The 116,655-nt window shown below is 39.3% G+C and overlaps 2 protein-coding genes across 8 annotated transcripts; both read left to right on the top strand.

Annotated features, from left to right (window-relative positions):
• Positions 1-7,869: 7,869 nt before the first annotated feature.
• atp13a3 (ATPase 13A3) lies at positions 7,870-40,817 on the top strand. 3 transcript variants are annotated; one of them, XM_007542029.2, is made up of 34 exons: positions 7,870-8,120; positions 17,313-17,393; positions 20,259-20,345; positions 20,910-21,083; positions 22,199-22,435; positions 23,839-23,909; positions 24,120-24,203; positions 24,883-24,952; positions 25,464-25,598; positions 26,217-26,289; positions 26,540-26,671; positions 26,742-26,921; positions 27,315-27,472; positions 27,680-27,868; positions 27,969-28,030; positions 28,257-28,407; positions 28,954-29,073; positions 29,247-29,264; positions 29,536-29,689; positions 29,903-30,023; positions 30,166-30,290; positions 30,427-30,587; positions 30,879-31,007; positions 31,126-31,205; positions 31,358-31,400; positions 31,503-31,612; positions 32,453-32,549; positions 32,642-32,714; positions 32,803-32,980; positions 33,081-33,253; positions 33,339-33,427; positions 33,734-33,814; positions 34,585-34,665; positions 36,196-40,817. In XM_007542029.2, the coding sequence occupies exons 3-34, from the start codon at positions 20,295-20,297 to the stop codon at positions 36,388-36,390; spliced, it is 3,795 nt and encodes a 1,264-aa protein (XP_007542091.1). In that variant the 5' UTR covers positions 7,870-8,120; positions 17,313-17,393; positions 20,259-20,294; the 3' UTR covers positions 36,391-40,817. The 3 variants fall into 3 exon arrangements, with proteins under 3 accessions (XP_007542091.1, XP_016521063.1, XP_007542099.1); XM_016665577.1 differs by lacking the exon at positions 36,196-40,817 and adding an exon at positions 34,768-36,179; XM_007542037.2 differs by lacking the exon at positions 34,585-34,665.
• A 1,692-nt stretch (positions 40,818-42,509) lies between these two features.
• Positions 42,510-73,692, top strand: opa1 (OPA1 mitochondrial dynamin like GTPase). Of its 5 annotated transcripts, none has more exons than XM_007541985.2 (31): positions 42,510-42,716; positions 44,441-44,765; positions 44,912-45,008; positions 45,133-45,240; positions 46,099-46,149; positions 47,283-47,365; positions 49,569-49,715; positions 51,893-51,946; positions 52,026-52,130; positions 52,289-52,375; positions 52,677-52,790; positions 53,221-53,301; positions 53,401-53,475; positions 53,569-53,640; positions 53,863-53,962; positions 54,116-54,246; positions 54,909-54,981; positions 55,073-55,145; positions 55,230-55,345; positions 56,139-56,203; positions 56,390-56,466; positions 58,507-58,672; positions 59,252-59,404; positions 59,616-59,724; positions 60,359-60,438; positions 60,592-60,732; positions 60,819-60,935; positions 61,033-61,126; positions 61,547-61,657; positions 72,041-72,114; positions 72,231-73,692. In XM_007541985.2, exons 1-30 carry the CDS (start codon positions 42,688-42,690, stop codon positions 72,103-72,105), a joined length of 3,099 nt encoding a protein of 1,032 aa, XP_007542047.1. In that variant the 5' UTR covers positions 42,510-42,687; the 3' UTR covers positions 72,106-72,114; positions 72,231-73,692. The 5 variants fall into 5 exon arrangements, with proteins under 5 accessions (XP_007542047.1, XP_007542054.1, XP_016521034.1 ...); XM_007541992.2 differs by having other exon boundaries at positions 42,511-42,716; positions 49,572-49,715; XM_016665548.1 differs by lacking the exon at positions 46,099-46,149 and having other exon boundaries at positions 42,511-42,716.
• The last annotated feature ends 42,963 nt before the right edge of the window (positions 73,693-116,655 follow it).

Here is a 116,655-nt window from a genome sequence, read left to right as displayed (position 1 = left end):
GTTGCAGCAGTAACAGCAGCAAAGGGTAGAAAAAACCCCAAATACACGCCACACTTTTCAGATCTTTATTTGAAAAACGTTTGAAAATCACAAATCCTTCATACACTTTACAGTTCTTCATTAATGCATTGATTCTAGTTGATCTACACATAAAACGAGAAGCGTTACAAAATAAAAAGACAATCTAAATTTTATTGCTTTTTTTGCGCATACTTGCATTAGATTCGCAAATAAAGCTTCGTTTATTCCAACAACAATGTCACGCATGATTTTCGACAGTCCTTTTTATCCAGTACTTTAACGCGTGTTACAGTGAATGAATGACCCCCCTGTTTTGACTGTACCAATATTTACTTTCGGCCGCTGATTGCGTGGTTATGCGTGATGTCAGGATATGTCACTTCCTGCAATCACGCATCCAGTTCAGTCCAGTTCGCCGCTGCTGTAGTAAAGAGCTTGGGTCTGTCTGAGAGCTGTCAACACACGGCACGGCGGCTATCTTCCTCCACTCCGGCTGGCTCTCTACTGCTGTGGAAACATTCTTCTACTAAACTCGGACCGCTACACGTTTCAGCAACGGTTTCCTCCAGATAACAGAGACTCTCCTCTCATTATGACACGAAGGTGATCTTCAGAGTTTCCAGGTGGTTCTGGGTGAGTGTGTTAATCTGAAATATGTTCGCGGGTCGCCTTCTGCATTACCACCATGTGTTATTTTCTCCGAAGCGCAGCTAAGGCTAAAGCGGCAATGTTAGCTCACCGATGAGTGTTCAGGTGTCTGTCTCATCCCCTTGGTTTGGCTGATGAACAGCATGTGTTACTGAAACGGTGTTTCGTTTATGAGAGAATGAGACTGAGAAGTAGGAGAAGCATGGAAGACGCATGGACCAAGTAGAGGGCTAACATCTTAGCTTGGCTAGCATTAGCCAGCTAGCACTGTGTCTTCCAGTTCAGTGACTCACAAAGTTGATATCAGGACCCCAATGTTGGCCATAAAACACCAAGTTGAGGTCTTGAAATCTCCACAAATTTAATTTGACGGATAAAGCGCTAATATGTGAGCTTATTTTTGTTATAAATGTCATTAGGTATTTTAGTAAACAACTTAAAAGAACTGTAAAGCTTCTGAATGTTAATAACATGTAAGTTGGTTAAAATGAAGACAATTACAGCCGTTCTGAAACTCGGGAATTTCTGATGATTTCAGTCTTCTTTTTAAAATTGTTCTACAAATTTGTGACCTAAATTGGAATATTAGGCTAGTTTACTGCCGGTTTTTTCTTTAGAGATTTAATACGCTGGGTAAATACTCAGCAACTTTTAATAGTTTTTAATACGCTTTTTGAAGGATGTAAAAAGCGTATTTTTACGATCCTACTATTGATTAGTAGGATCAATACTAATCAGTTCAATTTTAATACTTGAAAAAGAAAAATATAGCGGTAGTAATAGGTTTCTTTTGACATGGACACCAGCTTTTTCTGGTGTCAGAAATATATTTGCTGACACATTTCATATTTTTTTTCTTTTTTGCTGAATTTGATTTTGACCACATTAGGAAAGTGATTGTTAGGTTGTTTTAAAAAAAGTTCTTCTCATGTCAACCCTCTATCAGCAGTAAGGCTTTTTTTCCTTCATTGTTTTTTTTTTTCCATTGAAGGAACTTATGGGTTTAAAAATAAATCCAGTGATTAAAAGGTGGATGGCAGCTTTAATTGAATTTCTGAATGCAACACATCTGTTGTAAGATATTGAAGCGTTGTAGAGCTCTAGGTCCTTTGTATTTTTAGAATCCTTAGAAATACTAGCAAACACTTTTTTTTAAAATTGTCGAAAGAAAAGGGCTTTCAAATGACTTCGGGATCATGGTTGAATGTTGTTTTAAACTCAGATTTTTGGATTCCTCAGTGATGGTTTTTATATTAAAACATATTGCATATTAAGTTTTTATTTTCAGTGAAATGTTCACCCGATATTGCATAATGCTTAAGTGGTTAAGATAAATGTTAATCTGTTAATTTTTTTTAAACAGTTTATGTTAAAAGTGTGTCCTTGGAAAGTCAGAATCTGACAGGAATCCCTCTGAAAGGCAGTGAATGAAGATGTCAGTTTCTCTTGGAACTACAATGTGTGTGTGATTAGAGGATCTTGCTCGACAGGAATTTGAGATAACAGGTTTTTGAATGGGGGAGGAAAAAAAATCCAGCTGACGTCAGCCTACCGTAGTGGGGATGGAGCTGCCAGGTTGTGAAATCACAAGTCCAGTGATTGAAGCAAAGATAGCAACCACTTATCATATCTGTTGTTATTGCAGATTTAAGTGGCGTCCATAAATTAACAAAACCAGTATTGCAGTTCAGTTGGATCTCCGTATTGCCCTGGTTCACTTGGCTTATTAACAGTACTTGTTTAGCTGAAGTTTCAGTCATTGAGTCCTGACTCTGCCGTTCTTACTCTGTGGGTCCAATGTTTAAACGTTTTGGAACCACACTGAGACATGTTTCTATGTCATAGCGGTTTGTGGTAATGGCTCTGCCAACATGTACCTACCTGCCTGCTGTCATGCGTCATATTTTTAAAGAGAGAAAATAAAGAATAAACCTTGATAAATTTGTTTCTTAAAACCATCTAGTACTTTGATTCAGATTTCACAGGTGCCATTCATCTGTTTGGGTTCGTTATTGAACTGATGACTTGTTTCCAGGCTTGTAATTTCACAGCAGTTGTTCTGCTATAGAGGTCACCATTTGTTTAATCGTGCCATTGCTGTGACACGGATTCCGCCTCTAAATTTGCTCTTAATACGTCAACCGAATTTCCATCGAAGAAATATAATTATCTCACAAATCAAAAGCATCAGCAAGAATATGTATGTAATAAAATATGCAAGAACAAATAATTTTATACAGCAAACAACTTGATTACAGGCAGTTGAACAAAACTGTTGAGATGTAAACTCTGAAAAGAAGTAGATTGTCAGTTTTAAAGGTTCATCATACTTAACCTACATCAATGACGCCTTAAATACAAATAAATATTCCACAATATTTGTTTCAACTATTAATAGCTTCAGGCTACAGAAGGATTTTTTAAATGCAATTAAACAATTGAAAAGAAGCACAATATAGACACGTTGCATATTTGATTTTACTGTTTTTCCTGATATGCTTGTTTAAAACTAATCAGTAGAAAGGTGTCGGTCCAAGTCATATTTGTATATTTGCCAAGTTATGCTGCTGTGTTAATTATTAGCTTACGGCAGTTTATTTTCAAGTTCCTTGTTCATGTAACCATGTTATTGTTTTGGCAATATAGTTTTGGTCGAAGTCCACTTAGGCTGCTCGATTATGAAAAACATTGTAAACATCCTTATTTTGGTTAGTAATCATTATTTGAGACGCTTAATAATTGATGAAGTGATTATTGAAAATAAGAAACATCAAAACTTCTAATAAACAGGGCCAAGTTATTCTGACAGATTTGCTCTCATTTTAGTGCAGCTACTGAAATATTCTGTACGTTGACTGATGCTCACTCTGCTACAAATATCTTAAAGATTCTTGACAACATTCCTTCTCGCAATTCTTCCTGTTGCTTCTGCACAGGTGCTACAGGCCCTTTACTCTTCTAGTCTGATAAAAGCTGGTTTAATATTTATACTTAGATATTGAGAGTGTCACAATATGCTGAATCACAGTTGGAACTTGCAACAAGGTGTGCGCGTTTTTTTTTTTTTCATTTCTGTTTTATTGTTTTTGTTTGTCAAAATGTATTCCAGTTCCAGTGTTAGGAGAGCTTTATAAAATGAAAGGTTACGGTCTTTGAAAGGAGAATGTGCATTATTATGCCAGTATCAATATATTACCTGAAAATGGTCTCAAAATGACAGCATCTCCCTGTATTGCAATAATAAAATATTAAATGGGACAATTATGAAAAGGCTTCTTTCACTCTCTCTATATGGTCCATCACAGTTACAAAGGACTGCTTGGATGTTACATCAAAATATTACAAATAATTTATTGTTACTGCAACATCGCTGTAGAAAATATGCATATTTTGGGATCCTGCCTGAACTGAAATGAGCGTTAGTTGATTGTTTGCTGCTACGATGCCCTCAGCTTCTAGCTTTGTAATAAATTTGTTTTCTTTATTGCAGCATAAACAGATTTAGAAGATTAACTGGTAGAAAGGTGATTTTAGTAACTAAAAAAAGACTTCATCTAAGTTGTTTCAGTTCCAAAACAGGTGTGGGCCATAAACAGCTTGAAATGGAAATAATAGTGTTTTTTTAGCTGGAGTCTTTTGTTTGCAGTGAACCCATGACAGATTAGCATTTGCTTGTTTATCGCAAATCAGTGTTATTGCAACATTTAACATTATTGCTTGTTTTCTAGTATCCTGCAGTCCTACTGTAATACATCTGGCGACTTATTTGATTATTTGACATATCACAAAAGGCAACACTGAAAAATAACTATGCAATTTTAATTAACTGTTTATTGAAGATTTCCACAAAACATGTTTATTTATATACAAGTAAAATGAATAATAAAAAAAATGTCTTGACAAAATTTTGTTTAAAAAATTGTATTTCTCCTCATTTTTACTTTGTAACTCTTTATAGATCCAGTTTGTGGGTTTGTTGTTTCCTCGTCCTGATTGTTCTGTTAGATTCAGAGATGCATTGTTGTTACATTTCTTATAGGAAATGACCCTTATCTACATGCATTAATTTTTTCTTTTTTCTTTTTTGCAATATCTTCCATGTCTCTGAAGCCTTTTGACTATTTAGAAACCAGATATTTCACCCCTGCTGCCTCTAATTGCGTAAATATAACTTATCTCAAGTTGTGCCTGCACAGCAGTAGGTAAAATGTCTTTCTAAGGATATTTAAACCTCTCATATTTCACATTGTGTTATCCTGTGGACTTTCTGAACACTTTCTGCTACAACATAGTTTTTATTAGCTTATTTGAAATGGAGACAGATTCAGATTAAAAGGCTTTTTTTTCTTTCTTTTTTTACACTTGATCTGGTTTCTTGTGAGAGCCGTCATCTTTTCACAAGAGGCATTTGGAAACAGTTTTCTCAGTTTAACAAATGTGGCATCGATATGCCTCTGGCCTTTTGGCCAACGCTTTAAGACTTTTCTCAGTTGAGCTCGAACACATCAGCCTATGATGGAAGATCTGCCAGGTGGATTCAGAGTAGAGATGAGAAATATCCTGACATGACAGAAGCCCTCTCGACAACCCGGCGTTTCTTGATGTGGGAGCCCCAGAGCAGGGTGATGGAACAACACATCTTTCTGGAGCTGGTATCACAGTTTGCCTCCACAGGATAACCCAGAGGGCCTCATCAGTGAAAGTGGGAAAAAAAAAACATTCAATAAAAACTCAAACAACTGCAAAAAGTAGCAGCTCTGTATAAAGTAGAGATAACTCCAGTGTTGTAAAAGAGTTTTATGGCTTTGCGTAGCCTGTCGTTTGAAAGCTGAAGACTTTTTACTCTGAAAGTTTGCTGGCAGACTGAGATTCAAACTCGATACCATCCCCACTCGCTAATTGCTTTTTATAAAGCAAATTTTTGCTTGTTGGTGGTAATTGTCCCTTTCTTAGTGTTTTTGGTACAAAAAGATGCACCACATCTTTGGGAACCTTCTGCTTCTTACTGGTTGCTGCGCTAAAGGAGCCAAATTTTCATCGCTGTAGGGATGGACCAGCCACTGGTATCAAGTAATACGGATCTATTTAAAAGTTGGTCTCTCTAAAAAGTAAGAAAAAATCCCTTATACTGTTCCATAGGGTTTAAAATATATTAAATGAGTAGTGCAGTGTTGCCCAACTCCTGCATACTGCCTATCAGCTGGCTGAAAAAAGACAAATTTAACTATATAAACTACATCAGCAACTGCAACCTGTGGTTCCAGAGCAGCAAGCGATGATGGCTCTTCAAAACTTTGACTAATAAATGCTATAAGACATACGTTTAATAGTGTTTTTAAATATAAATGCATGCTGTAGCAGGTTTTCTGTTTTTGTTCTCAATTAATACTTGGATTAAATTTTCACAACAGTATGACACTAAAATTACCAGTAATATTTTTTAGATTTATTTTTCTTGTCATTAGGTTGAAAACTATGCATTTTATTTTAGGTAATTTCCACAAATACCAGCATGAAAGAAAATGTTGGTAGTTCGTTTTCTTTCTTCTTTACTGATATTTCCCACTGCAGCACATTATCTTACTGAAGGGGGAAAAAGCCTCCTCTTTGTCTACACCCACCCAGCAGTTGTAGAGGAAAAACCATAGGATAGAAATCAGGTTCGTAGCAGTGAAGTTACAGCTTTGGTAGGATAAGGTAAAAAATTCGTATAATTATTCAAACAAATTTGCCATCCTGCAAAACATCCCTTTAAACTCACAAATCTGTTTGTACCTCAAAGATCTCTGCATTCAGTAACTGTTCTCCGGCAGAAGAACAAAGCCAGATATCTGACAAACTTCACTTTCAGACCTTTCAAACGGTCTTTTATTTATAATAATAATGATTTTCTGGTTGTTGAATACTAAAACCTCCAAACATTTTAGTAAGCTTTGGTTTCAGACTTGGCATCTCTCACTCAGGATCAGCTTTCATCAGGAAAACCCTTAAAAAAAAAATAAAAAAAATAATCAAAACATGTTTAATCTCTCGCACAGTGGGAAAAGCAGGTTTTTATAGATTGTCCAGCACTTTCCCTGTTAATCCAAAAGCATGTGGTCAGACTTAAAGGTTTTGATCAATGGGANTGTATTTTAGTCTAAAAAGTCCTGTGAAGGGCTTAGGCTTGCCAGAGAATGATGGACATTTTCTGACAAGTGGCATCGAACTGAGGAATGACCAAGAGGACAATATTAACTCTGGAGGAGCTGCAGATCTGCGTCTGAGGTCTAAGAATCTGTTGACAGGGCAACTAACTGTGGGCTACAAATTTGACCTTTATGGAAGAGTGGCAATCCTTTGTTGAAAGAAAGCATGTGAAGTTGTGTTTAAAGTTTGCCACAAGCAATATAGGAAACATAGCAAACATTTGACCACCGTGAAACATACCAAAATCATATAAGTAGGTTATAAAAAAAGAAAAGAAAAAAGCCGAAACACTGTTTTTCTGTAATGTTTGTGTTAATCATTGTTTAACATAAACATCCCCATCATGCTTTATGGTTGGTTTTCATTAGCACATCCTTAAAAGTGAGTTAGAGTTTGTGAGAAGCTGGTTGGAGCACAATACAGACCAATCCAAGAAAGAAAATCTACTAAAAGACTTTAGGTTGAGGACCACTTTCCAGCAAGACCACGCCATATATTGCTGCTAGATGTGCAACATTTAGATCAAAGTGTTAGAATGGCCCAGTCAAAGAATGAGGAAAAAGTTCAGTCTCTAGTTGTGCAAAGCTAATAGACTTAGCCCAAAAGAGTTGCAGCAGTAACAGCAGCAAAGGGTAGAAAAAACCCCAAATACACGCCACACTTTTCAGATCTTTATTTGAAAAACGTTTGAAAATCACAAATCCTTCATACACTTTACAGTTCTTCATTAATGCATTGATTCTAGTTGATCTACACATAAAACGAGAAGCGTTGCAAAATAAAAAGACAATATAAATTTTATTGCTTTTTTTGCGCATACTTGCATTAGATTCGCAAATAAAGCTTCGTTTATTCCAACAACAATGTCACGCATGATTTTCGACAGTCCTTTTTATCCAGTACTTTAACGCGTGTTACAGTGAATGAATGACCCCCCTGTTTTGACTGTACCAATATTTACTTTCGGCCGCTGATTGCGTGGTTATGCGTGATGTCAGGATATGTCACTTCCTGCAGTCACGCATCCAGTTCAGTCCAGTTCGCCGCTGCTGTAGTAAAGAGCTTGGGTCTGTCTGAGAGCTGTCAACACACGGCGCGGCGGCTATCTTCCTCCACTCCGGCTGGCTCTCTACTGCTGTGGAAACATTCCTTCTACTAAACTCGGACCGCTACACGTTTCAGCAACGGTTTCCTCCAGATAACAGAGACTCTCCTCTCATTATGACACGAAGGTGATCTTCAGAGTTTCCAGGTGGTTCTGGGTGAGTGTGTTAATCTGAAATATGTTCGCGGGTCGCCTTCTGCATTACCACCATGTGTTATTTTCTCCGAAGCGCAGCTAAGGCTAAAGCGGCAATGTTAGCTCACCGATGAGTGTTCAGGTGTCTGTCTCATCCCCTTGGTTTGGCTGATGAACAGCATGTGTTACTGAAACGGTGTTTCGTTTATGAGAGAATGAGACTGAGAAGTAGGAGAAGCATGGAAGACGCATGGACCAAGTAGAGGGCTAACATCTTAGCTTGGCTAGCATTAGCCAGCTAGCACTGTGTCTTCCAGTTCAGTGACTCACAAAGTTGATATCAGGACCCCAATGTTGGCCATAAAACACCAAGTTGAGGTCTTGAAATCTCCACAAATTTAATTTGACGGATAAAGCGCTAATATGTGAGCTTATTTTTGTTATAAATGTCATTAGGTATTTTAGTAAACAACTTAAAAGAACTGTAAAGCTTCTGAATGTTAATAACATGTAAATTGGTTAAAATGAAGACAATTACAGCCGTTTTGAAACTCGGGAATTTCTGATGATTTCAGTCTTCTTTTTAAAATTGTTCTACAAATTTGTGACCTAAATTGGAATATTAGGCTAGTTTACTGCCGGTTTTTTCTTTAGAGATTTAATACGCTGGGTAAATACTCAGCAACTTTTAATAGTTTTTAATACGCTTTTTGAAGGATGTAAAAAGCGTATTTTTACGATCCTACTATTGATTAGTAGGATCAATACTAATCAGTTCAATTTTAATACTTGAAAAAGAAAAATATAGCGGTAGTAATAGGTTTCTTTTGACATGGACACCAGCTTTTTCTGGTGTCAGAAATATATTTGCTGACACATTTCATTTTTTTTTTTTTTGCTGAATTTGATTTTGACCACATTAGGAAAGTGATTAAGTTGTTTTAAAAAAGTTATTCTTATGTCAACCCTCTATCAGCAGTAAGGCTTTTTTTCCTTCCTTTTAAAAATAACAAATTCAGTGATTAAAAGGTGGATGGCAGCTTTAATTTAATTTCTGAATGCAACACATCTGTTGTAAGATATTGAAGTGTTGTAGAGCTTTAGGTCCTTTGTATTTTTAGAATCCTTAGAAATACTAGCAAACACTTTTTTTTAAAATTGTCGAAAGAAAAGGGCTTTCAAATGACTTCGGGATCATGGTTGAATGTTGTTTTAAACTCAGATTTTTGGATTCCTCAGTGATGGTTTTTATATTAAAACATATTGCATATTAAGTTTTTATTTTCAGTGAAATGTTCACCCGATATTGCATAATGCTTAAGTGGTTAAGATAAATGTTAATCTGTTAATTTTTTTTAAACAGTTTATGTTAAAAGTGTGTCCTTGGAAAGTCAGAATCTGACAGGAATCCCTCTGAAAGGCAGTGAATGAAGATGTCAGTTTCTCTTGGAACTACAATGTGTGTGTGATTAGAGGATCTTGCTCGACAGGAATTTGAGATAACAGGTTTTTGAATGGGGGAGGAAAAAAAATCCAGCTGACGTCAGCCTACCGTAGTGGGGATGGAGCTGCCAGGTTGTGAAATCACAAGTCCAGTGATTGAAGCAAAGATAGCAACCACTTATCATATCTGTTGTTATTGCAGATTTAAGTGGCGTCCATAAATTAACAAAACCAGTATTGCAGTTCAGTTGGATCTCCGTATTGCCCTGGTTCACTTGGCTTATTAACAGTACTTGTTTAGCTGAAGTTTCAGTCATTGAGTCCTGACTCTGCCGTTCTTACTCTGTGGGTCCAATGTTTAAACGTTTTGGAACCACACTGAGACATGTTTCTATGTCATAGCGGTTTGTGGTAATGGCTCTGCCAACATGTACCTACCTGCCTGCTGTCATGCGTCATATTTTTAAAGAGAGAAAATAAAGAATAAACCTTGATAAATTTGTTTCTTAAAACCATCTAGTACTTTGATTCAGATTTCACAGGTGCCATTCATCTGTTTGGGTTCGTTATTGAACTGATGACTTGTTTCCAGGCTTGTAATTTCACAGCAGTTGTTCTGCTATAGAGGTCACCATTTGTTTAATCGTGCCATTGCTGTGACACGGATTCCGCCTCTAAATTTGCTCTTAATACGTCAACCGAATTTCCATCGAAGAAATATAATTATCTCACAAATCAAAAGCATCAGCAAGAATATGTATGTAATAAAATATGCAAGAACAAATAATTTTATACAGCAAACAACTTGATTACAGGCAGTTGAACAAAACTGTTGAGATGTAAACTCTGAAAAGAAGTAGATTGTCAGTTTTAAAGGTTCATCATACTTAACCTACATCAATGACGCCTTAAATACAAATAAATATTCCACAATATTTGTTTCAACTATTAATAGCTTCAGGCTACAGAAGGATTTTTTAAATGCAATTAAACAATTGAAAAGAAGCACAATATAGACACGTTGCATATTTGATTTTACTGTTTTTCCTGATATGCTTGTTTAAAACTAATCAGTAGAAAGGTGTCGGTCCAAGTCATATTTGTATATTTGCCAAGTTATGCTGCTGTGTTAATTATTAGCTTACGGCAGTTTATTTTCAAGTTCCTTGTTCATGTAACCATGTTATTGTTTTGGCAATATAGTTTTGGTCGAAGTCCACTTAGGCTGCTCGATTATGAAAAACATTGTAAACATCCTTATTTTGGTTAGTAATCATTATTTGAGACGCTTAATAATTGATGAAGTGATTATTGAAAATAAGAAACATCAAAACTTCTAATAAACAGGGCCAAGTTATTCTGACAGATTTGCTCTCATTTTAGTGCAGCTACTGAAATATTCTGTACGTTGACTGATGCTCACTCTGCTACAAATATCTTAAAGATTCTTGACAACATTCCTTCTCGCAATTCTTCCTGTTGCTTCTGCACAGGTGCTACAGGCCCTTTACTCTTCTAGTCTGATAAAAGCTGGTTTAATATTTATACTTAGATATTGAGAGTGTCACAATATGCTGAATCACAGTTGGAACTTGCAACAAGGTGTGCGCGTTTTTTTTTTTTTCATTTCTGTTTTATTGTTTTTGTTTGTCAAAATGTATTCCAGTTCCAGTGTTAGGAGAGCTTTATAAAATGAAAGGTTACGGTCTTTGAAAGGAGAATGTGCATTATTATGCCAGTATCAATATATTACCTGAAAATGGTCTCAAAATGACAGCATCTCCCTGTATTGCAATAATAAAATATTAAATGGGACAATTATGAAAAGGCTTCTTTCACTCTCTCTATATGGTCCATCACAGTTACAAAGGACTGCTTGGATGTTACATCAAAATATTACAAATAATTTATTGTTACTGCAACATCGCTGTAGAAAATATGCATATTTTGGGATCCTGCCTGAACTGAAATGAGCGTTAGTTGATTGTTTGCTGCTACGATGCCCTCAGCTTCTAGCTTTGTAATAAATTTGTTTTCTTTATTGCAGCATAAACAGATTTAGAAGATTAACTGGTAGAAAGGTGATTTTAGTAACTAAAAAAAGACTTCATCTAAGTTGTTTCAGTTCCAAAACAGGTGTGGGCCATAAACAGCTTGAAATGGAAATAATAGTGTTTTTTTAGCTGGAGTCTTTTGTTTGCAGTGAACCCATGACAGATTAGCATTTGCTTGTTTATCGCAAATCAGTGTTATTGCAACATTTAACATTATTGCTTGTTTTCTAGTATCCTGCAGTCCTACTGTAATACATCTGGCGACTTATTTGATTATTTGACATATCACAAAAGGCAACACTGAAAAATAACTATGCAATTTTAATTAACTGTTTATTGAAGATTTCCACAAAACATGTTTATTTATATACAAGTAAAATGAATAATAAAAAAAATGTCTTGACAAAATTTTGTTTAAAAAATTGTATTTCTCCTCATTTTTACTTTGTAACTCTTTATAGATCCAGTTTGTGGGTTTGTTGTTTCCTCGTCCTGATTGTTCTGTTAGATTCAGAGATGCATTGTTGTTACATTTCTTATAGGAAATGACCCTTATCTACATGCATTAATTTTTTCTTTTTTCTTTTTTGCAATATCTTCCATGTCTCTGAAGCCTTTTGACTATTTAGAAACCAGATATTTCACCCCTGCTGCCTCTAATTGCGTAAATATAACTTATCTCAAGTTGTGCCTGCACAGCAGTAGGTAAAATGTCTTTCTAAGGATATTTAAACCTCTCATATTTCACATCGTGTTACCCTGTGGACTTTCTGAACACTTTCTGCTACAACATAGTTTTTATTAGCTTATTTGAAATGGAGACAGATTCAGATTAAAAGGCTTTTTTTTCTTTCTTTTTTTACACTTGATCTGGTTTCTTGTGAGAGCCGTCATCTTTTCACAAGAGGCATTTGGAAACAGTTTTCTCAGTTTAACAAATGTGGCATCGATATGCCTCTGGCCTTTTGGCCAACGCTTTAAGACTTTTCACAGTTGAGCTCTAACACATCAGCCTATGATTGAAGATCTGCCAGGTGGATTCAGAGTAGAGATGAGAAATATCCTGACATGACAGAAGCCCTCTCGACAACCCGGCGTTTCTTGATGTGGGAGCCCCAGAGCAGGGTGATGGAACAACACATCTTTCTGGAGCTGGTATCACAGTTTGCCTCCACAGGATAACCCAGAGGGCCTCATCAGTGAAAGTGAAAACACATTCAATAAAAACTCAAACAACTGCAAAAAGTAGCAGCTCTGTATAAAGTAGAGATAACTCCAGTGTTGTAAAAGAGTTTTATGGCTTTGCGTAGCCTGTCGTTTGAAAGCTGAAGACTTTTTACTCTGAAAGTTTGCTGGCAGACTGAGATTCAAACTCGATACCATCCCCACTCGCTAATTGCTTTTTATAAAGCAAATTTTTGCTTGTTGGTGGTAATTGTCCCTTTCTTAGTTTTTTAGTACAAAAAGATGCACCACATCTTTGGGAACCTTCTGCTTCTTACTGGTTGCTGCGCTAAATGAGCCAAATTTTCATCGCTGTAGGGATGGACCAGCCACTGGTATCAAGTAATACGGATCTATTTAAAAGTTGGTCTCTCTAAAAAGTAAGAAAAAATCCCTTATACTGTTCCATAGGGTTTAAAATATATTAAATGAGTAGTGCAGTGTTGCCCAACTCCTGCATACTGCCTATCAGCTGGCTGAAAAAAGACAAATTTAACTATATAAACTACATCAGCAACTTCAGCCTGTGGTTCCAGAGCTGGCTCTTCAGAACTTTGACTAATAAATGCTATAAGACATACGTTTAATAGTGTTTTTAAATATAAATGCATGCTGTAGCAGGTTTTCTGTTTTTGTTCTCAATTAATACTTGGATTAAATTTTCACAACAGTATGACACTAAAATTACCAGTAATATTTTTTAGATTTATTTTTCTTGTCATTAGGTTGAAAACTATGCATTTTATTTTAGGTAATTTCCACAAATACCAGCATGAAAGAAAATGTTGGTAGTTCGTTTTCTTTCTTCTTTACTGATATTTCCCACTGCAGCACATTATCTTACTGAAGGGGGAAAAAGCCTCCTCTTTGTCTACACCCACCCAGCAGTTGTAGAGGAAAAACCATAGGATAGAAATCAGGTTCGTAGCAGTGAAGTTACAGCTTTGGTAGGATAAGGTAAAAAATTCGTATAATTATTCAAACAAATTTGCCATCCTGCAAAACATCCTTTTCAACTCACAAATCTGTTTGTACCTCAAAGATCTCTGCATTCAGTAACTGTTCTCCGGCAGAAGAACAAAGCCAGATATCTGACAAACTTCACTTTCAGACCTTTCAAACGGTCTTTTATTTATAATAATAATGATTTTCTGGTTGTTGAATACTAAAACCTCCAAACATTTTAGTAAGCTTTGGTTTCAGACTTGGCATCTCTCACTCAGGATCAGCTTTCATCAGGAAAACCCTTAAAAAAAAAATAAAAAAAATAATCAAAACATGTTTAATCTCTCGCACAGTGGGAAAAGCAGGTTTTTATAGATCGTCCAGCACTTTCCCTGTTAATCCAAAAGCATGTGGTCAGACTTAAAGGTTTTGATCAATGGGATTAAAATTTTTTCCCCAAGTTGTTCCCTTCAGTTTTTTTTTTTTTCCTCAAGGTGTCAGATTTTGAGACGTTAACATTCTCCCTTTTTCAAGTATTGATGCACTTTGATATACAAACCCTGTAATGTTTGAAAACCATTAATCAAAATCCATATTTTGGAATAACAAAAATGTGCGCTGCTTCATGAGGGGACATGTGTGTTTTTTCAGCTTTTTACTGCCTGAGCTTCAAAGTAGAGTCATTATTATGTGTTTTCAAAAGTAGGTTTTGTTGCATTTCATAAACAAATGCACTATATTAACTCTAGGGGATATTGTTTTTTTTTTTTTACTTTTGAAAAGTAATTTTTTTTTTGTTAGTTGGAGAAAAATCCCATCAGTCTATTGTTTCTGTTAAAGCCATCAGAGTTTCTCAGTAGCCAATGGTGAAAAGGCAGATGATCAGAAACTTTTAAGGAAGTCCAGAGGCAACAGAGATTCAAATCACAACCTCACTGGTTCATGGAGGTAAAACAAAGCTTGGCTGTAATAGTCTATGAGCAGGACGGGAAGTGATAAAGAAAGCACATTGAGTGCAGAGTATGATGGCAACAAAACACTTTCCTCCAAATGCTTCCATGAATTATAGACCTCTGTCATTAGGTCATGGCTCATTGTTTACTTTTCCTTTTTTGTCTGTGAGTTAAAGAGGAAAGGAGAATCTATCTGGTGTTTAATGACCATATTGCTGACAATATAGTGGGGGGAGGGAGGAGGGGGGGCATTTGTTGATTTAAAGATCAGGGTGATGACATCACAGTCGTTGCTAATTAATTGTTTTTATTGATCTAATCTCATATTTTGTAAAGGTTTAGAAAAACGGCAAACTCAAATGTTTTATGTTTTTTCAGCAAATGGTTTCACTAATTGCATTTAGTGGGTGTTTTTCCCCTTTTCAGGAAAAGTGATAAGAATCTTGTTTGACAAATTCTAAACAGCTGTCTATTTCTAAATTTCCATCAGGCCAGCATTGCTTATTAATACAGTAGTAGACTAATCAAACAAGAGACAACAATGTAGCCTTAGGCCGGCCTGCAGGACTCTATAAATAACAGACAGGTCACACTGACTCCTATAGACCTCAAACAGGCGCCTCTAGTTCCAGTAAAAGCCGTGATTTCTTCTGCTGGCCTTGGCTGCAGAACATAAAGCTTATTTAAGGATGACTTTCTTTGCAGGACGATAAAATTGCAGTAATATGTCAGTGGCATTGTGATGAGACAGCGACTGTAAGGCTTATTTGGACTAAATCACCTGACATTTTCCTTTGTCACGTTATTACTATCCCATGATTAAGGTCTTAGGGCAGCATTCATCGTCTTGGCAACTACATTGCGGATAATTTCATTTTACCCTTTAGGGAAATAATCACTAGAAATACGACCTCTGTTTAATATTAAGTAATGATTGGACGAAAACAAACGAAAGTTACTAAGACTAAGAGGATTTTAAAGAGGATTTCAGCGCACTTCGGTCATCTTGTTTTGGGAAGAAAAAAAACGATAGCTGTGAAATTTTCTCCTTATTTCTTTAATGCCATTGTAAAACCAGCGTTGATTGCCTAAAGTTGCAGTTCTTCCTATATTCACAACACAAGCTGTTAACAATTTGTTTCTCTAATTTCATGCATTCCAGTGTTTTTGATTGGAATGCAGCCATACTGAACTCTGCTGCTTACAGGCTTACTATTGCTGTATTTCCAACAGGGAAGCCAAAGAACCCAGTACAAAGAAAACAAACCATTATAAGTAACTCTGTGTGTGTGTAAAATTCTGTGTTTTAAATCACATTTGGTCACGATCAATGGGTTCTCCTGATTGGTGAGTACTGGGTTCAGAATGTGCAGCTAAAGTTCTACCTTAGTTTATTTATTTACATCAGTATGTTGGGATTTATTCTACAAAATAATCTGTACAGTGTCATCATTGGGATTATTCTAAATTATCAAGCAGCAAGTTAAAAATATAGCTTATCATCCAGGTGTGCTTTGAACAAGTTTTCTATTGCTTTATAGCATGGGTTTTCTGTGACTGTTGCAGCATATAATGGTGCACAGCAGTTGCTCCTCAACTTGTTGCTGCCAACTGATTCTGCTCCACTTTTCTTCCAATTATGAGAAAGAAAATTAAAACAAAAATACAGTTGTCTGAAAACTAGTCAGTTTTCAGACTCACCGCTCTTTTTAAAGCAACACTGTTTCAAGCTACATTTGACAACCTGCTAACCAGCTGTCTGCTAAGCAGCTGACTGAGGTCAGCAGATAGCCTGACTAATTATCTACCATTTGCAGCTGTTTGTTCTGTGAGTTATTCTCAAAGAATAAATTACCAAAGACATAACATTATGCACCATATAAAATTAAAATAAGTATTTCGTAAGTTATTTTTCATTTAGCCACATGTTACGATATTTATAAATGGTTGTCGCTTATTTAATTTTGTATAAATAGAAAAGTTATGTTATACAATTTTATTTGTTTTTGCATTAATCCCATTAGATTTTCACACACTAGAAATGCTGCAATAGGGCCTGAAGTAAATGTGTTTTACCTCTTGTGTAAAAAGTGTGTGGATATGAACACTTTTACTTTAGACCAGAGCCAGACGCGGTGTTGTTCTGACACCTCGAATACGGTAAAGTTTGATATAAACTCTAACTTTTAAAAGAGTTGTTCAAACTGTCACCCATTCATGTTAATGTTTTATAAATGTTCAATAGATTAAACCAATTTGACATGCAGGAAATCCTCTGGGCTTTCAAAACCTGTTAATTTTAGGATCATTAACCAGTCAAGATAAAAAATAAAGTTAACTGAACTCTGGTTGAATTTCAAATGATACAAAAACACTTGTTCAGATGTATTCATGATACCTTGGTATCTGCTTTGACATTGCCTTGCTGGTTCAAAAAAGGTTTTGTGACTGCTCAGTAAATCACTGATTGGTCCGTTACTGTTTAAGGGAAATCTTGTGTCAAACTCAACCTTATGGAAAATGTAGTTCTTTTACTTGAAATGTTAAGAAACTTTAATAAAATGATTTTCTTCTCTTGTGTGACTCCCCTCTCAGGGTTCCAGGTTGGTGTTGTGAGAGAGCAAGCTACCTGTGGGGAGGTGGACCGCCTGGGGCATTGTGTCCCTTGTTCTCAAGGTAGGAGCGAGTCTTAGTCCGAGTATCGAGTTGGTCCAGTTATTTATCTTTTTAACATAAGTAGCCTCTAATTGTTTGCTTTATACAACAGTTTATAAGTCTTGAATAACTGAACTGAAAAAAAATGTCCAATGTGGTCAGAACAGAATGTGTGTAGTATAAGTACATCTTCTCTGTGGTGCCGACAGTTAGGCATTTACTCAGTTTCTAGAAGCAAAATAGGAAGTTGAGCAAAATAAATATTGCAGTACTGATATAGCAAAGGGCTGCCCTGCACTCAGCTTAATCGGCATCAGTCACGGGAAAAAAAAAACATGCTGGCCAATCTGTGACAAATGCAAACAATCCAATGAGAAACTTTATTTACTAAAGTAACATTAAAAGTGAAGATGAACAGTGATGAGTTAACTTGTCTTATAACACATTACTCCCTAATAAACTTTGAACTTGTAAAGTAATTTTTGTGCACTGTGACTCTATTCAAAATTTGTCTTTATTGGAGTAAAACACAATTGTGTGAAAGACCAGAGTGATTGTTATGGATGTCGGTGTGTCTGAAAAAGGTGTTAATATCAAAAATGCTTTTTTTACACTCTGCACTTGCACTTTGCTTTAATAGAGCAAATTAACTAATTCAGGATGTGACTAATTTTTACTAGTTTTATGCTATGTCTATATCTGGGCTCACGGTTTCTAGGAACTGTTCCACTAACAATGTGAAGAAACCTAAAACTTTAGCTTGAGTTAATATGTAACTTCCTATTAATGAAGTTATTTCCAGGGATGGTCTGTCCCAGGAGTGAGCCATCAGGCACAGAGGGATCACACATCCCTCTGTGATCCAAGCCGCCTCAGTTTATAGACAGCTTAGCAGCTAGGATGGGATGATGCTAGGGAATCGAAACAGATGGGATACTTACAGATTAATATTTTCTATATTTACCACCTGTATCTGAGACTACAGTAACGGTAGTGAAACATATTTCTCTATCTTGTTTGTGCTTCCAACTCAAACTTTTAGTATTTTTTCCTGTCAACTTTGTCAAGTGTGAGGATTTGCTTCAGTTAGACTCCATTTAACAATCTGAATATTATATAGCATATAAAGTGTGAGTTCATGACCTTCATTTCCGTCTATACCACCAACCAGCCCATGATTCCTTGATACTTTGAAATTCAGTTTTGAAGTTTTTTCTGAGTCACTATTCCTGGATCGAAACTTTGCAAATGACTTAATCAGTGATGCACTGTTGTTGGTATTTCCACTCATTGCAGTAGTTTGGGAAGGAATGTTGGGCCTGTGTTGCACCCACCGCATAGCACCGGTCAGGGGGAGGGCTGCCATTGGAAAATAGAAGGAAGGGCTTGGTCCCAAGTAAAATATCCCAGAGTATGCCACTGAAAAGGTTCTCCTGGGTGTAGCTGCCTGATAAGATCTGAGTTTGAGTGCAATCACAGGATTTCTGGGTGTTTTAAAGGGGTAGTGGAGGACAGTGATTGGTCCAGATAAGATATGGAGAGCCTTTGCTGCCTTAACATGGGTGACAGTGCCAGGACTTTCTGTGTTTTCTTTTCATTTCATTTAACTTTTATTATCTTGTAGCTTCACTCTTGTTATCGGGTTATTTATTTACTTTTTTTAATTTGAACTCAAAACTCAAAATAAGTTTTTTTTATTATTTGCATGTGGCTTGAAGCACAAATATAATCAAAAAGTTACACTTAAACTGTGACTCCAGAAATAGAACAACTAATGGATTAGCTGGCTTGGACAACTTTAAATATTATATTTATTTGAATTATTTTTGCCTTAATCATTGAAAGATTTCTTTAAGCTTTTGTGAAATATATCTCTGCAAGAAAAAAAGTCATCTGACAGTGAACTGAACAGCAAATTGAATACTCTGTATTTAACAATTTTTCACTAAGTGGTGAATAGTATATATATTTATGTGATGTCAAAAATGTAGGACTCTTTAAATTCCTTTTTTATTGTGATTTCCAAGTCATGTTTGGTTTCACTTTTGATTGTCTAAAAATGCCCCACATGTCAGCAGAAAAGGGCAAAGAACAGTTCAATTGATAAGTTTGACGCCGTTCTAGACCAAATCTCCCTGGAAATGTTAAATCATGTGGCTGTCTGCCAAAGCTCCAAAATCAGACAAGTATTTTTTTTATTATTTCAATCTTGAGCCACAGAAAATGTTGTGTGTGAACAAAGAAGCAAGAAGCTGATTTGAATCTTATTTGTTATTTCCTGCTTTTCTGCTGTGGCATGCTTGGAGGTTATGGATAAACTTCCTCCAGTGTTAGTTGCTGGGAGTTGGACTCTTTAATTCTAGGTTTCATATAACACAGTGCAGCTCTTGAACAGCACAGAGGTACAGGAAGCATCACCTGATTATTTATCTTACCAGCGTTTTCAAGGCTCAGGATTTTTTTAAATTATCGATATTTCATTTTTTATTTTTTTTAAATAGCTGATACCATTGTTTGTATATAGTCCTTTGAATCATTTCAAAGGATTATGAAAACAAGCAGATAAAAGTGAAATAAAATTTTTGTATATCATAATTTGTAATTGATCAAAGTCCACTGTTTGTTTCTCTGTTTCCTCCAAAGGTTTAGTGGTAATTATTATTCATAATCTGGCTGATTAATGTTTAAGTTTTTAATGGCAAAATTTTGATGAACATCCATAATGTGTTGTTTTTTTATTTAAATCAGAAAATCAGTGCCTGAAGGACTTTCTAAAGAGCTATCTGTCCATCCTCTTTTCAGTCATCATTAGTTTTACAGTAGCAAACAAGTGGAGCTGAAATTTTGCTTTATACTGATAACTCTGATCTTTCTGGCTGCTTCTAGTGACTAAGGAAGGGGCTCGACAAGCTGTTCTGCAACATGGAGAGGGGTGAGATGAAGATCCTCAACAAGGGGGAAGAGGAGGAGATGGTACGCCTATCTGACTTGGCATCACTAGCTATATTTCCATCCAGTTGTCATGCAAATTTTCAGTGAACTTTTAAAATGTTGCTAAGAAAAAAGAAGAAAATGTCAGTTAGGTGTGTTTCCATCTTCTTGTTGGGAGCAAATCAACCAGGCTATGCAGAGTGTAATTTCGTCAGATGTTGGTACAACTGACAAACGCGTGGCTGCAATAAACAGGAAGTAAAGGTTTCAAAGTAGATCAACCTCACATCTGAGAAAAAAGGGCAGTCCTAACCGCCAAGGTACATATCTACCAGTGGATGGGAAAGTTTTTACAGAACCAACTTGTATGAACTTATTCCATCTTCCCTTTAGCACATTAATTCTTTTTCAAAAAAGCCAAAAATCACCTCAAGCGAGCATGAAACCTTTTTTTTTTTTAATCATTTCAAATTTTGCTGTTTCCATCAAGCATTTCAAATGTGATGCTTCAGAATGCACATGAACAAATCTTGATGTAAACATGGTTACTGTCTATACCAGAATTTTCTCTCTCCACATTACAAACTTTCCCCTGTCTTTACATAGGAGCTGCAAGGCTACCGTCTCTGCCGTTGGCGACTGGCCCTTGTAGGCTTCGGTGTACTTTGTACCGGAGGCTTCCTTCTCCTGCTGCTCTACTGGATGCCAGAATGGTGCGTCAAGTCCACCTGCACCCGTACCACAGCCCGTGATGCCGAAGTGGTGTTGCTGCGCTCCACGGTAGGAAGCGAGTTCGTGCTGATTAATCTGCCCATTTGCATATTTCATGTTTCATCTATCTGTCCAGTGACTGTGACACCATTTGCCACATTCTCATATGTGCTTTGTGGCATGTGCTGAAAGACCCAGGAATCCTGGATGAAATCAGTTTTATTTGGTTTATTTATAAAGTGCCAATTCACCACAAAGTAATGTCAGTTTAATCCAATCCTTTGCAATGCAATGTACCCAGTCTAATTCAGTCCTAATTTATACTACAATCCAGTCATATTCAGTTGATGATCTAATGGATCATCAGATGATCTTACTTGGGTGATTTTTAAAAATTTTTTTTAGTAAAATGTCACCTCTTCAATGAAGGCTAGTCTAATGCATCTAGTTGATGCTCCTCCTACTGAGCAAGCATGTGGTGACAGTGGAGAAGAACAGCTGGTGTTTAACAGGAAGAAACCTGAAGCAGTACCAGTCTCAGGATGAAGGGTTTTCTTCTGCAACCAGCTGAGGATTAAGAAGACAGGAAGGGTTTACCCGAAAAATAAAAACAGATGCACTGAGCCAGGAGTACTTTTTATAAAAAAAAAACAATATTTTATTAAAACCAAAGTAGTAATAACAACTCGAATATAATTTGACTCAGTCAACTGAAGATAAAATTGGAGATAATCACTGAGTCATGTTAGATAAAGCCTGTTACCTCACATGTGTGGGTTGCCTTTTGATGGTATTGACACACCCACTGCTCAAAGGTTGCAAACTAAAACATCACAGCAGAATAATGGTAATATTGCTACCATTTGATTCTTGTAATATTTTGGAAAATCGGGTATTTAAATTGCTATTTTTTCCTCCAGTTACTTAAGTTGCACCTAATTAGTTGATTCTTGAGGCTCACAGGCTTAAAAGGTAAAATGACGGCTGAAATCAAGTTTCAGAGGAGAGGATTCATTGAGACCAACTGGTTATTACACAATCACAGACGCATGAATGCAAAGGAAATTGTGTGTTTTCAGTCCTATTGCTGTTCGATCAGTTTTATTTTCCGGTGTGTGTGTGTGTGTGTGATGTTGTGTTGGTGCATTTACTTACTGCTGGTTCTCCTTGCTGCTGTTGACCAGGACGAGTTCCGGCGCTGGTTCCTGGCCAGGGTACGAGTGATGCTTGCTCCGGGGAGCAACCCCTTCCACAGCCTGGAGACCCAGACCACCTCCCCTCCCTCCTCCCCCCCCCCCCCTTCCTGCCCCTTCTCTAGCCCCTCCCCTTCACCTCTGGCCAACGGACACACACCTCACCCCTCCGATGGCAGCCCTGCTCAGGAGCTCATTAGAAGATTTTCTTACTACCAGCCCACACAGGTAGCTAAATCTCTCATCGCAACAGGATAACAAGACCAGCTGAACTTGAAGCTCATGTGGCACATAGAGCAAGGGAGCCCCTCACTTCTCCCACAGTTTTTTTTTTCACCCTGAGGGTTTGCTGTGGTATCTGGCACCAAGACGTTAGCAGCAGACCCAATAGGCGAGGAGCGGCCGACCATGCGTGGAATTTGGAGGCCAAGTCATTAGCTCAAACTTGTTGCTGTAACCATTCCTGAACGATTCCTGTTTTGTGACAGGGTGCATAATCCTGCTGAAAGAGGCCACAGCCATGAAAAGATGTGTGCTGGTCTGCAATATTGCTTAGAGGGGTTCAATATGACAGTGAGAAGATGCTTCGTCAAAGCATCCTGATGTTTGCAATATGCATATTGTACAGGAATTTACAATAAATGTCGACTTAGGATGCCATGTATCCAGTCGTTCTATACCTGTAATAGATTTATATTTCACCTGTTATTTAAAGGGGTGCTACTCTGTACCTTCCAGGCACACAATAACATTTTATAGCACAATCAAATAACTGTTACCCTCAGTTTTGTATATAGCAAACATAGCTTAAAAGAAATTTGACTTTCCAGTTTTACGCCTTGAAATTCTCCCTCTCTAAGAAGGTCCTGCTCTTTCTGACACTCCACCTTCAGGAAGTCTTTGCAACAACATTCCTCCATTATGCCATTTACAACCAAATCTGAACTGAGAAGTAGTTATTTAAGCCGATCAGACGCGCAGTTCCACCAGGTGTTTAACTGCTGCTGCCGCTAGTCTAGTGGAGCTGAGTGGGGAAGGAGCTCGGCTGGAAACTGCATCTTCCAGGAAGAGCTCTGTGGAAATAGACGGGTGATCAGGCACTGAATTTTTGGCATTAAAAGCCACTATTGCATCCAGAAATATTAGGTTAGATTAGGTTGGCGGTGCAAGATACAAGATCCTGGATGCAAGCGCATTAATGTTGCACAAACAATAGCAATACTCCAATCAGATAACTTTTGATGAACCTTTTTAATGGGTGGAGTGATTCTCTCCTGTTCGACTTTGCTCTTCCACTTTACACCACAGTCAGGCGCCAGTGATGTTGACCGCACATTGGTGTTTGGTTTCCAGTGTCTATCCGGGATGTTTTATGATATTTTAATTATGTGGATATTTGTTTTATGATGCACATTTCATATCACAGCTGTTAAACATTAACTTGAGTTCATATTTAGCCCTAAATTATCCATCATCCACTCGGTTGTTTTTCTGTTCAATACATGACATTTAATTGTGAGCTCAGAATAAGGAAGTAATTAATTTGCAAGTTTTTTTCCCCCACTTTAGGTGTGTGGCTACTAATAACTCATCTTTATTTATTTTTTCCTTTGTTCCCTTTTCCCTCTTAGATTCGCTATTTCACTTTCCACAGCACAAAGTATTACTGGAATGATGAGATGCAGAACTTTAAAGTTTTAACGTAAGACATTTTTTTTTTTACAATCTACCTCAACCGTATTAAATAAGCTGGAATCCATTTTGTGATAATCACAACTGAAAATTGATCAAATGCTTTGTTAGCAGGCATTTGAAACGTTAAACTTGTATCATCTGTTCTCCTATGTGTAAAGTGTCAACTTTGTCTCCGTTTTTTATTTATTTATTTATTTTTTTTGTGGGTGGCACACAGCGGCCTGGAGGATCTTGAAGTCAGTTGCTCTACCATCCACTCAGAGCACAGTGCAGGCCTGACCAGGAACCAGCAGGAGTACAGGTACATCAGATGAAATCATAGCAGGATTCTTTGCCTCTTTTTCTCCTCCTTTCCTTCTTTATATCTTTCCTTTATTCTATTTTGTGCCCTTCTTTCTTTGCATCTTTCATTTCTTCCTTGTGCTCTTGTCTTTACCTTCTTTCTCTTTTTTTGTCATTCCTTGCATCCTGTCTCTCTCTCTCTCTCTCTCTCTCTCTCTCTGTTTCCTCCCTTTCTTGTCATTCTTTCCTTGAAATCATTCACTTTATTCTTCCTCATGTCCTACCTCCATTCCTTCGTTCCTTCCAGCTTCAGTTTCATTCTTATGCTATTTTTAAACCATTCCCACTCAGTAAACGTCTCCCGTACGTCCATAATGCACTTTATTTTTTATATATTTTGAAATTAAATTGAAGGACTTGAACTTCAGTTGAAGTATTTAGCCTGGAGAAGTCTTTTGTTCAAAGGGAGACAGAATATTTTTGGAGAATTAGTTAATTTGAGGGCTCTGAGCTCACAAAAGTAAACGCTGGTATTCATAGATTCCCAAACTAGTGAAAATATTGTGATATATTTTACTTTATGTAGCAAACCCCAATGAAAGCTGCTCTATTGTTTGCATCACTCTGCTGCGTTTTGTGTGTGTTGCTTTAAACTCGTAGGTGTGGCTGAACGCATTGTTTCTCTCTCCTTTTGTTAGGAGACTGTTCTTCGGAGTGAATGAAATCGCAGTGAAAGTGCCTTCTGTTTTCAAGCTGCTTATCAAAGAGGTAAAAACCAGTTTCAGTCAACATAATCAGAGTGTTTTTTTAAGTTAGTCTGAATTCCCATTTATTCTCACTGTGTGTAAAACTCAACTGGCAGAGTCGACACATTGGTAAACCAGTTTTTGCCAGTGTCAGAGTTTAGTCCTGAAATCCTGAATATGTGATCCTCTTCAGAGTCTGGACCTTTTCTCTTTGTTGTCCCTCTTTATTACTTTAAGACCACCTCAAGAAACAAGTTATATATATATGGAAGATATAGACCTTATGTCTATATCTTCCATTCTTCTCAGTTTATTTTAATAAACATGTTATCAATTGATTAAATAAGGATCGAATGATGGATTACTCTTGAGTAACTTAACTTGCATGTCAGGTGATGGTAGATGCCGCAGTTATTTTCTTATTCCATTAAGCATATTTTTTTTTTTTGCCTTTTTCATGCAGAATGTCTTTGTTTTCAGAATAACTTTTTTTCCCATTTGGTCCAACTCTTCCTCTCCATCTCCTCCTGCAGGTCCTCAACCCTTTTTACATCTTCCAGCTCTTCAGCGTAATCCTGTGGAGTACCGATGAGTATTACTACTATGCTGTGGCCATTGTTGTCATGTCAGTTATATCCATAGCTACCTCTCTGTACACCATCAAAAAGGTGAGACTTACTAATTAACATGTCTAAATACAGTTCAGATGCTTCTACAAATTGGTGTGTAAATATACAACTATGAAGTCACACACGAGACACTAATGCTTAAAGTTTAAAACGTCTATTAACTGAATGGCGTACGATTGAAAGTAATCTTGAATTTTGCCCCGTTTATTTTCATATTCTGTAGCACTGATTATTACTAAAGTTTTTTTCTTAGAATCTACATAACAGTAACGCGTAATGACAGGTTTAGATGAATTAGTAGTTTTGTATCCACCTATATTTCTTGTATCTCTGCCAAAAGTCAGAATTATTTAATTTATCTTTATACATTAGACTTCTAGTTTCTATAAAATTAGTCAGAAATTTTCTTCTCTCTTATTTAAATGTCCAATTTTTTTTGTTTTTTTTGTTTTTTACATTTTAAAAGCCCAAATTAGACATTTATAGCATGCCTTAAATAAAAGCAGAGGCCCGTTAAGTTAATACGTTTCCTATGAGTACAACAAACAACTCCAGTATGATATAAATGAACAGTATTAAGTCCTGTTGCTCATTATTTAAAAACAAAGAAGCAGCCAATTAATTGTTTTCATTCCTGTTAATCTCTCCTTTCTCCAGCAATACGTCATGCTTCATGATATGGTTGCAGCTCACAGTATTGTCCGTGTGTCTGTTTGCCGAGCCAATAATGGTATGCTAAAATCTAAGTTATATTGTCTTTTTATGAGTTTCGTACACTTTTATCTATTTATTGCCCTCCTAAATAGACTTATTCAAACCCCATGTATTGGAAATTAAAATGCCTTTATTTAAATAAATTTTAGCTTTAATGTATATAAAGTATTTCTTTGGATGATCAGCAAATTTGCCCTCCTCTTTCAGATCAACCGCCTCTGTTTATCCTCATGCTCACTTTTTGTTCATGTTTCAAACTTCAACAGATGTTGAAGAGACATTGTCAATTGATCTGGTACCTGGTGATGTGGTGGTCATTCCAAGCAACGGGACCATCATGCCGTGTGACGCGGTGCTGATCAGTGGCACCTGCATCGTCAATGAAAGCATGCTCACAGGTAAACTCGTCGTGTCTAACGGCAAGGTGCGTTGTTCCGTGCAGCGCAATAACAGGATTCCCTTCATCAGGTGAGAGTGTTCCTGTGACAAAGACCAACCTCCCCAACCCACTACCAGGAGAGCGGGAGGGGGAGGACTGTGCCTACAACACCGAGGAGCATAAGAGACACACACTGTTCTGCGGCACCAACGTCATCCAAACCCGCTTCTACACAGGAGAACTGGTCAAAGCCGTGGTGGTCCGCACAGGTCAGCAGGGGGGCCCGGATGCAAAAACTAGATTGTTTTCTGGATGTTTTTGCTGTTACTGTGTAATACAGAGTAAACAATGTAAATTATTTAGAAATTAACTTAATACTGATATTCTATTCATTCAGATGTACTTCTACTGACTTATTTTTATTCCTAAAAACAATTTAAATGTTAGCTTGCAGCACAAGTGGTGCACAATATTGCTCAACATTAAAGAAAACCTTTTTAATTCTGGTCTCCAAAATATTATCCGATTCTTCTAAATCTATGAGTCACCATAGACTTTTTAAATGATAGTGGCATCAGTTCATTTTCTCTTAAGCAAATGTGGACAAAATCTGCTAAAAAAAAATATTAAAAATAATAACAGATATATTGCTTTTCTTGCAGGTTTCAGCACAGCCAAAGGCCAACTGGTGCGCTCCATCCTTTATCCCAAACCCACCGACTTCAAGCTGTATCGTGACGCCTACCTCTTTCTGCTGTGTCTGGTGGCCGTGGCTGGAATCGGCTTCATTTACTCCATCGTCCTCAGTGTCATGAACAGGGTAATGCACAGGGAGACCAGCAGAGCAAGCTGTTTTCTTGTTTGTCAAACAATTCCTTATGAGCATTCACTGCTTTTTGCAGTTCATTTTGGGACATGTTACCAGGATTTTACTAGTGAAAAAGATGCTTCAAACTAGGATCTGAGCACATAAGAAATTATTCCAATGGGAAAAACCTTAAATCTTTTGCATTTTCTTCTATTCCAGGTGGAAGTAAAAACCATCATCATCGAGTCTCTGGACATCATAACCATCACGGTGCCACCAGCGCTGCCAGCAGCCATGACAGCTGGGATTGTGTACGCCCAGCGGCGTCTTAAAAAGATTGGCATTTTCTGTATCAGCCCACAGAGGATCAACATCTGTGGACAGATTAATCTGGTCTGCTTTGATAAAGTAAGTCTTCTTAGACAATGCTGAAAAACAAAAATATGACAGCATGAACGGTTGCTAGACTGGAATATATATATATTTTTTAACATTTTTCTTCTTTAAGACGGGAACTTTAACAGAAGATGGATTGGACATGTGGGGAGTTCAGAGAGTTGAAGGAGGCTGGTATGTTGGTTTGATTTATGAAATATGGAAACATCAGAGACCTGAGTCCAAACTGCATTTGCTCTGTGATTAGTTTGAAAAAAGTTGTAAAAGTCCAGGCACATTCTGATATTTGCTGAGGAGAGGGCGTTTCTGGGCTTTAAATCAGAAGTGAAAATCACAATCAGAGTTAATAGGAGTGTTGTTGCCTTTCCTCTCCCATAACCACGTTTTCTTCCTTGATCAGTTTTCACCTATCAGAGGAAAGTGCCCACAAGGAGAATCTTGTCAAGTCCCAGTTTGTGGCCTGCATGGCCACCTGCCACTCGCTAACCAAAATAGAAGGCCAGCTGTCTGGAGATCCACTGGACCTCAAAATGTTTGAGGCTACAGGCTGGGTGAGTTGCTCTGAATATATCCAGTAACACCGTGTTGATCCAGAATCCTCCTCCATTTGAAAGCTTGCAGTGTGAGATTCAGCGAGAACTACAACTTCAATTTCACTTGATTAGATGAGGTTATGTTTATGTGTAAATTAAAACATAAAACAAACCTCTTTGAATGCTGAATGGCCAGATACCTCCGTATGGTGGGTAACAATCTTTTCACGGGGGATTTTTACACTGCCTGATGTTGTCTGGAAGATAATCACCCATGCAGTAATTAGCCAATAATAGGTTTATATGTGTTTGCCTAGTTAATTCCAGGTGGCATCCTTTTTATTATTATTATTTTTATTATTATTATTTGACACCATCTCACCGTAATGTTTAATGTTGATGCTTTGTTTGGCACAGCCCAGGCATGATGATTATTGGAACCTTAATGGTCCATATGAAAACAACTTTATTGCTGAAAATTAATTAGCCTTATGTTTGGAATGTGAAAATGAACACAACATTTTTGTACAAATATTTATCTTTCTTTAACTTCATCTTCTCCAGATCCTGGAGGAAGCCACTGAGGAGGAAACTGCTCTCCATAACCGCATCATGCCCACCGTCGTCCGACCACCACAGCAGCTGCTGCCCTCCCAGCCCGATGAATCGGCCGAGCAGGACATGGTACGTGCAGAAACTAAACACTTCAACAGCTGAGCAGATTCGGTTATGCATCAATAACTTACTGAATAGAGACGATCTCAGAAAATATGTCCCAATTTGTAGTTATCCATAAAAAATAACAGTCAAACTTTCTGACTTTGAAATTTATTTTGTCTTGATTTTTGTTTTTATAGGAACTCGCTGAGCTTTCAGTAAGTATTTTGACATGTTTGATCATTATATATATATATATAATAATCTTCCTCTGGATTAAAGTGATGCTTCATGTTTATTTAAATAATTGAAATTTGAGGCTTTTCTCTTGCTCAGGTTTTGTAGTTTGTTTTTTTTAAACACCTGGCCTAAAAACAATAATTAACCATTAATACCTTAAATTCTCATACATAAAACTGTAAACGTCCTCTACTCATAATTACTAAATAAATCAGATACTTTTCTATATGTGTATCTGCTTGTCTGCAGTCATTATACGAGATCGGTATCGTGCGGCAGTTTCCTTTTTCCTCGGCGCTTCAGAGGATGAGCGTTGTGTCTCGTACTCTGGGGGAGAAATGCATGGACGTCTACATGAAGGGAGCACCGGAGGTGGTGGCCAGTCTCTGCAAGAGAGAAACGGGTGAGGTGACCGACATGAGTCCCTGCCAAAGGAGGCGAATCAAATGCTGTGAAAATAACATAGTTCCCACAAAATGATTTTGATAACTCTGTATATTTGTTTTTCATACAACGTTTGTAAATGTTATAATGTTTGCAACGTTGCAATAAAATAGTGCTGTGGAACGAGACACATTTCCTCTCAATTCACTGTCTAAACAAACATTTTTCCCAGTTCCGGAAAACTTTGCCGAGGTTTTGGAGGGTTACACTAAGCAGGGATTCAGAGTGATCGCTCTGGCTCATCGGCGACTCGGATCAAAACTCAACTGGCACAAAGTCCAAAACGTCAACAGGTAGTTAAAAACATTATGCAACTTGTGAAGGATTTAAGATAAGATGCTAAACGCATCAAAAAGTTAAAGTTTTTGATGCAACAAAGTTTATTTTGTATTTCTTTAGATATTTTGTTGTGTAATGTTGTTGTTTTGCTACCAGGGATTACATTGAGGCAAACTTGGAGTTTCTGGGACTCATCATCATGCAGAACAAACTCAAGGCTGAAACTCCAGGAGTGCTGCAAGACCTCCATCGAGCAAACATTCGAACCATCATGGTTACTGGTGAGAGCAGAAAAAAACACCTTTAGAAAACTAGCTAAAGTCTTTGGATTTTCCTTAATATCTGCTTGATAGTATGAAAAACACATCTTGAGCTTTGAGAATGATTTTTTTTTTTTTTTTTCTTTCCACTTTCCAGGCGACAACATGTTGACGGCAGTCTCTGTGGCCCGTGACTGTGGGATGATCCCTCCTGAGGACACGGTCATCATTGCCGATGCCCTTCCTCCTCATGATGGACAAGCCGCCAAAATCACATGGAGATACGCCGACAGACCCAGCAGAACCACACGACTCGAGGTAAAGAAAAGATAGACTCTCCACTGGCTGAGACCAAGACTAAGGTTCAACCTCTCGAATTAAAGCTCTGTAAAAATGGTCTTTTAGTTGTGTGCAGTTGTTATTGAAACAAAATTAATTGAGGGGAAATTTTTAATTAGAGCTACTTTTAATGCATGTGGTAACATTATGCCGCTTATTTCCCAAAACTAAAATTTTAGGAAGTGGAGGGTTACACGTAGCTTTTTTTTTTTTCTAGTATCTCTAAAATGCATCTGTTGTAACTAATCCACATTTGGTGACTTTCAACAGGAAATTAACATCAGCCTGGAGGACGAAGGTCATGCTGAGGAGCCCAAAACACAACCACTCTACCACTTTGCCATGAATGGAAAATCATTCGCTATAATCGCCGAGCATTTCCCAGACATGCTTCAGAAGGTACAACAAATCTTCTACTGAACTGGAAATCCTGTGTGTACTTATTGAAACAGACGCAGGAATGTTGAAACCGATCCCAACGTTTCATGAACGTTGAGCCTCGTGTTATTGTTTGCAGCTTGTGCTGCACGGGACAGTGTTTGCCAGAATGGCGCCGGACCAGAAAACCCAGCTTGTCGAGACACTACAGGGAGTAGAGTGAGTCTTAATGATTTTACACTGAATTATGACAACACAAGTGCCAAGAGTCTGGATCAAATGAGCAAATTTCTTTAGATAAAATCATGGCTTTTGGCTCTTTCACATCAGCTTTTTGATCCTAACCAGTGACTCTTATCATTTGCTGCCAGCTACTTTGTGGGAATGTGTGGAGATGGTGCAAATGACTGTGGGGTACGTAAGACTGACTGACAGTTCTATTTATAACAGGAGCAACTTGGTATAGCTCTACCTGTAATTCAACACGTTTAAGCAGTTTTTCCTCTTCATCAAAAGGCGCTGAAGAGGGCACATAGTGGGATCTCTCTGTCAGAACTGGAGGCCTCAGTTGCTTCCCCCTTCACCTCCAGGACCCCCAACATCTCCTGCGTCCCGAGCCTCATCAGGTTTCTGCTTGTTCCCTTTCACAGTGTCTCCTGGAAGTCATTTCTCAGCATGCACATTCTAACTACAATCTTTAATATATCTTATTGCACAAGTTTCCTAGTACTGCATAACTGAAAGAAGAGGAATGAATGATTTTGCTGATTAAAAGAAAAAAGTAGGGTGTACTTTTTACTCTGATACCTCAGACTGAGGTATCAGAGTAAAAAGTACCAGAGTAGCTGCATTCAGAAGGCATATAAATATTAAATGGAGCTGCAGGGATCTAGTGCTAAACATTAAGTCCTGCACACCACTAGTGTAGTTTTCACAAGAGGTTGGAAAGAGGAAAATCATTGTGTAAAGCAGAGGGCTGCAACCTGCAGCTCCAGATTCACAAGTGGCTCTTAGGAGCTTCTACAATGACTTTTTATTTATCTTTATCTAATATTATAAAAAAATAAAATAAAAATACAACTAATGTTTTTAACAGTAGATATAATAACATGCAGGTTTAGCATTTTCTAAATGAGAGCAAAGTTTGTAAAATGAAATATGTGGCAAAAAATAAAAAAAAATAAAAAACTTCACATGGTGATGGTATCATCATGCTTTGGGTTGCTTTCGTTCACCACCCCAAAACTGAACAAAACCAAAAATACTACTTTGCAGTATTTTAGCAACACGTATATAGTAATTACATTTAAAGCCCACAATACAATCTGTTGATGTTTCTTTATTCCTCAATTGAAGAATTTTCTCTTAATTCGGTGATATCATTAAATCCTGCTCTGTAGGAAGTGAAGCATTTTTTTTCTCTCTCATATATTGGATGGATGGACATTGTTTGTTTGTCTTTACAGGGAGGGACGTGCTGCTCTTATCACCTCCTTCTGTGTGTTCAAGTTTATGGCTCTCTACAGCATCATCCAGTACATCAGCGTCACTCTCCTCTACTCAGTAAGCAGCGTGGCTGCCTCGTTTATAAGACCACAGTGAAAAGCAGGAGAAAGTCCGAATATTTACCAATCCGTGTTCGTTTTGTGTCTTAGGTATTAAGTAACCTTGGAGATTTCCAGTTCCTCTTTATTGACATTGCTATCATCCTCGTAATTGTTTTCACCAGTAAGTTTTGAAAAATTATTGCATAAAAAGCTTGACTTTTCCTTTAAAACATAAACTTTGTACTTAATAATTTCTCCTGTCTCTTCAGTGAGTTTGAACCCAGCTTGGAAAGAACTGGTGTCACGTCGTCCCCCATCAGGACTAATCTCAGGGCCTCTGCTGTTCTCTGTGCTGACCCAAATCCTCATCTGCTTGGGCTTCCAGACCATTACGTTTCTTTGGGTCCAAAAGCAGCCGTGGTTCGAGCGTTGGACGCCTGCTACAAAGTAAGTGTCCGGCGTAGAGCGGCTCGTCAGGAACAATGCTACGTCGCTCCTGTCCGTAGTTTCTAATGACACTGTTTGATATATCTCTGTCCACTCCCAGCGTCTGCAATCACCCGGATCACCTGAACGCGTCCGGACTCAACCAAACGGATGATCACAACATCCAAAACTTTGAGAACACCAGTCTCTTTTACGTCTCCTCCTTCCAGTATCTAATTGTCGCCATCGTTTTCTCCAAAGGCAAACCTTTCAGGCAGCCGAGCTACAAGAACTGTGAGGCCCGGTCTTCTCAGTCCTGCTTTGCTGTAATATTTAGCATTTGGATATTCTAATGGCTGACTGACTGTCTTTTCAACAGGGCCTTTTGTTCTGTCTGCTGCGAGTTTGTATTTCTTCCTGCTGTTCATCATGTTTTATCCTGTTAAAAGCATTGATGAATATCTAGAGGTAAGTGAAGATGAATATTAGGTACTCAGTTCTGGTACAGACTGCTTTAGCAAGCCAAGTTTTATTTTCTCTTCATACTTCATACACACTGCATTTATCCCCCCATTAAATAAATGTAATCAAATTAAAGGTGCTTTTTTCAGTGTTGAGGATTTTCTACTTCAATAAAATATTTATTGTAAAGTCTTTTTAAAACTCTCTTCAAGGGGTGCGGTCATATTTGTGTGTAGCTGCTTATGTAATTTGAACTGTTAACTTTTCTGCACATAAATGTTTTCATCAGTTTATTATTTTTGTTCTTTACAGATTGTCTGTGTCCCTTTTGAATGGAGGCTAAGGCTTTTATTGATAATCGCAGTCAATGCTGCTGTGTCTGTTTTGGTGGAGGTAAGGTGTACACACACACACACACACACACACACGCGCGCACACACACACACGGTAACACTTGCAGTTATAGATGTTTTTGCCATGTTCAGTTTTCATTTTTTCATGCAATGTGCTCATCGTTGTCTTATGCAACCTTACAGCTGGATCAATCTTTTGTCGTGATGAGAACATTTTTTTTTTTATAAATGGAAAATTGTCCCTTTGACTGTTTTTGATAAATGTGGTTGTTTTTAGAGCATCAATTTTTTTTCCTCATGATTTTTTACATATGTCTAGAGTAAATATTGTGTCAATCATTGGCAGAGGCTTTTTAGAAGTAGAATGAAGTTTAGTCAGTGATGAGTAGTTTATGCTAACCTGTCCTGGGCAGCATCACAGTTTCTCACCTTCCCTTTAGACGGCTGCCCTCACAAACACGCACTGCTTAGCAAACATCTCAGATTTCCCCGTTTCTGAGCTACGAGTGCAAATTCTACTGATCTTTGAAGCGAATTAACTAATAAAGCTTAACTGATTCTGCATAATCAGATGTTTTCAGTTTCTCTGACACTGAAGAATCTCTTTAAATTCTTCCTTCTCAATTTTTTTTATTCCAAATGTAATTACTGTCTTGCAAAGAATTCATCTTTGCAAATACATGATCTCTCAAAGCTTTGTTGCCAAGATCAGCTTGAAGACCTTTGTGGCAAAATAAAAGCAGGAGCAGTGGGGAGTCAAATTTGCCTCTCTTTAATTCTTTCCCTGCCCAATGCGCTGTTATTCCTTAGACCTTCATCCTTGACATCATCTTATGGAAGCTTGCACTCAGCAGAGACAAACAGGCCACCCCCGCCGCCCCGACACCACAGGTTGGGAAAATCTGACACCTTCTTCTCTAAGCCCTTTCTTGTTGCTCGTGTGTGGTGTTTCCTCTTTCTGTCCCATCTTCTTCTTTCTCTAATGTCACAAAGCGCATCTTTCTGATGTAACTGCTACCTGAGACATGCATGAGAGCAACCCTGATGTTATTACCCCCTTGTGGATGGTCTGTCCTGGTAATATTATAAAAGTTCAGTCAAAAAGTGCCGATATTGCACCATTTCTCCTAGCTTCTATGCAAACTAAGATGATGCAGGAGTTTAAACTCCTAGCATTGTGCTCTATAAAGTGTTTTTTTTTGTTTTGTTTTTTTTTCTGTGAATTGAACACTGGCATGCATTGCACCACAATGCACTATAAAGGCTGAATTGGTGCTCCGTCTCTTTATGTGACTCAGTAATATATATCACCTTTAAAACGTTCCTCGCAGATGTACACATTGCAGAGAAAACTTATTGGGTGCAGACTTGTTTACTTTTTATTACAGCCTTATTTTCTAAAATAAATAGTAACAGTCCTATGTAAAATAAAACAATAGGATTGCGATGATTTGCAATAGATAATAGTTTAATTGACAGACAAAATGTTGACAGAATAACGAACTTTTTTAAATTGTAACACCAAAAACTGAAACATTTGGGGAATGTTTGAACTAAAAGGCCAATAAGGATACGATTGGTCAGATGTGATTTGACATCTTATAGTATCTGTGGCTGCAGAGGAAACTTTGTACTGCATAAAAATTCATGTTCAATGTCAACATTTTAAAAGTTTTTAGCCAAACATGGATTTAAATTCTGTTCAAATAGTTGCATTCATTTTTTTTTCTTTTTTTATTTAACTTCCAAACTTTTAGTGAGAGAGGCTGTTTTATATTTAAATAATATCTTAATTTGTTGCCAGACTTGAGTATCTTTTCTTGCTTGTTACTGCCTTTCCCTTCTGCTGTGCTGCCAGCTTCCTGTTTGACGATCTAAAGCTTGTTTACTGCACCTTCCCTAGTTTCTCTTAGATTCCAGTCAAGCATGTCAGTCACCACTGTCAGTGTATGACCTCAGGAATATCACGATTTAAAAACAAACAAACAAACAAACAAAAAAAGCCTGACCCTTTATTTGTCATTACAGAGCAAGTGAAAAGACTCTTTGTTTTTATCTTTAAAGTGTGTCTTTGTGGCCATCTTTAAAGATCTTTGTTCAGTCCCCATGAGCTTGTTTTAAGGAGTTTGCTCACCCTTTTCAGCTGTTGACAACCAGTTCCTTAATGTTAACTTCATGCTAAATTTTGGTTTGAAAAACATGCATGTATGGATTTTACTTGTTTATCACAGAACCGAATCCCTGAGTTTGATGTTTTGCATGCAATAAATGTAGCAAGTTACAAACACCTGATCCACAGATTTTTAGATCAACTCAACATGCATTAATGCCCTTTTCTTTTTTTTTTGTTGTTTTCCTTTAATGCATCTATTTAATTTTTTTTTTTTTTTTTTTTTTTTTTTACAACCTGGGGATTTTTAGGCAGCGGTTGACATGCAGGCATACAAGTGTCTGTTCAGGTTGTGTCCACGCAAGACGATGCCCAAAGCTCGATACATGCATCTTGCCCAGGAACTGAGTTTGGACCCAGACTGGCCCCCAAAGCCGACCACCACCACAGAGGCCAAGCCCCGCCCTGAAAACGGCTCTGTCTATGACATCATAAGTCACTCCTAGCATCGTCACACTCCCAAACACTATGGGGTCCCCAGCTCTCTCACAGGAAACTTGCATATGAGGAGTACTAAGGGAAGTGCACATTGTCATTCTCTCGATCGCCTTCACTCTTCATGCAAAAGAACTTCATCAGTTCTCACGAATACCGATATCTGTACCTTCATATCTTTGAAACTGCTCCTGCTTTCTCCGTCACACTCCATATTGATGCTCTCAGGTCTCATTATTTGACATTTCTGTAAAACAAAAGCATCATTGCTCTTTTACTTGTACGCCATTCCTTACGTCTGTTTATAAAAGCAGAGTAGCATTCAACAAAGACTTGCAATCAAAGTGAAAGTTGTGCGGTGACACCTTGTGGTGTAGGTTGAACATCCTGTCAGTTTGTCTGAGGAAAACCAAGTGAAAGGTCACTTCAAAAATGTGTATTCCCTCGCAAATATAAAACATGTTCCATAAGATTGTTATAAACGTCAGGTTTTATTTTACACCTTAATAGCCAATACGTGATGGACAGATACTGTGAAAATATTTAAAAAGTACAAATAAACTCTTGAGTGAAGCTGTGCAGCGTAGGGTTGAGGGCATGTTGCCCTTGGAGCGAGGCTTTCAGATTCACCCTTTTCTGAATAAAAATATTGATTTTATAAAAAGGTTGTAGTTGAAACGTTTGGAGGGTAGAAGAAAGGAAATGCACTTTAAAAAAGATTAAGTTAATGGATGAATATATTTACTTGATATAAAATTGTTCTATTTATTCTATTTGGTTGAATATTTCCTTTTTGTGCAAGTGTGCGTCTTACCAGTATGTCTTATACTGTCGAAATGCCCGTTTATTTCTCATTGCATGGTGACTCATTTAAATATATTATAAGTCATTTGTAGGGAGCGCAGCAGAATTATGCCCACAGAGAACTTGTGAAATGGAAGTGGGGATTGTGGCTTTATTTGGTTCTTATCGGGCCCTCAGTAGTGAGGGAATACATTGTTAAATCAGAAATGAATTATTCAAATATGTCACCATTCATGGGCAAATAAACAGGCTTTCTAACAGTGGAGGATTTATTGCTCAGAAATGGTGTTACCACAAAGAAATAATCAACCAAATACAAATTTCCTTAATTTTTACGCTTGTTCTTTTCACTATTAGAACTTCCCTTCTGAAGCGCTAGAGCGCCACCTGTTGGCTCTTAGGTATAGTGTGTATACCAATTGAAAAAAGCTCTAATTTGAGTTTCAGACGAAGAGAGCCGATTTGGCCTAAAATTGGCTGATTATGATCACCTGCTAACTTCTCAATGCAGCCCTAAAATACATGTATATTCATAAATACATACTGACTAACTAATTTGTGCATTAGCTAAGGGACATGTTGACTAGTTATTGGAATGAGGTAAACAAAAAGTACCATTACATTACAGTAAGTGATTTGTTTGTGCAGAATGATCTCCTTCTAGACCAGCACAAAGCCTGTACTCTGTTTAGCTATTTGCAAAAATAGATTTTTTTTTTTTTCTCTTTGAAAGGCATAGCGTAAAAATTTGGAAAGGTTTTAAAACGGAACAACTTGTTTGACGAAAGAAAACAGTTTGAGCTGACGAAGCTGATTCATGACCTGTATACTTGCTCTCAAATGCCTACAAATTTTTGTGTGAGCACAAAGTTAATTCAAATCCCTTGAAGAATGAAAAAAAAAATGCTTTTTGTTTTAAGAAAATGACCTACTCTCTAAACTGAACAACTTTATCTTTGACAAAGATAAGTAACAGGATTGACTTTGTGTGGCATTTTTCTTAGATTTCTCTAAAAACAGTTTCAAACTGTTTGGGTGTTTTGGCTCGTTCTTGTGGCATAGTGTCCGCTGTAATTGTCGATGTTTAGTTGTAGGATTTTAACTCTGAGCAATGAAAACATGGGAGTAAAAGAGTTTTCATCTATTCTATGTCCATATCGGCCGCCTTCTGTCCACAATATTGAATAATTGATCAAGAAATGTCAAATTTAGCACAGACTGTTATAGCTTTTCTGTAGATTTTGGAAGCATCTTTAAACCAACAGCCGAATCCTTGTTAACTCTGACAGCGATGACAGTAATCTTTATGTCATTTCTTACACTTTTAATATTAAAATGTTGACTTTGTGTGCTTCTGACAGAATAACAGTTTACTCTTTAACTAAACCTTTATGAAAAGCATGCCTGGTCAACATTTCCTCCATCAGTTTAGTACACAGTGATCTCTTTGCAGACTGAACTGGTGCTTGCTTGGCGGTGAAAACGCTCTTCAGCATACAGAGACCTGCATGAAGCCAGCTGCCAGCGGGTCACCTGACGGTTGCGATGCTACGCATTTAGCTTCAAGCATGTGGCATAACTATAGGAATTAAGAAACATTTAACATCTTACATTGTATATTAGAGGCGTAAATAATAATACAAAAGTCCCAGAAACAGCATGCATCTGGTTGGTTATTGTAAACTGTTAACCAAAAGCATGAGACTAGATGACTTAAAGCTTCCTGCATCTTTGGATACGTTCCTGAAATCAGAAGTACGGCTTTTTTAAGCGACGTTTCTTCCTGTGGAAGATTGATTACAGTTGAAATTAGTCAATAGGGTAAAGAATTGTGCATCTCATCTGTGTGCTGCTCCTGTTTTTTTTTTTTTTTCTTCTCCCCTAAAAAAATGATTTATGAATGATGAAGCCTGATAAAATTGCTCTATCCATGTCCATCACATATCCTCCATGCATAGAGTTAAGGGCTATATGTTGGGTTCAGTGCTCTTTATTCAACATGTAAAATAAAAAAAAAACAGCAGTAGAGGAGCTTAAATGTGAACATTTTTGTGATTGGAATACATATTTATATTTTATTTGGAGCGTTTTGAAATGGTTAAAAATAAAAATGGATGTGTTGCCACAATGACATGTTCAAATAAGCAGATTACTCATACCCAATACTTTTGTTTAATCTATATAGAGTATTTATTGTGACCAGAAATTGGCCACTACATCTTTCTAAGAGTTCTCCATGATTTAGAAAATTCATTATTTTTCTAAGACTGAATGTAGTTGAGAACAAAATGTAATGCAATGCAAAACCACAATTACTGATTTTTATTTCCAAAGACATTTCTTCATATGTTTACTGGTTGCTTAAGTAAAAAAATAAAAAAAGAGTGAATGAGGGAGAAGAAAAGTTAGATTTTTAGCCAGTGGTAAGGTGTGTCAAATGAGATTTGATGGAGCACATCAAGTAGACATTAAGTGGTTAAAATAATACAAGGTTTTGTTTGTGTATATATGGGGTGTACATTTATCTTGTCTGTAGAAGAGTTTAAAGGTTTAATTATAAAGAAATATGGATTTTGAATTATAAAAGGGCTGGTGTGTTTTATTTTTTGCTTTATCTTCTACTTTTTGGTACTGTCACAATCAGTTGTCAATCTCTGATTTTTTTTTTTTTTTTTTTTTTCTGGACTGTTTTGTGTTTTAACTTGTGCAATGTAACCTTACTGACTGTGTTCTCTAATTGGCCATCAAACCTGGGCATTTACGTCAGTCTGGTGAGAACACTTGGATAAACAAATTGCAGCCAATGTCTGTTTTCGAGGTCTAGATTAAATAAATCAAACCTGAACAATTTGCTCCTGCAGGATCCAAAAGTCCAAACAGATTTTTGTCTAGTTTCTCCCTTTGTCTTTATCTTGAAGTTTACTAACTATTGAAAAGAAAAAAGCTAACCAGAAGGGAATTCAGCCCGCTTCACATTTCTAGTTTAATCATCCAAGGTGTGTCTTGACATTTTCTCTGCTTCCATGTGAAATGTAGCTTGCAAATAAAATGTCCGTTGCTGTTTATCATCTTGTTGCATCATAATGCTGCTAGGAGCAAAATGATTCACTCATCTGTGTCATATCTGCACCATTTATTTAGAAAAGAAATACATGTGTAAATGCTACTTTTGCATTTTTGTACTGTGTAGTTTTTCTTTTTGATTCAGCGAACCTTCAGCAGACTTCTGAGCACCTTCACTATAGGGTTCATATTAAAATAATGTTAAAACATGTTTTCTCTTGGCATTCACATATGGTCTAGGTGTGGATGAATAACTTGTATGTTAGAAATAAATAAATTGGATTTAATGGTTCACCCAGAAAAATGCTATTAATTATATCTTTTTAACCAGTTTGCCTGCAGCTTAGCTCATGGTTTCTTTTCTGTGCTCTTTATTTTCAGCTTCCTCACCTCCTCTCCTGGGATATATGTATTTTTTTATTGGCAGAGATGTATAATATTTTGACAATTTTCTATTTTATAATTTATTTGTATTTATTTTGATTGTTTATTTTTTGTTTATTTTTTCCTCTGAAGATCGTGTTGTAGCTTTATGTCGATTTGTTTTTCTTCACAATAAATGTTCTTAAAGCAACTTCTTTTTTGGTCAAAGTTTTTCCATCAACTTTTAATGTAATGTATTTATGAGATAGTTGTACAGAAATATATATTTTTTGTGTATGGCGATGTGTATATATAAATTTTTAGTTCACAGGTGTCAGTTTGACTTGTTTTAAATACAATTAGCCTCAAGAAACTGACAGTTTCTTGAGGCTACAATTAGCCTCAAGAAACTGACAGTTGGGAGAAATTTAAAAAAAAAACCTGCCCAACAACTGGTCCAATAATGTTTTATATCCGGGAGGGGAAAAAAGATTATACGTTATTGGCAGATAAAGCGTTGTTGATGACGGGTAAGCAAAGCTGCAATGAGCCAATAGTTGGAAAAAAATAAATAAATTAAGGAAAACATCAATAACTGCGTCGGTAGCATCATCCTTCTGTCAGGGGAATATGCAGATGTTTTCATTATCGGTAAGCAGAAATAAAAGCTTGAAATGGGTGTTTAATAATCTAAAGTGTTTCTCTCAGTGAGTTGAGTTACTAAAATGAACTTTTCAATGATATTCTAATTTGAGACACATCTGCACATCCTTCATAAACCGAACTCCACAGCAGCATAACTGGTTGAGGACCCTTCAATCTTTCTGTATCCTAATCAAAACGGGAAGGATTAGGTTTATTCTTGAAAAACCACAGATTAATTAAATGAGTATAGAAGAAATTTCAGCCATATAATGTATTAAACTTGTGTTAGTGGCAGCCAAGAGTCAGATCAATCACACCTATTGTGGTCTTAGCAGAAGAGCCCCACATTTTTTTTGTCACCAATTAATATTTCTCTCAGATACAAGTTTGCTATTGATAAGCAAGACTTGTCACCAAATATTCTGTTGGGTAATTTGGTTTCTGTAACGGAGGTCTTGGGAAAACAGTTTAGACTTCCCCTGTTACTTTATGCAATAAGTGTCAACTTCCTATAACAAGGTGACGAAATGAACTTGTAACTACCAACACATTTTCATGACAAATGTGTGCTTCTGTTAGTTCTTAGCCTTCCCTGCGATATACCTTGTCTTTAACAAACTGAAGTGCACCTGTTTATTCAAATTACCATTACCAGTTGTGGTCTCAGTTTTTCACATTTAAATGTCCAGTTTCAGAAAAGTGTTTAGCCCTTGCAAGTTTAATCAGAGCTTCTTTGATTCGCACAGAAGTTGTCCTTGCATCAGAAGTTTTGACATTAAAATCCATATAGTTTTAACAAACTTTAAATAATAACCAATTAACTTCATAGTTCAGTAGATGTGAGTGCACACAAAAATGCACTAGTAGGTTTTATGGGACTTTTGTGCCAGGGGCATCCAGGTAATATCAATAAAAGTAATTTTATTCCAGTAATTTAATTCAAAAAGTGAAACCTGTATAAAATCATTACACACTACGATTTAGGTATTTTAAGCATTTCAGAATTTTTACTTTAATGAAGGTGGACATCTTGGAGAAACTGGCTTCAGTGACAAAGATGAGAGTTGTGTAGGAGGAGAATTCTTTTTGGAGGTATATATTGAATTGAAGTGATTTTTCGTTCCCTCGAGAGGTCGGGATTAAAGTCGGAATTCTTTTTTTCAGAGGCCCTTATGTTCTTCATTTTGTTATAGCTTTTCTCAGATAAACACCTTAATACACCGGAACCATAAGACTACGGTGTCAGTGCACATTTGAAGGTAGTACCACTCACCGGAAGTGGAACTATCACACTGCTTGTGTCCTTGCTAGCTAACGGGCTTGTGAGTTGCCATTAGAGGCAGGCAAATGTGTCCTGATTGGAAAGATGTTTTGAGCTGTGACGGAAGATAAAATCTGACAGAGAGTTACATTCACCTGTTGTTAGCAGCGCCATGTTGCGTGTCGGGAGCTCAGCTGCCTGGTGAGTTCAGTTTTACTGAAGGTAACGGTAGCACAAGCTAGCTTCGGTAAAATGAAGCGAAGGGGGTCCTCTGACAGCTGATGGCATTATAGTTAGCTCTGTTTTGAGACTGGTAACTAATGTCCTGGTTTAAATAGATGTAAGCCTGAAATCCCACGGATTTACCGGCTGTGTATTATAATAAATGCGCTTTAAACCGAATTTCCATCTAGTTCTCTTGGTGCTGAGTTTATTTAACTGATAGCCGACTGTAAGCAGCTAACCTGAGTGGTTGGGGAGTGTATTTCTGCTTATATTGACTTTAATAACCTACTGTTGCTTCATGCTAAATTGACCTGTTCATGGACCTATCCAGTATACACTAGTATGAGTAGTTTTTTTGCTTACTGTAGCTAAGTGTTATATATTGTGTAATTATATGTTGCTAGCGTTGCACGATTTATGATAATGTATTGTGTATATTAGGCATCAGAATCTTTTACCAAATGCTTCTCCGATTAATCGTTTTTTCTTGTAATTGTAGCCGATCTATTTTTATAATAATTCTCTTTTTCTATAATCAGTATGCTAAGTTGCAAGGATTTCAAGTTGGACCAAATGATTTAATCTGAAAGAACATAATTGTAAGAATTTGAGATGTGCTGTACGACTACAGTATCAACAAATCAACTATGAAGCTACCCATAACTACACTTTAACTATAATAATGTAATGTAGAAAATTTCTTACTGAGAGAATCTGCAAAATTGAACTAAAAATAAGAACCAACTATTGATGTCTAAATGATTTTATGCAATTCACAGAAATAAGTACTGTGACGTTCTGTTAGGACACCCAGGCATCAGATACGTTTGTTTTTAACAAAAAGCATAAGGCAGCTGGTAAGGAATAAATCAGCCAACACCAAACTCCTCTGACAGTAAGACAGTGCAACAGCATGAATGAACACATAATAATAATCAGTAGCAGATTTTCACGTATTGATTTTTCTTTTTCTTTACGAAGACATATTTGTGATAATTTGTGAATGAATGTGCCTAATGGATATACAGTGGACTTTTTAAGATAACATTCATATTGTAAATAACTTAAAAAATTGTTAGACACTAATAATACCGCAATACAGCTTTAAAAGTGGTGTGTTATTCTGACAAAAGGTTAGTATCTACGTGGAACCTCTGATCCAAAACACTTTCATAGAACAGTTTATAATTACAAGTGACTCAAATTTATTACTTCCAACATGTCTCGTATCTTGAACGTTATTTTGCTTTGCTACCTGAATCAGCTTGGATTCCAGTGCTATTAGAGAGAGCTTTGACTGAACAAGATCCTGTTCTCATTTACACTTCCTCATCTTCCTCACTCCAGTTTCAGAATATGATGACATGGATTGACCTTGCAGCAGATTTGACTTAACAATCATGGGCCTATATGTTGCTGTGTCTTGCATAATTTTTACTGTTGTAACAATTTTCAGCTTAGTTGTTAGATTTTCTTTGCACTGCAGACTTGTACACAAATATTAAAACTTGTTAATAGTAAATGTGGTTGTGAGTAGTATTCCTCTTCTGTTGTTTATCAAGAAGGTAAATCAGAAGGTGTCTTTACAGTTGGTGTAGGTGGTCATAATAAAAGTTCCAAAATTATAGAATCATAAAATGGAAACAAACGCCGCTTGTTTTTTTTTTTTTTTTTAATGCCATATTCCTCTGTTATTTCAGCGTGGCTTGTAGGAGCCTCGTCTCAAACTATATGGGGGTGAAATTCCGGATCCCACTGCAGAAACTTCATCCTCTGTCTCGTGCCATTCACCATCGTTACTCTGGAAACAATAACCCTCACCGGACTCCTCATCGCACAGCAGCGCGATATTTTACCTCCATGTCCCGGTTGCCCATGCGGCCTGTGAAGCCTCCTCCGGGGTCTGGTGGTCACAGGCACCAACAGCAGCGTAACTTCTGGGTGGCCCGCCTGGCAGCCCGGCTGCTGAGGCTCCGATACATCCTGCTGGGAACAGCAGTTGGAGGAGGTTACACCGCTAAGAAGGTCAGTGGTAGTTATTATCACTTATGTTGTGTCAAAGTCCATTTTGTGGATAATGAAGCAAAAATCCTTCATTACTGGTTTTAATTTGGTGCATATTTGTAAACAGACAGCAGGTAATTTTAAGTAAAAAGTCTCTTAATTCTTAGACCTATGAAGAGTGGAAAGACATGCTGCCTGATTTCAGTGAATACAACTGGGTCATCCCTGATTTTGTGTGGGAACTGAGTGAAAATATTGATCTTGGTAAGTTTCTTTTTTTTTTTATCAGTGATCTTTGGTATTAAAATTGTCTATCAATTTATTTTACGTTGTTATCCTTCAGTCACATGTCAGATTTTTATACCTCACCGACATTTTTGCATTTAAGATAAACTGGCAAAAGCATTACCAGAGATGGAAGAAATCGCTAAACTTCTGCCTGACTTTGAGAAGATTGGAGAGAACTTCACTTTCCTTAAAGGCCTTCTTTCCTCTGGTGAGTAAACTGAACATTAGCTGGATGCTGTAAAATAAGAAAATGAATTCAAGGCCACATATGGGATGAATTAGAATTTCCAGAGGAAGGTTGCTGTCTGTATTTTGGTTGATGTTTTAATTTAATGTTTGATTTATCACCTCGCTTTGGGTGCATTTAAAGCAATATCTTGATAAACATTCAGTATTACAAACATGTTATTCAGCCTGTTTCCTGAATATCTTCCTCTCTGCAGTTTTTCTTACTAGAGTGTGTTTATATACTGCTGCTGTGTTTGACAGACTGATATGAAACCAAATAGTTCACTATTCATTCTCTCACTATGTTGAATTTTCTTTTGCGTCACTGCATGTTTATAGTGTTGCAAAGTTTTCTTTGTCATTAAACTTTACTGAGTCACTGAAAAACATAAGGGAGTAGTTTTGATGTTTTTGCAAAGACTTTAGTTTTGATGGATTTTTCAGAATGGAAAATACAAATATATTCTTGACCAACTAATTACTGATCTGAGCCATGCAAGACGAATATTACACATTTGATTGGTGCTTCTTTAATATCCACTGATTGATCTTTCCACAAACTTTTGTGTGTTCACAAATACTTTAAATAACATACTTTATTTGTAGTAAACAAAAAAAAGGTCAGTCAGAGATCAGATCCAGTTCAGGATTTAACTCTTTTATCGGTTTCTTCAGGGACTTTTTCAACTAAAGCTTCTGCTCATCCACAGCTTGTCATTACGCATCATTATTGTGCTGAATTCCTGGTTTCACAGCCATCCCTCTACCTGTCTGCTTCATGACTTACATCTTGTGTTCTTCGTTTCTCCTCTTCTCCTGTCCTCCACATTTTTCACAGGTGTGAGTTTGGGTAGTGAAGTCAAAGGAGTCTCTGGCCTGCATCTGTTAGGTGTGTAATCCCCGTATACTAGTAGAACTGTCCGTACCCCTTTTTACTTTCTGTCACTCTTCAATGGCATCACACAGGACTGTGATTATCTTAATGTTTAGATTTAGCAGTGAGGAAAGTGGACAACCATATTCCAAATGTGCAGAAGGAATTTGTTTCTTTCTGTAGTTCTCACAAAAGAACTTTCAAAGACTCTCTTGTTTGTCTGTAGTTTGTTGTCCTACTTTCTTACTCTCTTTTTCTTGCCTCTCTCTGGCTGAATATTGTCCAACCTTTTTAGGTCTTTGCCTCCTTTGACTTCAAGCTCTCCTCTCACTTGTCCTGAGGGTTTCTTTTAACTACACACTCATTACTAACCTTTTCAGCAGTCTTCCTCTGTCTCTGGTTTCTGACACTCAAATTTTTGAAAAATGTAGTTTTAGTTTGAATTTTATACGACTCGTTTATGAACCTGTGTGCCAGGTTCATAAACCACAGCCTTAGCTATGAGTCACAGAAAAACAAAGGAGCGTCCCTTGCAATTATTGTTATCTCTTGTTTGCTCTTATGGCTGGCTTCATAAATATATCTTATGTAATTTGCACTAATTTTACATTCTGTGTTTTAAACACATTTCTTATGTTGATAAGAGAAGTGATGCCTTTTAAGATTTTAACATGATTTAGTCATTCAACCAAAAAAACAATTGGTGTCAGTTTATTTTTTATTTTTTTTTATTTTAAGCAAGTGTGATTTGAACAATGTTGCACCACATTAGAAACGAATATTAATCTAAAGTCAAATAACATTAATCTAAATATGAACCCAAAATGTAATTTTCAAGATTTCAGTTTTCTTTCAGAGGAAATTTATTTAGATATAGATGTATTTTGTCTCTTTAATAAACTATTTAATCGGCAATAAACATATCATTGTTGTCATTAGGACATCTAGACTAACTAATTCATATTTTACCTCAGAAAATCTGTTTTACTTACCTACAAACTCAAGGATTTCAACAACATTTTTCAAACATTTAAACTTAATCACAAATTTGTGGGCTTTTTTTAATCAAGCACCCCTCGAAGCCTTGAAGCATTATTATATCTTTTTGTCACTACTTTTTTACGTCTTGTGTTTTTGTTTCCTCTTAGAAAATTCAGGCGATCCTGCTCTAAAAGCTACAGATTCTTCAACCGCAGCTGCACATGATGTCAGTGACAAGCAGTACAAAAAGGCAAGTGTTTAAAATCTGTTTCACACGTCACAGCTTTTATGCTCTCTCAATGCCAGCACCACTCTCTATCATTTAAAGGGACTATATTATCATTTTTATATATTTTTTTTATCATTATTTGTCTTCACGCTTGTATCTCCCAACCAATTTATTTATTTTTATGACTGAAGTCAAATCCAAGTTGAGTTGAGCGTGGATTTTTATGGAGACTTAACTGGTGTGGAGTCTGAGGGCCGTGGGTTTGAGACCTAACACACAAACACCCTAAGGAGAGATTTAAAAGATCTTGGTGTTGAGTCCTGTCTGCCTGCAGTTCACCACAGAGATGAATGAGGACTTGTTTAAAACTTGGTTGTTCAGTGGCCTGGCAGCTGACTCTGCTCAAGCTTTTGGTCGTCAGCTTGGTTGACTCTTTCTTTAAATAAAACTGCAATAGTAAAAGTATTTACTGTTGTATTTTTTCCATCGTTCCCAATTAGTGGACTCGTATCATACATATCCCAACAACAAGCAACAACTCATCATGCTAGCACCTTCCTATTTTAGCAGCTGTGGCTAAGAAGACTGTTATATCAGGGAAGCAAGTTTTAAATGTACTTACCCTGTTAGAAACCAATGGAAAGGCATAATGTGGTTTTTATTTTTTATCCTTTTGAAATTTGTGGCCTTTGTGGCTCTAAAATCTGATGATGTAGTCCCTTTAACTTCTATTTGCAGTCTGTCACCATTTCAACCATAGTTAGTTCAATCAAATGGCCATCAAAGATACATGAATATACATTTTTTTAAAGTTACTTTATAATAATACTTTGAGACACTGTGCTTAGAATATTGCACATTGAATTCAAAAATTGCATCAAATAGTAACATTTCTGTTTTTCGATTCATTCAGTTTATTGGATGTGATTTTGCACTTTCTAAAATCTGACATTATTTTCAGATTTTCCAGAAATTATACAACATACCGCTTAGATTTGGTATCACTCTTACTGAGAGCTGGAAAACAATCCTAGGTTTCTTTATGATTGCCTGTTCATACCTATTTAGCTCTGATTGTGAGTTAAAAAAAAAACAAAAAAACATCTTGGTAACTTATACTTTGTAGTGGATTTTTGGTTACTCTTTTGAATTTTAGTCCTTTATTTGTCTCTGCAAAAAAATATATTTTGTATGTATTCATTCCTCCTGTCTTCCTTCCTACCTTCTCGTGTTTCGTTTTATTGTTACCATTTTCTATCTTTTGTGTATTTTCATAACTGCGCAAAGTTAAAACGAAACCAACCTGAAAATCTATGAATTAGGAAGAGGTGCATTTTAACCCTCCCGCGGTCTTGGCGCTGCAGATGACGGTCGGACAGCGGGGAAGCGGAGTGAGAGGGGGGGTTTTGTGTCAGACTGTCTCGTAAAAACGCACGCGGAGTTGGCGCGGCCAGGTACAAAGTAAAAAACAGTTGAGGTTCATATGACCCCATCTCTTAAGACCACGGGAGGGTTAATAAACTTTTCTACCGGTTTCCCTCTTTGTACCTACAATCAGAGTCTCCAACATGAACACAACTTTTATATTCCATGCCTTACTCCCAATGCAAAAGCTAGCGCTCTAAAATGAGACAAACTCTGTGTTTCATGATGGGGATCTTTGAAACTAGACAGAATCCACCTGCTTTTTGCTTCGTCTCAGTAGATTTTAATGCTTGCTTTGCTGATTTAGTTTTCACTTTAAGCATTCACAGACCAGGTGAGTTAAAACCACATTAACATTTTGTTTTAATACATAAAACACTTCAAGAGAATTGTTACAATTTTGATGTTGTCCTTAATCTCCTATGGTGCATAAGGAGCACCAGTCACGGTTGCTGCCGCTTGCTGGAAGGCACTGATTGTGGTATTAGTTGCCTTTTCTGCCCTCAGTCTGGCAAAGTTTGTTTTGAACCAAGACAGACTTTGTTTTATTCACTGACGATGGTGGCAAGATTCTGAAAGTGAAAGATTCTTCTTGATTCTTTCAAACAAATCCTGACTGAATTCTGATTCTTCCACCTGAACAACACCAGTGCCAGCTGTCCCGGCTGGGTTTCCTGCATTGGGATGCAAGCATTGGTCCACATGGCATGGATCAACCCGGTGGCCGGTTGTTGTTCTTGGGTTTTTATTATTATTTTCCTCCTCCTTCCTCTCTCTCACGTCTCTCTGACGCACCCAGCAGGGTCTGCTCGGAGAGCTGATTTTTATTCAGCAGCAGATCCAGCGGCATGAGGAGGAGGTCCGGCGGGCCGCTGCAGCCAATAGTGCGCATACGTCATCCCAAGAGCGTGCTGCGAACCACAACCCCTCGACACAGACGCGCAAGGTGAAGGTCCCCCCTCACTTTGATCCCAATCCCACCAACAACTCCCAAAAACGTCCAGCTAAAGGACAGAGGAGGGACAATTTGGTTCAAGTGAAGTGAGATTAATTTGAGCTGGAGTCAAGTTTTGCATAGATTGGTTGCTTAAATGTAGAAACTTTCAACAGTGTTTTATTGCTTTTGTCATGCAAAACAAACATTGTAACTGGAAGGTTTTAATCCTGTCAGTTTAGGTATTTATTTCATATCTCATGAAAGAAAATATACTTTATCCTTTTTTGTTATATTTGTAGAAGTGATGACACAAACCTGGAGTGCCTTGCAAACATATTCATATCTCTAAACCTTTTCACATTACAACCATAATTTTCAAGTGTATTTTATTGGGATTATATAAAAATGTGGCATTTATCTGGTTTTAGTCTCTTTAACTAAAAGACTAAAACCATGTAACTAATCTAATAGTTGATTTTTGAACCCGAAATCAATTATTAGAGTCCTAATTTCATCTCGGTATAAACCCAGTGGTTTGTTAAAGGCTGAATAAGTTTATTAGAGACCAGAGAACACAGCAGACAGGTCAGGGATGAAGGTGTGGAGGTTTTTTAAAGCCGTATCTCAAACTAAGAACACATCACAGAGCTCTGGAGCTGCTTCCAAAGTTCAGGTGGAAGAATCTGTCAACGATTTGTTGTACGCTCCACAAATCTGACCTCTTTGGAAGAAGGTTTTTGCCTATATACTGCAGCGTTCTTAGTATGGCAGGAAACTAGAACTGCACGTCACTCTCACAGTTGATGGGAGGATGGATTGAGCAAAATAGAGGACAATAATGGTGAAAAATAAAAGCTGCAACAGTAAAGATGAAGCTGGAGCTACAATAGAATGTGTTCCCTGTTGAAGTTCAGAACTAAATCAATAACCTGCTGCAAATTTCTATTTTATATTTCCAGTCTGACTCAGCTTGAGCTGTTTTGCAAAGATGAATTAATAGGAAGGTTTGTCTGCGGAAACTTGCAGCAGTCATTGCAAAGTGAAGCTGGCACTCCACGCAAGCTGGCTAAATACAAATGCATGACACGCCTTTCAGACTTTTATTTGTGCAGAAATCTGAAATGCGTGCTTGATTTTCTTTCCATTTTCAATTTTTGCAATCCCTTCTGGGGGTCTGTCACATAAGATCCCAGTAAAATATGTTGAGGTTCATTGCTGTAATGTAACAAATTTGAACAGTACAAAGAGTGTGAATAGTTGTGCAAGGTGCTGTATCTCGACACTTTTAGCCTTCTCTGAAAAACTTGACAATAGTCTCCACGTCTGACTAAATGTGTATCACTGGGCTTAGATTTTCCAGTAATTCTTGCGTGACATGCATGAATCTTTTGCAGCCTACTTCTAGGAACAGTTGCAATGGATTTAGTTTCTCATGACCATAGATGTAGCTGGATGATCAACTGTCTCGTTTAGTGTTTGGGAGCACAGCATGAACCTGTGTGGCAACCAGCGGCATGGTGTGAGCTGACCTCTTTGAAAATCTCTGGGATGAACTGAAGTTTAAGTCAGGATTGAAGCCATTAGTTCAAAAGGAGCTGGTTTGTTGCTGTGAACTTTTCTGCATATTGCTGGAAAATATCTCAAAACAAAACTCTTGTTTCTGTTTTTTAGTGAAGAAGTAGTTCTGCTCATGTAGTTTGCTGTGTCTGTGTGTCTTTTATGTTAATTTTACCTTCTCCCAGTTCTGTTTCTTCTTGTTTCCTGTCTTCTGTTGGTCTCATGCAGAGATGACACTCGGTCATACAATTACTAAAATCTAATGGGGTTTAACAAAATCAGGTCTTTTGTAACAAAATGATTTTGTAAATAAACCTGGCTTGATTTTTACAGGATTCACTCTTTAATTTCTGCCTGTTTGTGGATCCCTGAAATTAAAGCTGGGTTATAGCAGTTATATGTTGACTGTCTGCCTGAAATGTTTGGATCTTTATGCATTAACATGACTTTCCATTTTGATTCTTTATGCAATACAGTTTGCATGTATTGAACCTTTGCGGTGATGGTGGGAGTTTTCTCTTCTGAAATAGTACTCTGAGCATAATGGAAAGCTACAAGCCGAAGGCTGAAAGGAAGCATGAATTTTACCCATTTATCTTGTTCGTCTTTGTTTCTGCTGTGACTTTCAGTCATCAGACAAAGAAAAGATTGACCAGCTCCAAGAGGAGCTTCTTCGAACTCAGGTAGTGCATCTCCAAAATCAAACGAAAATAATAAAAGGGCCTTGTGAAATGCCTGCTAATATGATTAATTATTTCTTAGTTAAAGTATCAGCGCATGCTGGAAAGACTGGAAAAGGAAAATAAAGAGTTAAGGAAAGTGGTGCTGCAAAAAGATGATAAGGGGATTCATCAAAGGAAGGTGAAGGTGAGTCATTTATCGACACAAACCTTAAACACTTTAATATTTTAAGGTTTCCATATCTGCTTGTGGTGTGGCTTTTAAGATTGTTTAGTTGTGAACCTGTTCAATTTGTCACTATTATGCCATTTAATGTTTTTTTTTTTTTTTTAATTGTTTTTCAGAAATCCCTTATTGACCTTTATTCTGAAGTCCTCGACATCCTGTCTGATTATGATTCCAACTACAACACCCAGGACCACTTACCCAGGGTGAGGTGCACAATTTGTAATCCTCAGCCAGATTTCAGATTATTTCTTAAGCAACAATTTGGTCTTTTTTTTTGTTAAATTTCCTTATTAGTTGAATAATATCAGCATTTTATACTCCTGAAAGTTATGAACTACCTCTTGGTTTGTAATTCACTCTAACACTAAATATTAGTGCCCCATGTTTCTCTATTCAGTCTTACTGTATTTAGCTGATGTCATTTGTATCATGTAATTCCTCATGGTGTAACTAATGACCTAATTTGTAGTTTATCCAACGTCTCTCCTGCTCTCTGTCCTTCAGGTGGTTGTGGTTGGCGATCAGAGTGCTGGGAAGACCAGCGTCCTTGAGATGATTGCCCAGGCCAGGATCTTCCCCAGGGGATCAGGAGAGATGATGACTCGCTCTCCTGTGAAGGTGGGTGGAGGACAGAGTGGTTTTATGTGTGGATTCGATTCCTTCTTTCCCTTAGAGCAGTGGTTCTTAGCCAGGGGTTCGATGAGTCGGTCTCAGGGGTTCGGCGGAGCCTCTGCCGCAGAGGTAAAGACACACTTGTGTAAAGTCGTGATGATGTGCCCCGCTTTCCCGTGACTTGCTGCAGAGTTACATTGACGTTACATGACGTTTTCAGAGAATCTACCTTTTAAGAAGACTTGGTGATGTTGGGGTGACCCAACTAGAGTCTAGTTGGGTCACCCTATGGTCTTGAATTTGGGGGGGGAAAATTCATGTTTTATTTATCACTGCAGAAAGGTTCAGTGAATGCGCATATGAAACTGGTGGGTTCGGTACCTCAAAAAAGGTTAAGGACCACTGCCTTAGAATAACCTCTATATTGTCCCTACAGGTAACATTAAGCGAAGGTCCCCACCATGTGGCCATGTTCAAAGACAGTGGCCGAGAGTTCGACCTCACTAAGGATGAGGATGTAGGTCACACATGCATCTGATTTATTATTTAAGGATTAACTGCAATCCTGTTGCTTTTTCACACAACATGTTTGTTTCTCTTCTTGGTTTGCGTGCAGCTGGCTGCTCTGAGGCATGAGATTGAGCTGAGGATGAGGAAGAGTGTGAAGGAGGGACAGACAGTCAGCTCTGAGGTTGGACAAAGTTTCATCTGGATTATTAACAAAAAAATTATCTTATTTATATTTAGAACAGTTGATAAAATACTTTCATTTGTTCCACAACAGACAATCTCTTTGAGTGTTAAAGGACCGGGTATTCAGAGGATGGTTCTTGTTGACTTGCCTGGTGTCATCAGTGTGAGTAATAAAACTTTCTCAGATAGACACTGATATATTATTTTATATCCATACATAATTTTAATATGTATGGAGTGCTGTTGCTAGAGGGTTCCTATGCAATTGGGAAATGCCTGGAATTTGTAGGAGCCCCAGTTCTAAAGATACATGTTTTTTTTTTGTGTGTTTTTTTTTAATAAAACAAAGATTTTATGTAATTAATGTAATTGAACTACTTTCTAGACGGTGACGACGGGCATGGCATCAGACACTAAGGAAACTATCTTCAGCATGAGCAAGGCCTACATGTTAAACCCTAATGCCATCATTCTTTGTATTCAAGGTGAGACATGGTCATTTGCTTTTCCATTGCCTGATGTAGAGGGAACATAATATAGGAACAGTATTTGTGGAAAGGTCCTGAGATTTCCACAAGAAATAAAAAGCTGGACTCCAGGTTTGTCATTTTTGATCTGTTTGTTCTCCCTCGACCCAGACGGCAGTGTGGATGCAGAGCGCAGCATCGTAACAGACCTGGTCAGCCAGATGGACCCTCAAGGCAGAAGGACCATCTTTGTTCTAACTAAAGTGGACTTGGCTGAAAAGAACCTGGCCAGTCCAAGCAGAGTAAGAGATCTGAGCCGTTCCGACACAAGTGCTGCTTTATATCTATAATTATGCACTGACTAGCTGTAAATATTTCTCATTTTGGTTTCATTTCCTGGTGAAGGCACCCATCCAACACTGCAGTCACTGTCTTATTGACCTGCTTCAATTACTGAATTAAAGATAGTGATGCTGCATTTTCACTTATTAAGCCAGTAAAATGTTAGTCACCAATATTGTTTTATATCCAGGTGATCCACTAGAGGGAGCTCAATCTCTTCTAATGGACCATACACCAATCAGGCATAACTTTATGACCACCTTCCTGATAGTGTATTGGTTTACTTTTTGCTACCACTGGTTCACAGTTGCTCCATCTTTGAGCCACTTAAATGTTCTGAACCAGGCGTCCAACCATCAAAATTTAGTCGTTGCAGATTTGCTTAAACATTCGCACTTGTCCTGTTTTCCTTCTTCTAACTCACCAGGTTTGGTTATAAAAGGTTCACTTTTTGCCTCATATATACCACCCACAGACATGCAATGATGAGATAATCAGTGGTATTCACTAGACTTGATCATATACACCGTTTATATATATATAGTGAACTTTGTAACCCAAATTGGAGTTTCTTACAGTTTGATCTGTGCCTTTGAAAATACTTTTTTTTTTTCTCTTTTAGATTCAGCAAATTGTTGAAGGAAGGCTGTTTCCCATGAAAGCTCTTGGTTATTTCGCTGTGGTAACAGGAAAAGGTAAAAATTCTTCCAGAGTTTTGCGGCTTGCTGTATTTATTTTCTTATTTTTTCACTGATTTTTACTGACTGTTTATGTCTGCATTCAAAGGGGGCACCGGGGAGAGCATAGATGCAATTAAAGATTACGAAGAGGACTTTTTCCAGAACTCCAGATTGCTGAGGCAAGTTAAACTATAACAAACAAACTATCATGACTATTCAAGTGAATAACTGTGAAATTGAAAGTAACGTTTTTGTGCCAAAAGAGACGGTATGCTGAAAGCTCATCAGGTCACCACAAAGAACCTGAGTCTGGCTGTCTCTGACTGCTTCTGGAAGATGGTCAGGGAGTCTGTGGAGCAGCAAGCTGATGTTTTTAAAGGTATGCTCGCCTGACATTTACTAAATGTTTATCTCGGCCAAAGGTTCTGAGGCAGTAATTGTAAATGAACCAGACAATGCTTCCTCTTCACACTAAGAGTCTTCTGTCTCCAGGTCTTTCTCGGCTCACCCTGCCACACTTCCCCGGTCCCTCCCTTCTGCCTGCTTCAATTAGTCTAGACAATCACAAGCCATTGCTAACAGCAGAGGAGATTTATAGCTGTGAGACTGCAGTTCCCATAGACCCATTGTGTTGCATATCGATCTATATCCTATCAAATCACATGCGGCCGGCTTTCATCCTCCATTCTTGGCGCCACAAAGCTGCAATTAGACTAATCTGCAGTGTGGATAGGGAGCCGAGGGAAAAGGCACCAGGCTTGCTTCACCTGTGTGTGCGCGGGCACGTGTGTGTGTGTTTGTGCATACGTTAGAGCTAAAACTCTTGACTTTTGATGAAGCATAGGCTACTGGCCCCATTGCTTCACCTCCTAAGGGACCAGTTAGGAAAGAGTGTGCAAAGTGTCCTCAGCCTCTCTTATTAAAGGATGGACACCATTAGCAACCTGAAAGTGTGTTTTATATCACGCTACGTGGAAATAAAATGAGCTGTGTGTGCAGATGGTTGTTGATTGTTGAAATCTATTGTTGGATACATCGGAGCAGCTAAAATTAGAACGCTGTTAAATGACTGGAGGAAGTTCTTTATCAGGGTGTATATGTCAACCCATCTTGAAATCGTCATTTAGTGATGAACATCATATAATCTTTATAACAGTCCCATCTTTCCTCAGCATCACGATTCAACCTGGAGACTGAATGGAAGAACAACTATCCTCGTCTGAGAGAACTTGACAGAGTAAGGCGAACACAGTCCATGTTTCTCTGTGGTTCTTTCATACAAAAGCTTCTTGGTAAACTTATCCTAAAGCTCATTTGATTGGTTATTCACCCTGTTAATATTCTCGGAAAAGCGGTCACAGGTTTCTTTCTGAAATGTGTTCCAGTCTGCGGTGATTACTCATGGTGTTTTGTCTTTTTGCAGAATGAACTCTTTGAAAAAGCAAAAAATGAAATTTTGGATGAAGTCATTAGTTTGAGTCAAGTGACGCCCCAACTCTGGTAAGTAAGTCGTAGATAAAGTTATATTGTCGTTCATCTATAGTGAAATGTCAATGGATATTTTCCTCAAACAAAAATTGATCTCAGAAATTCAATTGGAAATGTGAAACATGTTACATAATATGACTCACAACTAATGAAACACCAGGATACAATTTCCAGGAAAATTCATATAATTCTATAATAATATTAGACCAGCAAATATTTTTAATACATAACTGTTATGTCATGGCCACACAATGAGAAGCCTGCTGACTTGCAGTTATCTAGCAGACAGTCCCAGACACCGTCTGCAAGGAGAATCAGCCACAAAAGGTCATTGTTAATTAAGCTCAGCTACATCCTGGTATGTTATAGAATGTTGAGTGGAAGGAAAAAGTGAGGTTGAAAAAAGGTGCACCAGTAACAGGGATAACTGCAGTTTTAGAGAATACTGAAACAAATCCTATTTTAGAGTTTGGACATGGAGTGGACAACAGCTGGAGTCAGCATGGGTTAAAACAGCCATCCCTTGTTAAACCACTCATGAACCATGTACAAGGTCTGAACCATCTGACCTGGCCTAAAAAGACTGGGCTATTGCTCAGTGGTCCAGAGTTTTCTTTTCAGGCTAAAGTACATTTTCCGGGGAAATCAAGGTCTCGGAGTCAAGACAAATAGGGAAGAGGCACAGAATCCAAGCTCCATAAGATCCAGTGTGAACTTAAATTTCTTAAGGTCTCCACATTCAGAGATGATTTTGCATCCATGTTATCTGCTGTCCACTATGCTTTATCAAGTCCAATGTCAGTGCAGTCATCTACCAGGAAATCTTCATGCTTCTGCTGACAAACGTTTTAGAGGATTTCATATTCTAGTATTATTTGCACTCTCCCTCACTGCTGAAGGTACCAATAGCTGGTTCAGTGATCATTGTATCAGTCTGCCTAATTGACCAGAAACCTCTGCTCACCGTAATCCCACAGAGAATCAGTGGAGTACTGTCAAGACAAATATGACAGACACCAGAGCCAGCAGTCTATTGCAGAGGCTGGGGTAGAGCCTATATTCTGTGCAGCACCTGGTGACACTTTTCAGTCCGTTGACTGTATTACATTTTTTGTATTTCTATATTAAAATAATTTCTTCTATTCTCATGTAACTTCTTGTTATTGTGAAGACTTGTACTTTGAGAATTTCACTTTGTTAGCTGAATGATTAAACTGTCTTTTCTTTATAATATATTTTAGATTTATTATATCCTGGTTATCATCCCTAGCATTTATTGCTCCCTTCATAGACTCTCATTTATTTAAAATTCTTCCTAATAGCAAAGTTGAAAGCTATTTATCCCACATAAGCAGATCTCATGTTTTTTAAAAATTTCTTTTAAAATACACCACTGGTCATTTATCTTTGTTTATACATTCTGTATGACTATACAGCTTATCTCATCTAGTATGAGGAAAAAGCTTGCTTTAATGAGATGTATGCATTGTGCTATGGCCATCCCCTGTGTGCGTGCCTCCAGTTTACTTTGATCAATAATCTGATGAATGGCCCGTGGACAGGAGCAGGGGTGGCCCTGTTAGCCAGCCAGCACAATTGAAGATAGCATTTATTGACAGAGAGCAGAGCCAGCTGGAACAAAGGGGACACGGCATGAAATATGAGGAAATGTTTATGATTAATGAGAAAAGGAGCAAAACTGCTGTGGTTACAGGGAGACTCAGTTTTGTTCCTGAGTCGCTATGCCATAAAGGAAAGTTGCGATACTTTGTGCTGCTAACAGAGTCATCGTAGTTCTGGCTACAAAAATAAAAGCACCCAGTGGGTCACTTTACTGAGCTGTACAGGAAACATAGAGGTTTTTGATTGGCACATTTATGTTGGATCAATGCTTCTAAATGCAACCAAAAAGGACAGTTCAGATCTTGAAAATGTTAACATGGTTTAAACGGAAAACTGAGACTGGAACAGCCATAAGGACTATGCTACAAATCAACAAACAGCTGTTATTCAGCTCATTACTAATGCATTCCATGTTTTTGCTCCACACAGGGAGTCTATTCTGCAGAAAAAGCTTTGGGAACGTGTTTCCACTCATGTCATCGAGAATATCTATCTGCCTGCTGCCCAAACGATGGACTCTGGGACCTTTAACACAACTGTAGACATCAAGCTGAAGCAGTGGACTGACAAGCAGCTTCCACATAAGGCACTGGAGGTAAAATATTCAAATAAAACCCACATAAGTGCAAGCAGTCTTCTTTGATTCTTGATAGCTGCTCATCTGATATTTGTAATCAGGGCTCCGAGCCTGATTTAATACTTAAGTTTGGAAAAAAGTAAGTTTCTTTTTTTTTTTTTGTTGATTTCCGATTTTCTTTGTGGTCTGACTAGGAAAATCTGATTTGAACCTTTTTTTCTAGTTTTTAAGACACAGATGAGAAGCAGAGGGAAAAAGAAGATGAGCATATATTACAAATGATATAATCATGGCAATACTTACCAATATTATCCCATCATAAGATGTTGGTTGATGGCATGTACTTTTGATTTTGATTGGTCAATTGCTAATCAGAGGAAAAATTGACTATCTCCAATTGGTAGCCGATTGATCGGTTAATTTCTTCTGTCTTAATTCCAAATCTTCCCTCCTGTTTCTTTAATTACTATTGCTTAGTTAATGCTGATCACTTTTGGCACTTTGTAGGAAGCATTAAATGCATCGGTTGCCTCATTTTAATGTCAAGACAGATCCGGCCTTTTCTTCCATCTGCTTTGCCAAATCTCCCCCCTTCAGGTTGCCTGGGAGACTTTGCAGGAGGAGTTTGCTCGCTTTATGGCTGAATACAAAGGCAAAGACCAGGACGACATCTTTGACAAGCTGAAGGAGGCAGTGAAGGACGAGAGCATCAAGAGGCACAAGTGGAATGAGAGAGCCATGGACAGTCTGGTAAACACAGAAAGTCAACTCATCCAGAGTGCAGCAATGCAGAAACTCCCACAACTCTTTTCTGATGATCTGCATCTGTTAAAGAAAGATGGTCTTTATAGCTTCGATCTATTCTGACTAAGGCCACATGTAGCACTAACTGTATATTTAAGCTGTAATACTTTTCGTCCCATTTTGTAATGTATTTATATTTCTTGCTGCTGTGTGTCAGAGGGTGATCCAGCACAACGCCTTAGAAGACCGATCCATCACCGACAAACCTCAGTGGGATGCCGCCATCCAGTTCATGGAGGAAACACTGCAGTCACGCCTCAAAGACAGTATGTTCGCCGCAGCGTCCTTCTGTCAGAATCACTGTTTTAGAGATCTGTATAGATTGTGGAAGATTACCCATAATTCATTGTAGAACCATCAGTGCTTCCTGAACTTCATACTGCAAGAGACTGAGACTACAGAACAAATTATAATCTCCACATACTTTAAAGTCACAAATCTGTGCTAAACCTGTACAATTTATTCATGTTTTAAATGTGATTATTTCCCCCCCGCTGATTATTGTTGCTACATAGGATTAGTTTATTTTCTGTATTGTATCAGAATATATCTGATATGATTTAACTAATTCTAGCTGTCTCCTCCTGCAACACTGGAAATCTATAGAGTTCACTCCTCCAGATTATTGAACAGTGGTATCTATGCTGCAGCGCATCTCCTTCATAAATCTGATTAACTTTCTATGCACGCATCGAAACATACAAATTCACTAATATTTGGAGATGCTTAATATTTGTCAATAATGTTATTTCTGAAAATCAATTTTCGGATTGATTTTCATCAAAATGAATTCTGGCATTCAGCGCACTCCAGTACAAACTAAGGTCCTGCAGAGCTTTTGTAACATGCATTAATTTGTTTCCTTCTACCTTGATATTTTATCTGCTATTCCTCTTTAAGATGAATCTGTGATCAAAGACATGGTGGGGCCTGACTGGAAAGAGAGGTGGCTATCGTGGGTGAACCGGACGCCAGAACAGGTAATAACCATGTGTTGTTACAAACAGATGTGATGCTGGAAAGATGAAAAGTGGCAATAGACCTTATTATGTCCAGATCCAGAGTTTCACAATTCCTTTCTCTATTTCTAAACGAGTTTCACGATCATGATGAAATGATCTCTGGTCTTGCAGCACATTCGTAATGAAACAAAAAAAGAGCTGGATCGCTTGCTGAAGCTGCATGATGACCACACTGCTTACCTGGCCAGTGATGAGGTCACCACAGTGAGGAAGAACCTGGAGGGACGGGGGGTAGAAGTGGACCCAGTGCTGGTAGGATCAAAGACAAATGATCTAAACCAGGTTTAGGTGTAAATAGCATATTTCTATAACTACTGAAATACTTCCTACCTGTGCAGATCAAAGACACGTGGCATCAGCTTTATCGCAGACACTTCTTGCAGAAAGCACTGACTCACTGCAACCTCTGCAAGAGAGGCTTCTACTACTACCAGAGACACTTTGTTGACTCTGAGGTCAGTAGGGACAGTGAATGATAATGCACCTGCCTTTGTTTTGATACATGCTCACACCTTTAATACATCCCTGTGTTTTTACACGTTTTCATCTTAGCTGGAGTGCAACGATGTGGTGTTGTTTTGGAGGATCCAGAGGATGTTGGTCATCACCGCTAACACACTCCGGCAGCAGCTTACCAATACCGAGGGTGAGGATAGTTTATGACCGAGAGTAGCTCTAAAATGTCACTCATCAGAAACGGTTTAAAGTGGAAAAAACCTGATGTGCAGCAATTTGTCTATTTGTGTTGGATAGTTTCTAGAAACATGGTGTCTTGTTTTTTTTTTACTATTTGGAAGTTGTAGTTTATTTCCATCGACGTGGTTTATATTTATCGGAACAAATTTACTTTGTACATACTTTATAAAAAGAAAAAGTATGCAGCCAGATCTGGCTTGCAGCTTGAAACTCTTTCATTTAGGAATGATATTGATTTTGGACTCAATATGCTCAAATAAACACCTCCCATCTCCTTTTTTTTTAATTAATAAAATGTCTTTTAAAAGGAACACCTCTAAAAAGTCTAAATTAGCATCGTTTTTATGTGAGGCTTGTTGGTTGTTTGCAGTGCGGCGGTTGGAGAAAAATGTCAAAGAGGTCTTGGATGACTTTGGAGAAGACTCGGAGAAAAAGGCTCAACTCATCACTGGCCGCAGAGTCCAGCTGGCTGAGGATCTCAGTAAGATAAAAACCACACAGCAAACACTTCGGTTAAAATGGAATATTCCTGCTATAACTCAGAGATTTTTATTAGCAGCTACTTACTTGGCAACTTTATAATTTTGTTTGCTTTTTTACATTTAAGTCGACCTCTTCTGCAGCATTTCAAGCACGGATACAACTTTTTAGATGCATCCTTGTTCCAACACACCTAACTCAAATAAAAGACTGAGTATCAAACCTCTGCAGATCTTTAACATGCTGAGGATGTAAAAGTAGCAAGATTGAGTTTTGAGGACTGTTTTTTGAGACCCCTATATAAAAAGAAAAGGAAGTTCTTTCAGTGGTCAGAAGGGGGCAGTAGTGTTTCAGATAACAACTCCTGGCTTAACGTAGCTACAGCTCACAGTGCAGTCAGGTTCAAATAGACAGTTGCTTTTTAAAGAGGGTTTGCTCCAATGTCCTTTCAGGTTCTTGGTTGATCTTATTACTCATATCTTAGTATCACCAATGGTACTTACTGCATTATATGTGGTTAACTGTTTTCAGAAAACTTGGCTTAAATGTTGACATTTCAACAATTGTGCGTTGAATGAGATTCTCATTGTGTTTCAACTCAAAGTAAATATCAATTGTTTCATGTTGATTACATCAAAATGGTTACATAAAAATAGAAATGTTAAAATTATTACTGCTTATACAAGAGAAATTAGGAGTGATGGGTTAAGAAAGCTATTATGTTTGTGACAATGTAACTCCTAAAACAGTCATGGCTTTATTCATTTAGTTTTAAAGATCTATCAAATGGCACAAATGCTGTATTTACACACATTTCATGTCTTTCTTTGGCTGCCATGTTTTCACATGGAACAGTTGTAGTTCCACAGTAACATGTTTAGCCTGTTTATAACGCAACTCTTTTGTTTATAAATCAGCTCATAACATGTTTCAGAAAATATGGCACAACCAAAATAACACAAGTTGTTCTCCAGCTTCGTAAAGTTGTGTGTAAATAATATAGACACACAATAGTATTTATATTGTCATTGTTTTTCCTCTGGAGGGAGTTGAGTAAAAAGAGAGAACAAGCACACACAGTCCTGTGTCCGTACCACACTGCGTGTAAAACCCCCTAAACCTGCCTGGCCTTGTAAACCCTAAAAAAGAAGCCGATCCCAAACTTTTCCAAACAGGCGTGGCTTTCGCACTTCCCTCCACCAAAGCCTCCCGTGTCTGATAGATGTGGGAATTTGGTTTGATTCTGTCATGGAGCCTTGTGAGATGGAAACACACCTTAACACAAACTCTGTACTTGCTTACAGTAAGAGCCTCACAACAGCTCTGACATGTAACAACCAAAATTAAGGATTTGAAAGTCGTTAATAAATTAAGAGCTACCAATTCCTTTTACAAGTGGCCTAATTACTAAAGTGTGTCATTTATTTTCTATGTAAATCCAGCAGGTTTAATTTGAGAGCAAGATTTGAGAGAAAATTGAAGCAGTAAGACAACTGAAACCTACCAAATCATGACCATTCACCTAAAGCATCAGCTGAGGAACAGCAGAGCTGGAAGATGGCTATTAGTTCTGCACTCCTCAAATCTGTTGAATATTAGATTGTGTTTTAAGAAATGCAGTGGGATGCTTTTCTTCTGATGGAGCAGGGAAACATGTCAGAATTGATAGATGAAGCTATCTACAGGTCTGTCCTGGTATAAACTTGTTTGGTGCTTCGAAAGACTTCAGACTGGATAGAGATCTTCCAGCAGGAAGATCTGAAACATTCATCAGATCTACAACAGAATCGTTAAGCGCGACTCTCCATCCGATCTGACTGACCTTTAGCTGTTTTGGGAAGAACAATCGTAGATGTTAAAGCTGGTAGAGATGAACCCCAAAAGACCTGATCACACAAATGCAAGCCATGACAAAATCTGGTATGACTACTTCATGGGCAGCATATAAATTTTATTTTTTTGACAACTGCTTTTTTAATTATTCTTTAAGATTTAAAATGAAAAAGAAGATAAAATATAGGAGATGTTAATTTCCCCAAAATACATCAGGTTTAAATTTGCATCACATGGCTTGTCTACTCTCTAATGTCAGTGTTTTATTGTCAGCTTTTAGCAGACATTGGATCTGCTACCAGATTAACCACTGTGGTGGTTTTTTGGTGTTTATTCAGATCTGGGGTTAAGAGCCCTTGACGGGACTTACACCCACACCTTCTGAGGTGAGCTCAGCTCTTTGGGAAAGGAGACTTTCTCTGTCTGGGAAGCAACTGTTTTCCCGACATTCTGAAATCATCTCTCCTCAGAAATGTTGCTTATCTCTCCGTTTAAAGACGGCAGGTCACTTCGCCTAGAGCTCAAACTATGGCTTGACCCCCACAGGTCAGCGGGTTAACACAAACGGTTACTTAATCCAGGTGTCCCTGTTTTTTTGTTTTTTTTAAACTCACGCTGCCTCCCCACATTCTCCTTCATTATTTCCTTTTTTTTTTTTTTTTTTTCACGCTGCCTCCCCACATTCTCCTTCATTATTTCCGCAACTCTTAGATTCTGTTTCGTTTCTTGACAGAATTGGACGGAAATAATGGGATATCAGGGAGGATACCTTCACCTGACTTCTCTTTCTGTTAGAAAAAAGGAGGGAGCAAAGAAGGAGAAAGATGGAGAGATATGAGACGGAGGGGAAAGGATAAACACACTTAACAAAGGCAGAAATATTCTCCCGGGGGCAGGCTCCTGTTAAGCTCTGTTTGCCTGCTCACAGACAGCCTCAACACCGCTCAGGTTACAAATATAGAGGTCAGGTGCGTGCGTCACTGAGGGAGTGTGAAGGCGCCTTTTAATGAATGAAGAACAGTGTACGCTGCAGAGAGGAGTGTGTGTGTGCGTGTGTGTGACGGTCAGCGTGTGCCAGACGGACTGCGTGGCACAGCGCCGCCTCTGGAGCAAAGCCCAGGTGTGATGTACAAACCCAGAGCAGGAATCACTGCTGCTGCTTCCTTTGCCCAAATTTGGAAACTGTCCTTTGTGTGTTTGTGTGGTTTCAGTGATTTTTACTGTTCCTGATGTAACAGAGCGCAAAGTATTACTGATAGAAAACATGACCTGTAGGCATTGTCATTTTAACTATTTTATGTGTTCATTTTGACCTTTTGCCTCCATTCACCTTACTTATGAACTTCCTAATATGTTACTTACCAATCACCTAAATTTGACAGTATGTGAGCAAGAACAACCCATTTTCTTCTCAATTTCTTCATTTTTATTGTTTTCTCTGCTTTATCTTAAATATTGAGCTCGTGATCCTTTCAGAGACACAATCACTGGAATAAATAGAGCAGATAAATTAAGACAAACAGGATTTAATAATATTAACAGAAAAAATCTGAAGAGATATACTGCATAACCTGGTGGAATAGCTTTCAATAATATATCTGAGCTATCTGTGACATTTATTACTGGATGAAAGCTGATCAACCAGATATTGTTTCATCGTCTTGTGATCCTTTAAGTTCAGGTTTTCTATGCAGTCTGGAAAATCTTGTTTTTAATTTTTCCAGCTCTGGAAATGTATCAGAGAAGAGCATGGGAAAGCATTTGTATTTTCAGATGAAATACAAATGCTCTTTTCATAAATTTTTCAGGCATATTAACAATATGCTCTTAATGCTGCTTTACCTCCTGGGAAACTGGGTATAAATATCTCATTTAATTAACAATAAGGCTGGTTCAAGTAGGACAGAATGACTAATCTATTTTTTATTTTACAGTATTTTCACATTTTAATATATTTGCATATGAATCACTGTAAAGTACAATCACTTTATCAGTTTAAATTAAGGATTTTATGCTTCTTGCATTTTCTCACCTCAAAAATTTGTGCCACGGTTGGGTTTTGGGCACAACTCAGAAGAGTTGATTCAGAAGGAACACCTGGCCACTGCACAACCTCTTACCATAATCCCCACAACCTTCACAGGAGGCTTGTTGGAGCTGATGAATGCAGCAATTTGTGGAGAATCGTGGATTTGAGCTTACGTGAAGCGGGGTTATCTGAGGGTTAGGGAACAAGAGGTGTCAACAGAGGTTCCTTTAAAAAAAAAAAAATGGAAATAATGTGTGAAGTGCTTGGCTTGCCTGTGCATGCAGTAACTTTCTCCGTTTGCTGGTGTGGAAGCAGGACACAATAAAGCTGTAGTTGTCTGGGCTTGCTCAGCGGAATGCCCTCTCAGCCTCACGCTCACTTTGTCTCCTTTCATCTCCTCCTCCTGCGCCGCCTCCTTTGAGCAGCTTCCTTCACAGTGATTAGTGAGGGCTCAAGGAGAAGTGCTCCTCTGTTCTGCCCCAGCTTTAGGGGTGACGTATGATCTTAAGGTGCTGTGGTTAACATCTTCCTGAGAGCGGGATAGATGGAAGCAGAGAGTGTTAACGTTTACTTTGACCTTTTGCCACGTGGACCAAAACCGCCACGTTGAAACTCTGCGGGTGCCACAGAAGTGTTTACAGCTAAAAATAGTGTTTGCAGTTTTTCCAGGCGAGCACTCCAGGCTCATTTATTGAGCCTTTTTTAGTTTCTGTTCTTAAACTGTTGCTTTTCCACGTTACCGTGTTCTACTCAACCTGCATCAGTCTGAGGTATAACGGAACTAATACACAGTTTTTGTTTTTTTCTAACAGAAGAGGAAAATTGCAAGCATTTACTACATTTACATTGCCTTCCACTTTTTAACATGCTTCTATGGCAAATGTACTGAATTTACAGAGCACTTTTCTAGTCATACTGACCACTCAAAGCACTTTGCACCCATCCACACTCACTACTGCGCACACATTTATACACGGATACACAGATCAAGAGGCAACTTGGGATTAAGTGACTTGCCCAGGGTCACTTCAACATGTGTCAATGGAAAGCTGGAATCAAACCCACAACCTTCCAATTGCGAGGTGACTCACTACTGGGTAGAGTAGTTCTCAAATAAAAGCAAGAAAGAGCTTTTAGTTATATTTGCGTTTAACCTCATTCTCCTCATGTTACTTTTGTGATAGAAAAAAAAAATCTTGAACGTTTTACCAAATTAAGATTTTCTTCTATTTATCACTCTCTGCCCTGCCATCATCTCTCTCTTCTCCTTGTTTCTTTTTTTTTTTTCTCTCTTCTCATTTCGGTCCCTCCATCCTGACTCTGGTGTCATGATCTAGGAACATCTTTCTCTCTCTTCCGCAGCAATACAGTGTATTATAATACCACATGCACATTAAAAGTTACTCATTTCAGAAAAAAAGAGACTTGGGTGGACTTGGGGTAGCTTGTATTTTGTATGACAAGCCATTAAAAAGTGATGGCTAAGGTGGTGAATTTGGAATAAAACCATCTAAGAAATATTGAAGCCTTCCCCAGTTCCTGCTGAGGGAAACAGGAAGGTCAAGTGTGGGAAAGACAAACGATGAGGAGCGATCAGAAGGGAAACTCATCCAGGTTTCTGTTCACATGTTTCCAGCACATGTTCCTGGTTGCATGTTGATGTTTTGCAAAAGATCTTTTTTTTTTTTTTTTTTCCACACACTTGTACAAAGGAAAGAGGAGTTCCTCTGATTTTTTTTTTTTTTTTTTTCCACACACTTGTACAAAGGAAAGAGGAGTTCCTCTGAGTAATAAAAGTGGATTATTACCAGGATCATCTGGGACTCAAGAGGGACAACTTCAGAGCCCAGACCTTCTGTAGCGTCGACTTTGAGTCACAGGCTGACCTCTGCACCTTCAATCACCTTCCAAAAACAGAAAACCAGTCTGTCTGGGCGTCGCCTACACATGTTTGATTTAAGATAATTCCTTAAAACTGGACAGAGTTCAGCTCCATCCAGATGACCCTCCGACCATCACCATCTGCAACCCAAACTAAAGTTTTGCCATCTAACACTTTGGAGTTATAAACAATGTTTGTCAATACAGCCAGTTAAATCATCTGGTTCTTCTCAAAGAAAAAAAAATCACCATAAATGTTGCTGTTTTCCTTTGGTCCGACCTTTGGCTGACCCCAGGTGCTGACCCATTCAGACCTATGTGTCCCTCTCCCTGGTCGGACCCGTCACTCCCAGGCATCTGTTTTCTAGATAAGACCCCTGAGTGCTGGGGCTGATTCATTGCTCTGCCACTGACATGGCATTCTGGCTGCTGCCAGACTCACTTTCCCTGCATCCACCTCTCCTGTGGCTTAGGTTTTATTGCACGATGATCCAGATTCAGTAAAGAATCGAGCAACACACTGGGGGAGAAGCTTTTCTGTTTGTTACATTAAAAGATCCGGTTTCAGTGGTGGTTTAGTTTGACCTTGGCAGTGATGGGATATAAAAAGTTTCTTTGTGAATCATGACGAGTTTGGACAAGAAATTGCTCCTTGTCCTGCGAACCGCTGCCGTCTTAACAACTTCTTTGTCTTCAATTCTTCGCACATCCTGTGAGAACGATTGTCCATCTTGCAGAACTCCCTCTTCTTTTTTTTCACATCTTTTTCTTTATTCTGCATTGGTCACTTGTCCAACAGGACTGCGTCGTCTAATTACTGGTCAATTAAATGCTCTTTGGCTCAGCGCTCTGGCCGCTGCAGACTTACGGGGCTCTGTAGTGCCGGTGAATGAGATATCATTTCATGTGGAGATCAGCAGAGGAAAGGCCTTAAAAGAAAGGATTTGAAAAAAGGCTTCCCACTTTTTTTTTTTCTCCATCCTTTGCAACTCTCTCTCTCTCTCTCTCACACACACACATCCAAGCATCTGAAAGAAAGGGCCTCTGGGATTGAGGGTTGAGGATTATGGGAATATTCATGACCAGATAAAGGGGTGAGCGGCTGAATGACTGTTTTGGGGCTCATCTCTTAAGTAAACAGGAGCCTAAATGGAGTCTTAAACCGCTACTCCCTTTTTGCACAGTGAGAAACGGGCAGCGGTGACTCTGACCACTGATTATTATATTTTTTTTGTTTCATTTCCACAGGATGGTGAAAAGAAAGGCCTGTTATGGCCTCTTCTTTATCCTGCTTCAGTCTTTTGGTTGCAAACAGATGGTGTTAGGGGGAAAGAAATATCAGTCTTTCACAGTTTTTGTTCTTCAGAATGCACTTCGTACTCAGCCGCAACCTCCAGGCTCCTGAGAGCTGCTGGGGGCATCAACCTGTAAGAAACTGTTAATTTTATTTAATTAATAAATGCATTCATTCATAAACAATAAATATAACAGAAAAAGGAAATGACCAGTAATTAGACGATGCATAAACAAGATAGTATACCGTTCTGTGATTACAGTCCAGACTACATGTAGTCTAAGACAGATTGAGATATTTTTCGTAACAAGGATTGTTCTGCAAGACGTTGTGACTCAAAGGTAAAACCTGTATACTACGACTCATCATTGTGGTCAGTTGGACTCCAAAAGTGGATCCGCAACTAAACGGAGCAAAGTCCTGGTGGATTATTCCTTCAGTTAGTTAAGGCCTGTTATGGCCTCTTCTTTATCCTGCTTCAGTCTTTTGGTTGCAAACAGATGGTGTTGGGGAGAGGGGGGGGAGAAATATCAGTCTTTAGGGTTGAAATGGGCAAAAGTGATACTTTGTTCTTTTTTCTACTTTTCTCAGCTGCATCTAATCTATCTATAGTGCACAAAAAAAACAAAAACAAACAGAAGTCAGAATTGTGTGGCCGTTTTCCTTGAGCTCCCGCCCAGCCACTCATTTTTCAGAGCCTAGCAAGTCAACAATTGGCTGATTGTGATGACCTCTCTGCACATTTTAAGGTGAATCAATAGAAAACACTTTTTCAGTTTTTCTGAAACTTTAGGGGAATTGATGACTTTTATGTGGTAGGAAGTCGTGTGTGACATGATAGGATTGGTGATGCACCTCGACTTTCCTGAAAGATCCTCCTTTTTTAACTCTTTACAGCCTGTCCAAGCTGTGTTTCTCTCGCTTTTTAACTCGACCTGTAAGCTCACTCTATGCCCTCCATTGGAAGGATCATTAATGGCCGACCAGTTTTGAGCGTTCTATATTTGAAATCCAAGTCGAGCCACTTTATCAACATCCACATCTAAAGCCAATAACAAACTTTGAAGCCTGAGCCAGGGGATTTCCCATGTTTTCACGATTTGACAGTCGGTACCCTCCTTCCCTCACACCATCCGCTCTGCCCCCCCTCCAAACCCCTAATGCCTCGCAGCTCTTCTCCCCAGGTCAGGCAGATGTCTGTAATCCTGTTCTTATTGGTCCTGGATTGAGTCATGTTGCTCTGTGGTTGGGGCTCGTTGCCTAATCTGTTTGCTGCGTTGAGCCAGGCCCTGCGGTGGGCTGCCTGTCGCAGCGCCGTACTACAGGTTTATGTTTCATTCAGCTGCACACCTGCTGGTGTGACTTGTCGGCGTTCCCCCTCCACAAGCCCCTTTAATGCCTCCATAAGGTGTAGTAATCCCCTCCTTACACCCTACCATTTTGTCTGAGTGCGTTATAAGAGTATCAAAGGCTGGGAATTTTTTTTTTTTTTCTTGCCACCTGCCAGTTGGGAACATGTTGGAGGGTGGAAGTGGCATGACTGTGCAGCTCTCTCAGGTTTGCAGGACAGGAGTTCACAGCCAGCGTTTCTGACTCGGTTTGGACCGGTTCTTGTGTTCGCTCCACCATGTCTCTTGTTCTTATGCCAGTTTTTTAGGAGGCGGGTGGCGGGGTGGCTTTCTCTCTCCAAATATCCATCCATCAAGAAAAAGATACCTTAGTGCGCCTATCAAAGGAGGGCTTCACAGAAGTCCCCCGAGTATGATATTCAGTTTCCCTCTAAAGGAACATCGGGTTATCACCTCCACGCTGACGGTATAGATGCTTCGGGCGCTGCTGCTCTCGGTCCAAACCGTTTTGATTTATGTTCCTGAAAGTTACTCTTAGCTGTGTAACTTTCAGATCCAACAATAGTTCTCCTGTGTGTCTCGTGCTGCTGATTGATCAAGATGGAGCGGTGCTGGTTTGTTCTTCAAAGCCAGTGTTTGAGTTTGTGCTTGGAGGAGATACAGACAGATTAGCGAGGGTGACGGGGAAGCTGGAGAGTCAGCCAGGCCCCGGAGGTGCAGCTGGCATTGCGAGCTACGGTTTCGTATTTTGTTTTTTTTTCTTCTTTTTCCTCCTTCCATCGTTGGCCCACACACTTCCTTCAGCCACTGTTTAATCAGTGATTAAGACTGCTTTAGACGGCTCGCTCATCTCGCGTGACGCTACATGTTTGGTGAAAGGATTGCTTGTATTATGCTCTATGGACAATAGTAGTTATATTAAAAAAGTGAGGGTTTTTTTTTTTCCTCCCCGGTAGTTTCACCCCCTCCATTCCCCTCTGAAATGATGTTAAGGTGTCGCCTTCCGTCCATTAGCAATGTGCCCAGGAGGTACTTGCCATAAAAAGGAGAGTGTGACAGCTTTGATGTGGGTTCATAAGTCTTCATCATCAAATGTGCAAAGTAGGTCTGCCTTGAGGTTTGGCTGTCACTGTCAAAGAGAGCTGTTTGGGTTTTTTGTGTGACAATATGGGGGATTTTTTTTTTTATCTGGAAATAAACGTCAAAGGAAAAAAAAATTTGGATTTAGATATTATATATTAGGAATAACTACACATGCACAAATTACTTTTGTGTGTCTTTCATCACCCGACTTAACACCCAGAAATAAATATTCCTAATCATCCTGGAAAAGAGGATAAGTCGATATGCATGAAGTCTAATCTTAGTGTTACTAAAAAGAAAATATTTCTGTATCAAAGGTTGCAACACATCCTAGATCTGAATGAATGAAATATTCTCATTGAATACTTTGTTCTGTACAAAGCTGAATGTGCTGACAACAAAATCACACAAAAATCATCAATGGAAATCAAATTTATTAACCAATGGAGGCCTGGATTTGGAGCCACACACAAAATTAAAGTGAAATGTTCCCTTTATTTTATTTGAGCAGTATATATTATTCTGTACAATTTAATGTTTAGAATACAAAATGTATTGATTAATAAAGAAAAAGTAAAATATACTCATGGATTATAGGTGATATGTATTTATTTGTATATGAATCTATAATATTTATATTAATGATGATTTCTGAAATAATTTGTTGATTATAGCAAAACTTAATTCTTAACTTAACTATAAATTAAAAACTCAGGGAATACATTAAAAACATTTCAAATCTTTCCTTATGTCTTATTTGTTCAGCAATAATAATAATTTTAAAAATGTTTTTTTTGTTTTTCAGCAACATTGTCCACAGTCTTGTTTTTTCCTTGGTTTTTTCTTTATTTTCACGCTAAACTATTTTAGATTTGATTTTGAAATTGACGCCATTTTTTTTTCTTACCTCTGCAGAGAAAGTCCGTGAGATTCAGGAGAAACTTGAATCTTTCATAGAAGCTCTTCACAAGGAAAAGTAACTGATCCAGGTATTTCTCTCTAGGATGACATTTTCAATCTAATGCAAAGTGGCAGGAAAGGTGTTGATGTGTTTATTTTCATCCTGACAAGTCAGTTTACTTTTTTTTTTCTTCTATTCCTACAGCTTATTGCACTGAACAAAGACAACACATCTGTAAATGACCACCATCGCCCCTTTCTGGCTCCATCTCCACAGCTTCCTGGTTTTACTATCGGTGACTCTTGGACAGTGATGGAGCGATGGACATGGACACAAATGAAGAACAGTATTTCTTTTTCCTTTACTTCTAACCCCTCGTGCTGCTTTGACACCAGAGGAGCACAACAACCCACCCATACTGAGATTGAAGGAGAAATGCAACGCTAAGCATCACTTGTGCCCTATAGCTGAGGACTGTGGACATGTCCTGTGCTCTTTTCGATATTTTGTCTTTTCTGTCTCATCCAAACATCATAGCCAGTTATCTTCTAAAATATTGAATAGTTGCACTTAGGATTAACAGCACTTGATTTCCACGTTTAAGCTCATCCAAGTGTCCAGCTCTCCGTTCACCAACACTCTCCACTGTCCGTATTCATAAGCGTTCGGACCTCATAAAACTGGATCTATTTTTATTCAGTTTATTCCCTCATTAAGAAATCTGCTTCATCCATCCAAAAGTGCACAACAAACTTCTCAAGCAATTTTATTTTAATTTCATAAATGCCCCAAATGTAACTCTTGCTCTCTTACTGAAACGCTAAATAGAAGAAACAAATTATAAAATGTCTTTTAAAAAGTGAAATAGTCGTCATTGAGGTTTTAAAAAAAAATGCCCATTCAACACCTGTGCAGGTAAATTTGATTAGATTTTTAGAATCTGTCCCACTATAGTTAGTTTTCTGCGTTTGGAGTCTGTTAGAAAAGCTGATCCAATTCTCAATTCTGTTTGATTCAGTGGGCTCATTTACAAATGGGCTGAGTTCTCTTCCAGATGTTTTTTGAATTTGCACCAGGTTTCTCTCCTTTTTGTCAGCCATTTGCAGTGGGTCTAGATGTATGCAACAAGGAAGCTGTTGTACTGAAATTTACCTTTGTGTCTGAATGGTTTCTAAGGTGGCAAAATGACAGAAAATCTTCCATACTACCATTTCTTTTGTTCCAGTCACTGTTCAGGACTCCCTGTTCCACTCGCTCCCCAGATTCTCATCCTTTTGCACCTTCTTCATCTGAACCTTTAAGAATCTTCACGTCACCGACATCTTGCTCTCTTCTCTCTATATTTGCCTGAATGGAGGAGTGAGAATACGTTGCCCATGTTCCTTCACTCCTTCATTCACTCAGATGTGTATATGGGTATGTGTACATAAGTATCCAGACCGTGCTTCCTGCACAGACGAAGTGAGTGGGCAGTCGGGGAGCCGCTATCATGTACAGCACCAGGATCCAGAGTGAGACACCTGCGCAACAGAAAGCTAAGCAGCTGGTCCTAGGACATGTTTTATGTTGTAGAAAGTAACGTGTGCATGGTGTACCCCCCCTACAGATGTGCTTTATTTATTTAATTTGTGTTTAAATGAAAATAAAATTGACGTCAATAAATAAATTTCATTTTTTTTATGTTGTCAGTTTGTTCTTTTATTGTTACTTTAGTAGAGGCTGATTTGCCTCTGCAGTTTGCAAATGTTTGCTGATCTTCCAACATCTGCTGGTTAAAACTTTGCAAGACGAAAAGCAAATTTTATTTTTAAAACAAATTCCTTAAATTAAAACTTATAGTCACCAATTTTTGTGCCTGATTGCTTTTGCCATAAGCACGGCATCTGTCAATATTTTCATAAGACCTGAGCAAACAGAAGTACCTTTAACGAGTCATTTCTGTAGGATCTCTTGATAATAATGCGTTGTTTCTGATGCTCTCCTTGGTTTAGCCAACAGGTTTTCTGTTAGCTTTAGATGAAAGACCTGAAACGAAACGCTGCTGATTTGATAACCATGTTTTGAATCAATTTGATTGTCCATTTTCAGAGGTACGACAGATGCATCAGACTTTATTTTGAAATTTACTGGTATTTCAAATAGTTAATCACTCTTTAGACTTAATAGTAGCCACGAAGTGGTTTTGTCCAAATTCTTACTTTTTTTTTCTTTTACATATCAGACCAGTATTTGAGTTTTATCCTTATTTGACAATTAAAGATAAAGATTAGCAAAGGCCCCACATTTATATCTGACGATAGGGAAAGGGCTTTTTACACAGCATACCCTCCAAGCAACTGGATATCTTGTAGATAATATCTAATGATTGTTTTGGAGATTTGTTGGCTGAAGCCACCGTTTACTGTAGATTATGCTGGATAATTTTTATGTCCTCTGTCATCCCTCTCACTGACTGGTGGAACTTCAGTCCCAGTTCAGGTTGTTTAAAAACTTTTAATTCTTGTTAATTGTAGATATGCTCATGCTTCAGGTGAAGAGCCGTGGTGTGCTTTTGTTTTCCCCGTTTTGAAGAGTCTGTGGGAGAAATGGAGCTTTGTGTCTTATTCACAATCCCAAGATGAAAGTCAAGAATTCTGAATATAAAATGAATGCTCTACCAAACAAACTAATCTTATTCAATTTTTTTGTTTCTTACTTTCTTGTCAGGTCTAATCTGCTCTAAAACTGCGTACACTGATTGTCTGTCTTTGTGAAGTATCTGTATTTAATACAGGAAGCAATCTCACAGATGATGGAGCTTTTGTTGCATCTTAATTTGCCATTTTTAAATCTCTTTTTAAAAAGACATTGAGCCCAGTATGAGATGTTGACTGAACTCATTTTATTAACTTTTTAAACTTACTTTTTTTTTAACTACATTTTTAAAAAACATTATCACTTGTATGTTTTGTGTATTAATATGACTTGCGTTTGTCTTTTACATTTTTCTTGTGCAGCAACTGTTTAAAATGTTTTATACAAAAATAATTTAACCTCTTCCTTATTTTTTATTTTTTTTGCAGGAAAATGTGTATTCATCATTTATGTAAGTAATCTGCTCATACACATACTGATCCAGTTGACTGAGGAACTTTTTCGGTGATGTAATAAATTATTGATGCAGTAGTAATGAAGTACTTGTTAGTAGAGCTTGTTATGCCTGTTTCTGACCACCAGAGGACAGCAAAATCCACTACAATCCTTGGTATGTATCAAATATGCATCAACAAGCATATAAGCAGAGCAGTTTGCGTTGACTTTAGGACAGTAGCCTGACAGGGCTTCATCTCATGCTGCACCATGCAGATGCTCTGTCTGCACTGATGCAGGTTTACTCCATTTATGGAACTGCCAACTTCCTGACTAATATAGCTAAGCTTTATTTAGCCACCTTGCTAAATAGATCACAGACATCCCTAGATGATGAGTTTCTTCAGATTTCTTCAGATTATTAGAGACACAAACGTTTGAGATGTGATTAATTTTGTCCCATTTCGACTGACCCAAGAGACGGCAAGTTGTAGAATAGAGGTTGACAGCATATTTACTTTTCTAACATATTAAATCTTGATTTCACAGAAATGTATTACTGATTGGACAATGAGTGAAAAAAGAAAAATAGGCAGAGAGAATGAACTTTGATGTGTTTGCTCTCAGCCCTGCAGTAGAGGATGCTGCAATCCTCCCGCCGCTGCTGCTGCTGCAGGACTCAGTGAACTGTGCGCTGATGAGCTGAGGCCTCTGCTCCAGGTCTGGGTAAAACCCTCCCTGTATGTAAGTCTTCAGGGTGTTATCTGGTCCCAGAGCAGGCTGAAGGCACGCTGCAGCCTGAGGCACGCAGCTGAGGGTCTGGCTGATTAATAAGTCGGGAGTCCAGAGGTCCGACACTCCCGGGCATCATCTCTGCTTTCACAAGAGACTGGCTGTTACCACAGCTCCACATTACTCAGAGGGGCTTCGCAAGCCTCATCTTCATCACCTGGGGCCTTAACCATGAGCATAGCTGCTTCTTATGAAATTGCTTCATTGTGCGCTTCTATTATATCCCCCTGATTCTCAGAAATGACTTTTTTTAGCCTAATGACTTTTGTGGCAGCGATGAAAAGAGCGGGGGGGAGAAGTCAACCTCCAGCAAAGGGTCTTTGTGCCATCAGATAGCCACGCTCTGTGTGGAGGAGGCTGGACCTGGATGCACCATAAGCCATTAGCATCTGCAAAGGCCATCACGTTGACTAATAGCCAGCTCACAACAGCACAGTGGCTCAGTTTGTGTTTTCTGTCAATCGCCTTTATTCTGGCCGCACAAAAGCAGCCGAGCTAGACCTGTCAAATGTGCCACAACAGCGGACGCACACAAAGCACCATTTCTAGTCTTTCGGAAGGAAAAGAAAGGCCTTATTTTGTTGCTTTATTTTATTTTAACCCCTCCACCTAATCATACGGACCGAGAATCTTTTGGCATGGGGGAGTAGAAGACGAAAACTTTGAATAAGTCTTGGAAAAGAGGCAATAAGTCGCAGGAATGGGCGTTTTCTGGCAAAAGAGGCGGTGTTAGCATTTGTTTGCCTCCTTGTCCGTGTCACCAGCTTTGTTGTTCTCCTCCGTTAACATCCTGATGGTTGACATCACAGCAGAGGCAGAAACTGAGGCGACCAGATAAATGAATGTGGTGGTCACCATCAGATCAGATCTTGTCACGTAACAAAAACATCCTCTAGTGTCCACCAGGAGGTTAAAGATTGGTCAAGACATTTACATTATTTGTCACTAATTACAGAAGGCAGGGATTTTCCCAATAACTGTAAGACATCAAGCAAATACAAAAAGAGAGGGGAGCTTGTTTTGATAGATGTTGAAAACATTACCCACATTATTTCAGTGGACATCATTGAAAATAGAATTTTGACGCTTGGTTTTTAGGTCAAAAAAGCTAACTTAATAATGTTTGATGGACAGGATTTCTCTTTTAATTGCTGCTGATATATATCAATCAATCAATATACACAATGCTGGAAAAAAAATTAAGACACCATTGCACTGAATCCACTAGAAAATCTCTTTGTTGTTCCATCAAATATTGATTTCTGAACTCTTTCTGAGTTAAAACATTAGTATTATTGTTCTAAATTAATATTAACTTGTTTTCCTTGCATTATATGTCGTCTGAAATCGCTGCATCTTTTTCGTTATTTTGACCATTTATCATCTTCTGCATATAAATACAAATTTTTTGCTTGGAACTTCAGAGACATGTTGTCAGTAGTTCATAGAATAAAAGAACAAAGTTCATTTTATTCAAATATATACGTATAAAAAAGTAAAATTGGAGAAACTGGTCATTTGAAGTTGTCTCTTATTTTTTTTTCCAAATAACTAAGCATAAGTATAAAGGTTTATGTTACTTGTGAGATTTTAGGATGGCTTTATTTTTAAATAAGGGATATTTTCTAAGTTAATTCAAAATTTTGATGTGTGTGCCAAAGACACACATTTCTACCAAAGAGAAATTAAAAAATCCGGCAGCATGTAACAGTTATTACAGATGGTGCAAAATAAACTGTAAAAGACTAATTTGGCCCTTCAGAGTCACTTATCAGCACTTTTGTCTCCGAGTGCAGATAAATACAGTGGCTGTAAATCTAACACTTTGTGTCCCAGGAGACAAAGTGCTGCTGTTGAATCACTTCTGCTGAATGTTATCAGAGACTTGTTAAGGCAACAGGCTTCCTTCTCCGTTTCAGCCGACAAAACGTTATACTGTCCCCGGGGCCCGCTGCTTTCTGCCCCGCAGAGAATAGCTTCACAATTGGCCTTTGTGCTCATTATGTTGGAGCCATCTTCCCATTGCGCTGTGGGGTCCATTCCAATGCTGAACTGGGCCCGTGGGGATTTTAGCCGAGTCACCGAGGTCAGTGACCTTCTCTGTCCCGCGCGCACACATTCATACGGAGCCCTGCTCTTACTCCGTGAGAGCTATAAATTATCGCAGCGGCTAAAGTTTAGGAGCTGAAGGAGGGTAAAGCGTGTGAATCCTGTGGTGGTCCTGTATCTCCATGAGTGTGTTGTGTGTGGCTCGTTCTCACCATTCACGGCTGACATTCATCCATAAAGTGACCTCATCGTCCCGCATCGCTGTATCTCAGGACGGCGTCTGTGAATCAGGCCATTGTGGAGCCAAACAGACCGCCGAGGGTAAATCCCTGAAGGATGAGCTGTGTTTTTCTACCTCTCTCCCACTCCGCATCGCATCTGGACTAGCAACAGGAGAGGAAAAACTATATATTAAAACAGTGGTTAAAATATGTTTTAACCACTGTTTAATTATCATCAATTTGATTCTATTTTTTCAGGACCTTTTTTCTTTTAAGAAAATTCAGCAGTATGTCGTAAAGTTTTGATTTAGTGAACACATGAGTCTTTGGAAATACTGCATCGACTCCTCTAATAAAAACACTAAGGAGTGTTGGATTGAAGGTTTTAGGGTGCAACATTGTGAGAGACAGAGCATGAATCAGAGAAGTTGGCAATAAGTGCATGGCTTCTTTGGGGGAGCTGCAGAAATCTGTAGCTCATGTGTTTGAACCTGGTGCAATTTGTAAGATGAAAGAAAACTATGATGTACTTTATAAGCTGAGCTACTCTGACTGAATAGCAAGAATTTAATTGATAATGAGACGTGATTCATCTTCAATCTATTGATAACTTTAAAAGCAATAAAAACACTAAAAAGTGAAAATTGAGTTTAGATTTAATCACAAACTTCTTTGATTTGTTAATATATTTACTTTTTTACCGCTTGGGAAAAACAACTGGAGTATGTTTTCTGGTGTGATCTGACGTCTATAGGTTAAAAATTTTTGCCTAAACAGGCAAGAAGTCTGAAATTGGGGAGTTACCGACAGACATTAAATAACATCTATGTGTCTTTCTAAGCAAACTGTTACTAAATATATGCAAAGCCAGCATGAAAAAAAAAAATAAATAAATAGCAGTCGTCTCACAAAATGTGAATCAAGCGAAGGGAGGGATGTGGAGCTTTTTGCACCAGAAGCGGCTCTGATCCTGCGTGGACTCAGGGAGATTATGTGGTCTCTCATGGCAACCAGTGAGGCCAGCAGGTGAGGTCTGGGCTCAGCTGACTTCAGCCTTTAGGTAAACAGAGAGGAGGGTTGCCAGATCCTGGCTGTGTTGCCGGGCTGAAATTGTATCCGTCCACGGCGCTCACGTCAGTCAGGCTGAGCCGCCTCCTCTCATGGCGAAGCGTGGAGAGGGGGCTGCACTTCTTGCCGGATTGGTGGGACTCTGAGGACCCAGCTTTCATCGCCTAAGTGCCACACTGAGGCCAGACGAAAAACAGTCGGGCGACATTACTTGACTGGCCATCAATAGTATCTTAGCAGGCACTAAACCTAAAGTAAACACACAGCGAGGCCGAGTGTGATTGTTCCAGGCGAGGCTCTGTTATCGGTGAAAAGAAGAGCAGAAACGACAGCACATTCGGGAAAGTGATAAAGCTTTTGTCTCCTTTCAGGAAGTCCTGATCTTATTTTCTCTCAGCTTATGTTTTTAATTAGATCTGCATATGCAAGCATGCCTGTTTTACATGTGTTGCAGAGTAAAACAGGCTTATGCTACATGAATGGCTCGGTGTGTTTTCCCAGAGCATTTGGACTGCAACCTGCCTGGCGTCAAACCAGATTAAGACAAGAGAATTGCCACGTTACATGGTCACGGCTTTCAGGAATTCTCACACTTCTGTTTGACACACACAGAATGCTCTTAAGGTTATTTTTTTTTCACATGACCTTTGAAAGAATGAGCTGGAAATCAGATTCGAGAAGAGTTAAGAAGATGTTGACCTCAATGATTGACAGCACAGAGAGAGAGAGAGAGAAAGAGAGAGAGATAGACATTTCATCAAGCATGTAGTCCTGATTTTCACAAAACACCTTTTATTCCTTCTTTTGGATTTCAGTGGCGTTCAGTGTCGTCCAAAAGTATTCCAGACTTCATCTCACTGCAACCACAAACTTCATTTTCTTTTCATCCAAATTGCCACAAAGGAAATGTTTTCACAATTTTCCATTTTTTTCTGAAAACCCAAACCATGTTGAGTTTGATTCAAACAAAATTAAAGCCGGCGTAAAAAAAAATAAGACGCCCTTTGTCGAATGAACCAGCAGTTTTTTGTGCAGACAAATTTGCAGTTAATTTCCAGTTATAGAAATCATTGACTGGGGTGGCTGAATAAATATGTAGATCACACTTGTCAGTTTCTATTTGAAAATAAGAAACATGTTTTTTTCCTTCCACTTAAGACCTTATTAAAAGATTCTGCGGTTTGAAGCTGTGAAGCGACAAAATGTAAAAAAGTGAAAGGGATATGAATACTTTTGTAAAGTACTGTATGCTCCTAATGTGACACAGTGAGTCTAAAATTGAACTTTCCTGATGAGCTCCCCCTTAAGGTCATCTGGCTGCTGCCGCTGCCTCCAGTCTCAGTGTTTGTTCACCTGCTGGTCAGCCGCGTCTGAGCCGAAAGGCCACAGTTTCTGCCCACCGACCTTTTGACCTCCTGCAGCCTCCACACGCCTACTCTCTGGACCGACAAATATTGAACCAGTCAGTCAAGTCTTCTTTGCTGCCCACTGAGTGTTTGGCTGTTGCCGGAGAGCAGCTCTGCCGCCACTGTGCATCAGCAGGCTGGGGCAGGTCCCCGATGATGTTCATGTCAGGGAGTTAAAGCTCGTACTGCATCAATTTGAATCGAACATGAATTTTAAAGCTTGCGTTTAGTGTTTTGCTGCGGCTATCTCAAGTATCCATTCAGTTATTGTGTTTGATATTTTGTAAAACACAAATCCTGTAAAGAGCATATATGTGTTTAGCTTTAACTTATTCATGTGTGGGAGGAGTTTGTGGAAGACGCCAATCACAGCTGACACAAACTAACCCCCCTCCCATGTTGCTTCAGCCTTGACTCGCTGATTTTGCTGTTTTTCTTTTTCCAAAGAAAAAAACAACTATATTTTATCATCAAGGTATGCCTTGGTTAGTTTTTGTGAGTAGAACTGAGTATTTCTACAGTTTTCATGCTTCTAGTTTCTCCAGATGTGAATGAATCAAATGTTTTAAAGGACAGTTGCAAACATAAGCCGTGTATGTATGGAGCCCTGATGTTTAAGCCTTGTAAAGAGAACTGAGACAGAATTGTTTTGTTTCCTGAGTTTTCATTATGTGTGTTGTGTTGTGTGTACGTATTTTCCCTCTCCTCGCGTGTGTGTTTGCGCGTGTGGAAGTGTGTGTTCCTGCGTAATCAGGAATGTTTACTCTGCCAACATTCACTGACTGTAGTCGTCTCTCCGGCTTTGAGAGGAGCAGAAACTAGGCCGCCTTTCATTGGCTAGACACGGCCTGTCCTTTCAAGAGAAGGAGGGTAAATAAAGGACTTTAATAGGTGGATAATGTGCTTGCAAGGCACAAGACCGACAGTCCCTGGGCAAACATGGAGGAATGGGACAAATTAAAGGGCCAATTGCTGTCAGAGAACAGAAGCTGTAGAGAGTGAAGAACAATCATGCATATTTAGTCTTTTATTGAACTGAAGTGAAATCAGCAACTTTAAGCTTTCATCATAATTCAGACATATAAAGATCAGAATGCTAACTAACCTAAGACTGTAGTGTCAAAATCTCATAATCTGTCTGTGAAGTCAGTTTTATTTTTTAAGTTTCCTCACCATAATATCACCAAGACCATATTTCTACAGTATAGATGGCGTGTTGTGGACTTTCAGTTTTCTCCAGTTTGCATGGAGGTCAAAGACATTTGGTCTGTCCAAATCAGCTTCTTTCACATATTTACTGCGTAAAATTTGTGAGTTGTAGGAAAACTCCAAGTGGGACTTTTTATGGCTTTCTTTTGAGCATTGCTTTCTTCTTGATCCTCTTCAGTAGAGTCCAGATTTGTGACGTGCACAACTAACAGCTGTCGATTATCCCATCTGTAGATGGATCTCTAGCTACTTTTCTGATTCATGGCCTCCTGTCAGTTTACAGTTACACTAAACTTCATAGAGTTTTGTATGATGGATTAAACAGGACTGCATGTGATATTTAAAGCTTCAATATTAACTAAAGCAGGGGGAAACTTTCTTTGCTGTGTTGGCTGGTCTTCATACTTAAACTTCTGAACCATTTCTACTTTTTGCTAATTTAATATCTTCATGTGTATTAAATTAAATGGCGCTAAACACAATCTGTACTTTCGGAGGTGTTAATTTAAACAATATTAAATCAGAAGCCTTCTTTATGCACTTGTTTCAGTTCCTTCTCATCTATTGGGGGATTAAACAATTAAAAGCCAATATACAAAACGATATCTGCAACAAAAATATATTTCTATTGCACCGACATGTATAAAAGAAATGATTTAATTTGTTAAGTGCCTCACATTGACATCTGTTGTACTTTGCCACTGATTCTCCCAAGCACTAATCATCATCATCCTCTTTTCTAATCTGACATCCACAGAGATGCAGCAGCTTTATCTGCGTCCACACGTCCGCACACTCTCTGAAGTCTCCAAAGGCCAATTAAGATAGTCTATCTACCTTCAGGCATGTAGGCCACACCTCTCCCCCTTCCCCAGTCTCAACTCACCACTGACCACCAGGTGCCCCACCCCCACAGACCCTTTGACCCCTGACACACGACCCCTGTGCTGAATGAGTACACACAGGGCCGTCAGAGCGAGACCTTCTGCTATTATTGCTCTGCAGCGACACACATATACACACATGAAAAAAACAAAACAAAACATACACACATTCCCCTCTGGTTGTGTGAAGTAAATTGAACAGTAAAAATGCACCACTGGTCACAGACAAGGCATATCCACACACACATGCGCGCGCACACACGTTCTAAACTGCAGCTGGAAGGTGAGGGGTTAGTGATGGGTCGCAGGTTAATACAGTTCAAATGGACAAAACAGCTGCAAAGATTCAGAGGGCTTGGTTTGGACCTCTGGGTGAAAAATGTCCCATTGAGTCGGAGAATTGAAAACAAATTTTAAAAACTCTCAAGGCTCATGTTTTACTCCTAACCTCACCCACATAAATATGCTGACCTGCCAAGTTTAAAATATAAAAAAATACCAACCTCATTTCATATTCTATAAAAAAAAAACCCAACAAAAGCTCTGTTCAATACTGTATAACTGCAAGAGAAAGGGGAGATCAAAGCAATGTTTATTTATGTGCAATGAGTATATATTACTTATTTATGTATTTTTTAGTTGAACACATACAGGACAATATCTCTTAACCTGAAGGTATGACTATGTATTAGCTAAATCTTAACATGCTTTTTAAACTGTGGGTCAAAGAGGTCATAATGTACTTTATCGTGTTCAAAATCCCTCCTGTGCATGTATAATATGCAGCATTAGCATGAGGTCTGCATCAATGGGACATGTCCCCCTCCATGGATGACGCTTCTCCTGAACTAAGAGCTTCAGATGTAAAGATGTAAAGAACCAGCAGCACACCGTCATGATTTATCTTCTTACGGCATAAAGAGAAAAATACAACAGAACAACAAACACCACTACTTACAAAATCTTACATTCAGTAAGCATCGGTGCAAGAGGGCATAAGTTTGCAGCGGAGAATAAAAGTACATGGTTTCAGTATTTCACAGTATTTGGATTTTCTTGAGTATCCTTTTATTTTTAACTCTGTGGAAAATCATTTTTCACATTATCTTCACATCTGTTGCATTGTGTTTGACCTTTTGACCGGTTCTTACACTTTCTCCACTGATTAAAAAAAAAAAAAAACTATCTAAAAATGTGAAATGTTGCAATCTGGTGGTCAGCGCATAAGGACATCAAAGGGGTCGGTTCAGTGGCGGCAGCACAGGGAGGAGGATGAAAACAGGCCCAGCCAACAAAACTAAACTGGAGCTGAAAGGCAGGCGGGCCCAGTAATACCGGATCATCCCTGGTGTAATTCCTCCCTCCTGGCCCCCAACAAAGAGACCAGAGCTGCACATCTGGGGGAGGAGATGGAAGTGGGGATCCAGGGAAGGTCCGGTGGTCGACAGCCACTGACCAGGTCGCCATGCCAACCACGCACATACACACTAACGAACAACTGCTTGCAACAGTCCGCAGCCCTCTTGCCCTCTTTCATCGCCACGTATTCTAATGAGCCTGTCCGGGCCGCGCCTTTGTGCACGGATGTGTCCAAACATGGCGGGAGATCAAAGGTCAATCTAGCTGCTGACCTTGATGCTGAGCACCCCCTCCCTCTCTTTGCTGGATGTGGGTGGTGTCGGAGCGCTGCTCCGGGCCGCTGCGGCAGGTCCGGTTCCTAATCGGCTCAGAGGCCAGCCGGAGGCCGGTCAGCATTGTCCGGCTGCCTCTGCAAGGGCTGCTGGGTCTGAAAGGCCGGGGCAGCACAGGGTCAGACTGGCTGCAGCGCTCCGTCGCCTTTCAAACGCCATCAATACCCTCCTGCGCTGTGGTCAGTTCTGCATGGCGAACATCTAGATATGGATAAGTGCACACGAGTCCAGTCCAAAGCCCTGATTACAGCTGAAACTATGAAACATATAAATGCCAGATGTGGTATTCAGCCTTCGAGATGCTATTCTTGTTCTGCATCCTGCTGATTTTAACGATACTTCTAAAGTCATCTAACCTGAGTTAATGTCTTCTATAATGATTTCAGTCATAGTTTATTTTTTGAGTTGAAAAATGAATTTTTGTGGTGATAAAATGCTGTCCAGATTAGGCATGTCTCGTCCCATAACCACGCCGCTCCATGTTGACTCTCAGTTGTTTGAAACACATTACCAGTCACTGAGTCACTTTGACTCACACTGCAGCTAATGTTTTCAGGCCAACTCACACGAGTTGCTTCTATGAGATCTATCCGTCAGATGAATTTTTTATCGAGCATCCGTTTGTCACCTTCACCATTCAGCAGGACAAGAAACCATCAGTGGAGTTAGCAGGAGGACAAAGGCACTGATGGGTGCTTCAAGGCTAGAAACACTGTAGACCAAAACAGATTAGCAGATAGTTCAAATAAAAATCAGAAAAGGGTGAAGTGCATTAGTGTTAGACACCCCTGCGTCATAGCTTCATAGAAAAACCTTTTGTTGGAATTACAGCTAGCAGTCTCTACTTGCACTGAACATCAACAGACGGACGTTTTTCCTCATTCTTCTTTGAAAAATTCCTGAGACTTACTCATTATATGGAGGGAATCTTTGAATGTCGATATGAGTCTTGCAGCAGATTTATTTAACTGGATGCAGTTGTGGGCTTTAACTGGGACATTCTAGAACATGAACATGCTTTGTTATAAACAATTTCAAAGCAGATTTGGCTTTGTATTTGCTTCGAGTGCGCTTCTTGACTGCTTGGCAAAAATGTGCAACAAATGCATGGCATCACTCCCAGACAGGACATTTCTAATTTTGACAATATTCCAGAGAAGAAAGAAGGAAATCCTATAAACCTGTATGACCTGAAAGCCTAATATCAGTAACTAACTTTCTCCCTTTTGCATGTTATTTATATGGTGGCCAAATAACTGCAAAAGTGAGACTGCTTCTAATAAAGTCTGAAAAGCAGCCCTCTCATCAACCGACCTCTTCCTACAGCACCAACTCTGGGTAGGAGGTCAACTCTTGAGCTGAGACAGTGACATGAAGAGAGTCTGTGGAAGGTCCAGTTACCCTAAATGAGCGCATTTTAATGAAGTACTCCAGGACTGATAAGCTCTCTTCAAGCAAATCCTCTCAGGAAACGCGACATCCCACACTCCTCCAGTCTGGTCCCCTCAAAGGCTAATGGGACCTGCCAATGAAAATTGTCTCTTTTCCCTACACAAGGAGGGAAAGAGAGCAATTAAATCCAATCGAAGCCTGTGGTAATGCTGGCACCTTGGCCCCAGGGGGCTCTGGCAGTCCGGATGTTTAATCATCGGCCGACCTGGTTGCTGGTTCTGATAAATGGGACTGGAGAGGGAAAGCGTTGGCTGGTCATTAATCTGCAGTCAGATGGGGACAAGCGTGCATGGTCGCCACCAAGTTAATTGGCCACTTATTTTAGCATGAGCTGGGGACTAAGGCGCGATAAAGATGAATGTTCCTCCATTGATCCATAATTCGGTCCTACAGGGTGCTTATAGAAGCACAATAAACAGAAGAGACGGAGGAGGAGGAGTGAAGAGCACGAAAGGAACATGGATATCGGCGAGGAGATCTCCATGGGTCAAGAAAGTACCGTTCAGGGCATCTAAAAGCAGGCTGAAATAATTATTTAAAAATGTCAACATATTCCATCCAAAACAGGAAAACGAGCGCAAGTCCCTAACTTTTGCTCTAAAATTAAGAAAGTAAGCCAAGTACGAAGAATGCACTCTGGCTTATTATCTACCTTATCTCTTTCCCTCTGACTGGCTGTCCGATCAGCTCGGGGTGAGGGTCAGCAGACGTCCAGGTGGCCGGCTGCCTGATAGATGAAGGAGAATAGAGATGAGTTGGAGGGGTAGGGCAGGTTCGCCCTGGTCATGATAAAAACTCTATCTTGACAGGGGCTTCCTCTCCCGGCCCGAGCCCAGTCACAAAGTGTCGACAGAGAGAGATGGATGTGTAGGTGGGTGGATGGATGGATGGATGAGGGTTAGACAGACGTGAAGGTGTCTTCAGGAACAAGACACAGCCTGTCCTTGAGTGTTATCAGTTGACCTCATGACCCCTGCACTCGTTTTCATCCCTCCTGAGATGCAGAGCTTGACTAGGTGGAGCCATTTATGTTAGTCTGGGTATTTTTAGGCAAAGGCCGAGGTCAGTCCACCAGCCACAATCCAGACTGAAATGTTTCTAAAGTAAATCGCAGTGAAATACTAAAAACATAATAATTCCAAGGTTCAAAAGTATTCATACTCCTTGACGTTTTTCAGATTTTCCCACAATACAACAAACTCAAACATCACTGATGACAGATCAACCAAAAGTACTGCATTATTGTAAAGTAGAAGGAAAAAGAATAGTGTTTTTTAAATCCCCAAACTCTGATACCCTTAAATACAATCTAATGCACTTTAGACAGCTTTAAAGCAAAGTTAGGTTATTTAACAATATCCCAATCTTTAAATATCCGATAAATATGGCCTTCCACCTAAACAGACTGATCAGGAAGGTGATCATTAATCAGCATTAATCAGGCCAAGAAGCATGCGGTAACTCTGGAGTAGCTGCAGAGATCTGTAGCTCAGGTGGATGATGGGGTAAATAGTAATAATTCACATCACATATCTGTCCTTTATAGAAATTGATGAACCTCAAAAAGTTCTGTTTGGCGTTACTTTAAGTTGCTTGGAGTTCCTTTTGAAATGTGCTGCACAGATAAACTTGATCGATAGATTTATTGTGACAAGTCATGCTGTGGACATTATATATATGCTTTGTCAGATAAGGTCAAACTCACATTTCTTTAGGCCTAAATCCTATTTAATATCTGTGGTAGTTTTTTTTTTTTATTAAATATTAATGTTGACAGCTTCTCGTTGACAATTAAAAATGTAAAAAAAACCTTTAAAAAATATGGATACTGTGTGTTGTGGAGGATTTCTCTTTGTCAAGTTACAAAAATTTACATGTTTTAAAGCTTATTGTAGCTGGAAGCTCCGTAGTGTAGCTTCCCCGTGCCACTAAGTAGAAGATCTTTTGGAATGGGACTGTTCTCTGTTTGTATGTCTGATCAATATTTCAGTTAGTCAGTCATTGCCCCATGTAACCTAATTCCAGCTAATTGGGACTTTTCACACATATCTCTGGTGCAGAATACCTTCCCTAATGAGCATGGCTCCATTCACTCTCTGTTCTGTGGCCACCAGCAGGAGTCTTGTTGGTTTGACCTGCTCGGTCCCAGGTGGTCAGCTCCGAACGGGACACTGCGTCTCAATCAGCTGCGCTGAATGGTTGCTCATCCCCTGGTCTTTGCGGGCGACCTCAGCTCTCTGAGCGCCCGGCCTGACCTGCAAGGGATGCAGCGAGCCAGGGTCAGGTACCAGAGTCAACAACCCTGGGTTGACCTCCACACCAGCGCTGTGCCCTCTGGCACCCAGCCTCTACTGGTCTGACCCTGCTCAGGGCTGGCTGGACTCCCTGCGGTGAGTCAGGGGGTCAGTCTCCTGGCGGCTCATTGTAGCAGCCTGTAGCCAATGACAAAGGGTTTGTGGTCAAGCCACGGGGGCCAAAGGAGAGTTAAAGCTTGGGTGTAGCCGCACCCCTGCCGATGCAGCCTAATTTGCAGGATGGTGGTATGTAAACCACAGATGCCACATTAACAATAATGTTTTTCTAAGGTCTCTTTCTTGGGGTTCACACTAGCTTTCACAAGCCCCATCTGTCATTAATAGGATGTTCTGAAAGGTTATTCAGCACATTTATTTCTTTATGAATCTGCAGTAAGCTGCTATTATTTTTGAGCTGGCACATAAAAAGTAACCACAGTTCTGTGTTAAATGCAACAGTTGCCTAGATTTAAAATCTTACACTGATATGACTGAGGAAAGAAAAGATTTGTTAAAATCTGGTTGTGCTATTTTTGATGGTTGTGTACCTTACGTGGCTTTTGGTAAACTACAAACATTGTTTCATAATCTAATCCTGCTTTCTTTCTCCCTCACCGGTCTGCTGTGTTTCTTGAATTTTGTGAATCTGTTTGCTCGATAATGTTCTCCAGCAAACCTCAGTATCCACAGAAAGGCTTTATTGAGGGCAAATTACACATAGGTGCACTCAGTGAAGTAATTTTATTTCTTTTGTTGGCAATTCAAATTGTTTTTTACTGGAGCATTAGAGTAAAGGGGGCTGAATACATATTTTAGATGTATAAAACACTGAGTGTGCACAAATACTGAAGCCACTCTGACTCTTTTTAGGATTAGCAGATACTGATGCAAAATCAGGTGGCGTCATTGAAAACTCAACGTTTCGTTTTCCCATTTGTTAGTTGGAGTGTCTATGACAAGGTGTGGATACTCTGTCTGAATTCAGCTCTTTAAATTTGAGTACTGTTGTTTTTATTGTGTTCTACCCCTTATCATGGTTTTCCCTGAAAAACTGATCTATCCCATCATCTCCAACATCGAACCTAGAACTCGGCTCTGGCTTGTGACGAGTGATCCGTCGCCAGGCTGCGTCCTGCTCCAGAGCTAACATCAAACGATGCCAACTAAAACAGTTCACAAATTTTCTTCAGTAGGTTGAGAACGTCCCCGGTGAACAAATCTCCCCTTTCATGCGTGATCAAGGCCGATGTGACTCATGCCTTTAAACGGAGGAGTGTGGGAGGAAGTTTGGAAGGAGACAGGGAGTGAGTATTTTGTTCCCAGTGCCGGGGCCGGGCTGAGCTGGGCCGGGGTGAATAGTCAGATGGCTAATGAAAGAGAGCAAGATGCTGAGAGAGCGTGAGAGTGGAGGAAGTGAAAACAGCAAGTGGCTGAAAGAAGCCAGGACCCTCTCTCCCGCTCTGTTTGTCTCTGCTCCTCTCTGCTGATCCGGTGCAGGAAGTAGGATTGTTTGTGATCAGCACGTGTGATCCACAGCCCAGCATGCTCTGCTGTCCTCTGGGAGGTCAGGCAGGAAGTGGTCAGGCGTGGGCTGCTGACCTCTGGGTAATGAGCGAGGAGCCTCCGGAGGGACCGCTGCCACAGTCTCCTCCGCTTACAGATGCAGACACAGTAAAACACGCAGACAGTGGAACAAATGTGAGCAGGTAGTCCCGGCGGTCTCAGATAAACAGCTGCTGTGGGTTAGCAGGCCTACATATCTGTGCTAATATAGAGTAATACAATCATCCATTACTAATTCTGTCGCGGATGGACGGAATAAAAAACATGTACGAGATGACTTCTGTTGTAAACATGGGACTTTATTAGAAACACCTGTTCAGTTTCTTGTTAACACATGTAGCAAATCAGCCAATCACTTTGCAGAGACTTGGCAAAGACGAGTTGCTCCATCAGAATGAGGAGAAAAGGGATTTATGTGACTTTGAACATGGCACGGTTTCTGGGTGACTGTGATGAAACAGCTGACCCGCTGAGGTTTACACATACAAACACAGTCATAGCTTGGGTGTTTAGTGAGTGACAGTTTGTGGCAGGAAAAACACCTTTAAGACGTTAGAGATCTGGAGATCTGGCAGACTTATTGGAGATAATAGGAAAGCAGCAGTCGCCCCACCGCTTATTAAAACCAACAGAGTAACACCTCTGGCCCCACAACACGTCAGATTGCTGGTTCAGAAAGAGTAAAAATATGTTAAGTGTCACAAAAACAACTGCGATAGGTAATCTGATGGACGAGCTTGATAAATCTGAATCTCAAATTTCAAAAGAAGACTCTCTCAGAAGGTTCCCTTCATCTCATTCAGATTTAAATCTGAACAAAATGCTGTGGCTCCTCCAGAGCTTTTTTAAAAGTCACTCTTATATGGATTTGTTGAAATCAAGCTGATGGTTGGACATTTTTCAGGAATTTCTGGCAGAAAACACAATTCATTGTGCCGTCAATTACACCAAAACCTCTGAAGCAGGAGAACAGACCCAGACCGTCACACTACAAACAGTAGTGTGTCGGTCTGATGTTGCTTAAAAATTAAAAGCTATGTTTGTGTTATGCTGATCATAATAGTATAAAGAATATTTTACAATAAGTCTTCAGGATCATAAAAATGTTTTTGTAGGTTAAAATAGATTTTACTCTTTCTCATCTCCGATATCTTTTTGCCTGTTCTCTTTCTTATTGTTGAATCGTGAACGCTGACCATAGGACACAGCACTGATGGATATTTATGACTTTGTTTCATATCTGTTATTGCTTAATTGAGGGCATGATGTGTTGCTTTTTGAGATCTATAAGTCTATTTCATGTTGTCAGTCAGGTTATTTGTAAGGAACGTCTTTTTCTACAAATCTGTCATCAACTAGACCTTCGTACAACTAGTTAAATTAAATTCACCTTTCCACGTACAGCTACAAGCTTCCATGAAGCGTTTGTGTAGAACTCCAAATGGGAAATGATGGAAGCTGTTACGAGGTAGGACTAAAGGGGTGAAAATGACCAGCATCCAATGTGAAAATCATTTCTGTACAGCTATGTATGAGGCTGAATGTATTGCTGAAGAAAAACAACCTCCAAAAACTGAAGTTTGTGAGTCTAAATATCACAACTCCTTCTTTGAGCTTAAAACTAAGGCGTTTGATATTTTCCACATCAAGTAAACCAGGAAACCAGGAGCTTTTGAAATCATTCTTCAGTCCCACAGAGGAAAACAAAGACAAGTTATGTTTGTGTCTGACTCTGTTTCACTTGGGACACTTAGATTGTTCTCTTCCCATCCCTCTCAGACTGAATCTGGAAAACCGCTTATTAAAACTCTGTCACTGCCATTGCTGGGAGTTTGCATGTCGGCTTGTCACCATCCATGTTAACGGTCCTGCTTTTTACGTTTTATTGTGTATGTTCAAGGCATGTAGCTGTCTGCTTGTCATGCAGTGGCCTTGCAGAGTTTAATTCAGCCGTCCATCCTCATGGGGAGTGTGTCTGGGTTCGTAGGGCTGTCAGCGGGGCATCCAGCCAGGTTCCCAGGACACCCCTCTGCAGACCACTTGAGATGAGGAGAAAAACAAGAGAGTAAAAAAAGAAAAGAAGAAGACCAGTGAGGAAAGAAGGGTGAGATGTTCCCAAAGCAAAATACAAAAAAACCTGAGGTTGGAAGTCAGCCGGAGAGCCACTCAGATCCCACGCAGGTAGCTGCGTCAGGGAGAAGCCAAATTGTCCTTTGTGACACAAGAGCCATTCAGTGGGAACAGGATGCTGTCTGCGGGATGTCCCAGACCCCTCGGCGCTGCATTGTAGGGTGTGCTTTCAGTGCATGTGTGAGCACGTCTGGCCCAGTGTTGACTTTTTGGGAAAGATTGACGAGGGGCAGACTTGGCTCTCCTCTCTGACAGTGAATGAATGCTTCATAGACACACTCAATTAGCCGGCACAGAGGTCTGAAGGAGGTGTCTCATGCATCTATAGCGCCTCTATTTGACACACGGCCACAGTGGATGCGTGGTAAACATATCTTTTTTTTTTTTTTTTTGGCCCTGAAACAGTTTGACTCTGTGAGAGGGAGAGATGGAAGGCAGGAGAGTGAAGTGACAGCAACAGCAGAGACAAACAAATTATTTTAGTTCAATTAAAATCAGTCTAATCCAATGAAAAGAAATACATTCCTTGATGCAGCAACGTTTAATTGATGTTAAATTTAATGTGAAAGGCTGTATTTTTGTCATTTGAAGCCTAAATAATTGCAATAAGTAAGAATCTTCCATTTAGTTATTGAATTACTAAACAATAACCCTTAAATCTATTAATAAACATTCATTTTGGTTGGCTTGTTTTTTAGGCTCGGGGTGTTTATTTATTCTTCTCTATTACATTTGAGACAGAGTTCAGCTTACAAGCAGGTCAACTTTGTAATTAATAAAAATCCATATTTCAAAACAAGCTTTAAATAGTTACATGTTACTTTTACATTAATTTAATCCAATGAATTAAATGCAACAGAACTAATAACAGAGATAAAACCCCACAGCATGATACTACCACCACTGTGGCTGACCTCTTAAAAAAGACTTTAAAAAGCCTCAGGTTGACACTACTTGATATTCAAAACTTGCCATGTATTGCTAATAAACAAATGAACCGAACTGTATTGAATTTAGTATATTTCTGGTCATTGTGTCCAAATGACTCGAAAGTCTTGATTTTGTTTTCATGCTACATAAAACTGTCTTCGTTCTGTTTACGGTGGGCGTGAGAATTAGTGGTCCATGAAGACGCTACAAAATCCTGGAAAATAAATCATTCAAAAACATCTTCAGAAGATGGTTGGACGGACAGACGGATGGATATGTTACGCAAGGACTTTTTAAAGCAAAGACAAAGCAGAATCAAGATGTTTAAATGCGTCCTGGAAATATTTTTCTTCTGAATTTCTTTCGTTACAAACCAAAGCTTGTACAAAACGTCCCATTTATGTCAAACGGTGTCCTTTTTATATTTTGACAGTTGTTTTTGTAAAATAGCTTCTACTGTGCCTTCATTTTTTTCCCTCCTTACGTATATTCTATGTGATAAAATCGGATTATTTTGAATCCAAATACTATTTGAGGTGAGCAAAACTGCAAACGCTGAAACATCTCATGAAAACAACAGTGCCGTTTCCTCACATTCTCGCTCGTTGAGTGACGTTTGGGGAATGCATGCTGCACCACATGCTCACACGCACACTTCACAGATAATTCACACTCTGACTGCATGTGTGCTCACAGACGGTGCTTTGAGGAGGTCAAGTTTAACCGTGTAATGCAGTCAGCTCTGTTTCTCATCTGGCCTCCGTGACTCCTTTGAAAGCCTGATAAATAGTACGGAGTCGGATCCGGTGGCACGGGCTGAGTTATACTCGAGCCTTTCTTCTCATTTCTGAGACCCCCGCAGCATCATAAAGCATATTTCATCGCCCACCCCTCCCAACTGCCTTGTATGACAAAAAGTTTCCTGGTTCATATTTTAGGGTTCAGGTGCTGAAAGCAGCTACAGGGTTGGGGATGAGAAGGCCTTCTTTGCGCAAAGGAATTAATTTATGTCCGTTAAAATCAGTTCAGGGAGGAGCCGGTTATGTGCTGTCAGTGTGTGTGTCCATTCCCATGACAACCGGGATGAAAACACGTGCTTCCTTGCACAGTGAGCCCGTATAAGGGAGCTGCTGGGCCAAACCCCGCTCAACAATACCTTTAATGTCATAGCTCAGTGACTGCTCTTTGTGAACAGGGCCGCGCACTGCGACCCGCACAAAAACTCAAAGGCAAAATGGATTAGAATATGAGAGAAAAGATGACTGAATCAAACCCAGTGGATTGGAGGAGATTAGCTGAAGGGATTATAGGAGAAATGACACACTAATTACTTTCTCTTGGGCTGCGGTGGGATTTTGAGTGAAAAGGGTTTTCCTAAAGGGAGGTGGGAACATTTTGGGAAATTGCTTTAGATACAATTTTTCCACAATCATTTCATCTAATATACTTAGGAGACCCAAAGCAGAGTCCAAGCTCCTTAGCAAGTTATTGTTTTACATTATAGGGGAGTTTTAAAGCTGATGCAAAAATGTTTCTATTAAAAACAAACCTCAATCTGGGGTGTGACGGTGGCGCCAGGATAAAGCACAACTCATGTATGGATGCCTTAGTCATTGACCCTTGAACTTTTCCATGTTTTCTCACCTCAAGCTTCATTATATTTTTATTGGTGTAAAACATAAAACGCCAACTGCCTTGGATTCCGCTCCATCCATCAGCTGATGAAAGGCCTCCCCGCAGCATGATGCTGCCACCACCATTTTCCACGGAAGGGACAGACGCTTTTTGCCACTCTTCCATACAGACTAGATTTATGAAGGGTGGAGCTGGTGGTTGATTTGTTACCAGATATCAAATTTACTAATATTAATTGTGGAACAAACATTGGAGAAAATAGTACAAATAACATTTATTATAATGCTCCCAGTTTTGTTTTTAACATCACTAATTGAAATGTATCTAGACAATGATAAGTCAAAAATTCTTATAAGAATTTTTTTTATGATAAATGATAAACGATATGATAAATGGCCCCAAGCACACTTCTCATATTCTGATCCATTGTAAAGAACATGCATCCTTTTCCTTTCACTTCATAATTATAAACCACATGTAAGTCTATCACATAAACAATTCTCAATTAGACACATTAAATCGTTTTAACAAGAAAAGGTTCACACACAGCTTGCTTTAAGTGCAATTTTAGCATCTAATTTATGCCAAACTTTTACTTTCAAACAGTGTTTACTCCCTTTTGCTGCTGCAAAATAACACACTCAGGACAAACTGAGTTTGTGAACCTTGCATGTCCTTCACTGTGTTTATGAAATGAATGTTGCTTTAAATGCAGCTCCTTATTGTAAAGCTCCTGACTGGAATCTGCTCGAGTGCTCCAGTTCATCCTGTTCTACTTGTGAGGAATCCAAACTCAAGTGAAAGACTTTCAGAGGAACAACAGCGAGCCACTCAGACCTCCAATCTGACTTTCTGACTTCCACCTCTTTCCACAGAATGCCACTCTCTGACTGGTAATTATTTGGCCAAGCTGCCGTCGAGGAGCTTAGAGGACATCTCGTCTTGAGTTTGCTCTGCTCTCCAGGTCTCCAATTAGCCTAAAGAGAAGCTGGTAAGGGAAGGAGAGACAAAAGGAGAGAGAAAGAAGGCCAAAAGCAAAACAAAACACAACAATCAACAGGACCTCCTGGCATCTTTGTGGGGGAGGACACACACACACACACACACACACACACACACACACCTCTTCTTCCTCCTCCTTCAATCCTCCACAAAACTCTGGTGTTTTCAGGGCTCGAGCCGTCACTGTGGAAACCTGGAGCTTCTTTCGTTTATTTCATGCCTTCATGCCCCCCCCCCATCCCTCCATCCCTCCTCGCATGCACGCAGACTAATGCTGACATCCCCCGAGCTCCCTCCTCTTCCTCCTCCTCCTGCCCCTCCATTCACGCCCACCCTTCTTTCTGGGCTAAAACAAAGCGCGGGGCTGAAAGAGCTCTGAGGTAGGTAAATGTATTCAGTGACACCGGCCGGATGATTCCATTCTGTGCCAGACCTGTAACATTTGTTTCAGGCCTTGTCTGAGGGCAGGGACGGCGTGTTGGGCCTTTTGTCCCACGTGCCCTCTGCACAGCCGTGCAGTTAATGGAGGCCTTGTCCCAGTCTGCTGGAGCAGAAACCAGCAGCCCCCACGGGACGGGCAGGCATGGGTGTACAGGAGGAAACGAGGGAGAGCTGGGCATGAGCAGATTTATAGGAAGAAGAGCTGCTCCTTTCCTTTCCTTTCCTTTCCTTTCCTTTCCTTTCCTTTCCTTTCCTTTCCTTTCCTTTCCTTTCCTTTCCTTTCCTTTTCTTTCCTTTGTGATGTGAGTGGCAGGTTGTCCAGGTGTTTTTGGGTGAACTTGATCACCGCAGGTGGGAGTTAGGAGGCAGACACCCTGCTGCTGTCCGACGGAAGAGGATCCACAGCGTTCAGCAGTGAGGGTCCTCTCTCTCTCTCTCTCTCTCTCTCTCCCTCGCTCTCTTTCTCTCTCTCCCTCGCTCTCTTTCTTTCTCTCCCTCTCTCTCGTCGTGGTTTTAAATGTTTTTACCCCTGGAGTTTGTGTACAATATGTAACTGCGAACCTACCAGTAAATGGCTTGATAAGCAGAACATTAATTAGAGAATTAGCCAAGAGGTCAGTGGTAACTCTGGAGGAGCTGCAGAGTTTCACATCTGAGGAGAGAATATCTATAAACGGGACTAATATTAGTCATATCTCACAGGTCTAGCATTTGCAGATGAGTAGATAAAAAAAGAAACATAAACCTTTCTGAGCATGTCATCCGTATGGTGAAACAAGGAGGTGGTAGTATCATGATGAGGGAGTTTTTCTTCAGCAGGGACAGAGAAGCTGGGCAGAGTTGGTGTTAGGAAGAATGGAGGAAAATACAGGACAATTCTGGAAAAAAAACCCGTCTAGTATTTTTCATTCATTTTGCAAAGAATGAGGGAAATAAAGTCTTTGAGTTTGCAAAGCTGGTGGAGAAATACCACAAACACGTTTCAGAGTTTCATCTATGAAACAGTTTGAGATCACTGTATCTCATTCTTTCCACTCCACAATTATACACCACTCTGTGTCTTAGGAAAACAGACTTTTGTTTGAAGTCGAAACATGGACAGCAGTTGCAAAAGTTCAAGGGGTTTGGACACCTTTGCAAGTCACTGTTCGATTATTAATATACAATCATTCTGCAGAGACCTTATATGAAAGTGCTGTCTGATGAAATGTCTAACAAACAAAATCTCATTCAATAAAGAGTGTTTTTAATAAAAGTTAATGTATCCTTTTGTTGGAGTTGTAATTTCATCTGTGAAATTCCTACATGTGTATTTGTGTCCTTGCAGACATGTGGGTGTGTAACTCCCCCCCGCCTCTTCTCCGTCTGTGTTCGGCAACAAAAATCAGCTCTTGTGTTGCGGACCACCACTACAAACGGGGCACAGGGAGGATTAGTGGCTCCTTGACCGCTCCTTCAAACTCACCCAGCATGGCCGCTTCGATTATGACCATTAGATACCCTGAAAATGAGACGGGGATGAAAGAGGGGAACACCGAGGGCTTTTCCCAGGGACGAATTTGACCACACGTCCAGCAAAAATGAATCTATAATTCAGGAGCCAACAATGGCCGGAGTGGGTTCTGTCCTGGAGTGTTGTGCTTGCTTGCTGAGAGAGGCTTTATGTTTCTATTGCTCTCATTGTGCGCAAGAGTACCATAATAACGATTAGAGACTTTAAAGGCTAGATTAAAGTAAGGACAAGAGCAGCTCAGTGAGCAAGTTTTTTAATGGGAAAATTCCTCTGAATGACAGAGAAAAGGGAGGCTGGACGTTATCCCCAACACCCTCAGATCAAAGCGGCACTTTGAATGAGAAGATTGAGTTATACACACACATTTTATCCAAGCACCCACACGCACGCAGCCCCTCTACCATCTGCACATTGCCACACACACTGTTAGTTGTTACATTAGGTCACAGTTGATGCTGGGCGTTCAGAGAAGCTGCAGGCGACGCAAGGTGATCCCAAATCATCCCAGGTGCCTTCGCTCCACAGGTGAAAGTGCCGGAAGGCAGAGGCTCTTTAGGTCGTTCATTATTTTTATTTCTTTTCTTTTATATAGACGAACTGTTTATGTTTGCCAACCTTTTGTTTCATGTTGTGTTAGCACTTGCTTGACTTTTATTTTACTGAACTACTTGCTTGTCCATTGTGCTGATTTTTGCTTCTTGCGTTTCACGTTGGTGAATAATTACCCGTCTTTTATCAGTTCATTATTCAAACCAAAGACCTGGCTTCTGAGTTTTCTTGCCTTGGAGCGGCTCTGCTCTCCAGCTGACTGTTGTTCGTGCATTTTTCTATTGTGCAAAACCACTAGGTTATGGATTCAAAGAAGATGAGTAACAAAGATAAAGGTGTTCTGATTCAAATTTTACAAAGATAACTGCTTATACCTTATCAAAAAGCTGACTCTGAGGGCTGCCTAACCAAAGCCCACTGTTCTGATTTAAGCTCCTGCTGAGGTTTTAAATACATGTTTATGTTTGATAAACATGTAGTGCTGTATGACAACAAATAGGTGTTTTTTTTCCCATGACAAAATTGAGTTTGACATAATTCCTATTTGTCCTAATATCCACAGTCATCTTCTTTGTCTTGTCCGTATTCAGCATGAGATGATTGTTCCCACACCATGCCACAAAGCAATTCACCAGCTCTTTATTCTCAACGTCTCTGATACACGGGACGACTGCAGGGTCTTCATAATATTTCTGCAGATGATGGAACGCTGCCTTGTTCCGGAAGTCTGATGTGTACCGAATGAAAATAAATGGTTGGGGTACCGTCCCCTGTGCTGCTCCTGTGCTGCTGACCAACTCTTTGGTCTCACAAACTGTGGCGTGTTTGTCATTAATCAAAATTACTCTCTCAGCGTTTTCAGGAGTTTCTTTCACAGTTTTTTGAAATCTGCTAGATGCATTGGGAAAACCAAAGAAGACGATGCTTCCAGTATCGCCTGCTCCGTCCATTAAAGCAGGTGTATGACAGCATCTTCAACTTCAGTCCCAAGATGACGAACACACCTGCAGTGAGTCCTGAAAGATGCTCGTTGTTTACTTGTAGAATCATATGAACTCATATCCTCTTGATAATATTAGCAGCAAAAGTGTTAAGCAGATGTGTGTGTTTTTTTCCCCTGTAAATGTAGCCATCCTGAGTATTCAACAAAATATCAAACACACATTTTCTGTGTAGCTCACTGCCAAGCGTTAGCCTCCCCTCTCCCAGCCCAGTGTTCTCCTCAAATATCCGTTAACTCCCAACTGGAGCCAGTAACAAAGCCGTGTGGGATGCCAACAAAGCCACGGGAGATCCTAAAATATTCGACTACCACCTCCTTCTTCTGGCTTCAGGCAGCAAAACCCCCTTTTTTCCTGCAAGAATTCCTTGTCTGTTCATCTCGGACCAGACAGTATGTGATTTTGAGAGAATGTGAAACTCCATGCAGATGTGCCCTGAGGGACATTTCCTCATCTCACTGGTTTGGGATGAGGAGGAAGGGGGAGGAGGGGGTTAACGTTAGAAAGGAAGGTAATTCAAGCATGGAGAGAGACATCCAGAGGCTTTCTGTCAAGGAAAATAAGACCTGAGCACAGTTCCCTGTGCACGTGGCTCCCACACCTCCTGGCTCGGGTGTGAGTTTTCCTCCTGTAGAGGAAGTGTAACAGTAACACTTAAACACTTAATTTGAGAAAATTATTCATAAACCACTCATTTTTAACATTTAATACTTGAGTATTTATTGTCAAATTCAGGAGAACAAACTCCATACCGAGAGGCTCCAGCCAGGACTTGAAACCGGGAACTTATTGCTGAAAAGCAACGGCGCTAACAACTTCACACATCAACACTGTTCAGTCAAATCCTATTCCTTCTAGCTGTTCTCTTTGTTCCACTGAAGTGTTATTATCTGTGTCCACCATACCATCAGTCCAGCTTGCATCATCTGCTTCTGGACTTTTTCAGACATTGCTCTGTTTGTCTCTTCTGTCATATTGTCAGTTTGACTCTCTTTTTCAGCTTCTAACCTGCCTGCCTTCCGGTTAGTAACAACTAGATTTTGTCAGTTTAAAGAGGCCAATAAACCCCCCAAAAAACCATTTTTGGACAGACGGAAACCAGAGTACCCAGAGAGAGCCCAGATATCCACAGACAGAACATGCAATCTCCGTGCAGAAAGAGTCTGGGATACAAACCCGGGTCCTTTTTGTTACTAGGCAACAGTGCTAACCATAGTAGCCCCTCTTTTTCTGAAAGTGAAAGTTTTTTCTAAGCTTAGTGGTATATTTTCTTCAGCTGTAAATATTGTTTTGTTTTTTTTGTTTTTATTACTGCATCTTACCTCCAATTAAAATGAAAAGTAGATAAAGGTAACGTTTAATAAAATTTTATAATAATTACGTTTGCTACTTGCTGATTTCTTCCACCTCTGACAGTGTGAATAGAGTGTGACCACAGTTCAGATACGGTCACCGTACTCCATGAATTATGACTCTGTTAACATGGAAGATTTCACTCGTATGTGAATAATGTTGCATTTTTTAACGTGATCTGAACTCAAGTCTTTCTTGAGGCCCTCTAACCAGCAGGTGCAAATTTGCTTATAAGTCAGGCTGATCCTGACTTGTTCACTTTTACATGCTATTTATGAAAAAAACAAAACAACAACAAAAAACACCATTTTATAACAATTTCTAGGTGAGAAATTCTATTTGTATAAGCAGTGCTAAAATTATAAATTTTCATAAGGATGACAGCAGGAGAAAACCTTACTTTGAATAATGGTGACTGCTGTTCCCGCCTCCACCACTAGAGGGAAGTGTTGGCTCTGAATGCTTACTTCGATAAAGATTGATGGCGGCGTCTTTCCAACAAGCACGCATGCTTTATTGCGGATAATAACACGGCAAACATTATAAACAGTTAGTATGACGCAGGCACTTAGTGAAATTGCTCACACCTGGTGAGGCTGAGAGCTGAATTCTTTTATTCATTCATGTTTTTTCTTGCTCATGTCTTTGGGTTACACACATTATTGGCTGGAACTGTTTTCTGCTGGATATATAAAGGGTTTAATGAGTCTTGGTTATACTGAGTTTGTGTTGGGAGCAGCTCACACTAGATGAAGTTTGAAGGTGCTCCCTGACTGTAACTAGAGGTGGGTAGAATAACCAAAAGTTGTACTCAAGTAAAAAGCATCACTACTTCAACATATTTTTTACTCAAGTAAAAGTAAAAATAAAAAATAAAAAAAGCCATTCAAGAAATTACTTAAGAGTAAAAACATATTTGTTAAGAAGGCAACATCAATCATTTCCTATTTAAAAATTACATAATCTAAATATATCTGTGTAGATTTTGGTATATTAAGAAAGAAAATGAAAATGATTCATAAAATCAGGCAAAATAAAATTTCTTTCAAATCAGTTTTATTCAAACTTTGACAAAAGTGAATTTTTGGTTAAAGAAGCTTTATTCATTGAAGTGGGCATCCAGAAAATTTTACTCAAGTAAGAGAAGCTATACTTCATATTAAAATTACTCAAGTAAAAGTAAAAAGTACTGCACAGAAAAAATAAAACTCCTAAAAGTTTTTTTTTTTTTTTCAAAAAAAGTTACTCAAGTAAATGTAAATGAATACATTTAAATAGTTACTACCAAACTCTGACTATCATCATGCATCACTGTAGTGAGCAGGCATGGAGCATTCAGTAGTCAGGAGTCTGATTTTATTACCACAGCAGAGGCCTGCATCGTCAGAGGTAAAGCCTCTTCTGCTGATTGCTGCAGAAGGTTCAGGGCAGACTCAGACTCCACGGTGTCCGTCTTCTCTGTGGCGTGTGTCCTCCTGGGGGACGGGGGGCGGGGGGCTTGTTGACTCAGATGGGACGAGTAAACAGGACCGGGGTGAGGCCATGTGGGCGCTGCATTCTCATGGAAGCCAGAACCAGTGGATTAGGCTAATATAGGCCTGGGCAGGAGAGTGGGGGGAGTTGCAATGCAGCCTTCCCTGACAGCCCTGACAGGAGGTGATGGATTAAGGCTTTGTCAGCCATGTCAGACCAAGAAACACGGTGATGAGGGGAAGAGGTAGGCACCAGGGAGATCAGGGCATCCCAATCCTGGGATCAGCAACATGTTGACAAGGGATTATCCCCATCGGTGTGTCGGTTCTGGAGCGGAGGTCTCATAGACTGTGAGGGAAAGAGTTAGCAGGTATTTCATGGAGATGAGAGGTGACCGAAGGGCTTCTTGGTGCTACAGAAACTGTTTTCCTTGAAAGGAAATTTAATACAAAAAGAGAAATATTCTTATGAAACTTCATCTTATCTCTAACTATATATTTTATTAGCTTATTCAGATTTATTAATTACTTGTTTTGTTGCTGTGATTCTAATTGTTTTGCTTTTGTTTTATCAAAAGAGATTTCTGTTGTCTCAGCGAGATCTTGTATAAATAAAGGTCAAACAAGACAAAAATTGTGAACCAACAGTTTCAAAAGCGTATGAAACCGTTGACTGTAACCTAAATTATTTTTTAGTTCTGTCCCCCAACCTGCTGTTTTAAAGGTAGTTAATTGCCACACATGAACGGAGATCAAGTTACTGTAAGAGCTGGCAGGCGGCGTGATATCTCACCCACATTCGCTTCTTTGGTGGAAATGTGAAAAGCAGATTGTTTCTTTTTATGGGCTCCCTTTGAAATCCAGCACAGTTGACCCTCCCTCGGTAAGAACTTTACAGCATGCTCTGGTTTATTTCTGGAAACCTCCTCCGCTCCTCGGCTTGTTTAAGACTGAGTGTGCCTATTGTTTGCTTTGCTAGTTTTAACAAACAGTGAGGTGAGCTGAATCAAAATTAACGTTTTAACTGCAGAACCCAAGAGACACGCAAAGTTTCATTTTTTATTTTTTTTTTAAGTCCACAGTCACAAGCACTGTTGAATTGAGGGGTCCTACATGAGGAGAGAGAAAACATTACCAACACTTGGCGCTATCATCTGCTGGCCCTGTGTCCACATCTGGGACTTGTCTCGTATTATTTAATGTGAAAAATGAGTTCTGCTCGTGATGTTACAGTAAATGATGCGTAGTGACATGATGTGGAACATGAGCTTTCTATCATCTCGATTTGGAGCATAAAATGATACTCTGAGTAGGTCACATAATGTTCATTTTATTACACTAAAGTTACACTAAACATCAATGATTACTAACAGTCCCAGTCAGAAATGTGCATACATATACGCAAGAATGTGTTTCGTTTGGGACCTCTTGTGATTTATGTGAATGTTTTTTTTTTTTTTTTTCAGAGTGGGATGGTTATTCAACGAACAGCTTTAATAGTTTAACGAAGGGGTGTCAAACTCATTTTCATTTTGGGTCACATCAAGATCATCCTGAAAGGACCAGCGGTGACGGAATGAATAGGAAAAAAAAATCAACCTATTAACAAACTGTTGAACTAAAGTGTTTCTCTGCATTTGTTTTGTACGTCTTAAAGAGACGGTATTATGTAAAATCAACTTTTTAGAGATTTCCATCATGCTATAATGTTAATCACCTGAACTCCTCGAAACCTACTTCCTTTTCATTGTGGCCAAGTAGCTGAATCTGCGTCTCTTCTGTGTAGAAAATGTTTTCAGAAGGTATTTGGCATGTCCACATCGGCATCATCTTATTTCAGCCTAAACTGAAGGTGTCATTTGAAGACGTTGATGTTAAACTCATAACTGCGGACTGTGGTATCGGTGCTCAACCGTCTTCCACTTTAAGGTTGGAGTCTTACTAAGACCTGGGCTGTTCTTGAAGATCCCAACCAATTTCCTGTTCCTTAAAGGTGACAATTTGGGTCGGATGGTTGAAACTTCTGCATAATTAGAGACCAAACTAGATTACAATCCCGAACAAACATCGAAACTGGTTTTGGAATAGGATAAAGCCAGTGATGCATAAAAGTCACGGCTGAGTTAGGAAAACAGGCAACTTAAATGGGTCCCATAATTTCTGACGACCTGTTAACGTCTAAAAGTAGGATTTCTCTACAACTTGCTAATTTAACCCAGTTTTTGTGAGGGAAGATGTTTCTATCTGATCCTGTTTGAGCAATTCTGAGCCTGTGTGGAGAATATCCTCATTAAATGACTTCAGTTGTTTCTCTCTCTAAAAAAATGACTTGAACACAATACGAAAATCCCTCTATTAGAGGGCTGTATGTATGCATGCATGTATGTTCACATGACGGAGGGAGGGCGAGGTGTGGAAAAGCGCGAGGGTGAGACATGACTGACATGTGGCAAGGAGGCACCAATCCGTCTCCTGACGAACTTGTCGCCTCACCACGCTTCATGTGTCAGGGCCTGGCAGTGTCCCCGTGTCAGGCGTGGGTGGCCTCATGACACGCGTTTGAGTGTGTATGTCACGTCCGTCTGGAGTGAAACCGCTCCTGAACCGCACGCCCACGTAATGATGCTGACACAGTGCCATCAGGCCCGCCACTGAGCCCAGACGGAGTCTCTGGCAAGTTCTGACTGTTATCTCTTCCCTCTGATTTCTCTCAGCTTCACACCCTTCCTGTTGCTTGTTCCTCTGCTCCGAGTCTATCACTCACTGGCTGAGTTCAACCACAGCCATTAACTAGACATTTAGGCCGGAACGATTGTATTTAGTTTCATTATGACCATGAGAAACAAGAAAGAGAGCCAGCCCTGGTCTTCAGTTGTTTTTCTTTGTCTAAATGGACTATTCTGTAAATTCTTCTTCATCTGTGAGGAGAGTGCCAGTCAGACCAACACGAGCCTCTGCTACAGGCTCAATTCAGTAATTGCTTCCTAGTTGGAGCTAATGTGTAATTTTTGACATGGATCTACGATGCTGCCTGAGCTGACAGAACAGGAGCCGGAGCTTTAATGGCCAGCCTTTCTCCTGATCTTCTGAACCTATTTTCTGCTCTATAGGGGAACTTTATCTCTGGATGAGATTATTTTCTGGATAAGTTACACAGATTGCTTGGTGAAAAGCAAATCTAACAAGAAGTAAAGCTGCAGAATGTAACTTTTACAAAAATATGTTTTTTTTTATATATTTATCCAAACTGTAACCAAGACGTCACAGTAAAAAACGAGACAGAAAATCTGTGAAAAGATCGAGCTTCTCCACCTTCAGACTGAACTACTATTGCAATTTGCAGAAATACACCACTCTCAAACAATCAGTCAGAGCCAGGAGGAACATCTTAGCACTGTCAATCAAACTCGTGCACGTGCTGCTCAATGTACTAATGGCGAAGAAACAACTCACAGTTCCAGGAAGACCGTTTATCCACCATCATCGGTGGTGGCCATGCAAACCAGCCAGAGCATCCACTGCAGACTATCTTGTGGTGAACCAGTTTGACAATGCTAAGATTCTCTTCCTGGTGGTTTCTGACCTCGGGGTGTATTTTTGTAGGAGAAGGCAGCGGAGCTCAACTTTTTTCACCAATTAACAGTGACAGTTTTAACAAATACTTGAAAAAAACAGTTTAAAAAAACCCAGTTAAAAACAGCTGTAAAGCTTCGTGTTGTTTTTGCAGTTCAACAAAAACCATCATAAAGGTCAGATTAATTCAGATTCAGAGTCTTTCATGTTTCACATTTATTTGGGTGTTTTTCCTGCAGGTGAGTTTGTGGGCGGCGATCTCTCTGTGACGTACACGAAGAACGGAAGTGGGGGAGTGACAATCCCTCTGCCCCTCTGTCTGTTTGCTCTCTGTGGGTGTTGGCAGAGAGCATTTAAAGGCTATTCAGCCCCTGGCCAGACCCCCTCTAAGACGCCCCCACATTCCACGGATGTCTACCTGCCCAGGAGCTCCCTCTGCCCATCTGTCCCCTCCATGCGCTGCAGGGGAGTCCCTCCTCTCCTCTGGAGCCTTCCACGCATGCAAACGAACGGGGGGTGGGGAAGGGGGACTGACTCAGGCCGACAGTGCAAACGAAGCAAGGCAGGGGGTTCAGGAGTGTGTGAGTGTCTGTGTGGGTCTCCAGGATGGCGCTGTTGTTTTTGTAAGGGAATGAGTCGGTGTGTGTTGGTGGGAGATTGAGGCATTCGTCAGCGCTGATGGATGGGTGTGTGTGTGGGTGTTTGGATGCGTGTAGGTGGATGACTGTGGAGGAGTGTGAAGGTGTGTGTGGGTTTGAATGCAGGTGGAGTTCAGTGGGTGGCAGTGAGTGTTTTTCTCATAATGTCCTAAAATAACAAACCATGACAAAATTTGGATGTTAAATACAGACATTCAAGGTTGTAAGAAAATGGATGGATGGATGGATATCCTACTTCCCTCAGGAATGATTGTTTGTTTACAGTGCCTAAAATTTCCAGTGAGCTTTATGCTTCGTAGCTTCTTTCACGATGGAGCTGGTGCATTACATACGTCACGGCTAAACGTTAGCAATTGAGTAAAATTAGATCTAATAGTTTCAAACTTCAACAGAGTCCACGACTACAGAAAGCAATAGTTTCTCGGTAGTCCAGGTCAGATCCTCTGTACACAGCAAAGCGTAGAACAACGAGCTGCTTTTTAACTACTTAATCTTGAAAATGAATGAAATATCTCATTTAGATTGAGTTACTTTATTGAAACAAACATTTGAAAGGATAAATAGATTTAGATGCTTAAGGAATCAGTTATTTGTCGTCTCTGCAGTGTTTATGTTCTTTAGCATGTAAAATGTGCAATTATTTGTACCTGCAGGGAATAATATGTACAGCACCTCAACTTGCATTTGAAAAATGGAAAACCTGCAAGGCAATATCATGTGTCTGTTTTGATGTCTGCTTTCTACCCAAGTAGAAGAAAGATTTAGCTGTGGGATATTTTTTGGATGAACTCCTCTTATTATTTAGATGCCACCTTGGGGAGTGTGTTTCGTCAGCACGCCTCCATCTACTTCAGTAAACGAGCAACTTTATAGCGTTATTCCCATAAGCAAGGCTGTAGGAACAGCCAAGCCGTGACCTTCGTTCCAGTACCAGTATGCTCAGCCCATTAGTCCAATTTATTCAGCTGTCAAACTGCAAATTCACATCCTCTTCCATTGTGAGAGCAGCGAGGTTAAGGAAGACTGGCCTTTTGCATTCCTCTGTCCCTCTAAGTTTTACGTCTTGGTGCAGAAACTTGCTGAATAAACTTTCATCTCCGCTCAGCAGTGAGAAAACCAACCCTTCTCCCCCTCGGTAGGTGGGAGTATGACTGTAGATGAGTTAGCTAAACAGTTTTCTGGCAAGCGGGCATGCTGCCGGCTGCAGGCCCGCAGGCGTGGGAAAGACCTGACTCTGATAATAAGCAGCATTTGGCCCCTCTAACCTCTGCAAGCTTTGGCTCGGGCAAGTTGTCTCTTTTCCTCCTCACTTGTTTTCCCTTTGCTTCTCTGTGTGAGCGGGAGGACTCACAGGAGAGGAGGTCAGCCAGGGAGAGGCCCACAGCTGCGGCTGCGAGGTCCCCGTGTGTTTATTTGGGCAAGTCCAACCATAATAATCTCCAGCCAGGCATTGCTCCTGAGAACTGGGGCCACCACCGCTGCGGCGCTTTTCATCCTAACAATGGGGAAAGTGCTCTGACCGACGAGGGAGCTGAGCGGCAGAGGTTACCGTGCAACAGCTGCCTTAACTGTGGGGGGAGGAAATCTGCTGATGATGAGTGCTGGATGGACGGGTCACGTTCCCACACCTACCCCTGTCGTACAGTTGTTCTTCAGCACTCGCTGACGGCTGAATGAGCTTTTGTTCAGTAACATCCCAAATGAGGGGAAGTGTTTACTGTCTACACGATGTTATTCAAAATGAGTCACAAGCATTGTATTTACAGTGAGTTATTAATTTGGATCTGTTTTCTGTCATTATGCAGGTGTTTTTGTATCATCCTTCTTTAGATTGTGGGCAATAACTCTATGTGGGAATCTAAAACGTGTACACTGATGTTAAATGCCAGATTTTAATGATACACAAAAAAATGAAACCATCCATAACTACATATTGGCCACTTTTAATTTGACACAGATTATTTACAGTTCAAATGGATAATCTGTTTAGGTGGAAATGAAAAAAAAAATAATAATAATTTTGAAGATATTTAAATAAAAATGCACTTAAGCTAAACTGTAAATCTGAAAAATCAGGAATGAACTGCAGTAACAGACATTTATTGGACAGTCCAGTTCAATTCCAGCACCCACACTCATGACTGGGTATTGCCTGACCTGCAGAATCAGGAAAACACTTCAATAAAAATTACCAGATAACATAAAGTCAGCTAAAAGATCTCAGAAAATGACATATCGTACCCCAATATAAAGAAATCGAAGAAAAGATGGGAGACAAAGTCATTGACTGCGATCAGGAAATGGCCACAAAGGCACTCTACAGTGCTTGAACTCCAGTGATAATCATCATTCACAAATTGAGAAAACCTGAACCAGAGTTCAACCTTTCAGTACCAAAAGTACTCCGAGTGCATATGCAGCTCAGCCAGGAGGTCACAAATGCAACCAGAACATCTAAAACACATCAGACTTCACTTCCCTCAGCCAAGATCAGTGTTCATGAAGGATGACAAAGACACCGGGATCCATGGGAGGTAATAATCACAGCTGGCCAAAAGGAACACAGAGTGCATCCTGTCACAGCTTGATTCTGCCATATTTGGTAAAGAGATTATTTCAGCAACACTTGAAGTGCTGAGAAATCAGCTTAATATGCCGACAAACGTGTTTCAGCTTGTGGCCTTCATCGTGGATTTCTCAGACCTTCCCATATTTTCCCAGTTTCTCTCCCAGTTCTTCAAGTCTGTCAGAAGGAGCTCTCTTTTGCTGAAAAGGGAAACTATTCCCAGCTCTCTATTAATATACATTTAAAAGTTTTGAGTCCAAGCTGACTGGTATTTCAGCTTCTTTGACGAAATCCACGTCACCGTTTGAGGAAAAGTAAACTTGCCACCACCATGTTACGCTGCAGGTGCAGTCCTCTTTAGTTACAGAGTTGTTTTTGCACCAAACATAAAAAGAAGTCTAAGTCCGGTTTCTTAATGTTTGGCCATCTTACAGCACTTAAGGACATTTTGACCAGACCTGGATATTTTCTTTAGATAAGAAAGGCTTCTGTCTTGCAGCCCTACTTCCTATTAGAGACATAATGGAAAACACACGCTTGTTGGTCACATGCAGAACACAGCTAATGCTTTCCTGAAATTGTTGCCGTCAGTCTTTTTTGGAGCTCTCCCTGATCAGTTTCAGTGAATGTCAAGAGGCAGCCAAAGCGTGTCTAAAGTTTAAAAGCGTGACCACTTTTAAAAACATATTCACCTGTAAGGATTTAGGTGTCTGTGTTGTTTTCTGTTAACTGAGTCTCTGTGTTGTCGCTCCTGTGCTGCCTGAACTGTGTTTTCTCCAGAGATTTGTCAGTGCTACCAGTGTCTGAGCTCTTAGCTTCATTGCTCTCCTGTGCTGCCTGGACTTTGTACTCGCTGGATTTCCTCATTAAATCATTATCCTCTGCCTCTACCTTTCTGCTTTTGGGTCCGAACCTCTACAGCCACAAATCATGACATCATCTTAAACTAAATCGCATGTATAGATCAGGGGTATTCAGCTCCAGTCTTTGAGGGCCAGTGTCCTGTAGCTTTTAAATGTGTATCTGCTTCAACACACCCGAGTCAAATAAAGAGGGCCTTAGCAGGACTCTGGAGAACTTTACAGCATCCAGAGGAGGTGAGTCTCTTGCATATGAACTGCTGACACAATAAAAGTCACAAAATACAGAAGGTCTGCCTCTGATTCACAGGCCTGTTCTGTCACTAAAGTGAGTACCCTCTGCTCTTTGATATGCACCTTCATTCTGCTTTACTCACCAGACTATTGTGTATCAACCCCTTATTAAAGCAGCCATTCAACCAGTTGAAAAGGCGCACAGGTGTGCCCCAGGTTTTGCCTGACTGGGTGACAGACAGCTGCCCACCCACTGCCCCCTCTGGCCTCCAGTCAGCCCTCTCTGTTCCAGCTTTGCTCATCTGTTAGGGCCCTGCAGAGTTGACGGATGATGTACTACTTAGCTTTTTCTCCGCCCACTCAGTCTGCCTGCCTGCTGAACTCTCCTAAGTGTTGCTGTTTGACTTGTTCCATAAGTACCTATACTAGACCGTACCTCTGTCTACTGTCTTCTTTTAACTCTTCCAAATCTCTCAACATTTCTTACACCATCCTTGCGCCTTCAGCCACATCCTACCTGTTGATCAGTCAACAGCATAATGTGAGAGGCCCGAGTGTGTTTGCATGTTCATGCCCTCCTCAGGTCTGGCTGTGAAGAAACTGCATGAGGCCACAAAGAGGAACATGAGTCAGCCGAGCTGACAAACAGAGCAGGTGCGATGACTGGGACCTGAGGAGGGGCAGCTGTCCATCAGACTCGCTGCACCCAAACAAACTCCCCCGCACCTCATTTGGATGCAAAATGAGGGCCTGAATTATCAGACCTGAACTGGTTGAACTCAACTGTGCCTCCTAAAACTAACCAGAGTTGAACTGCCAAACTGATAAGTTAATGACAGATATTATTCATGCATTTTTCAGTACATACCTGTTCAAGAGTTGAACTCTTGAACAGGTATGTGACAGATACACAGCAAACAGTATCTGTCACATCTGCCACCCCATCTCTGACCCCAATCTGTGTTACCTGGGGGGGGCTCAATTCTTAAACATTACCCCCTAACACCTCCCCTGAAATTAAAATGCAGAAATGCACTCAGCCCTAAGAGATTCCTCCACATAATTTGCCAACCTCCTCCCCCACCCCAGAAGCTACCCCAGCTTCTCTAAAAGCATCACTCTGAGCTCTGACAGCAAGTGGGTGACTTCTGACAGCTCACATTGATCTCCTGGCTGGGAAAGAGGTCGGCTTGACAATGGAGAACATGTGTCCGTTTTGGGACAAGCCTTAACTTGTCTGACCCCCCCTCATTTGGGATGCATCCAGAGGAAAAGCCATCCCTTGGGTAAAGGCAGCAATTTCATTTGTTTCATGAGGAATTTGATTTTGGTAAATAATCTTGGTTTGACTTCTTCTAAAGGAATGAAAGTTTTTTTTAATAATCTAAATATAGAAACATTTGCAACAGATTTACCATTCTGCATTGTTGGTTTTTTTTTTAGTTTGACAGGTTCCTTTAAAGCGGCAGCGGAGGGAAATGTGTTATAGTCTGTGTGTGATTAACTTGTTCGGTGTCAGTGCAGTTTCTGCCATCTGAAGTCTAAATACGAGCCAGCCCACTTCTGAAACGTCTTTGATAGACGTTATTAATAGCAGAAGTCTTTAATGCAGCGCTGAAATGCTTCATTCTGCTGCCATTAATAACAGGGATCATGAAAGGGGACATGGCTACGATTTTTTTTAATGCATTGTCTCAAAGCAGTTTTTCACTCCTGCACCGTGAGACACAATCTTCCCCAGCAAACAATGGATTTGGATCTTTCTGCCTACCTATGTGAGAAATACATGAAAAACGGATTCCCCCGGTAACGCTGAACTGCGGGATCTGAAGCACTTACAGGAGCTCACTTTCTTTCTCATAACCTACACAGACTAAACACTGAAAGGACGACCTGTCCACATTGATTTACACTGATTATGAAAATGCTTCCATTGATTCCATCTGCACCGACTTCTTGCAATTGGGATTTCAGTGGATTACTGGAGACCTCCTCCACGCAAGCTGTGTCGCTATCCAGGGCCTCCTGGAGAGGCGTCCTGTGGCATTTCCAGGCCAGAGGGGAGGAAAAATATCAGTTCTTCATAACACATACACACATTATATTCCACCAGAAAGCCCATGGGTTGTAGTTAGCACCAGATGTTAAGGTTTCTCAACATTTGACAGCAAAAAAGCTCAGGGGTGTTTAGGGCTTAAATGTAATTTTACAGAATCTCTCTGAGCCATTATTGTGACAGATCTAGAATAACATACAACACAAATGACTTTTTCAAAACGCACCTAAAAATCAGCTGATGATGAGAATCGGCTGATTTTGTACTGGACTGACCGTGACTGGTGTTAGTCCAGATTGCTCGAAACTAAAAACCCAATCTTGGTGAGTTACACATTAGTATAAGGAGGTCATGTTAGCAAAAACCATCTTCAGTGTGGATGTTGTTACAGTGTGAAGAAGTTACCTTTTTTCAGAGTTCCTGAGGTGTAATGGAATGAGATGAAATGAGAGTTGGCATAAGAAATCAAAAGTACCTCTGGGAAGCAAACTGTATTTCCTGCAGAGACATGTCTGTTGTTCATTCAAGCTGCTTCAGCAAGCATATGGACAACTGCAGATAACAGGAAGCTGAACATTTTGCTCTGTTTTATCCATTTGAAGAGTTTGATTCTGTTTGCTATGAATAATTGTGAATTAGGAAATATTGGCAGTTTTTGGACTTTTTAGTGATCCAAACCCTATCAATTGTGATAAACACTCATACAGATTCTGAATCAATTTTGTAGGATACACAGAATAACTTGTGATGTGGTACACATTACAAAAATTCAGAGACCCTTGATCTGTCTTATGAAGGAGTAAAGAAGATATTCTGTAACTCTTTTTAGTTGTTTTTTTTTTTTTATGAATGTATACATCTCAGAAAGAGCCAGCAGTGTAACTTTTGCAATTCATTTTATTTTGCTACAATGATACATATTTCATTTGTTACCATGGTTAAAATTTACATTAATTTGGAAAGGAGAAGAAAACTCTTTTGTCGTTTATGTTTCTGAAGGAGAAATCAGCAGAACTTTAGAAAACCTGTGACTGCACGTGAGTGATAAAAATCTCTTACTGGTGCATTTCCAGTGTCAGATGACGTGCTTAACAAACTTGCATGTATTCCCACTGCTGTGGGAGATGCAATCCAGAATTTCCACGTTCTTGTTTCTCGTGTTGTCTGACGGCAATATTTAACAACAGACTGCTTCAGTTTTAGCATGCAACTTGCACTATGTCACGATGGCACGTTAAACGGGTTAGACGTACTCATAGGTGTTGACGTCTGTGAAGTACTTGTTGAAATAGCTGCTCGCTGCTGCAGGATGAATGGTGGTAAAGTCATGCTTTACTTCTGGTGCCAGACTGCTTGTGCCTACAAACTGAGTTGATAGTGTGAATGCGTCACTGGTTTGCAACAAGCTTGTCTCCAAATTTACTTTTTTTTTTTCATTTTGAACATTTTAGATGAATTACGACTGAAATCAGAGAATGTGTTGATGATGACTTTAAAACTAAAACTTTGTAAAGTTGAGGGTTTTTTTTTTAAAGAAGTTCAATTAAAAGCTGGACATCCAAGTATGATAAGGTGTAATATTTGCAATTAAACATGTATTCCAATAGAGTTTGCTAAATTGCATGGTTGATTACACAGAAAAATAAACATCTAATAGGATTTATGTGAAGAAAAAGGCCTTTTAACAAGTGTCTCAGATATCACAATCTCTGCTGGATGAGGACGGACTACAAGATGTTCCAACTATCGATGCTTTGACCTTCCACTTGGGTAATAAACCTAAGGTGAAAAACATTAGATATAAAATGCTGTCAGTGCATTTTTTACTGCGGTAAATTGATAATTACAGTAATAAATGTAAGTTGCACTGATTGCAGTACTTAAATCTCTCATTGGCATCAGAGTTATTGGTGTGCCTGGCTCTTTGCACCAGCGTTTAATAAGTTGTGCATTTCCTATGACAACTCTGGGCTCTTTCATAAATCAAGTCAGCTTCCAAGGGTAATAAATGCTGCTCTCCTAAATGTAACTTTCAAAGTATTAGTGTTCAGTAACACTACTTGGTGATTGCCTTCTGTAACATTACTTACCAAAAGAGCAATGTCTGTAAATGTGGATCTCAACCTCTGAGATTTCAGGCTACCAATATTTTCAAATCCAGAGTTTTTCATAAGAGGTTCCCAGCTCAGAGGAATAAAAGGAGAACAACTTGGCTTTAATAGTTTCAGCCTTCCTGTTATCTACTAAAAGTTTTGCTCTTTTTCTTGCAGCCTCATTGAACGGCATACTAGTTGTAGACGATACAGCTCATGCTGTGAAGCTATGCAGCTTTTGCACATGCAAAACAACATTTTACTCTAATTAAACAGAAACTGTGAAGCAGTAAGAGTCACAGAAATGCTTCTTGTGTGTGGAGGCTTTATAAATGTGTGTCCAAGCTCACTAATTTATTTCGGTTTCAGCTGAACAAATGAGGTTGAATCTGTAGCACATTGGTTAGTTCATAGTTGCTTCAGCTTTTTTTTATTAAATCTAGTATATATACGTAATTCTAAACTTTTCATTTGAGTCTTGAGAAGTAGACCCCTCCGTAGGTCAGTTGTGTTGTGTGCATCTGTTGTTTTTGCTTCCATCGTCTCCGAGGAGAGGCCTCATTGTGACACTGCTCTTTTTATGTAAATATGCCAGATAACAAATATTTTGAGTCATCTTGACTTTAAAGTCTGCTGCTGATTGACGACGTCCCTCTTTGCGTCACTTCTAGCACGGCAAACCAAAGTGTTGTGATTGTTTGAAAACACCAGAAGTGCGAGGTAGGAGGATGGCGAGAGTGCTCGTCATCCTCGTGAAGTAACTTGGTGTTTTGTTGCACATGTTGGGAGATTTCTGCATAGAAGCTGAAGCCAAGGACAATCATTCTTCCAGTTTTTACTATCTTTTTTTGTTCTTTCAATCTATCTTGATTGTTTTTACTGTTGTTGATGTTCAGCAGACCTTCACCTATTCCTCCTCAGTTCTTACCTGTTTTTTTTTTGTTTGTTTTTTTTTGTTGTCTAGCATCTTTCTAATAAATGGTATATTAAATGTACTAATGGGTGTTCTGAAATGTACCTGGAAACTTTACAACAACATGAAATCTTTAATTTACAAATCAGTTTGTCTAACTTCTTTATAATGGTTGTACCCTATTACTGACCTTTGATAGCAGGCACACATTAACCAGTCATTGTCTGATGTTTGCCTGCTTTCAGTGGCAAAGGTCAACCTCGGAAAATCAATACGTTGTTGCTTTTTCAGACCGAGATGGTCGCCATCTCTGCAAATAGCAATATCCAGTGATCTGTAGACCACGTGTATCTTCTAGAGATAGAGAGTTCAAGACTTTTCCTAAGAGTGGGAGAAGTATCTATAAATGTTTTATTGCTCTGATGGGGGTTTAGGATCCACAATTGTTGTAAGTAATTAATCACTACCCCTATTCTTTTGTCTTTTTTGTTGTTGAATAGTCATTTATCCCTTTTCAATGTGAAATTCCGACTGCTAGACTGGAGTCAGCGCTTGAATGAGCCATTCACTGACACCATCTTTCTGGCTCACCCAAAGCCTCAATACATAAGAGAAGTTGATTGAGGAAAAAAATTGACAATTATGATTAACATAAACTTGTTTACTAAGGTATCCCTGCAAACTGATTTAATCTTTTTTTTAATAATAAGTAATTTTGCAAGCAATAGTTGGTTTGGCTGCTTCATCACCCATACATCTTTACAAACTGTAAATGAAATGCTGATTATATTCAGGGAGTCAATTGGAGTAAGTTTAGGTACCTTGCAAAGTTTTTATCATACTATTTATTGTTCAGTGATTATTAATTTTTGAAATAAGGAAATCAGTTATAGATATAGTTATTGGAATATAGGAAGGCAGTACAGAAAAAGTCTAGTAAAGTTCCAGAAGATAAAAATAGTTTGCTTATTTCAGTGAAATGCTTTATTGTTCAAATGGTCAAGTTCTATACTGAATTTAAAGGGGAACCATTTTATTGGACTGTAATATTCTGTGTTTTTTTGTTGTTGTTGTTGTTTTTAGTTATCCTTGATATTCCACACATCTCAGATCTTATTAATTTTTATTGTATGTCCTAATATATTTTATTTACGAAATTCTACTTTTGATGTTTACCATATTCATTTATACCATATTTAAAAATACCACCATATTTAAAAATCACAAATGCAGGAGGTTAAAAACCGACTAGCATTTGTTTCTCCTGTTTACCAGTAACTGTTTATTAGTGAGACGTTCCCAGGACCCCACCCAGAGTACCATCACCTTGACCAAGGGTTACTATGTAGCTACTGGGGTTGGGTACTACATAGATGAATGTTACAAACTTCTCTTACTTTGATTAACTCAATTTTAAAATTTTGGGAATCATTACATGTTCTAGTCCCAATAGTAGTCCTTATCCTTCATTTCTCCCCTGCTTTAAAAGCAAGAGAACACAGAAGATCCTGTCTGCACAATCCAGTTAAAATGTGTTGGAGCTACACCTTGCCATGGAGTTTATACTGACTATGCAAGCTACAAACTGTAGTTTCAATGACAGAATCATTTGTTATAGTTTTATTGGGAAAAAATCTCTGCTTTAAAGCTTCTCTTTCACACTCATCATCTAAGTAAGAGCATGGTACACTCTGCTCAACACTGTTATCCTTTCAAACGATGGAGATCCTCACATTATACCATCCAGGGTAAATGAGAGTTATGAGGGGGAAGCAATGCTTTTGTCTTGTAATTGACATCCACTTTCTGCTTTTCTAGCTGTGGTTCAGCGGTGATGATCTGACACTCTGCTCCATTTTGCCAAATGTTACCTTTGTTTGGTCAGTAAAACTGGGATGAGGTGTGAAATATTGATCTCAAGAGGTAGGAGCACCAACCCAGACCAGAAGGA

The sequence above is a fragment of the Poecilia formosa genome, unplaced genomic scaffold, assembly GCF_000485575.1.
Source record: "Poecilia formosa unplaced genomic scaffold, Poecilia_formosa-5.1.2 Scaffold10, whole genome shotgun sequence".
NCBI lineage: Eukaryota > Metazoa > Chordata > Actinopteri > Cyprinodontiformes > Poeciliidae > Poecilia > Poecilia formosa.
Note: the sequence above shows the minus strand (reverse complement) of the source record. Positions and strands in the feature narration are given on the sequence as shown.

What these genes read in the sequence shown, in the direction of transcription:
- opa1 (XM_007541985.2), top strand. Translation starts at nt 42,688, where the DNA reads ATGTTGCGTGTCGGGAGCTCAGCTGCCTG. An exon ending in CCTCGACACAGACGCGCAAG is followed by an intron (nt 49,716 to 51,892) that starts GTGAAGGTCCCC and finishes TGTGACTTTCAG; the next exon opens with TCATCAGACAAAGAAAAGAT. An exon ending in CGCTGTGGTAACAGGAAAAG is followed by an intron (nt 54,982 to 55,072) that starts GTAAAAATTCTT and finishes CTGCATTCAAAG; the next exon opens with GGGGCACCGGGGAGAGCATA.
- atp13a3 (XM_007542029.2), top strand. Translation starts at nt 20,295, where the DNA reads ATGGAGAGGGGTGAGATGAAGATCCTCAACAAGGGGGAAGAGGAGGAG. An exon ending in AAAGTCCAAAACGTCAACAG is followed by an intron (nt 30,024 to 30,165) that starts GTAGTTAAAAAC and finishes TTTTGCTACCAG; the next exon opens with GGATTACATTGAGGCAAACT. An exon ending in CGTTGGACGCCTGCTACAAA is followed by an intron (nt 32,981 to 33,080) that starts GTAAGTGTCCGG and finishes GTCCACTCCCAG; the next exon opens with CGTCTGCAATCACCCGGATC.